Source organism: Symphalangus syndactylus, chromosome 7 (assembly GCF_028878055.3).
Source record: "Symphalangus syndactylus isolate Jambi chromosome 7, NHGRI_mSymSyn1-v2.1_pri, whole genome shotgun sequence".
Taxonomy (NCBI): Eukaryota; Metazoa; Chordata; class Mammalia; order Primates; family Hylobatidae; genus Symphalangus; species Symphalangus syndactylus.
In genome coordinates, this window is record NC_072429.2 from 91,406,745 (window position 1) to 91,550,923 (window position 144,179).

Consider the following 144,179-nt stretch of genomic DNA (forward strand, 5'->3'; position numbering starts at 1 on the left):
AGATGTTTAAAAGTGAGTAGTATTAAAGCAGCCAGTAGCTTTGTAAAGCATTCCTTCTTAGAAAAAATCATAAAAGTAGAGAGAGAATTATGTCCTGATGATGTAGGAGAAATAAGAAAGAAGAAGAGGAGATAATTGAGGATCTTTCAGAAATTAAACAGTAACAGGTCATGCCAGTTCTTTGCTTCTCCCATACCACAATGACATTCATTAAAGAAATGGCCTCACTATACTGACAGAAGCAGGGATTTCTGGGCTGAGAACCCTACCCCTACCCCCAAAATGCCCAGAAATAGGAAAAAAAGAAAAAAAAAAAGCCAATGACATACAGAGCTAATGGAAGAAGAAAACAGAAAATTTAAGTCAAAATACTTTGGCCACTGAAATGTTATTTATCAAAAAAAAAAGAAAACTGCCACAAAACCAAAGAATAGTCTAACACAATTTTTTTTAGTTCAGCTTAATTTCAAGTTTAATTAAAAAAATCTCAAACAAGCTTTTGGAAATTAGATATAGATATGTAAAATATCAATAAGGATATAAATATAAACTGGAATCAGAAATTTAAAACAAAGAATATCAGTGGAAAAAAGAGGAAGTAATGCAATAAAAGTTTATTGATCTTAGTAAAGAAATATAAGGAAAAGACAAGTCCATTTCAGAAATAAAAAATAAAAGATATCCCAGATTTATAACAGATTCTACTGAAAGTTTAATAAGGGACTTTGAAGAAAAGCAGAAAAACAACAAAGAGAATAAAAATGAGATAAATAAATAAAAGGGTCAAAGAAAAGATGCTTGAAATGGAAGATATGCAAAAAATGTTTAACACACATATAATTGAAGTCTCTGGAGAAAAATTAACAGTCTAATATAACTGATATATAAAACTATAATCTTAAAAATCAGAACCAAAAAAAAACTTATTTTTACATATTGTATGGCCCCACTGTATGCATGGAAAACTCAAAAGTAAGAAAGTCTGAGATGGCTCCTAGAAAACAACTAGAATTTAAAGAAAAAAAAAATCATTGAAGGTACACAGGCAATAAGATCAAGTTACTTACAAGGGTGAAAAATTAAACTGCAGAGAAAGCAGAGTAAGATTATTGGCTGTTTTATAAGTAATAGATGAGAGTAAAAGGGTATAATGTAAGATTTACAGTCCACATGGTAAAAGGTAATTTATTTAAAAAAGTATATTAAGGGCAATAAAAGTATAAATACTAAAGTAACCATTAGAATAAAATTACCCACTTTCAAAAACACCAAAATGTTTTTTAAATAGCAAAGAAGCACTGAACAGAGAAACACAGTATATGTAACAAAATACACACAGTAGCAGCAACATAAACTTAGGTATAGAATTGATACCAACATATCAGCCACATCAAAAAGTAAGAATAAGTTTAATTCATCTGTTGCAAGGAAAATTTTCAAATTGGCTCATAGAGCAAATCCCAACTTTATTTTCTATGCGAGGGGCAGACAATATACAGTGATTCAAAAAGGCCAAAATTACAGGGATGGGAAACGATATAGCAGGAAAATTAAACAATAAAACAGGAAGAACTGCAATATTCATATAAGAAAAAGCAAAATTCAGGCCAAAGCATTACGGATACTCTATAACACTTAAAGCTGCAATTCAAAGATGTAACAGTTATGAATATCAACACAGCAAATAACAGAGTCACCACCTTCGAAAATCACAAAGTACAGAAGATGCAAGGAGAAAAAACATAATAAAAGATGAGTTTAAAATACGACTCTCAGTAGAAACAAGTCAAATTAAGAAAAAATAAGTAAGGATATAGAAGATCTATGAAGCATAATTAATAAGTCTGATTTTTTATATCAAAACTGGACAATATTCCTTATAATAGACTGTATCCCCTTCTTCAGTATGAAAGAATCATTCCCATAAACGGATCACATATTAGGTCAAATAGAAAACATCAGCAAACCTCATAAAACAGAAATATTGCAAGCAACTCTAATTACACCATGGTAAAATTTAAATTTAAAAATTAAATTTTAAACATAAAGCTCTTCTACCTGTAAGTATATGTATATGTACGTCTGTATAAATAAAAATAAAATGTATTTTATATAATATAAAACTTTCTATTAAAGAACTCTTGGATAAAACACATACATATATAAAACACACACACACACATATATATATATAGCACAAATATACATGTAACTTCTTATTAAATGACGCTTGGATAAAAGGGAAAATCCAAACAGAAATTACAGAATTTCTGAATAATGAATTTCTGTAATAAACTAAAACAGATATATGAAAGGATATTTAACATCTTAAACATCTAGATCAGTAAAATAAAATAATTTTAAAATGTAAATTACATTTTCAACTTAAGAAAATAAAAATGTAGTAAAATACTAAAACCAAGAAAAGCACACAGTAGGTTAAAAACCATAAAAATATTAGATCAAAAAATAAAAATCTTTATTCTTTGAAAATAATAAACAAAAAAACCACTAGATAAATTAATCAAGAAAAGGTGAGAAAATCCAAATATACAACATAAGAATGACAAGGGGAAATAATTATTGATACAGATAAAACATTTTAAATAAAAAGAGAATACTTTTCTAAGCTAGTAAGAGACTACTTAGTGATAACTTGAAGACCTAAGTGAAATAGATAATTTCTTAGGAAAATACAACTTACCAAAATTAACCTCAGTAGAAATACAAATTTAAATAGGCCAATTCCCAAGGAAGAAAGAGAGAAAATACCAAAGAAGCACTTCACAAAATAACAAGACATAGATGACTTTTCTTAGGTAGAAATAACACATCATAAATTGATTCAGTGTATATAGTGAAGAAAAACTCCTAAATTCTTTTTATAAAACAAGTGCAACGTTGGTGCTCACTTCTGAAAAATGTATCACAAAAAATTAAGGAACAATATCATATATGACTTTGATGCAAAAATAAAAAATAATTAGCAGACACACCTCCTCATAAAAAAAGTAACACAGCAAGGCAAGTAAGATTGATACCAGTAATGCAAGGATAGTACAATATTATGAAATGTATCCCTATAGTGGGACTTTCACATAGAAAAGTAATATGATTATTTCCATAGATGCTGAAATATATGATGAAAACATTCAACAACTATTTTAGTAAAACTTAGAGAACAGAAATGTATGGATACTTCTTTAACATAAACATACACTGGATATATATATTCATGCATTTATTTTATGTATTCATGAATTATATGTAAATTATGTATTTATACATTATGTACTACATGTTTATATAAAATATATAAATACAGTTTTATATATGTAAAATTTTATTAATTATATTACTCATATACAATTATATATTCACTTATTTGTATATTATATAATGGTATATAATTTTATAAATTATATATGATAAATTATATATGTGATTTGATAATTTGGTAACTTATAATCCATTTTGTATTTTATATAATTGATAAATAACTAATTACATACCATTGACTAGATATATGTATATATTCCCCCCCACCCCACCCCACACACACACATAGGCACACACAGAATCAGTCCTAAAGTAAAGACAGATTTTTATTTAGTAGTAAAACACAGTAATTCTTAGTAAGGTCAGGAGTAATTATGGCCACTATCTCTATAATCATTTAACATTATGTTGATGGCACTAATTACTCAATGTTCTTAGATAAGCGGTAACAATTAATGACATAAATTGGAAAGTATGGAAAGGAGGGGGCAACTCAATAAATGGTAATGGGACAAGAAACATAGAACTAACATGAATGTGACAGGTGGCAAGAAGTGCTCGAGAGACAATTAAAGCAGGGTAAAGGGGGATGTCCCAGGGTGGGTGAAGAAGTTATGATTTTACGCTGGGTGATCAGGGTAGGCCTCACTGAGCTAGTATTAGGCCAATGGAAAAAAGTTAAACCTCACACCATGTACAAAATCAATGCCAGATGAGATTAAAGACTTAAGTGTAAGAGCAAAAGCACTGTAAGAGAAAATACAAACATATTTTCATGACCCTGGGGCAAGAAGCCTTTCTTTAAATCTCAGTAATTGTTTAAAATGACAAACATTGATGTGTTTGATTACATTAAAATCAGGAACTTTATTAATAGATACCACAAAGAAAGTGAAAATAGAAAACGCAATCTCTAATAGTATATTTGTGACACACAAATACACACATGAAACTGATGAAGATTAATATTAGAATATAGATATAAGTAATTCTTCCTCATTTTTAAGACACAAAAAGTTTTCAAATGTGCAATAAATGTGAACAGAGCTTTCAGAGAGAAAATATAAATGGATAAAGTATATTGAAAGATGTTCAATTTCAATAGTAATAAAGAAAATAAAAATTTTAAAATGAAATATTTTTATACACACTTCAAAATGGCAAAAATTAAAATAGCCAAGCAATACCAAATGTTCGTAAGCTGGGCTCTGAATACATGGGTATTCATTTTATTATTTCACTGACATATAGATATATATACAATATACGCATCTTTTATAAATGAATCATTTCAGATCACAAAATGAAGAGAAAATGGAGATCAGACATGATCAGCGCATCCATGAAAAAGTTACACGGTAAACTTTCAAAAACTCTCTAAGAATTAAATATCTATTTCTAAGACATTATTTAGCTATTGTATTAGTCCATTCTCACACTGCTATAAAGACATCCCGAGACTGGGTAACTTATAAAGAAACGAGGTTTGACTCACAGTTCCGCACGGCTGAGGAGGCCTCAGGAAACTCACAATCATGGCGGAAGGAGAAGAGGCACATTTTACATAGCAGCAGGGAAATGCATGTGTCAGCGTGGGAAAAACTTCCATTTATAAAACCATCAGATCTCGCGAGAATTCACTGACTATCATGAGAACAGCATGGGGAAAACTGCAATCACTTCCCACCAGGTCTCTCCCTCAACATCTGGGGATTGCAATTCAAGATGAAATATTAGGTATTGAAAATTCTACATTACAAAAGGTATTAAAAAAACTGCATCAGGAGTTTTGTCTTAGAGTGTGTCTAAAATTTCTTGAATTTTAGACGCAGTGGCTCACGCTTGTATCCCAGCACTTTGGGAGGCCGAGACGGGCGGATCACGAGGTCAGGGTATCGAGACCACGGTGAAACCCCGTCTCTACTAAAAATACAAAAAATTAGCCGGGCATGATGGCGGGCGCCTGTAGTCCCAGCTACTCGGAGAGGCTGAGGCAGGAGAATGGTGTGAACCTGGGAGGCAGAGCTTGCAGTGAGCCGAGATTGCGCCACTGCACTCCAGCCTGGGCGACAGAGCAAGACTCCGCCTCAAAAAAAAAAAAAAAAGAAAAAAGAGAAAACACTAGCTTATTTATTTGATAAAAGCAACATCTTAAAGTCTTTCCTCCTTTCTTTTGAAAACAAAACAAAGTTGCAGTACCACTAGGGATGTGACCAGCAAGGTGGGTTAAATGCAGACATCTCTCATCGTTACATGTGATGTCCCCCATCTCTCACAAGCACGGTAGTCAGTATAGGAATTGAATCAAGAAATAGTATGGAATTAAGAGTGCTTGGACAAAAAATAAAATACAATGCCTCTAATAAAAGACTCAAAGTAACTGAAAAGAAAGTCTCATTCTACTCTTCCCTATTTCCACATTACATTCACTGGAATTTTTCCATAGTTTTCACATAATTTCATAGTGCTAGGGCAGTGGTTCTCAACAGTACAGATAGGGGTGATTCTGGACCCCACAGACATTTGAAAATGTCTGGAAACATTTTTGGTTTTGATAACAGGCAGGAGAGGTACTGCTGGCATGTAGCTGCATACTAGCATCCAGTATGCAGCTAAACATTCTACAATGCACACGGCAGACACCCACAACAAATAATTATCTGGCCTCAAATGCCAATAATGCCAACATCAAGAAACTCTGTTCTAGGGAGTGTAGTATTAATTATTCAAAAACATTTACCGTGTGCCTGTTATGGGTCTGCAACAATGCTTGGCATCAGAGATACAGCAGTAAAACCCAGAGTTCCTTTCTTAAGGATCTTAGAGTCCAGTGGGAGAATCACACAAATAAATTGATAACTATTGTGAAATAAATAAAGTCAAGTGTGGCTTTCCCTACTTGGAATACCGTCTCATCCTTTTTTTTTTTTTTGTTTGATGAAACAATCACCATCTCTCAAGATTACATCATAAGAACAGGAGTAAGTTGTGTTTTTATTTTTAAGGTTCACTGATTTGTTGCAAGCACAAAGGACAGTGACAGGCATGTAGCAAGTGCTCAATAAGTATATTTCTTGAATGAACAATGAATAAACTCAAGTATCAGTTCCTTTTTGAAGTGTTCTTTAATTTTTCAGTGAATAAAGCAGACCCATCTTTTTTCACAGTGCTTTTGCTGTGGAATTGTGACAGATGACATATTAGCATCTAGAAGGGCAAGAGTTATCGGACAAATAAATATAGAATGAATGAGTGAATACTGAATAAACGAATATAGAAGGTAATGGAAACTAGCAGGCAGATCTACTAGGTATATGGACTCAAGTTGTAGCTCAACAAAACATTTTCCTTCTAGTCCTCCCATAAGTTAAAAACATAGAGACCGGAATCTTTAAACAAAATAGAATTGCTTCACATTAATATTTTATAACTGCTTTTTCACCCACTCCTAAATTAGATATTTACATTACTTTCACTTTTTTGGTCATAAACAGTGATGTGGTTAACACATTTTTGCATACTACTGTCATTGTCACATATAGACGAATTTCTGAAGTATATATGAAATGTAAAGCTTTTGAAACATAAGTGCATTCCAGAAAGTGTGTGAGATTATCATTCCCTCAAGCAGTGAATGAAAGAGATTGTTTCTTCACATCCTTAATTAACACTGAGTACCAGGCTGCATGTTAGATTTTAATTTAATGTGTTATAATCCAACAGTATTTCCTTTATGATTTCTAACTCATCAATCAACACCTAGAAATAATTTTCCCTACAAAAAGATTCTAAAAATGTCTACCTATAATTTCTTCTAATACTTTTTATGGTTTCATTTTTTATATAGAAATCATAAATTCCACCAGAATTCATCTTGTTTTAAGTCATGATATAGGCATCTTTTAATTTCTAAAAGGATACTAAATTGTTCCAATACATTTAATTAATAATCTATCTTTCCATCTGCATGACATATATAATGCATTAAATGAATATTTATATTTAGATCTGTTTCTGGACACTGCATTTTTTTCTGTTGATCTGTCTACTTTTCATTGACTATGACATTATTTTAGTTACTATAACTTTATAATATACTTTAATATATTGCAAATCAAGGTTTCCTTTTCTGTTTACAAAATAGAGGAAAATTTATATTTGTACAATGTTGAACCTTCCTATCCATGGAGACAGTTGGTGTCTTTTTAATTAAAACTTCATTATGTTATCCTGTAGAGCTTTTTTTTCAATGAACACTCATACATTTCTGCTAATTTTTTCTACATAGTCCATAATTTTAATTGCAATCATGAAACACGTTTTTCTATTATGATATTTAACTAATTATTCTAATTATTGTGTTTATATAGAGAACAATAAAACTATTGATTATTACATAATTATTATCTAAAGAAACATGTTATATAAATCTTATACAATATTTTCTTAGTTTTCTAGTCAACCACATAATCTTAAAATTTTAGTTTTTTCCATTTTTGCCATATTTATTATTTATTCCTGCTGTCTTAAAAACTGAATTACACTGGCTATCACTTTCAGAAAAATGTGTAACAGTGTAAAAGCATTAAACTGTCATGATTTTAATGAGAATACTTCTAATATTAAGCATGATAATTGAATTCTCATCTCAGTACTGAAAAGAATGATGATGGCAATGGGCTGAAACACATCATATATATAAAAATATAACTAGATTATAATAATAAAAGCAGCAACAGTAATAACAATGACAAATCTTCATTGGCCACCATTAGAGAGTGCTAATTCATTAATCTGAAATTTAATAAAGGGAAAGACTCAAGTATTTATCCTTCTTCTCCTGTATAAGCCGTATTTTCAGATGATCAAATAGTTGATAAAGAAGATTATTTTTAAAAATAATAATTCCACTTAATAAATGCTGAAGGAATGAAAGAAAATCACCATTTTGCAATGCCTAATGAGATAATGAATCCAGGAAAGGTGATGTTGATGAAAAAACCTTATTTTGCAGGAAATCACATTACTAGCACATCAACTCACTGGTAAGTCTAACATCACAAATGAGACCACCAAGTATTATGTAACTCATTAAGTACTACGAAATACTCTCAGCTTAAGAACTAACAAACCACAATCATAAAAAACTGGACCTAATCTAGCCTAATATCTCATTATCGGGTTATAGAAAATAAGAAAAATATAGGAATAAAATGACTAACACAATGAAAAGTACTAAATCTAGATTACTGGACATTCAAAAGGACAAATAAACAGCAAACAAAACTGCTGTTTTCTTCAGCAATTCAATGGCCTGGATTAATTTTTACAGAATAAAAGAAATTTAAGAGACACGCAACCAAATTCAGCATGGACTTAATTTTAAAATCTCTTGTAAATAGCCATCTTGGAAACAATTAAGGACATCTGAATATTGACAGTATTAGATTATATTAGGAAATAAGTATTTAATTCTACTAATAGCTTTCTGGTAATGTAAAAACAAGACAAAACAAAAAACCAACCAACAAAAATCCCAACATTCTTTTCAGTTAGAGATGCATACTGAAATATTTACAGTAAAATGACATCATACCTGAAGTCTGCTTTAAAATACTTCAGTATAAAAACATGGTGAAAAGAGTGGGGATATATTAATAATTATTGAAACTAGGTAATGGGTAGATTGAGATTATTACATTATTCTCTCTACTTCTGTGTAATACATGTGGTTAGTGATAAAAAAGCAAGCAAGAAGTAAGAAAGTGGAAAAAGTAGGTGAGGATCAATGACGAGTCTAAATAAAAGGGTAGAGGTAGTTAACACAGTAAGTACATAGTTAAGTACATGAGAGTGCTAACCTATTAAAGTAGAAGTGAGGTTCAAAAAAAAAAAAAAAATGAGAGAAGAGAGACTGCCTGGAACTTAGAATTAAGGCAAATAGGGTAGAAGTTGAAGAGCTGGAGAAGGGAGCAAAAGCACTCTTAAGCTACCTAGAAGGGCACTCCCTATCTGGATCTCAAATGTTTGGGAGCTAGCATCATAAAAGATTTTCATGTATGGGGTATTTCTCTTCAGTTTACCAACTTCCACACTGTTGTTTAGTGTAAAGCATCCTAATAGGCGCTAAGATTATAAACTCCACCTCATAGCCACTACAGCAAGAATTATATCCAACATTGTTTATAAAATCTTATTTTAGAAATTGCTGCAATTTAAGAGACTTTCAAGATATCTTCAATCTCACTATATCAACATGAAAAGAAAATCCCTCTGAATTTTGTGTTATCCTAGGACATACCTAGAAGGCAATCCAGTGAAGACCTGCCTTGTGACATTCAACAGAGTAATTGCAGAAGCAATTTGTTACAAGCAGATGCATAGTTGAACACTAAAAAGGATGATAAGCTAGAAAGAAATTAGATATTGAAATCAATTTCTTTTAGGCTTACCATGGTACTTCAGTTTCACACAAACAATTGTATTTGAAGAAGTCAGGGAAAAAAATGCCATACTAAGATGGGTGCCCATGAAAACAGAACTTTACACATGCTATAGCCTTTATAGTCACCATTTACTTGATTGGTCCAAATATTTATAGTTCATTGTTATGACTGCCAAAACTGGCAACCACAAGGATTGTTGTCTCAATTAGGACAGTAAACAGATTGTCTCTTTTTTTAATGAAAAAATCTAAAATGTAATACTTCACAGTTTAACATGTTTATTCATCTAAACGAGCTAAAAAATAATGGTGCGACATCTGTTCGAGAGGCATTGGTACCTCAAATTTTGGCTGCCTCCCCACCAATTTGGTTGTTGTTTTAAAAAATGAAGAATAGGAGGGAGTACTGTCATCAAAAAATCTTCTGGCATGTAACGTATCTTATTTTTCTTGAAATAAGAATCACATATCTGTTGCTAGGGATAGAAAAACTGTATAACAAGGAGGCACTATGCTGAATGCGGCTACAGTTCAATTGTTTAACTCAATTACTGACCCACTATGGATATTTCCATACTGATATAGTCCTTTACATGACTCTCCCAGTTCCTTCTATACTTACCTTTAGCTAAAATATCAACAAAATGGTAAGAATGTTCCTGTAGGTTAAATTCATCTGCTACATTTTTTTTTTAACCGTGGGTTGCACTGATTCTAAATATGGTGTAAGTGGAACAAAATCTAGCAAACAGCATTCTATCCAGGCTGCATTGGAGCAATTCTAATAAAAGAAGGCAGTGCTGCTAAGGGAGAAGTGGTAGGAATCTCCCAGAGAAGCCCCAGGTAAGTGTAAAGAAGTCTAATTGTTGGTGAGGAGAGAATACAAAATTATCTTAGGTAGTCTCTGGCTCAACAACTTTATGTTATGGATGAAATACATTAAAATCGGCTGAGTTTAATTTCTAGAAGTTTATTTTTGATGCTCATGTATAGCACAATTTGCTCTACTGAATTATCATTGACTATATAATTTTAGAACCTGGAAAATATAGTGTTTTAGTAGTCACATAAACATTATAATGAAAATTGAGTTCTATTTTCATTTGGAGTGAAAATGCATGCTAAGTTGAATTCAAACATTGAGTATAGTTTTTAATAAATTCTAAGATAAAAATAGCATATTTGATTCCCTAGAAAAGAGCAATGTTTCTATTTTATAGCGACCTTAATGCTAGTTGTCTTGATTTAAAGAGTTCAGGATGAAACATATATATATCTCAGTACAACCAAGGACCATAATTGGTAAACACTGAGTTGATTGATATTGTGACTTTTAAGTTTTATTTATTAAATTCAAACATTTTTTGATCATTTACTTTACACAAAGAAACTGTGACAGACTCTGAGAGGACTAAAAGGCATCAACTTAAATTTTAACATGCATTTATTAAATTTATATGCAGATGACTACACTACTGCAATTACAGAAATGAGTCAGAACATACTCTCAAGATCTTACAGTCATTGGTTGGGGTGAAAGTATTTCTTCTGTCCTCATGAAAAATTAAAAAGATAGAAAATCTTGAAGTATTTTGCCACCTTAAAACAACTACCCACCCTACATTTGTACTAAAATAGGCTTTTGCTTGTTTTAAAAGAAATTCTAGATGAGGTTATATTTTTACAATACTGTATCTCGTCTCAAATAAATTTATACATTCTTTACTCTGTCTAAACTTGCATGCAAAATAAGAACCAGCAAGCCTTCAAACTTCAATCACAGTATTCCATAGGCTATATTTTAAGTCTGTTGCATTAGTTGAAATTTATTTTTCAGAGTATGTTAACAAACATATTCTAACATTTAAAAAATCATTATGATTTTTTCTGTTTTTGTCTTCTAAATTACTCTGAGCAGTGAATTATTGGAGGGAAAATACCCATGTCTAAAATTTGTGTCTGGTGCCAGTCTCAGATTTATGCCAAACACCAGTAGGTATTCAAAAGTGTGGTCCCTTTAAAACAGCAGGCCGGATATCACCTTTCTGTCTTCAAAGATTCAAACCAGACTTCCAATCTGGGATTTCTTTACAGAGGGTTGGCTGCTTCCCAGTTAATGTGAGTTTTGCAAAATTTGCATTTCATGAAAACAGTGTTGTGTAAACATATATTGTGTCACTTTACCTGCTATTTACTAAAATCAGAGTTTAGCCTTTGAAATTTATGGTTCTCTGGAGCTATTATAAATCAATCAGTCATACGAACAGACAAGCTGTAGACTCAGGATATCAATAAAACTAGGCAGTGAAATTTGCCTATAATTATACTATATTTAGATTAATAGTTATCAAAAACATTTTTCCCCAAAAAAAACCTCAAGGGTAAAACAGAATGGTAAAGTTTTTTTCAGGATGATGACTTTTCAAACATTTCCAAGAGCATAATCAGCTATTTTAAGTACTGTAAACTCTGTTATATTTCATTTGGATAAGTATCTAATAAGCAATTATTACATATCCTCTCATTTAAATTACCACTGAAAACTAGAAATAATCTTTATTTAATACGACTGTTTTTAACACCATATGGAAGGGGAAATAACTGAATGAAAATTGTTCACGTAAATGTGATGGGAGTGGGGGGGTGGGGAGCAGTATTTCTTGACATGTGGCATGTCACTCAGGAAAGTAAAAGGCCCATCATATCCAAAATGCCAGCTTGGATATTCCCTTGCCACCCAGTTGACGAACAGACATACCACATGGCATTAAATGCTGCAACCTTTCCTAAAAATGCCACTTGGATTGGTCCGCTCTGGTGAGTATATAAGAACTCTTGGTCTGTCTCTTGAGTTTGTGAGTTCAAAGGGAAGAATCTAGTAAATAACACTGGCTAAATTTTGCCCTCAGATGTTTGGCATAAATGATTTGTGAGGATATTGGAACCTTTGGCTGTTTTCACACCAATGAAATAAATTATGCTACTTGAAAAAAATTCTACAGAACATAATGCTACACAGTCACATTCGACTTTTTGCAAAAGTACCAAAGAGTATCTTTTAGAAACAGTGCTTATAAAGCCCCATATACTCCTCAGAGATTTCCCAAGGATTTCTTCTCTTGGCTAGTAGGAAAACAATCTTAATATTTTATTTATTCTTCATAAGTACAATGTATATAATATAAAACACTTTGTGCACATGTTTCCAACAATTTCATTTTCTATGCATCCTTACATAAGGTAGTAGCTAATAACTCTTTCTGTGGACACGTATTTTCCAGTTTTCTAAGCTTTATGTGTTCAAGCATTGTAAAAACATATTTAAAAATTGAATTACCAGTAAAAATATTGAATGTACAGGTCATTATGCTCCCACAAATGCAAAATACATTGAAAAATTATATCAACAGATAATTACATATGAAATATGAGGCATATGTTTTCTATTATTTATTTTCTCCCTAAAGAGTTCTAATTGATTAACTCTCAAGAGACAAAATGTAATTTTATAAAACAACTGTATTGTTCAGATTTAGGACACAACCTAAGAAGATGATTCTGAATAGGTAGGATTTTTGCTATTACTGTTATGTGAAAAAGACTGCACAATTAAATGACAAATTTTTACATATCTCCCTAACAAGAGGGGCAAACTGATACTACAAGCAGCCAGAACAATATAATTAAAATAGAATTCCAAGGTTATATTAATAGAGTAATAAGTTAATTAAAACCAAGATCAACTGAACTTCTATTTACACCAGTTCAGACAGCCCAAGAGGAAAAGAACTCTATTTTAGAGACATATGTGACTCTTTGAGCTTCTGTCATCCAGGTGCCATTTCTGATGGAGCACATGTGCAATGAACAGTTGGCAAAGAAGGAAAAAGATTATGGTAGATGTATGTGCAGATAGTCTCTGTAATGATATAAAATACATCCAGAAAGAAAGCAGGGCTTTGTTGTAAAATAAAAAATTTCCCATGACTTTTTGTTCTTTCTGAATGTGATTTGAGTATGTTTCTGTAAATAAGAATATATACTAACTTATGATGTATATAGAACAAAAATAGACTTAGTCATGGGGAAGTGATGGAATTATACACATAAATTGGCAATGACATTTGAAAAATTTAGGATCTGGTTTCCATTTCATCTAAATGTATCATGTATAGGGTGGCTGTCAAAGCAGAAAGATATATTAAAGTATCCAGTAGCACATACTATACTGCATTGCTAGGTAAGGTTCTTTTCTTCACATCCTATGCAACTATTAAAAATCATATGTCTGCAAACTGAAAATATTAGCAGAAAGAATTAAAGATGTTACAGTTTCAGTATTGAAAGTTTTGGTCCCAAAAGGTGCTTTCATAAAGTCATTTCTCTTTCATGCACTGATTGTTGCTTAGCTAATCTTCATCTTGGTCCAGATCAGGGTCAACATCCGTGGTGAGTCTGAGATAAAAGAAAGCATAGAAAGCCAGTAGTAGTGCCAATATAGCTGCAAGTACAAGGCCAACTTCCTGGGAAGAAAAAAAAGTAGACTTGAAATTGATGAAAAAAGATTGGTTAACGTTATTAGTTTCACCAGATAAAATAACCGTATTATTCCACAGGCTAGAATGAATAATTTGAACCTAACAATCATATCCATTTTGTTTACCATTTTTTGCCATTAAGAAACTTGTTTTGTACTTGGCAAGTCCCAATGAAATGGCAAATACACCAGTGGGTGGGTCACTGGTATTATTATTTCTAGCTAATTTGTTTTTTCCTAATAGTAATATTAAAAATGTATCATTTTAATATATTTTTATAGTTTGGATATCAGGATGTTCGATATAAGCAATGCAGTTTGTATCTACACAGTTGATCTGTTTTCTATTTGAGTGTGTTTAACTTTATTTGTGGCTTCAATACATTCAGTATTAATGATAGCATTTGGGCACAGTTTTTTTTTTTAATTATCATTCCTTTTCATTGTAAAGAAACAGTCGTAACTGGTCTCTAGATTATATCTAGATGTATACATCCTCATTAAATGTGACTGTTGAAACTCTAATTTTTAAATTCTAAAGTCTATAGTTTACATTGCAGAGGAACAAAACAAAGTACTCTTCACTCATGAAGCATAATACAGTACATTTATCACAGCTTTGAAGGATGGGCCCAGATTTTTCATTTGTGATGTGATGTGGATTAAATTAATCAACTATATTGAAATAATGATAAAAATTTACTCATATATTATGATAAAAATCATATTCTCTCTCAAAAAGTATGTGTATGTATATATCTCTGTGTGTGTATACTTTCCAGAACTTTCTTAACATTAACATATCATTTGGCCAAATCAAAAAAGAAAAAAAAAGCAAATAGAATGCCAGTTCAGTATACTAAAGGGCTTAATATTATATTCTAATTTCTACTGTATATTATGCCCTTTACCTGGCACTGCTTTACAGAGAAGCAATTCATTTGCATTTACATGAATGCAGTTTACATTTCACAAGAAGGTAAAATCAGTAATAATAAACTTTAAAAACATTAAAATGAATTTGGCTTATAATCAACATGGAATTTTTACGTGAATGTTGAATTTATAAATAGATATTTTATATAGATTTTTAGCTTCATAATTACATTTATTTAGATGTCCAAACTATGAAAATAAATATTAATAAACACCAATAGGTTGAAAAACTCGGTGCCAAAGATTTTTGTAAGGTTTCATTTTTTAAATCTAATATACCAATATAATGTCAAAGGAAAGTGAATTTTTTCTTTGTTGCAGTTGAAACACTTTGGCATCTCAAAAGGGCATGGCGGCATCAGACAGGTTTCATTTATTTTCTTATATCCGCAGCTGTGTTCCCAGACCCATCTGGTTACATAGCTACTAATTTTAAGAGGATGTAATAAACAAGTGACACACAACTGCAAACTCCATCTGTTCTGTATAGTGGACAACAAAACTCTTCAACAGCAGTCCCCATTCACCCAAGCTTAATGCAAGAATTAAGTTTGTACTCTTGATTGGAGGTCATGATTCATATCTTATTGATAGTCAGTTCTAATTGCTGCTTTTCAACTCCTTGTCCTTAAAACAACTCTGTATCATTTCACTAAGTATTTTCAGAACATCCAGAGGCATGAAAAGGCATTTAAGGGATAGGAAGCAGAGAATATTCATAGAACATAACTTCAGAAGACCCATTAATTCATTACATCTGTTCAATGTACAGTGTGGGCGTGGCTTAAAGGTACTAGGTGGAAAGGTATAGCAAATAATTTTCTTCAAAAATTATCTCTTCATTGAGGAGACAAGCATTGTAGAGGCTGAATGTCTGGAGAGTTGGAACAATGGTAAAATTTGAAAACAATGCTTGCAGGATGCTGGTGACACTAACCATAACTTAGAGACCTATAGGCATTTATGATTCCCTTGCCCCCTTTGGCTATTTTTAGCTTTAAATCAAAAAGAACAAAAAAGAACAAACATAACATTTCAAGCTGGCTCATCCCAAGGGGTTGTGGGCAGGATCTGGTTGGCACTTGAATATTTTATTTATGTAACAAAACTAAACTTGTGATCCTTATTCTTTCATTATAATTATACTTTTCATATAAACCTTTTAAATAAAAAAAAGCTCATTAACAAATGTAAATCCGTTCCTTCTAAATGCTAGAAAATCAGTATTTGCATTCTGAAAAAAAGTTAGTGATGCTGTAATTCTTGAAAAAATAATCTTTTAATTGAGCAGCAACTAAATAGCAAATTTAGTTGTGCAAACATTTTTTAGGCGGCACTCATGGCATTACTGGGCCATAAATTATGGCATTTTCCTTGTATTTCTAAAACACAAAAAATAAAAAGTACCTTCTCAGTAGAAATCAAGTCTAGGTTTCAGAACAATGTATTAAAATCTTATATGGAAATTGCTAACTGTTCCCTCAAAATGCTATTACTAAACATACATTTACAAAAAGCACTAGAAGCCTCTGAGGGTTAAGCCCCTATTGTATAATTCTGCATATCTCTAGCCCATGATTTCTCAATCAGTACTGTTGATTTGATATTGTAATTAAATCTATAAGTGATTTCTTATATAAGCTCTTCCAAGATGATCATGTCTTATTCATCTTTCTTTTCACAGGTGCTATACTATTATAATATTTATCATAATTTATAAATAATGAAAGATTGAGTAAAATTTATATAATCTTTATACAGGGATATCAAAATTAGTAATGTTTTTAAAACTGTATAACACTAATATCCATAATACTACCTCCAAAGCCAATCTAAGAACATTTTACAATATATAATATGGCAACAAGATGCACACTTTAAGAGGGTATCTTAAGGCTGATGACAAACACTGAAGGAGAGACTTACTTACACAAACTGGGAATGGCTAATTCAAACAAATGTTTTCTCAATCAGCTAATAATTTATAAGTGACTTCTACGCATTCAATTTAATGTTCAATGTTTCTAGTGTATTATTGAACTCTCCTGACAACATTATGAGGTAAATGGCAAAATTTCCATTTTATAAATGTGCCAACTTAGACTTAGCTGGATCATGGCAAAAGGAAGAGGCAAGGGGGATAGGATTCTAGGCCTCCTTATCCTGAGCTCAGTGCTATTCTCATTGCTGTTATTTTTATATCCATGCATCTGTTCATATTTTCTATAGATTTGAATTAAATGAAGAGTATATCTACGATTCATTCAAAAGACTACGTAGTAAAGTGATAAGATACCACAAGGTTATGGTCATTCTATATCAACTAGGTAAGAGTACAGTATGCTCGATGTTCATTAGTCCTTAGTTGCTTCTCTGACGTTATCAATATGGATAAAATCACTCACTGGGGAAATTAAAAAGCATTAAGTGGCAATTGCTGAAAGAAACTTTGTTATTTAAAATCCTATGCCAAAATGACAAAGCAATCAAAGTTTGACAGGGCAAGCTAATTAGTATGCCAGATTTGAAATGTAAAACACCTTCAAGGTTCTGATTCTAAAAAGTTTCATATCATCTTAATAGGCTCTCCACATAAATTGTCAAGCAAAGTAAGTAATATTTAAGGTTAAAGTTTTGTTTTCCACAGGTTTACAAATCAAAATGATGTGCTAGTTTATTAAAAAGGAGCTATGTTCTGCTGCCAGTTTGAAAGTTTTCTGTTGATATTTTAAATATTAAATAAAATCTAAGAAAAATGTTTTCTCATAGAAAGACTAGCAAATTCTACAGTGTTTTTAAAAAGACACTAGATAACTGCACTATAAGGTAGACCTTATCTCATACTGGGAACATTATTATTTCTTCAGATTTAAAGAATAACAACAATTATAAGAGCAAATATATAAAAAAGATGTGTGTGTATAAAGGTGGTATATACATAAATAAATAGCTGCACTATTTCTCAAATCCTGATATTTAACTTATCATATTGTACCACAAGAGGATTTTGTTACCCCATATTTTTCTAAGAAACAAACAAACTAATTAAAACAACAAAAATCCCACTGTATTGTGAAAGATAAAAGTAAATGACATATTGCCTTTGAGGACAATGACAGACCATGTTCTCGCTTCAAGAAATGATCATCAAGTAGCCAAATGTAAAATTTAAAAAAAAAACTCAACACTGATTTTAAAAAAGTCACGTCATAAAGAATTTTTCTAATGAATGAAATTTCACATGAAATTAGAAAAATACTTCAAAAGATGAATCTTCTCTCTTTTAAACAAAAAGGCAATTTACTTTTTTTCAATAAAAACTGACACACAGCACGGAAGAGATGGTGTTGTGCAAACATACTGCATCACACGGCAATGCTTGATCAAAATCAGCAATCAGGAGCGAAAAGAAGGCAGTGTTTCGTGATCATAATAGCAAATTCTGGAAGACAACCAAATATATCATCTGGCAGTTCAACAGCTGTTACAGCTTGGTAGTAATACCTTGGCATTTGCTGTAAGCTATAACTTAGAAAAATTGATTTTTCATCTGCCAGATAAAACCCAAAATCTTCTTTTAACATGTTAATATTTAAATAAAATATATGTACTGGTCATTTTTATTTTACACCTTTGATAGTAGAGTTGCCAAATTAATTCTTCTATTAATAGTTTAATTCAACTCTAAATACCTGGCAAAAGATTGACATAGGCAATAATGTAAATGCAATTTGTTGAGTTTCATTGTGTTAGCACATTAAATTAATATCTGCTAACATCATTCTCAGTTGCATTTATCCCTCTTAAGCAGATAAAACACTGGTATTCTGAAAGAACAAGTTTAGGAATGTCATTATAATTTCATCAGAGAGTACTGACAACAATAAGTAGAGTAAAATTACATAATTAATGATCTCAGTATATATAATTACAACTACAATTTAAACAACTATAAAATGAAATTTATTGAAAAATGAAAGAAATTTCTGACAAAGGCCACATACATCACTGAAATGTCTGAATAATACACACAGTAGCTAGAGAGAAAATAAATTGCACCTTTAAGTATAACTGATTCTCTTAAGTGACACTGTTTTAAGACCCTTCAAAATCTCAGAGTAGGAAGGATGTTTTCCATTAAGTAAATTCTTTACAAAAACCTTCAAGTCTGGCATTCTATTTAGATTGTGAAATGTCATACAACATTTAGAATTCAACATTTATGCAATCCAGTTTTAGAAAATGAAATGGCATGCACATATCAAATTTTAAAGTTACCAAATAGAGGTTCACCTTTATGCCTATTGCTGTTTTCTTTGCTTCTGCTTTTAATTTGGTTGCTCGTAAAATAGGTTTAGTTTTTTTATAATCCTGTTTACCTAGAAAGAAATAGTTTCAGACAATGAGTTATGCTTATATATAATTAAGTTTAACAATCATTTGAAATGTCAAAGAATGTTTAAATACAGTGAAACAGGGACACAGAGTTGCAAAGTAGTTCCCAGTGGTGGTAACCATAAACTTGTCACCAAAAGGTCAAATTTTCCTTCTCTCTTACTTTTTCAAGAAGAAGATACTGACGGACATCTTCGATTTGCTGTATAGTGAATGTCAGAAAAGATAAAAACTTGTTTTAGAGAACACAAAATTTAAAGTAAAGAAAATAAACCTTTTGGAAGCATTTGGAAACAGATGCATAAGTAAATAAGTATATGTAAGATCCCATTAACAGGTAAAGTTAACTTTGTCTTCCTAAGAGTAACAGCTCATTATAAACGTATTTTATTATGGATACATTAAGCATTCAAAACATAAGTGAGAAATATCCCCAAGTTTCCTTTAAGTAAAAGACTAAAGAAGAAATCTATAAATACTTAACTTTTAGCCGTACCCTGAATTCATTAGAAAAATATGTATTTAACTTTTATTTCCTCTTAATAGAGAACAAAATTAATATGGCTAGATAGAAGTTATAGGATAGCTACATTTAGATACTAGTTTCAATAATCTCTTCCACATTTCATAGCCAAAAATGTGTGAAACTGAGTTAGTGTCACAAAATTTCCTTTGTGTATCATCTAGTGACTCCGGCAAAGAGTAACAAGAGTGGATTACACAGCCTGGGGAGAATATAGGTTTAACAACAAGAACAAGAATAGTAAAAGCATTCATTACAATGATATACTTTTTGTTAGCCAACTCTTAACTAGGAACTGAGTCAAAATGAGCCTCAAACATAACAATATAATATGTTATTCTCAGGAGGAGTTAATACATGATTGTATAACCTCTCTGGCTATTTTATATTCTTATTTTGCTTTATTTTCATCTTTTCCCCTTCCTTTCGATGACCAGTTCCTTTACAAAACTCATCGCTACATTCCCTTCATCTAAATAATACAAATTCTAACTTTAATTTCCACACCTTCTTCACATTGAAATAAATTGAAAAGCAGTTGGTCTAAACTCAAGTATATCATAAAAATTTAATGTGCAATATATCTTAATGTGTCTGCTAATGATTCAAAAGTAACTTTAAAATTTCATACAGAGTTTTAGAACTAGAAATGGTAGTCAAATGAGAGTCAAATGGATGGGCGTAGTGAAGAAACACTATATTTGTGTCCATTAGACACATAAAAGTGTTTGTTTGGCTGGAAAGCAAGGTATTTTGTTTTTAAAGGATTGTATTCTCTTTCCTTAAATGCTATTGTATAGCAATAACTCTGGATCAATGAGCATGCAGAAGCTTAATAAATATTATTTGATGATGGGGTCTGATGATCTAGAAATGAGCCAATTGTCATAATATGAATCAAATGATCTAAATTTCAATAATGGAATGAACAAAATACATGAGAAAAATGTTACTCTGACCCATTTTAAATTAGCAATATTTAATTTTGATGAAAAAAATCTGGACAAATGTCCACTCTAATTTCACATCTCTACAGTCAAACTATTCATGTCATTATTCCTGCTGAGCTATAAACAGTTCAGAACAATGAAAATGGTGACACATCAAAGGCCTCCGGTCAGGGTTACCAAGCAAGTTTCTAACTGGAATTCTAAAAGATATTTGAAGATTGTAGATTTATCACAAAGTAACTTCTTGTTTTATCCTATATATGCCCTATAATAATCTCTTGATGCTATGGTGGGGGGTGGGGGGTGAGCAGCGGGAATAAACAGATGCAAGAGGATAATCTTTTTTTTTTATTATTATACTTTAGGTTTTAGGGTACATGTGCACAATGTGCAGGTTTGTTACATATGTATCCATGTGCCATGTTGTTTTGCTGCACCCATTAACTCGTCATTTAGCATGAGGTATATTTCCTAATGCTGTCCCTCCCCCCTACCCCCACCCCACAACAGTCCCCGGAGTGTGATGTTCCCCTTCCTGTGTCCATGAGTTCTCATTGTTCAGTTCCCACCTATGAGTGAGAACATACGGTGTTTGGTTTTTTGTCCTTGTGATAGTTTACTGAGAATGCTGTTTTCCAGTTTCATCCATGTCCCTACAAAAGACATGAACTCATCATTTTTTATGGCCGCATAGTATTCCATGGTGTATATGTGCAAGATTTTCTTAATCCAGTCTATCGTTGTTGGACATTTGGGTTGGTTCCAAGTCTTTGCTATTGTGAATAGTGCCGCAATAAACATACATGTGCATGTGTCTTTATAGCAGCATGATTTATAGTCCTTTGGGTATATACCCAGTAATGGGATGGCTGGGTCAAATGGTATTTCTAGTTCTAGATCCTTGAGGAATCGCCACACTGACTTCCACAATGGTTGAACTAGTTTACAGTCCCACCAACAGTGTAAAAGTGTTCCTATTACTCCACATCCTCTCCAGCACCTGTTGTTTCCTGACTTTTTAATGATGGCCATTCTAACTGGTGTGAGATGGTATCTCACTGTGGTTTTGATTTGCATTTCTCTGATGGCCAGTGATGATGAGCATTTTTTCATGTGTTTTTTGGCTGCATAAATGTCTTCTTTTGAGAAGTGTCTGTTCATGTCCTTCATCCACTTTTTGATGGGGTTGTTTGTTTTTTTCTTGTAAATTTGTTTGAGTTCATTGTAGATTCTGGTTATTAGCCCTATGTCAGAGGAGTAGGTTGCAAAAATTTTCTCCCATTCTGTAGGTTGCCTATGACTCTGATGGTAGTTTCTTTTGCTGTGCAGAAGCTCTTTAGTTTAATTAGATCCCATTTGTCAATTTTGGCTTTTGTTGCCATTGCTTTTGGTGTTTTAGACATGAAGTCCTTGCCCATGCCTATGTCCTGAATGGTATTGCCTAGGTTTTCTTGTAGGATTTTAATGGTTTTAGGTCTAACATATAAGTCTTTAATCCATCTTGAATTAATTTTTGTATAAGGTGTAAGGAAGGGATCCAGTTTTAGCTTTCTACATATGGCTAGCCAGTTTTCCCAGCACCATTTATTAAATAGGGAATCCTTTCCCCATTTCTTGTTTTTCTCAGATTTGTCAAAGATCAGATAGTTGTAGATACCTGGCATCATTTCTGAGGGCTCTGTTCTGTTCCATTGATCTATGTCTCTGTTGTGGTACCAGTACCATGCTGTTTTGGTTACTGTAGCCTTGTAGTATAGTTTGAAGTCAGGTAGCTTGATGCCTCCAGCTTTGTTCTTTTGGCTTAGGATTGACTTGGCGATAAGGGCTCTTTTTTGGTTCCATATGAACTTTAAAGTAGTTTTTTCCAATTCTGTGAAGAAAGTCATTGGTAGCTTGATGGGGATGGCATTGAATCTATAAATTACCTTGGGCAGTATGGCCATTTTTACGATATTGATTCTTCCAACCCATGAGCATGGAATGTTCTTCCATTTGTTTGTATCCTCTTTTATTTCATTGAGCAGTGGTTTGTAGTTCTCCATGAAGAGGTCCTTCACATCCCTTGTAAGTTGGATTCCTAGGTATTTTATTCTCTTCGAAGCAATTGTGAATGGGAGTTCACTCATGATTTGGCTCTCTGTTTGTCTGTGATTGGTGTACAAGAATGCTTGTGATTTTTGTACATTGATTTTGTATCCTGAGACTTTGCTGAAGTTGCTAATCAGCTTAAGGAGATTTTGGGCTGAGACAATGGGGACCAAACCTACGTCTGATTGGTGTTCCTGAAAATGACGGGGAGAATGGAACCAAGTTAGAAAACACTCTCCAAGATATTATCCGGGAGAACTTCCCCAATCTAGCAAGGCAGGCCAACATTCAGATTCAGGAAATACAGAGAACGCCACAAAGATACTCCTCGAGAAGAGCAACTCCAAGACACATAATTGTCAGATTCACCAAAGTTGAAATGAAGGAAAAAATGTTAAGCGCAGCCAGAGAGAAAGGTCGGGTTACCCACAAAGGGAAGCCCATCAGACTAACAGCTGATCTCTCAGCAGAAACTCTACAAGCCAGAAGAGAGTGGGGGCCGATATTCAACATTCTTAAAGAAAAGAATTTTCAACCCAGAATTTCATATCCAGCCAAATTAAGCTTCGTAAGTGAAGGAGAAATGAAATACTTTACAGACAAGCAAACGCTGAGTGATTTTGTCACCACCAGGCCTGCCCTAAAAGAGCTCCTGAAGGAAACACTAAACATGGAAAGGAACAACCAGTACCAGCCACTGCAAAAACATGACAAATTGTAAAGACCATCGAGGCTAGGAAGAAACTGCATCAACTAACAAGCAAAATAACCAACTAACATCATAATGACAGGATCAGATTCACACATAACAATATTAACTTTAAATGTAAATGGGCTAAATGCTCCAATTAAAAGACACAGACTGGCAAACTGGATAAGGAGCCAGGACCCATCAGTGTGCTGTATTCAGGAAACCCATCTCACGTGCAGAGACACACAGAGACTCAAAATAAAGGGATGGAGGAAGATCTACCAAGCAAATGGAAAACAAAAAATGGCAGGGGTTGCAATCCTAGTCTCTGATAAAATAGACTTTAAACCAACAAAGATCAAAAGAGACAAAGAAGGCCATTACATAATGGTAAAGGGATCAATTCAACAAGAAGAGCTAACTATCCTAAATATATATGCACCCAACACAGGAGCACCCAGATTCATAAAGCAAGTCCTGAGTGACCTACAAAGGGACTTAAACTCCCACACAATAATAATGGGAGATTTTAACACCCCACTGCCAACATTAGACAGATCAACGAGACAGAAAGTTAACAAGGATATCCAGGAATTGAACTCAGCTCTGCACAAAGTGGACCTAATAGAAATCTACAGAACTCTCCACCCCAAATCAGCAGAATATACATTTTTTTCAGCACCACACCACACCTATTCCAAAATTGACCACATAGTTGGAAGTAAAGCTCTCCTCAGCAAATGTAAAAGAACAGAAATTACAGCAAACTGTCTCTCAGACCACAGTGCAATCAAACTAGAACTCAGGATTAAGAAACTCACTCAAAAACCGCTCAACTACATGGAAACTGAACAACCTGCTCCTGAATGACTATTGGGTACATAATGAAATGAAGGCAGAAATAAAGATGTTCTTTGAAACCAACGAGAACAAACACACAACATAGCAGAATCTCTGGGACACATTCAAAGCAGTGTGTAGAGGGAAATTTATAGCACTAAATGCCCACAAGAGAAAGCAGGAAAGATCCAAAATTGACACCCTAACATCACAATTAAAAGAACTAGACAAGCAAGAGCAAACACATTCAAAAGCTAGCAGAAGGCTAGAAATAACTAAAATCGGAGCAGAACTGAAGGAAATAGAGACACAAAAAACCCTTCAAAAAATTAATGAATCCAGGAGCTGGTTTTTTGAAAAGATCAACAAAATTGATAGACCGCTAGCAAGACTAATAAAGAAGAAAAGAGAGAAGAATCAAACAGATGCAATAAAAAATGACAAAGGGGATATCACCACCGATCCCACAGAAATACAATCTACCATCAGAGAATACTACAAACACCTCTATGCAAATAAACCAGAAAATCTAGAAGAAATGGATAAATTCCTCGACAAATACACCCTCCCAAGACTAAACCAGGAAGAAGTTCAATCTCTGAATAGACCAATAACAGGCTCTGAAATTGTGGCAATAATCAACAGCTTACCAACCAAAAAGAGTCCAGCACCTGATGGATTCACAGCCGAATTCTACCAGAGGTACAAGAAGGAGCTGGTACCATTCCTTCTGAAACTATTCCAATCGATACAAAGAGAGGGAATCCTCCCTAACACGTTTTATGAAGCCAGCCTCGTCCTGATACCAAAGCCTGGCAGAGACATAACCAAAAAAGAGAATTTCAGACCAATATCCTTAATGAGCATTGATGTAAAAATCCTCAATAAAATACTGGCAAACAGAATCCAGCAGCACATCAAAAAGCTTATACACCATGATCAGGTGGGCTTCATCCCTGGGATGCAAGGCTGGTTCAATATATGCAAATCAATAAATGTAATCCAGCATATAAACAGAACCAAAGACAAAAACCACATGATTATCTTAATAGATGCAGAAAAGGCCTTTGACAAAATTCAACAGCCCTTCATGCTAAAAACTCTCAGTAAATTAGGTATTGATGGGACGTATCTCAAAATAATAAGAGCTATCTATGACAAACCCACAGCCAATATCATACTGAATGGGCAAAAACTGGAAGCATTCCCTTTGAAAACTGGCACAAGACAGGGATGCCCTCTCTCACCGCTCCTATTCAACATAGTGCTGGAAGTTCTGGCCAGAACAATCAGGCAGGAGAAGGAAATAAAGGGTATTCAATTAGGAAAAGAGGAAGTCAAATTGAGGATAATCTTAATTCATACTTTTTTATACAGATACGAAATATTTTGGATAATGTATCTGTCATAAAACACACTCAAATATCTAAGAGTCAATACTAAAATGAGAATTTTTCACTGTACTTCAACTGCCATATAATCATTGGTTAAATAATGTATTCTATTTCAATTCAACTCTCATATTCTTAGAGAATAATACTTCCAGATTTGTATTCAAGTTGATATTAACATTTGAAACTGTATTTATAATAAAAAGACAATATTAAAAGTTATTGTATACCTGGTACTTTTCCAAGCAGTGCATCTGTCATAAATTTAGCATTCTCCTTGTCGACTATGATATCCAAAAGTGTATATTGCAAAATGTGGTTTTAGTTTACTAAGTGAAAACATTTACAGGAGTGTCTGCTAAGTTCTTTATAACTAAAGCCAGATCATTCCATTGTACCCAAAGAGGTTTTCAACATTTAAATATTTATGGCTTCAAGAGAGATACCTATGCCCACATGATTGTAAAAAATATAAAATATAGAAGTCCCTGACTTCTGAGTACTTACACCTAGTGGAAAAAAAAAAAAAACACAGTTACATAATCTAGATTTTATATGTAGACTGTTTCTTGAACACAACTGATTCTGATTTTGGTTGTATCAGTGATGCAATAACCAAAGTAGCTATTTGACAGTTGCTCATTAAATCGTATGTGGAGAGAAAAACTTGGTAATTCAAGCCTATGAAGCCAGTCTGGGGCCTCAATAAAGTCCAACGTCTGAGCCTCCTTAGGAACAGGTTCTACTGCATTTTTCTGTGTATGAACTACCCTATTAGTTCTTTATGTGTTTCAGAATTTTAAATTGAAAATCAAACATATTTGATAATGTAATGTGGAAACTGTGCAAACTAGATCGCCCCTGAGGTTTGTTGTTACTGTTATTTGCTCTTTGTTGTTGTTGTTAGAATCCCTTTGTTTAGTAACTTTACTGAACTAATTCTATAGAGACTGTATTCAATAGTATACGGTCACTGAAGTCTCTGCACATTTACCTTAGTGGTCATCTGCTGTGGTTTAATGTGTCCCCCAAAATTCATGTTGGAAACTTAATTTCCAGTGCAACAGTTTTGAGAGGTGGGATCTGTAAGAGGAGAGTGGATCATGAGGACTTTGCCCTCATGAATAAATTAATGCCATTATTGTGAGAGTGGGTTAGTTATCATGGAAGTTAGTTCATAATACAAAGATAAATTCAGCTTACTTCCTCATTCTCTCTTGTGCATGCTCTTTTGCCCTTCTGCCTTCGACCATGGGATAATGCATTCACAAGGCGCTTGCCAGATGCAGGCCCCTCAAGCTTAGACTCCCCAAGTCTCCACAATTGTAAGAAATAAATATCTGTTCTTTACACATTTGCTAATAGCAGTTTTGTTATAGCAGTTTTGTTATAGCAGCACCAAATAGACTAAGACAGAAAACTGGTACCATGAAGTAGGGATGCTGCTATAAACAAACACCTGGAAACGTGGAAGTGGCTTTGGAAATGTGCAATAGGGAGGGGCTGGATGAATTTGAAAGAGCAGGCTAGAAAAACCCTGTATTGCTATGAAGGAAGCATTAAAGGTGATTCTGGGGGTGCTCAGAAGAAATGGTGAGCGTAAAGAAAGTCTGAATCTTCTTAGGGATTATTTAAGTGGTCATAATCAGAATGTTCACAGAAACATGAAAAGTAAAGGCCATTTCGATGAGGTCTCAGATGGAAATGGGAGACATCTTATTGGGACCTGGGGTAAAGGCTATCCTTGTTATAAATTGGCAAAGAACATGGCTGAATTGCTTCCACGTCAAATACTTTATATGGAAGACAGAATGCACGAGCAATGGACTAAAGCATCTGCCAGAATAAATTTCTAAGCAAATTACTGAAGGAGTTGTATGACTGCCTTTGACCTCATATAGTGAGATGTGCAAAAAAAGGAATGATTAAAAGGTAAAATTTACAATTAAAAGAGAAACAGGAGGAAAAGATTTATAAAACTCTCAGCCTGGCCATGTAAAGAATAAAAAAAAGTGTGCTGAGGAGAGAATACTAAAGGTGTGACCAAGCAACCCTTTGCTAAAGAGATTACTAGGGAGAGAAGGGGACCAGGTGCTATTCATCAGGACAATGAGAGAAAGACCTCAAAGGCATTTTAGAGATCTCTGAGAATGCCCCTCCTAAAATAGATCCAGAAGATCTTAAGGGCAAGGTCTCCAGAGAGGCTTCCAGGGGACCTCTGTATTCACCACCTGGAGTTGCCTTGGGACTCTGTTTCTCACATTCCAGCGCAGCACCCCTCAGCCATGCCAGCTGTGGCTTAAGCGGGCCCAGGTGAGGTTTGTGCTGCAGCTCCAGCAGGCAAAAGGGATAAGTCTTAGCAGGATTCATGCAGTGCTGATTCTGCAGACTTGCTGATTTCATGAGCTGTGGGGCCATGGAGGCCTCCAACTAGACTTCAAAAGATGTTCTTGGACAGCCTGGGGACCCAGGCAGAAACTTGTTGCAGGGATGAAGCCACTGCAGAGAGCCCTGACTAGGGCAATGCCTAGTGAAGCCACAGGAGAAAAGCCACCTCAGAGACTCAAGAATTGTAGAGCTACCAGTGTGCAATTACAGTCTGGGAAAGAACTAGGCAAGACACTCCAACCTGTGAGAGCTGCTGGGTGGTTTGAGCCCAGTAAAGCCATATGAGGAGGGTTGCCTGAGGCCTTGGGGGCCCAATGCCTGCCCCAATGTGACCAGGATATGGGACATGGAGTCAAAGGATATTATGTCCAGCTTTAAGATTTAATGTTGTTTTCCCTGATGGGTTTTGGACTTGCTTGGAATCTGTTACTCCTTTTTTCTTGCCTAATTCTCCCTTTTGGAATGGGAACGTCTGTGGTATCCTTGTGCCAACATTGCACTTTTTTTTTTAGATGTTGTTTCATTCCTGTCTCCCAGGCTGGAGTGCAATGGCACAATCCTGGCTCACTGCAACCTCTGCCTCCCAGGTTCAAGTGATTCTCCTGCCTCAGCCTCCCGAGTAGCTGGGATTACAGGCATGCACCACCACACCTGGCTAATTTTTGTATTTTTAGTAGAGATGGGGTTTCGCCATACCGGCCAGGCTGGTCTTGAACTCCTGACCTCAGGTGATCCACCCACCTCGGCATCCCAAAGTGCTGGGATTACAGGCATGAGCCACCACGCCCGGCCCCAGCATTGTACTTTGGAAGTAGATAATTTGATTAATTCTACAGGCTCGCAGATGGAGAGGAATTTGCCTCGAGACAAATGATGCCTTGAGTCTTACCCACATCTGATTTTAAATGAGACTTTGGATTTTGAAATTTTGAGTCGATACTGGAAGGAGGTAAGACTTTTCGGACTACTGGGATGGAATGAATGTATTTTGCATTGTAAGAAGGAATGAACTTTGAAGGCCAGGGCTAGAATGCTATAATTTGAATGTGTCCTGAAAAGTTCAGGTTTTGGAAACTTAATTTCCAATTCAACAACATTGAGAGGTGGGATCTTTAAGAGATTATTAGGTCATAAGGGCTCTGCCCTCATGAATGAATTAGTTATCACAGGAGTGAGCTCATGATAAAAGAATGAGCTTGGTCCCTTTCCTCTTGCTCTCTTGTATGTGCTCTTTTGTCCTTTATTCTTCCCCATTAGGATGATGCGTTGACCTTTCCAGACTCCAGAACTTTAAAAAGTAGATTTCTTTTCTTTATAAATTACCCAGTCTCAGGTATTCTGTTATAGCAGCACAAAATGGACTAAGACATCATGTAATGACTGGACAGATATTTCCTTAAATGCTTTGAACCACTAAGTCTCTTAATTTTGCTGAGGAGCTGTGTGACTATTTGTGGGTGTGTCTGTATATGTGCATGCGGGTATATGTGTATGTTTTTGTGTTGGGGTACATCTCCATGCTACAATAGAAGTTTATAGTTATGCCTTAGCCTTCACTTCTGCTTGTGAAGAGCCTTAAGTCCACCAAGAGGTAAGAGATTATAGGCTCCTCACATCTTTAATGGGCATGATATAGCCCTGCTGATGCACATGACCTTCTAGATTCTCAGGAATCTGTCAGACCTTTTAAAAAATTCTATGGGCATGTTATTCCCCTGTTTTTGCTTTTAAGTTCTTTGATCAGTCTCATGTTTAACCCCAACTAGTAATGATGCTTCAGGCAGCTACAACGTTAAACACTTGTTGTTTGTTGTTTTTGTCAAATGCCACAGAGAAAGGGCTCTTCACACAGAATTAGCTCTAAGTAAAGTCAAATAAAGACAAGTTTTGAGAAAGGGGCTTTTCAGTGAGTTTCCAGACTGGTCAAATTGTGACAAGTCTTGAGGATGGGGGCTTTGCATATCTCCAAATGCATTTTGCCTTCTCCAGTGGCTACTACACTAACGTTTTCCGTAACTACTGTAGTTGCAAGGCTGAAGAAAAGAAGATGGCATTAAGACAAGTTAAAGATTGCAGATATTACTGAGATTCACCTGTTTTTCTTGAATAAACACTCCTTAGATGGTTTTAAGATTTTAGTTAATTTTCAGGTTTCTGGAAAACATTGATTTTCATAGTTTTCACCAGTGTTCTCATTGGCTTTATATAAAAGCAGATTTTCAGAGGATTTTACTTTCCATTCAAGAAGTACTTCTCCTCCATAGCTTTACTTTTACTATCATCACATTTAAAGTTAGTATGTTGGATTTTTACATTAATTTTCATTCATTTACAATTTTTATAACCATAAAATAGGATACAATGGCTGAGTCAAACAGAGGTTGCTGCGTAAAAGCTCAGTGTTGGCAATCTATCAGTTATTTCAGGCTGAATGTTTCAAATTCTTTTTTTGTTTTTTACTTAATTTTTGCAGGTACATAATAGGTATATATATATATTTATGGGGGTACATGAGCTATTTTGATACAGGCATATAATGCATGATAATCACATCAGGGTAAATGGGGTATCCATCTCCTCCAGAATTTTCCTTTCTTTGTGTTACAAACAATCCGATTATACTACTTTTTTTTTTTTTTTTTTCCAGAGTCTCACTCTGTCATCAGGCCGGAGTGCAGTGGCACAATCTCGTCTCATTGCAACCTCTGACTCCTGGGTTCAAGTGATTCTCCTGCCTCAGCATCCCGAGTAGCTGGGTTTACAGGCACATGCCACCATGGCCAACTAGTTTTTGTATTTTTAGTAGAGATGGGGTTTCACCATGTTAGCCAGGATGGTCTCAATCTCTTGACCTCGTGATCCACCCACCTTAGCCTCCCAAATCACGCCTGGGATTACAGGCATGAGCCACTGCACTCGGCCTTTTTCATTATTTTTAAATGTACAATAAGTTTTATCAAATACTAGATCTTATTGATTCTTACTATGTTTTTGTACCCATTAACCATTCCCACTCCTTCCACCCCCTCCCCACTACTCTTCCCAGTCTCTGGTAACCATCCTTTTATTCTCTATTTCCATGAGTTCAATTGTTTAAATTTTTTTAGCTCTCACAAATAAGTGAGAAGATGCCAACTTTTTCTTTCTGTACCTGGCTTATTTCACTTGACCTAATGACCTCCAGTTACATCCATGTTGCTGCATATGACAGGATCTCATTCTTTTTTCATGGATGAACAGTACTTCATTGTGTATAAGTAACACATGTTCTACAGCCATTCATCTATTGATGGACACTTAGGTTGCTTCTAAATCTTGGCTACTGTGAATAGTGCTGCAATAAACGTAGGAGTGTAGATATCTTTTCGGTATCCTGATTTCCTTTCTTTTGCGTATATACTTAGCAGTAGGGTTGCTGGATCATCTGGTAGCTCTATTTTTAGGTTTTTGGGGGAACCTCCAAACCGTTTTCAATAGTGGTTGTACTAATTTACATTCCCACCAACAGTGTATGAGGGTTTCCTTTCCTCCACATCCTCACCAGCATTCGTTCTTGCACCTTTTGGATAAAAGCCATTTTAACTGAGGTTAGATGATATTTCATTGTATTTTTGATTTGCATTTCTCTAATGATTACTGATTTTGAGCACCTTTTCATACACCTGTTTGCTACTTGTATGCTCCTTTTGAGAAATGCCTATTCAGATCTTTTGCCCATTCAAAACTCAGATTATTAAGTCTTTTCCTGTTGGGTTGTTTGAGCTCTTTATGTATTCCAGTTATTAATCCTTTGTTAGATAGTTTGTAAATATTTTCTCCCATTCTGTGGGTTGTCCCTTTCACTTTATTGATGGTTTCCTTTGCTGTTCAGAAGCTTTAATATGATGTAATCCCACTTCTCCATTTTTGCTTTGGTTGTCTGAGCTTGTGAACTAGGATTCAAGAAATCTTTACCCAATCCAATTTCCTGGAGAGTTTCCCCAATGATTTCCTTTAGTAGTTTCATAGTTTGAGGTTTAAGTCTTTAATGCATTTTGATTTGATTTTTGTATATGGTAAAAGATAGGGTTCTAGTTGCAGTCTTCTGAATATAGACATCCAGTTTCCACAGCACCATTTTTTGAAGAGACTGTCCATACCTTAATGTATGTTCTTAGCACCTTTGTCAAAAATGAGCTCACTGTAGATGTAAGAATTTGTTTCTGAGTTCTCTATTCTGTTCCATTGGTGTATGTGTCTGGTTTTATGTGAGTACCGTGCTGTTTTGGTTACTACAGTTCTGCAGTATAATTTGAAGTCAGTTAATGTGATTCTTCCAGTTTTGTTCTTTTTGCTCAGGATGGCTTTGGCAATTCTGAGGCTTTTTTGGTTTGATATAAATGTTAGGATTATTTTTTCTATTTCTGTAAAGAATTTCATTGGTATTTTGATAGAGATTGCATTGAATTTGTAGTTTGCTTTGCGTAGTATAAACAATTTAGTGGTATTGATTTTTACAATCCATGAACATGGAATATTTTCCCATTTTTTGGTGTTCTCTTCAAATTTTTATCATTGTTTTATAGTTTTCACTATAGAAATCTTTAACTTATTTGCTTAAGTTTATTCCTAGGTATTTTGTTTTATTTGCAGCTATTGCAAATGGGATTACTTTCTCGATTTTTTTTTCAGACTCTTTGCTATTGTCATATGGAAATTCTACTGATTTTTGTATGTTGATTTTGTACAAAAATCACCTCCAGCAACTATACTGAAATTGCTTATTAGTTTTAATAGTTTCTCATAAAGTCTTGTTTTTTCCAAATATAAGACCATATCATCTGCAAACAAGAATAATTTGATTTCTTCCTTTCCAATTTGGATGTCCTTTCTTTCTTTCTTTTGTCTGATTGCTCTAGCTATGACTTCCAGTGCCATGTTGAATAACAGGGGTGGAAAGTGAGCAGTCTTGTCTTGTTCCAGATCTTAGAGAAAGGGCTTTCACTTTTTCCCCATTCAGTATGATACTAGCTGTGGGTCTGTCATATATGGCTTTTATTATGTTGAGGTATGTTCTTTCTATACACAGTTTTTTTGAGGGGTTTTTATCATGAAGGATGTTAAATTTTATCAAATGCTTTTTCACCATTAGTTGAAATGATCATAGGGTTTTTGTCCTTCATTCTATTGATATGATGTATCACATTGTTTGATTTGCGTATGCTGAATCATCCTTGCACCCCTGAGATAAATCCCACTTGCTCATGAGGAATAATATTTAAATGTGTTGTTGGACTTTGGTTTACCAGAATTTGGTTGAGGATTTTTGCATCAATGTTCATCAGGAGTGGCCTGTAGTTTTCTTTTTTTTTAACATATTCTTGTCTGTTTTTGGTATTACAGTAATACTGGCCTTGTAAAATGAGTTTGAAAGTATTCCTCTCTTCCCTATTTTTTGGAAGTTTGAGTAGGATTGGTATTATTTCTTCTTCAAATGTTTGGTAGAATCTAGCCGTGAAGCCATTGGGTTCTGGGCTTTTCCTTGTTGAAAGATGTGTTATGGATTTGATCTCATTATTTGTTACTGTTCTGTTCAGTTTTTGGATTTCTTCATGGTTCAACCTTAGTGAGTTGTATGAGTCTAGGAATTTACCCATTTCCTCTAGGTTAACTAATTTATTGGCATTCAGTTACCCAAAGTAGCTTGTATTTTTTATTTCTGAAATATCACTTATAATGCCTCCTTTTTCATCTCTGATGACGTGCACCCCAAGTCCACTGGTTCTGAGCCCAGCAGAGTACCAGGACTTGCCAAGGAATTTTAGTCCTTGTGGCCTAGACTGCCTTTCACGTTTATCTAGGATCCCAGAGTCTTTTAGTCCATGGTGATGGGGCTTGCTGAAACTCAGGTTCGGACCATCATAATAGAAGACTTTCCCCTGGCTAGGACTAGTCTAAATGCTCCCTCTGTGGGCACCAGCTAAGTTCTTCCCTGTGTGGCTTTCCACTGTGACAGGGCAGCACTGAGTTCCAATTCAAATTCCCACAATCACTGCACTCTCCCTCATGCAAGTGCACAGATTCTCTCTTAACACCACATGGCCAATGAAGAAGTACGGGAAAGGGGTGGTGTAGGTGACTCAGATTGTCTTTCAAATCCTCTTCAGTGCCTCTTTCCTTAATACGATGTTAAAGCCAGGTACCGGTTCACCTGTTTATTGCTTCTTATGAAGGTGCTTTTTTTGTGTGAATAGTTGTTCAGTTTGGTGTTCCTGTGGGGGAATGATCACTAGAGGATTCTGTTCAGCCATTTTGCTCATGAGGTTAATTTCTTATATATAGCCTATATTTAAGTAATTTTATAAAATTTCAATGTGAAAATCTGTCCTTTAATTAGTATGTTTAGGTGTTTACATTTAATAAAACTATTGATATGTTTTCATTAAGGTCTAACATTTTTTATTTGTTTCTCTTTGTTCCTTTTGATTTTTATTGCTCTTTCATTTTCCTTCTTATTGTATTACTTGAACACTTTTTAGTATTCAATTTAAATTATGTATTGTGATTTTGACTCTAGATTAATGTTTTAATGGTTTCCCTAGAAATTATAAAATATATACCTAACTTTCCAGACTAACTCAAATCAATTTTTATTCAATTTCCTATTTTTAAATATATTCTAAATTATGTTTAAAATTTTAACATTTTAAAAACTTTAGTAATCCAATACATTTTACATTTTAATGTAATGGAAATAAGAAGTGTATTTATTTTTAGTGTTGGCTTTGCTAATTATTGTTTATATCATTTGACTTTGCTGTGCTCATTTAAGAGCAGCTTTGACATTTGTCATTGGTTATGGAAGTTTTATTCAGACAGTAGATTTTTTAAATAATTCAGGCACTTAAATGTCTACATATAAAGAATTATACAAGTGAATATACTATTGTAGCACAGATGTTTTTGATCATTAAATGCCAGGCAAGACATTGGTGTCCCTGCTTGATGCATGTTCTTATTATAGCCTAATAGTTTTGCAATACAATGTGAAAGGTACATGCATAGTTAGGAGGATTATTATACTCTGGTTGCTGACATTTTATATTAATAATAAAAACTGCAGGCTATATGTGCCTGTGATTCTGTTGCAGAGTAAAATTTCCTATTACTCTTTTCTCATGTTGTGATCAGTTTAATTGAAGAGTATCCTGAAATTGCTAGATCTGTACTATTAATAAGAGAGTTATCATATTTAACTATTTATTTGTATCAATAATTTTTCTCAATAGTGTGTGATCAAAACAAAGTACAGAAATGAGTATTACGTTCAGGGTGATAACTAATGTGTAAATGAAACAGGTCAAGTGCCTGTTATTGCAAACCTTGTGTAAAAGACAAATAATAAACAAACAAAAATTGTTCAATTTATCAGGTGATAAAAAGCACTAAAAAGAAGAATACAGTTGGCAATGGGCAGACAATGAAAGCGAGATATGTATTGTTTTAGATATGGCTGTCAAAGAAGTCCTCAATAAGATTTTATTTGAGCTTATACTCAAATGAAGTTAGGAAAGAAGCCATGTGGGTAGATGATAGAAGCAATTTCAAATATTAGAAATAGCGAAGTGCAAAGATTCTAAAAACACTAACTCCTAGAAGGAGTTTAGCAGATAAGTTGATAAAAAAAAAAATCAATTCCTAATGGCAGACTCAGTGATCCAGAACAGACCCTATGTTCATTTTCCAATTTTTGAATACATGGGCTCAAATGATAATGGAAATAGACAGGATCTCCAGCATGGTTCCCCAATATGTGATCGAACAGCTATTTTGTTAATGAGTGTGAAGTAGAACTATTACTCCCTTTCTTTGCTAAAATGGTAAAGAAAAGGAAATGTACACTCCTGGGGGAATTTCAGAGGTTGACTATATGATGAAAAACTTTATATGTGCAGTCACCCTGATTATTTTCACTGGCCTGTTTATTTCCTCACTGTGATTAATTATATCATGGAAACCAACTAAGTACTACTGAAAATTTAAAATTAGAGTAGAATTTTCTTACCGTAGCAGAATAATGAAGTCCCTAGCACATGGTCGTAACTAGCTAATTAATCAAGCCGATGCATTTTTCTCAGGCCTGATCACAGATACTGCAAGAGGCTGTCTGTCCTTACTGGAAAGGACAGCAGTGTACTTACAGTCCTACTGCAGGAGGAGATAAACTCCACATCTCAGTGTTAAAAATATGATTCCCAGAGATTTTAGCTGCTTCACAACCCCACAGTATACCACAATGACAATGATATGATGTAAGTCTTGGAGAAGCCATGTAAAGTGTCTGAGACATCTCATTCAGATATATACATAAGAGAGACAATAATAAACATTCTTTTGAAAGAGGTTTGCTACCTAAGTCTAATTTATGGAGGTCTGCATGTTGGAATTGTCTCCCAGAATTAAAGGTTAACTTGCCACACCCTATTTACCATTACCATCACCAGCAAGCATGGTGCATAGGCTCAACTTCTTAAAAAATAAAAACAACACTCACAACTTGATTATGTTACACATCCATACTTATGATACAACACTCTTCTACTAAGTATATGTTGCAGGGAAACTTGTACATGTAAACCGATGAACAGACATGTCTAAAAATATTCATAGAAGCATCGTTCATAATAGCATTCATAGAAAAAAAAACTGAGAATAATCTATAACTGTCCAAAATCAGGAGACTAGAAGAAAAATACCAGTATATAGAAATAATGGAATGCCATAGGAAATGAATGAACTATATCAACAGCCATGAACAAAAATAAAACTCTAAAACATGACGTTCAGTAGAAGCAAATTTTATAACAATATATACAACATGATTTTATTTATATAAAGATCATCTATATAAACTGACAAAACTGAATGATAGATTACTGGCACAAATTTAAGTGGCAAATACTTAAAGAGAATTAATACAAAATTAATATTGTGGTTATCCCTCGGAAACTTGGAGGGCATTGCAATTGCGATGGAGTATATAAGAGGCTTCTCAGCTACTAGTGTACTTTCAATTTTTAACTTGGATGATGGATACATGGTTGTTCATGTTCTTGTGTTTTAAACCTATAGTACTTATTTTATCTATGTAGGGGACCTGAAAAGTTCCTAGAGTTGAGTAGAGCATGGGACAATAAAAGGTTCTCCAGTAGATTGCTGTGACAGATACTCTATCTCTTGGGGTCTATGACATGGTAGATTCAATGGAATCTAAAGTACTGTTAGCTAACTGAGTCACAGAAGCATCCCTTAAGCAGGTATGAATAAAAGTGTCAGTCTCTAGGGTTTTGGAACAGTGCCATACCTCCCTTCAGTAAGTAGCATCTGCTAAGAAACAACTCCCGATTTCTACCAAATGGATGGAGAACTGACTACCTTGTCATGAGACTCAGGGATCATCTGGCCTGAGCTACCAGTCATGAACTGGAGGTTATCTGGTTCAATAAACTATAAGATTAGGTATTTTAGCATAAAACGTTTGTACATAGATCTTTATCATATTCTCACACCAGCTAGAAATAGACTGCTATGGTATTAGAGCTATCGTTGAAGATGAACCCAAAGGACAATGAAAAAGGGAAATTGTCCCAGTGGCCAAAATTTGAGTAGTATATTTTGTTCAGTTAACCTGGAAACAGAGGTAACCTAAGAAAAGATACAATACTAGTTGTCCTGAATTGAAAGCTGAGCCAGCCACCTAGGCAGTTTGAATTCTACATACCTATAGGCAAACTAGTAAAATGGGCAATCATAGTGTTGGCTGAGGTAATTTATGCTGATTATCAAGGTCCGTTGAAATGGTTTGTTAATACATAGTGCATGCCAAAAGGAATATAGGAAGAGGTAAGGAAATTCCTGAGACAACTCAAGTACTACTTTGACCAATGATAAAATTTAATACAATTTTTAAATTTTTAAAGGCAAAGACCCTCAGCAAACTAAGGTTCTTGAATTAAGAAGGGAAGTCGTAAGTTACAACTACTATGACCAACTAGAGAACTGAGATTGATAGCCTGAACCTATATTTCTTTGCTTGCTCCTAGAATGTAACACTCATCTTCCCCATACAAACAATTTCCCTTTAAAGTCACCATTATCAAAATTTTAAAAACATTTCTTCCTCTTCCTTTAGGCCAAATCACAATAGAATAAAAGGAAGACTACTAACGCGGGTGAAACCTCGTCTCTACGAAAAAAAAAAAAAAAAAAAATTAGCTGGGCGTGGTGGCAGGTGCCTGTGGACCCAGCTACTCGGGAGACTGAGGCAGGAGAACGGCGTGAACCTGAGAGGCGGAGCTTGCAGTGAGCTGAGATCGCCCCACTGTACTCCAGCCTGGGAGACAGAGCGAGACTCTGTCTCAAAAAGAAAAAAAAAAATCCTGGACTTAGTGAACAGCAGCTCAAGCTCGATTGGGATATATGTTTGGGTAGCTGTGGGGGATGCTGGAGATATCCTTAGATCATTTTCAGAATTATTTTCATTGTCAATGACAGAAATCCATCTTGAAATAACATGAAAATGGGAGAGAAAGAGATTGAGATTGATTGATTGATTCCAAAAGATAAGGGAAAAGGAAAAGTTTTTGTAGGGATTGACATAAGTTGAAGTTTTCACACTGAAGGGCTTTCTCTTTCTACCATCATTTCTATTTCTTGTTTTTCTCTGGAATCATGGCTATTTCCATCTGTGGCTCACATCCTATAAAACTAAGACCAAAGTGGAATGGATACTTCTGCCTGGGATCATTTTAAACGTCGTTCTCATGCCCTAAAAGATCCTACCTTTGTGAATGGTTTCTTCCAATTACGTTAAGACTAAGATTCACTTAACAATGTGTGTATAGCTACCAATTCAAGCAAATTTAACAAACCAAACTAGTTCTTCTCTGTGTCCTCCTGTTAAATATGGTTTAAAAATATATACTTGAAAACTCAAGGTAATAATCAACAGAATTTCCTGCCTCAAGTCTTAAACAGGGATTATGAGTATTAACTAAAAGCAAAGTCGTTATTAAAAAGTAAACTTTAACATAAAAGAATTTTCAAATTATTTCTGGAGTTTTTGATAGCAAAGATGGTAGCACACAACTTCATAATTTTTACTTGCGTATACAATACAGACGATCTGTAGTGTCAGCTTTTTAAACAAAATACTTTAAAAGCCATTTTAAGTTATAATTTGTAATTAGTAGCTATTATCTGTTAAAAGTTCCTTTGCTTATATATTCAGTATGAATAAAACATGTTTAACTCTGGCATTAGTGCTGTCCCTATAAAAAAACACACATTTATGTACATACAAAGATATCTACTAAAACAAATATTAATATTGATATATAAAAACATATTTAATAAAAATAATAACTATTTAAATACCTTATTGTTATCATTTACCATTCCTCATATTACACTGTTTTAGGGATGGATACAGTCATTTATATGTTCTAAAAAGTTATCTATGCCAGAAATTATTTCACATTTAAAGCAATCATTTTAACTGTGACATGGTTTTTCACGGGAGCTTCCTTAGTTTAAATTAAAAAAAAAATAGATTACTTTACTGCTTTTGGCTTTTTGCTGTTCAATTCCTTACCCTTGCCCAGAAACAAGACTACATCTTTGCCCTTTGTTGATATTGCTGCTCAAGCTCATTATCACGTGAATATCTGGTTATTGTTTTATAAATGTTCATTTTCTAGAAGCTCACTCTTTCTTTCTTTCTCAACAGTCAACTTTACACTAGCCACACTCATTATCATCATGTGGCAGTACTGCTCTTCCTCTGCCTTTGCTGCTTTAAAAATTAATGCACTGTTATTTTCTGAATACTGCATAAGCTGCTTATGAGTACATTATGCTATCAAGCAAGCACATGCAGAAAAGCTTCCTAAACTGTTATTCTTTCAATGAAAATACAGCTGGTTCTGCTTCAAAGGCACATCTTTTCACCTGCAAATGGACTTGCTCCTGCACTTATTCCTCAATTCATTGTCTTTTATTTGTGTCTAGAAATCTTTAATTGCCTTTAATTAGAAAAAAGTAAATTCAGTGCTTTAATCTTGCAAATACATTCAATCATAATTCTGTCTGGGATGAATACCAAGTTCTATTCACTGTCTGATCTCTATAACAAAGATATATAATTTATTGTCCATTTATATAGACCACACCAATTAAGATACAATAGAAAAGCGGAGAGATAAGAGTCAAAATATTTGAAAAGAAAAATTTGCAATCTAAATTTAATTACTCAAATGAATTATTGGAAGATGAGTTATTTACAGCATGCCAAAAATACTGGCAAATAATATTTGGTAATCGACAATAAAGACTTTTATATTTCCTTCAACATTTTTAGAATAAATCTCATCAAATGCTTCAAATCCCTCCTCCCTTTGTCAAAAAGCAATACACTACTTGGAATCTTACTTTTCTTGTATGACCTAAGTTACATATAAAAGTAACACAATTTGTCATATGAAGTAAATTCGCAACTGCCATATGAACACAATTTTTAGTTATCATATTGCAAACTACAAATATCTAAAGAAGACTAATTACAAAACTAGGGGTCAATAGTCTTTCATATGGAATCTTGTTAAAAAAAACTCTAGTAACTATGTCAGTAAACAAATGGCCTGCATTTTAAAACCTTCAAGATGAATAAAATTACAAATGCTCACAGGAAAATAACTAGGTAAAAAATTAACCAATCAAACTGATAAAATGAAAATAACTACAAAGCCAGAAATAGTCCAGTAGATTACCATCAGCATAATGTAACTTTACATTTAATAAATCGTGCAAAGGATAACAATTTCCTTAAAGAAAAAAAGCAAGTATTATCTACAAAAGTAAACTATGCAAAAAGTAAAACTTTTCTCAGAATTATTTGGAGATATCCAGAATATAGAGAGCAGGCTGGTAAATTCATCACTGAAAATAAAAATCTCGTGCAAAATTTTCATTTTAATTTTGTTATAGAAACAATTCAAACCAATGATAATTTTTCAATGCTTGGACATAACAGCTTGTCATACATTACCATTACAGCAAACACATCATCATTTAACACCACATTAAGTACTAAGAAACAAGCACTAAGCTTAGAGCTGCTAAAGATAAACCAAGTTGCTCATAAAATATAAATTAATTTCCAGGAAAATTAATATTAAAATGCTAACCAAGCAAAAATTTATACATGGAGGGGAATTATAGTTAAATAGAAGATGTTATAAATAATATCAACTTTGGAGTTTGCAATTAGTGCACAAAAAAGTCCACAAACATTTAAGAAGTGGTTGTATCCAAGGTACCCATGGGGATGTAGAGAAGTAAAAGAAAGACAAACAACAAAAAGAATAACAGGGAACCTAAAACTCAAAATTAAGAAAAATTAAACAACAACATATTTCAGTAAGTATTCAATTTAGTTAAACATACTATTTCAAGAAAAATGATAAAATATTCAAATTAATGTAAACAGGTAAGGTTAAACAAAGGGTATATAAAATTGTAATCATCTAAGAATTAGGACAGTTGCTTTATTGATTATTTAAATATTTATTAAGTACCTTCTGTGAACATCATTAGAGATGCCAACAAAAATTAGATGGAGCTTCTGTCTTCAAGAATATTTAAATTCTAGTAAGTACAATTTAAAAAAATGTGAAAGATAGGAGAAAGTAATCACATTTAGAAGTTTAAAAATCCTTATTGTCTGGGTTAAATAAGGATATTAATATACTTTATTAAGTCAACTATGAAAACTTGAGAATCTCCTCTCCCTTTCCCAAAACAAGGAAAGAAAAGAAAAAAAGGAATGGAAAATGTTGAAAATTTGAAGAATGAAAAAGATAACATAGTCAAAAGTTTCAAGAAAAAAGGTTAGAGTGGAGATTAGCAAAGGAAAAATCACTACAAATGAAAAACATAAATAAAAATGTGAAAATATATCAAGATTTTTAATTCATAGTAAATTATATAGAATTAAATTTGCTTGCTTGAAAACAAAGATTCTCCAGCTATATTGAAAAATCAGTTATATCATTAATTTATAGATTAAAATAAAGGGATAAGAAAAATACCAGAATACTTAACAAAATAACAAAAAGTATTTTACCAATATTAATATAAAACAAAAAGAAGTCTAAACAGAAACTTCATAAGAACTTTATAAATAAAAAGGTCATTATATAATAGAAAAGGGGAAATCATCATAAATATATACCAATTTACAAATGCTAAGCAATAAAACATAGCTTCAAATATATAAAGCAAAAACTGATAGCATTACAAGAATCGAAAACTATAGTCTTAGGGTATTTTAATTCTCATTTTTCACAAAATGACAGCTAAAATATATAAAAAGTACACAATAGAATTGAAAACTATAATTAATATAAGTAGTACTGAATCCTAATGTTAGAGAATACCTATTCCTTTCAAGCACAGGGAATGTTAACAAAATTGACTGCATACTAATTCAGACAGGAAATACTAATATTAAAAACTGATATCACACACAAAACATTGTCGGTACAAGAAACAAGGCTAAAAATCAATTTAAGAAAAAGTAAGAGTGGAGCTTTTGAATGTTATTAAAGTTAAGCTATTATCAGCTTAAAATAGACTGTTACGTTTTATGGAAGCCTCATGATAACCACAAAGAAAAAAACTAATAATAGATACAGAAAAGATAAACAAAAAAACTAATATTAGATTCAGAAGAGACAAATAGAAAGAATCAAAGTATACCACAAAAAAAATTATCAAATTGCAAAGATGATACCAAGCGAGGAAGAGAGGAACAAAAGAAATACAAAACAGACAGGAAACAATTAACAAAAAAATGACAACAAAAAGCCCGTACTATCAAAAATTACTCTAAGTGTAAATATATTGAACCGACCAATCAAAAGATATAGAGTGCCTCAATGGATAAAAAAAGGTTCAGTTATATGCTGTCTATAAAAGACTAGCTTTAGAAATAATGACACACACAGGCCGAAAGTTAAGAGATGGAAAAAGATATTCCATGCAAATAGTAACCCAAAAACAGCAGGAGTAGCTATACCTATACTTGACTAAGTAGAATTTAAACCAAAAACTGTTACAAGAGATGAAGAAGGTCATTACATAATGATAAATGAATTAACTTAACAGGAAGATATAACGATTATAAATTAAAAAATACAATATATGCATGTGTGTACATAAATAAATATACGTATATACATATATACGTGTGTATATATGTACATACATGTATATGTATATATACATATCTACATACACAAGTATATATGTATATATGAGTGTACATATATATGTATATGTGTGTGTAGACATATATATATATGCACCCAACATCAAAGAATCTAAATACATAAAACAACCATGGAACTGAAGAAATAGAAAGCAATACCATAATAGTAGGCAAAAATGGATAGATTATTGAGACAAAAAACTCAAGAAAAAAAACAGATTTAAACAATACTACAGAACAAATGGACTTAACAAATATATACAGAACATTCCAAACAAAAGTAACAACATACATATTCTTCTCAAGTGTACACTAACATTCTCCAGGAAAAATCACATGCTAGGTCACAAAGTAAGTTTTAACAAATTTAAGAAGACTGAAATCATTCCAAGTATCTTTTATGAGCACAATAGAATAAAACTAGAAATCAATAACAAAAGGAAAATGGGAAATTCACAAATACACGAAAAGTAAACAAGGAACCCACGAACAATCATTCAGTAAAAGAAATCAAATGGAAAATAAGAAAATGTTTTGAAAGGAATGAAAATGAAAACACAACATAACAAAATTAATGGGATGCAGCAAAGGTAGTACTGAGAAAAAAGTTTATTAACAATAAACAACTACATTTAAAAAGAAATATCTCAAACAACCTAACTTTATACCTCAAAAAATTAGAAAAAGAACAACCCTAAGCACAAAGTTGCCAGGAAAAAGCAAAATAGTAAAGATTCTGGCAGAAATAAATGAGATAGAGAATAGCAAAACCATGTGGAAAAAATCAATGAAACTCATCACACACGAAATAGCAGACATTACAACTGATGCCACAGAAATGAAAAAGATCATAAGGGGCATTTAGAAACAATTATACACCAACAAACTGAATAAACTAGAAGAAATGGGTAAGTTCCTAAAAATATGCAACCAAGCAAGAATGAATCAAGAAGAAATAGAAAGCCTGAAAACTAGTAACAAATGAGACTGAATCAATAGTCAGAAACTTCCAAATAAAGAAAAGCCCAGTACTAGATGACTTCATTTCTATGAAACATCAAAAAAATCCTTCTGAAAGTCTCCCAAAATATGGAAAAAGAGGGAACACCTTCAAACTCATTTTATAAAGCTAGCCAGCGTTACCTTGATTTGAATGCCAAAGACACCACAACAAAAGAAAACTACTGACCACTATTCTCTTATGAACATAAAACAAAAATCCTCAAGAAAATATTAGCAAACAAAATTCAACAGCACATAAAAGAGATCATATACAATGACCAAGTGGGATTTATCCTTGGGCTATAAGGATGGTTCAACATATGATAAAGTACATTAACAGAATGAAGAATAAAAATCACATGATGATCTCAACAAATGGAGAAGAAGCATTTAACAAAAAGTTCACCAGGAACTTAAACAAATATATGAGAAAAAAACAACCCCATCAAAAAGTGGGCAAAGGATATGAACAGACACTTCTCAAAAGAAGACATTTATGTGGCCAACAAACATATGAAAAAAAAGCTCAGCCTTACTGGTCATTAGAGAAATGCAAATCAAAACCACAGTGAGACACCATCTCATGCCAATTAGAATGGCAATCATTAAAAAGTCAGGAAACAACAGATGCTGGAGAGGTTGTGGAGAAATAGGAATGCTTTTACACTGTTGGTGGGAGTGCCAATTAGTTCAACCATTTTAGAAGACATTGTGGTGATTCCTCAAGGATCTAGAACCAGAAATATCATTTGACTAAGCAATTCCATTACTGGGTATATACCCAAAGGATTATAAATCATTCTACTATAAAGACACATCCACACTTATGTTTACTGAAGCACTATTTAAAATAGCAAAGACTTGGAACCAACCCCAATGCCCATCAATGATAGACTGCATAATGAAAATGTGGCACACATACACCATGGAATACTATGCAGCCATAAGAAAGAATGAGTTTACGTCCTTTGCAGGGACATGGATGAAGCTGGAACCATCATTCTCAGCAAACTAACACAGGAACAGAAAACCAAACACCACATGTTCTCATGTATAAGTGGGGGTTGAACATGGAGAACATATGGGCACAGGGAGGGGAACATCACACAAGAGGGTCTGTCAGGGGGTGGGGTGTAAGGGAAAGGATAGCATTAGGAGAAATACCTAATATAGATGACGGGTTGATGGGTGCAGCAAACCACCATGGCACATGTATACCTATGTAACAAACCTGCATGTTCTGCACATGTATCCTAGAACTTAGGGTATAATAAAAAATAAAATTCAGCACCATTTCTTGATAAAAATTCTCAATAAATTAGATATAGAATCAATGTCCCCCTTCTTTTTTTCTAGTAGTTTTATGTCTTATATTTGCCTTTAATTCATTTTTATTTCTTGACATTGGTCTTGGCAATGATTTCTTGGATGTAACACTAAAGAACAGGCAACTGAAGCAAAAACAAACAAGTGAGACTAAATTAAACTAAAAATCTTCTGCATGGCATAAGGAGCAATGAACAAAATAAAAAGGTAATCTATAAAATGGGAGAAAATATTTGTACACCATGTATTTGAGAAACAGTTAAATCAAATTATATAAGGAACTTATATTTTACAATAGTAAAAAAGACAACTTGATTGAACATAGCTGACTAGAAAATGGTCAAAAGATCTGAATAGACATTTCACCAAAGAAAGTGGAGAAAATGACAAACAGGTACATGGAAAAGTCCTCAACCTCCCTAATTATCAGAGAAGTGCTAATCCAACCACAATAAGATAATGTCTCACACCTGTTAGGATGACTATGTTAAAAACAAAACAAAACATAATAAATGTTAGTGAGGATATAGAAAAGAGAAAATCCTTGTATATTCTTAGTAGAAATGGAAAAAAATAGTATGGAGGTTCCTCTAAAATTAAAAATATAACTACTATATGACCCAGCAATCTCTCTCCTAGGTATATACCCAAAGAAAATAAAATCTCCACATTTTAGAGTTACCACGTTCACTGCAGCATTATTCACAATAGCCAAGATATGGAAATAACCTAAGTGTCCACAGACAGATGACGGGATCAAGAAATTATTTTATACATATATAAAAATATATTTCATCCTTTAAAAAGGAGGTCCTGCCATTTGGGAAAACATGGATGAAAATGGAGGACATTATGCTAAGTGAAGTAGGCCAGACAAAGAAAGAAAAATACTGCATGATCTCTCTTATCTTTTCAATCTTAAAAAATGGGTGTCAAATATGCAGAAAAAGAGAGTGGAATGGTGTTACCAGAGTTGGAGGGAAGGGGAAATGCAGAGATGTAGGTCAAGGGTATAAAGTTGCAATTATGTAGGATGAATAAACTATAGATCTAATATACCACATGAGAACTACAGTTAATAATATTGTACTGTACACTGGATATTTGCTGAGAGTAGATTTTAGGACTCTTACCACACACTGAAAAGGTACTATGTGAGATGATGCATATTTTAATTGGTTTGACTGTAGTAATCATTTACTGTGTGTGTGTATGTGTATATGTGTGTGTACAGCAAAACGTCATGTTGTACACCTTAAATATGCACTATAAATGTTCTTTTTTTTTTTTGAGATGGAATCCCACTCTGTCACCCAGGCTGTAGTGCAGTAGCACGATCTCTGCTCACTGCAAGCTCTGCCTCCCGGGTTCACGCCATTCTCCTGGCTCAGCCTCCCAAGTAGCTGGGACTACAGGCGCCCGCCACGACGCCCGGCTAATTTTTTTATTTTTATTTTTTTATTTTTAGTAGAGACAGGGTTTCACCATGTTAGCCAGGATGGTCTCGATCTCCTGACCTTGTAATCCACCTGCCTCGGCCTCCCAAAGTGCTGGGATTACTGGCGTAAGTCCCTGCGCCTGGCCTGTACTATAAAAATTCTTGATTGGCTATATGTATTCTAAATATTTTTTACTTTGTTTGCATGTCTTTTGTTTTTCAGAAATATATTTTGCCTTATAGGGCATACTTTTTGTGTCTTATTTATGAAATAGATATATACTATATTTTGGTATCAATTATTTATATTTATTTTCTGACTTCTAATGTAACTTCTTTGTTTATCCTTTAGTTATTTAGAAGTGTTATTTTTGTTAATTTATTTTGCATTTCCAAAGCAATGGTAGAGATGGAAAAAAAGTGCACTAAAGGAGAGGGTTGGGTGAAGAAGGGGAAGTTACCTTTTTGCTTCTAACTAATTTCTAATTTACTACATTTGATTTAAAAATGCAGTTATAGGATATTGATTCTTTATAACTTGGGATACTTTCTTTGTGACTTAGTATGTAGGTAGGTAATTTTTTAGAAATACTCCATGTATCCTTGAAAAGAAAATCCTGCACCTAGAGTTTAATTTAAAATAGATAAGCTTCCTGTTATCTTCCTGTGGTAAGTGAGCTTTTCTAGTCCACAGTTCTACTAGGGTAGTATCTCTTTGAGGGTCCAAGTATATTTGGGAGTCTCAATTCCATCTACACACCCTTATTTCGAGTCTTCCTTAATCCTTCTTTCACATATGACCCCTGGAGAATTCTCTTTCTTTTTTTCTGAGCTCAGGTTTCCATATAAAAGAACATTTGTTCTACTTTATTTAGCATATTTTACAGGAGAATTTTGAAGTTATCAAATTATTGCCAATAAGAGTCAACAGAATTAAAAGTTATAATATGTATACAAAGGAATGATTAAATGGATTATACAATCAAAAATGCTGATTATATAAAAGCATTGAGCCTAAAGAATAATATTTATTTTTTGTTTTATTAAATTAATTAAAATTATAAGAGCACTGAAAAATTGTAAGTACACGAAGTTCATATCTTTACTGGTAAGCAGGACTGCATTTAATTTTGCTTCCATAAAACTCTATAAAGTCCTTTTTCACTCATATATTTCTGTGTATCATATGCATTAGAGAAAATTTATTTTCTTAATATACATAATTGTGTTTTTATCTTAATTAATAGGAGTGTATCAAAGGTAATTCATTGCTTACCAATTTGTTTTCTGTACTGATCAACAGGAAGTTTTATAGTAGAAGCATCTTTTCTACCCATCTTTGATCTCCAAAATGCCTGTTGAAAAGAAAACAATTATAATGAAAATTTTTTTAAAAAGGAGTATCTATAAAATCCAGAAATAGTTTATTCTATAAAATTCATTTTTAAAGCAATGGGTACAAATACCTTTGACTTATTTCCATTAAATATTCATAAAGAAAACAAAATTCTTTTAAATAAATTATCAATGATACAATTGCTGGTAATTAAATTTCTCAATCATTTGTTTTTGATAACATTCATCTTATCAAGTACTATCAGTGTTCCATTAAACCATATTGTTAAATAACATTATCTGTAAATATGAAAATCATGTAGTATTTACTTAGATAGGTTGGGGCTTTTGGCATGCTTTTGGCAACATGTTTATTTCCAAGTATATATAGTTTGGATATATACTTGCTATGTTACATTAAAAGTAAGGCTAAAGTTTGAATCTCAAGTATTTTGTATTTTATTTTAAAAAGCATGGCATATGCATACAAAGCAGATGAATTTCAGTTCTAGTTCTGCCCCTCTTAATGTAAACAATAAAAACTACTACCATTTATTAATATTTTCATGCTTATTACATTATATGCACTGTTCGATTTAATCAGCCTATTTATATTGATATACAATACTTGTACCTACTTTGGGTGGATATATGTAATATTTTGATACCTGTATACAATGAGTAATGGCCAGTTCAGAATAATTGGGATATCCATCACCTCATTTACACGTTCTTTGTGTTGGGAGCAAAACAAATCTTCTAAGTATTTAGAAATATATAATAAATTATTGTTAATCATAATTTTCCTACTGTACTATTGAATACTAGAAATTATTCCTTCTATCTAACTGCATTTTTGTATCCTTTAACCAACTTCTCTACCCTTCTACCCACTTCCCATCCCTGGCTCTGGTAGCCATTATTCTACTCTCTACCTCCATGAGATCCACTTTTTCAGCTCTCACAAATGAGTGAGAACAAGCAATATTTGTCTTTCTGTGCCTGGCTTCTTTCTCTTAACATAATGACCTTCAGTTCCATCCATGTTGCTGCAAATGGCAGAGTTTCATTTTTAAGGCTGAATAATATTCCATTGTTTATAGAGACAACATTTTTGCTATCCATTCATCTACTGATGGATGCTAAGGTTGATTCCATATCTTGGTTATTGTGAATAATGCTGCAATAAATGTGAGAGTTCAGGTATGTCTTCCATATACTAATTTCCTTTCTTTTGGATATATACCCAAGAGTAGGATATCTGGATCATATGGTAGTTCTATTTTTTAGTTTATTGAGGAACCTCCATATTGTTTTCCATAATGGTGTACCAATTTACATGTTCACCCACAGTGTATGACCATTCCCTTTTTTCTCCACATCCCCACCAACACTTGTTATTTTTTGTCTTTCTGATAGTAGCCACTGTAACTAGGATGAGATGATATCTCACTGTGCTTTCAGTTTGGATTTCCCTAATGATTAGTGATGCTGAGAATGTTTTTCATATACCTGTTGGCCATTTGTATCTTCTTTCGAGAAATGTCTATTCAGATCTTTTGCCGATTTTTAATTGAATTGTGTTTCGCTATTGAGTTGTTTGAGCTCCTTATATATTCTGGGTATTAATCCTTTGTTGGATGAATATTTTGCAAATACTTTCTCATATTTTGTAAGTTGTCTCTTCCCTTTGTTGATTGTTTTCTTTGCTGTGAAGAAGCTTTCTAGCTTGATGTAATCCTATGTGTCTATTTTTGATTTTGTTGCCTGGGCTTTTGAGATCTTACCCCCAAAAATTTTTGCCGGACCGATGTCCTGTAGTGGTTTCCCAATGTTTTTTTCTAGTCATTTCATAGTTTTATGTCTTACATTTAAGTCTTTAACCCATTTTGAGTTGATTTTTGTATATGATGAAAGATAAAGAATCTACTTTCATTCTTCTGCATATAGAAACCAGTTTTCCCAGGATCATTTATTAGACAATCCTTTCCCACATTGTAACTTCATGGTACTTTTATAAAAAATGAGTAGACTCTAAGTGTGTGGATTTAGTTCTGGGTTCTCTGTTCTATTCTATTGATCTATGTGTCTGTTTTTATGCCAGTAGCCAATTGTTTCGTTACTATAAATTTGTAGTATAATTTGAAATCAGATAGTGTGATTCTCTGGCTTTGTTCTTTTTGCTCAGAACTGCTTTAGCTGTTTGGGATATTCTGGGGCTCCATGTGAATTTTACGATTGTTCCTTAGGACTTTTGTGGAGAATGTCATTGGTATTTTGATAGAGATTGCATTAAATCAGCAGATCACTTTGGGTAGCAGAGAAATTTTAACAAGATTAATTTTATCATGAACGAATGTTAAATTTTGTTGAATACTTTTTCAGCATCTGCTGAAATAATCGTATGGTGTTTATCCTTGATTCTGTTGTTGTGATACATCATGTTTATTGATATGTGTATGCTGAACCATCCCTGCATCACTGGGGTGATCCAACTTGATCATGACGCATTATCTTTAGAACGTGTTGCTGAATTTTGTTTGTAGTGTTTTGTTGAGATTTTTACATCTATGTTCATCAGGGATATTACCTTGTAGTATTCCTTTTTTATTGTGTTCCTGTCTAGTTTTGGTATCAGAGTAATGCCAGCCTCGTAAAATGAGTTTGGCAGTATTCCCTCCTCTTCAATATTTTGGTATAGTTTGAATAGAAATGGCATTAGTTCTTCTTTAACTGTTTGGTAGAAGTCAGCAATGAATCTATCAGGTCCTGGGCTTTTTTATTACTGCTTCAAGCTCATGATTCATTTTTGGTCTGGTCAACCATTCTGTCTTGTCATGTTTAATCTTGGTAGGTTTTATATGCCCAGGAATGTATTCTTTTCTTCTAGATTTTGCAATTTGTTGGTATATAGTTGTTCTTAGTAGTCACTAATGATCTTTTGCGTTTCTGTGGTATCAGTTGTAATGTTTCTTTTTTGTTTCCCATTTTTTTGAGTTTCCTCCTTTTTTTCCTTGGGCAAGCAAAGATTTGTTAATTCTACTTATATTTTCAAAAAACAACTTTTTGTTTTGTTGATTTTTTTGTATTTTTTGTCACAATTAAAATTTATTTCTGGTCTATAAGTTTTAAGATTTTTATTGAATTTAAATATTGTGGCAGAGAGTACAACCTGATTACCACATTCATATTCTTCTTTTCTTCCTAGCACAGACTATATCTCCTAGCCTCAATTACAGTATGTCATTATTTATAGAACATGAGTGTTGCAGTTGTAAGTATTCTTCAAACTGGTGTCTGTAAGTTGTTCCTCATTCCTTCTAGTAAGGCATTACAAGATGAAGATAAAGTTAGACAAGAACTGGTCATGTCACAAGCAAAAATATAGAGAATAGAAAGTCCAGTAATTTGGGGCTAAAAATGTTGGAAAAGCCAACTTCTTCTGAGAACCAACAGGAAAAAAACGAAAACAGGCTTTGAAGAACAAAGACCCATTAAAACTTATCAGCTTAAAAAAAAAAAGAAAAAAGAAAAAAAGAGAGAGAGAGAGACAAAGAGCAGATTAGGGGTTTTCACTGTCTCACCTGAGCCTATTATTTCAGATTACTTCAAAGTAGACACTATTGGGTAGAAAAAGAGAAGCCCAGGAGTTCTAAAGCACAGAAAGAAAGCGGACATGAGAATTAGGTCTAGGAAAGAAATTGCACTGTGTTTGTTGGCACATGCAACTAAGTAGAAATGGTAAGAAGGTTACTAAAATGTGAGGAACTATATTTACTAAGAAACCAGAAACATAATCTAAAAAAGTCTTTGAATGAAAGCCAACTTTTGGGCCTCTACATTTAAACCAGTATACAGCAGTACCCAAGGAAGGCAAACTCTATAGAGTTTATAACATCTACTTCACACATAACTAGAAAGGAAGAACCATCCAGAGGGGAGAGCCATGAAGAACGGACAAAAAGACCACAAACTGAAACTTCTACTTCAGTACAGTGGATCTTCTCAGTGGTCTCATGAACAGAGGTTTTATCATCACAATAGACCAATGACTCCTGTGGCTGTTTTCCATTCTTCACTTTATAAATGGGAATGATTATTGCAGGTATAAAGCAGTTATCCACTGCTTACTAATTATTTCTTAGGGGTTTTGTGATGCTGGGGAGGAGTAGAAAAATGTCACAGGCAAATTGAAAGAGGACTGTGTGTTAGCTTGAGATCCTTGGCTTGGAGCTAGAAGCAATAAATGCTAGATGTTTAGGTTCTCTCTATTGGGGAGACAGAAAAAAATAATGTGCATAGTTATTTCCATGCCAGAAAGAAAAATTATTAAAAAAACTGTTGACTACTCACTAAAATACATGTTCTCTTTTTTTTTTCCTCTGGGTACACTTGACTAATCTCCCGGCCTCCTTTGATGTCAGTTGTGGGCACATCGCTTATTTTCAACCAACAGAATGTGAGTAAATTAATGTTTCCTACTTCTAGAACTGACCTATAAAAACTTTCCTTGCATACTCATTTATCTGGATAAAATGGAGATGACCTCCAGGGTAACTCTGAACATGATGTGATGAAGATGATGACAGCCTAGATCATGAATGACTGCATGGAGGACAGCTATCCAACCAACTTGTTTTTCTGTTTCATATTGCTGTGATAAGAAAAAATAAATTTGCAGCATTTGCAGTACTACACATTTTTTGCATTCATTTGTTACAATAGTTGTCATCACTGAAACTAAAACAAACAAGTATAGATGTTTCCATATAAACTGATGCAATTATCAAACTGTAATTTTTCTAAAGAGCTTTATTAAGGTTCTAAAACACTGAACACATTTGAAATCTGTCAAGACAAAATTGTATTGTTTATCTATATACAGTCACACAGATAGTTAACAATGATCCCACCCAATACAGTGAAAGCCATCTCCAACTTAATAAGTTTTATCCATATGTAATAAAGTTATAAGTTCAGCTAAAAACCTATTTTTCTAATCATAATAATCTTCATATTTATGGTATTATTGCAATATCTAGGAATATTCAAATTATGACAAAGTCAAATAAGTTAAATTTTCATCTCTAATAAACCATGTAGTTATTACATCTAAGAAAACATTTTAAAATTCTAGCAATAAAACCAAGACAGCACCTAATTCTATAGTCTTACTTCTTATAATTCAAAACATTAAAAATAATTCTGTCAAGACAAGCACCGCACTATAAAAATTGTCAATAGATATATTATAATTTATTCATATAGCAATCCTATTTGCATAGTATTTTGCGTTTATTAATTGTAAATAGGAATCAAGTTATTTTAATCTTAATTGTGTGTGGCTAGGGAAGATACCACTCCATTTTAGGAGAGAAGTTGGATTAAATGAATAAACACTCAAGATACTATTCCCTTTTCAATTTAGTTTTGTTCTTTGCCTTTACAGACTATGCTTAATTTTTTTTAAAAGCAAATCACTGAGGCTATCTGCCAAAATGGTTACTCATTATGCTTCCCGCAATTCCTTTCTGGTCATTTAAACCAACATCCCAGCAGAGATAACACTTCAGAGGTCAATACTTTATTCATTCACTACCTACAGAAAACAAAAAAGTAAGAGGTTTATCAAAAATATATTTTCACCAACGCAGCTGAATTTTACTTATATGTTAATATACTTTACATTAAAAATTATGCCAGGGAAAAATCTAAGAATCTAAATTTTTAGAGGGGCCTATGCTCGATGAACAGACACTTTATATGTATAATAATCACTGAATATAAAAGCTTCAAAAGAATTTCAACCAAGATACATTAGAGAAAAACTGGTTTAAAATTTCTGTTCTAGCTATTTTTAGTGGTTTGGTAATATTTAATCAAAATTTCAAAATTTAAACTTTCTCATTGTCTTTGAAATTATTATATTCTATACAGTAAGTAAAATAACGTTTTACCAAATGATAAAACAAAAAATGCTTATAGAACACATTCTTACATAAATTACTTACATTTTATTAGCTGCAAGAAACACACAAAAAATAGAAAGCATTTTGCCTTACTAATAAACACATTGAGGCTGTTTTAAATGACCTAAAGAGATACCTATTCATCTGTATAGTGCAAACTGTCAATGACTCAGACATGTAGAACCTTTAAAATGTTCTGACTTTTCTTTGTTCTTCAAAGCCTTGCAGTAATCATCATTCATTTCTATTGCTTTGATGGTTAGATAGCAAACTCCCAAGAAATCCAGGGAGACATTAGCACATAGAGCCGCAATTTCTAATAAGACAGCTATTTGCATACAAGATCAGCCACAATTTAAAATGTGTTGTGATAGATGCGGAAAGGGAATAACAGACTTATATTAGCATGTACAATACCAAGATTGTTTTCACAATTTAATTCCTTGGAGATTATGTCTCATCACCTTCTTTTGTAAAGAACATTGCATTCCCTGAGGAACTAACTTGCTCTGAGACCTAGCTAAACTGAAATATGGATTAATAAGATAATATTTATTATTTATGAATTTTGCTGTAGGAATGATTTCAGATTAAATCATCACAGAAGTTTCCAACATTCTTGAAACTTGATACCACATATTTAAAGAAGAAAAACGCTGATTTTATTTAATACCTAAATTGGATATTAAAATAATTCAGATAATTTTTATCTAAACTTTACACTTATTAGGACTTTGAAGATTAAACGTAGCATTTTTGTTTTTAGTATGCTTTCTTAACCTGAATTTTCCAGAGCAATTTTGTCAACTGTATTTTAAAGCATAGTACATGACCTTTAAAAACAAACAAAGGTAGTATTATATTCAATCACCTTCCGACCAAGTTATTTTATTGCTCATTTATACCTTTTTTATGAAATCTAGAAAGAACAAGTAAAGAAATAAGAAATCTGAAGCCTTCACATATGTCTCTGCTTCCAGAAAAAGCATTAAATCCAGACTGTGACATTTAAATACATATCAAAACACAGGTTATTAAAAAAAGTTCAACCCATGTCCACAGAAAAAATAATTATCTTAGTTTTTAAGGCTAAAAGAAATACCAGGAAAACTCTTCATTAAACATGAAACTATAGTTAGGCAGAAAAGGCATTTGGTTATGGCTGGATCAAAGTTGAGAACCGATCATGAAAATACAACCTCATGCTAGATGCTGAGGATATAATAAACACAGAAGATATTTGTCCCCGATCTTATTGCACATTAACCATTTCCAGAGTATTACAAATTTAAAATTGTTCATTCACTTAACATATTTAAGTCATTGAAATGATGACACATTTCCTCGATAAAGCAAAAATCCTTAATATTAAGAACCATTAATGATCTGAATTTGTCATGTGTTCCTTTCTCATGTTCCAGTGCACTAGGAAATTCAGCTTTTAGTTCCTTGACTTTGACAAGCTCATTCATGTTTCCAGGAATTTACTATGTTCTGCAATTTGCTTTAAATGTCCTTTCAATACATCCCCACTTGTGAAACCTATATATTGTAATATTGCACACAAGAGTCATCTCTGAGTAATCATTCAGATCTTGCCTAAGAGGCATCATTCATGATTCAGAGCTTCAGAGATGGTTCTCCACACTTAAGGAAATGAAAAAAAAAAAAGGTCTTTTGAAAGACTATCAAGTGTGAAGTGGACAAGGTGTACACAATTATAATATTAAAATGAAGTATTATAAGTAATATTAATTATTTCAATATTATAAATCATATTATTTCAATTATATGTATTACTCATATTAATAGTATTATCACATTGTCATTGAGACAAGTTATTACGTTGAGGAACAAATTCTTACTGTATAAAACTGAAGAGCCAAACAGTTGTTATTCTAAAGTTTTCAGAGATCAAAGTGCCCAGTTCACCTACACTTTGACAAACTAATTTCCTTTATAGCTGCAGAAAAAGTATCTAAAAACTGAAATATGTGAAAAGATGATTTCTAAAAATCCTGATCACTTGCCAACATTGATGTGAAAATTTATACGAAAAGTAAGTACAGGACACTTAATCTGTGTAAACCTAAAAAGTTTAAAAGATTTCCAGAAAAGAAATCTTAGTAGTTGGGACTCACTTCCAGCCAAACTATGGAACTAAAACACAGTATTAGGAAATAGTGCGAGAACAAATATATTTCCTTAAGAAAAACAAAACAAACAACCAAAAATATTTAACCCCCATCTCATATCATACACAAAAATTAATTGAAGATAGATCATACAACTGAACAAAGTAGCTAAGACAACAAAGTTACTAGGGAAAAATATCATATTCATGACTTTGTAGAGGCAAATATTTATTGAAGAAAACATAGTAGGGTATTTCATAAAAGAGAAAAAAAGGATGAACTGGATTACATCAAAATTAATATTTGCTTATCAAAATACACCAATAAGAAAATAGGTTATTACAGATAGATAGTATTCATAACATATGTATCTGACAAAATAATTTGAATCCAGAATGCATTAAAAAACTATTTAATAATATAAGGTATACAACCTAATAACTTAAAAAGGGGTCAAAAACTTGAACAGGAACTAGAAACTTCAGCAAATAAGATATATAAATGACAAGCACATGAAAAAGTTCTTAATACCAGTAGTAATCAGCAAAGTGCAAATTAAAATTAGAACTGAGATTCTACTACATATCTACTAGAATGGTTCAAATAAAAAACATTTCATATACAAAATATTGAAGAGAATGTGGAGCAACTGAAATTTCTGGTACAACTTCTTTATAAAATTGACAGTTTCTACAAAGTTAACTACCAGCAATTTTTGCATTTCTATTCCTAGATATTTATGTAAGAAAGATAAATGTATATGGTTACAAAAATACTTTCTACAAAAAAGGTCATGGCGGCTTTGTTCGTAATAGTTGAAAATTAGGGGCATGGTGGCGGGCGCCTGTAGTCCCAGCTACTAGGGAGGCTGAGGCAGGAGAATGGCGTGAACCCAGGAGGTGGAGCTTGCAGTGAGCCAAGATCGCACGACTGCACTCCAGCCTGGGGAACAGAGGAAGACTCTGTCTCAAAAAAAAAAAAAAAAAAAAAAAAAAAAATTGGAAGCAGCCCCAATATTGATCAACAGAAGAGTTGATAAACTGTGGTTTATTCATACAGTGTAATACTACCCAGCAAAAAAAAAAAAAAAAAAAATACTGAACATAGGCAATGGAGATAAATCTCAACAATATTATGCAGGGAAAAAGAAACAATGATGTCTCTGTACTTAAATGGTCATTCATCAGTGTTATTTATTCTTGCAGCATCACGTGACAATGGTGACCTCTACTCCCTTGAAAATACTTGAAAAAAATACTTCCTATGGGCTAAAGAATAAATGAGAGGTGAGAAAGCAGAAATGAAAATTACAGACCAATCCATTATAAAATAAATACAAGGAAGGAGACAGATAGCATAGTAAGTAGAAAGGAACTGAGGTTGAGGAAGAGTTTTTTTTTTGTTATGCTTTGTTTTTACTCTTTATGGCTTGTTTCTGATTAAAGATGAAAATTTGAGTTGGTCTAAATAATAATTGGGAGGAACAACCAGAAAGTGAGAGGGTGAAAACACAGAAAAAAAAAAGTAACAATGAGTGAGGTTTCCAAATAGAGAAGAAAGCATAGAATCCAGTATTCATTTGAAGTAATAATCATAGCACACTAAGTCCATGAGTCACTTTAACAAGAAAAAGAGAAAATAACAGGCAAAATTACACATAAGACTTGAGGTCTGGTAACCAAAAGTAGAGGGATATCTATGCAGTAGCTCTGTTTTCACTATGAAGTAGAAGGCAAGATTATCTCCTTGTGAGAGAAAGGAAAGGTGGGAAGTTTGGAGGTTTGCAAGTGCAGAGCTGGAATTAATGCTGTGGAGGAATGGAAAGAGTTGTCTAAAGAAAACAGGATTAACTGGGTGCAGTCACTTGTGCCTGTAATACCAGCTACTCTGGAAGCTGAAGTGGGAAGATCTCTTGAGCCCAGGAGTTCAAGACTGCAGTGAGCTCTGATCATGCCACTGCACTCCAGCTTGGGCAACAGAGTTGAGGCCCCATCTCTAAAAAATATAAAAATAAAAAATGAAAACAGGATTATGGGCAACACTAAGAGACCAAAAAAAATTGTAACCATGCATCTATTATAGCACTGGACTATCTGATTGCAAATAATATTTTTCTTTCTGAGTGCTTAGCTACTTAGTGCTGACATAGGGAAGGGTGGTCTACTAGAGTAAGCAGAATTTAAGTTTTCCCAGATAGGCATGACAGAAAACTTTAGGATACCATAAAAAGTGGGTGACTTGATGTTCTATGGCATCTAAAGGTAGAAAAGGAAGTGAAGACAGTAGTGGTTTAGAGTTAAGCAGAAAGTGGAACAATCTTTGGACTTAATAAAGGTAAATAAACAAATTTGAAAGTAAAAAATAACCAAATAACAAAATTTGGGAGTAAAAAAATAACCAAAAACCAAATACTAGGGGTGAAAAATTAGTTATTTGACTAGAGAAGAAAGGTTATTAAAGGTCACTAGTCAGTGTGAGTGTGAGGTGATTAATATTATTATTGAGATGGAGTAAGTTTTGGTCTGGAAGGACTGAAGTGGTAGGAAAACATTATGGCAGATACGTTAAGGAACTGAAAGACCAGGATAATGCATACGTCATACATGTGAATAATGAGGGTACCCAGGATGGTAGCAGGATTTGGGTGAGGAAGCAAAGAAAGACTCAGAGTTAGAAAGACTGAGAAGGGACCTGGATGTCCATAGATAAACAGCAAGAAAGAGAGGTAGAGGACACTACAGTCAAATGGAATGAATCACCAAGGAGCTGGGCTTCTTGTTTGATTTGTCTCATTTGCTTTTATATGCAGGAAATGTAAATGTTCTGGAAGTGGCGATAAAAAAATAAAATGATAAAAATCAACCTCTTGATCCACAGGTACGTGAACAATGGAAGAATAGTTTCCATTTAAGATGGCTTCAGGAAAGTGGTGTTTATAAGAAGAATCAAGTTCCAATTAACGTCAAGAGGTAAAATTAATAAAGCGTTTGGGATTAACTGGGTTCAAGGGGAATATAAAAAAATAGAGAGGGAAGGAAATAGCAGGAGATTAGTCCATGAAAAACCAAAGATAATACAGAATAATATGGGCATAAGTATTTAGTGGAGGACCTATAACCAAATGGGCCAGGTAGGGCAGTGAGAAAAGTTAACAGGAATGTGTAGTATCTTGAACTACCCTTATCTCAAAACTGCAACGAGTACTCAGGCCTCTCCAGGAGTCAGTTGTAGCCTTGGTAAATGGAGGAGTTCTAATCCCTTCAGGAAAGTCAGCTGGCTAGAATTCAGCACCACAGAAGAAAGCCTCAGATCTCAAGAGTCTAGTTAGTACCACCTATTTATTGGGAGAAACTGGAGGGTCCAGATCAACATTTGTCAAAGTATGGTCCGTAATCACCATTAGAGTTGTCTGGGATACTCATGAAAATGCATATTCCTGGGCCCCATCACAGTCCTACCCAATCAGAATCTTAGGGGCTAAAGTATATGGATCTCCAGTTTTGTTTTGTTTTTAAATTTCCCGTGTGATTACTGTCACCATTAAAGTTTGAGAACCATTGATTATCTTTTTAACAAGGTCACAGGCAATTCTTTTGCACAGTAGCATTTGAGAAACACAGCTGGAAGTAGATGGGAGGCCTGAGCAGGGACTGTGAAGTCCTTCAGCCTCTCTGGTGGACCAGCAAGTCCTGGTTGGTGTGGCATAATCAAATTGTGGACGTTTCTAATGATCCCCTGAAACTTTAGACTTTTTCTGAATTCAACAGGAAAACATAAAAGGATTTAGTGCAGTGAGGTAATCAAAACAGATACTTTTTAATAAGATTAGAAAGACTAGGAGGTTTGAAGTTAACTAAATAGGCTAGAAAAAAAAAAATCCAGCTAAGTTCCAAAAGTAATCTACTAAGTGATAAATCAATGCAACAAGTAGAAAGGAAGTTCTAGTTGGTGTTTTACTTTTTAGAATATAGGAACAGCTTGGATGGGGGCAATGAGGCAGAGGAAAAACTGAAGATGACAATGTTTTTCAATTTTAGTGATAGTTAGCTAAAACACAAAGTCCAGGCCTCACCCTTCAAAAATACCCAGTCAATAATGTTGGGGAGTGGCCAAGGAAGCAGCATTTTGAATAAGCACTTACTCACTGCCAGTTTTCAAATTCAGGTGGCTAGTGGACCATACTTGGCAAATATTGCATTAGACAGATGGTAATGTCATTAACAAAAACAGGTAATCTAGAAGTAGGTATGCGGTGGCTGACGAGGGTGGAGGAGCATTAGAAATCTACATTACAAAATGTTTAAAACAAGAAATAGAAAACAAAGCACTTGTTTCTCCCAAAACCTAATAGAATTAATTAATCTAAACATAATTGTGTCCCAAATAACCCAGCCCCCACCAAAAAATACCCACAAATATTTTACTTACTTTTATTTTAATGCTTTTTTGATGCACAGATTGTTGTGGCATCTGGACACATGACACACTTGAAAACAACACATTAAATTTATACTGCCCGGAATAGACAAAAAGCTGCCTTGTAAGCATCATCAACAATGCTCATTATTGGGGGAGGGGTGTGCTGCATTAGCTGGGTCCCATGGAATTATATTTTTAAATTCTAAACTTTTCACAAGTATAAAAGGGATAGGGACTTCAAATCTGAAAGGCCACACGAGGGAGATAACTTCTATTAAATAGCAATTTTTTCAAGTAGGAAAATGATTGTTATGATTCACCAGGGTTTGACTTCAATAGTATGGGAAATGTACTTGAGTTAATCTTCTGGATTATATTTGTAAAAGAAGATAGGTTAGTTAAGCTAGGATTGGTCTATAATGTAACTTTTAGTAGTCAAACTAAGAAGTAATTAATCGCGTAAATTGCACTATCCTTTAAATAAAGATTTTTTTTACGTAAACTGTTCTTTCTAAAAGTTTTAAAAGCTTTCTAAAAGTTGTGCACATGTATCCTAGAACTTAAAGTATAATAAAAAATAAAAATAAATAAATAAATAAATTTTAAAAAGATTACAATAGGCCCAGCACGGTGGCTTATGACTGTAATCCCAGCACTTTGGGAGGCCAAGGCAAGTGGGTCACCAGAGGTCAGGAGTTTGATATCAGCCTGGCTAACATGGTGAAACACCCCCCCACCCACGTCTCTACTAAATATACAAAAAATTAACTGGGCATGGTGGTGCAAGCTTGTAATTCCAGTTACTCAGGAGGCTGAGGCAGGAGAATCGCTTGAACCCGGGAGGTGGAGTTGCAGTGAGCCGGAATTGAGCCACTGCGCTCCAGCCTAGGCAACAGAGTGAGACTAGGTCTCCAAAAAAAAAAAAAAAAAGATTACAATAATATGGTACCAAACAAATGAAACTGCAGACCCTGTTTTCAGGATTACAAAGTGCTGATACAAGAAGAGACACATATCCAAACATGTAAAAAGAACAAACATCTACAATTCTGATGTAAAGCCAGTAAGGCAGGCAGCTTGTACCACTGCACGCTAACAGCTTAATCAGACAAAAGGTATGAGAAGAAGTAAGGGTACCATTAGCTTCAGGGATTCTGAGGTTCACAAAGGGCAGTTTCATTTCCACTTGACTATTACCCAACAAACCTTCAGACTGCTTTTCCTGATGAGACAAAGAGTAATTGAAAATGGGGTTGTGATCTGGACTATCTGATTGCAAATAAAGATCACAAACCTTGAGTTTTCAATGCTTACAATCCCTCTAAATCGGATTATTTTAAGAAAATTAAATAAAACTCAAGATTGTTTGAATTATCACATGAATAAAAAACTTTATTTCATCCAGCTGGTACCAAAAACTGGGCTAAACAATGAAGGAAAACAATAAGCTCTAGACGTAAACATCTCAGATGGCATCTACTTTTATCTCTGTAATTCCTGACTAAATGGATGTAATTTCTTGTATCATAATTCCTCTATATGAACTGCCTTTTCTTGGCTCTAATGGAGTATTAGTGAATTCTTATGATTCAGGATTTTCAATAAATTTTTCTGAAACAAAAACTTACTAGCAAAAAAGACACTGCCTTTATGTTTAGCCCAAATGTTAATTGCATTTGACTAAGAATTTCTGAGTAATATATCTGTGTTCAGTGTAAATGAAATGTTCTGATACACTTTAAATCTTATCAAAATCACTACTAATAACCAAATTTGTTTTATCCAATGTTAAAATTTTTATTTTTCTTAATTTATATGCATTTTACATAGAAACAAAATGTGAATCAAGTTCCCAAAATTTGCTAGTTTTAGGATAAAACTACTATTAACAAGTTTTGGAAATCTACTGAAAAACTTTTCTGAGTCTCTATATGTGCTCTTGTCAATCTAAGAGGGGGCTTACATAAGTCACATTACCCAATGTTATTTGCCCGATTTCTCAAACAGTGCACATTATCATCCCATGAAGCCTCTGTTTCATGTAAAGTTTGGGAAATAGAGGCCTAGATTATTGGAAAGCTAATTAAAATGGATTATAACAGAACGAAATAAGCATTTTGGTTAATGAATAAAAGATATCAAGAACTGGCTAAGAGACATGCTTATCACTTTCCCCAACTTGTGATAAAGGAATATCCTGTCATCAGAGACCTGTAATAGGATGACCATATAACTTACCATCCAAGCCAGAACACTTTTGAGAGTGAAAGAGGGCCCCATTCATTACATCAAGATAAATTTAAACCAGGACCATCCAGGACAGCCCTTGCCCCAACTGTGAAGTACACAATGACAGTTTACCATACACCATAGCTCAGTTAGTTTTATCACCCATAAGGTGTTGCAGTACGAGGAAAGAATGGCAAGTCTTCTTTTAAAATACTGCATTTCAGAAAACCAATTAATATTTTAGGCAATACCTGAAACAGATATGAGAATATCACAATAATAGGTTATGCTGAGATAAACTGTCCTTATTTACAAAATAAATCATCCTGTGGCACGTGGCACTACTGAATACTCTGTTGTCAAACTTCAAGCCGTAGGCTTCTAAGTCAGCACTTTCCTGATTCTCCTACATTTCAATTTCTTCTTTACCTCTTTCATTAGCATTCTTCCTCTAGCTGCCTATGAAACTATGGCATTTGTATTCCCATGTTCCCCATAATTCATTCACTTTATATATTATGCCCTCCTTGGGTACCTCATTCCCTCAAATATATTCCAAGGGCCTATATACCTACCCCTAACTTCTTCAATCATGCATCTAGCATCATTCTAACAAAGCATAATCAATGTGAATTTCTCACTTTTCCTTTAACTAGCAAGTTTCTCCTGTTTTCTACCTTTTTTGTTTGTTTTAATTAAACTGACCAATACAGTGTTCTCATTGCATGCTATCCTCTTCTGACGGTGTTAACTTGGATCACTTGATTAAGGTGGCACCTGCCTAATTTCTCCACTGAGAGAGAATTTAGTCTTTTCCCCTTTGTAATTAATAAGTATTTGGTGTGGAGGTGCTTTGAAACTATGTGAATATCCTATTCATCAAATTTGCAACTACTTGGTTAGCATTTATTGATGTTTCTTGGTTGAATTAATTATACTCTGACAGGTGCCATGTGATGATTTTATAATTTCCTCATTTCTTCCGTATTTATTAGTTAGTATCCTACTTTATTAAAAAGCATTTCCTTCTCTCCATTTATTTATTCATATATGTGTTTATAGCAGTATGTACTCATAGTTTTTTTATTCAATTAGTTAGAATTAACGCATATTATTTTTAAAATTTTGATTCCCAAATTGTCCTGGATTTGGCTAGTGAAAGTTCCTTCAAGATGGTTTGTGTCCTTTTGGCATATCACCATCCTTTTTTAAGAACCTCTTTATTTTCTGACACATAAGATATTTACGGTTTAGCATGTGTTTTCTCTGCTCCTGCACTAGAACCTGCCATTGCTCTAAGGGGCCCAATTCCCCTTTAGTAGAGAATGTTTTTTAGAAAGCAAGATCTGGGGACAAGATATGCTCATTTCTAATAAACTGATACTGTTCACAGGCCTCCTAAGTAGAGAGAGCTAGGAAATATATGTATTGGTATGAGCTCAGTACTTCCAATTTCCAATCCAACATCACACAGCTCTCATTCTACTTTGCCCTTTCCACATTTATATTTGTAGCTTTCCTATCTAACATTAGGAAACCTGTCAGACATTACTATCAATGTAAAGTTTTCATGTTTAATTTTTTGTATAATATTTTATAAAACAATTAATACTTAATATTTCTAAAATTTGTGAGTCACCTATGAAACAAAGAATAAGAACCGATTTGAATTAAATCTACAGAATAACCTGTGCTCATATAGGTCAACTTGGTGATAATGGTAATATCAAATATTAAATATCCCACAGAGATCTATCACCTTATTTTACACCTTACAGACATATGCTGCATGCTATGGCAAGGAAAATGAGACTGTGCTTAAACCAACCACACCTACTACTGAAGCTGGCCATGGGGTTTATTTCTCCTAAACATATGACTGTCTGCAAAAGGGGTAGATAAAAGAATAAAACCAGTGTTCTTTGAAGATAAGGCATAAAGATTCTAGAAAGAAAAGTAAAAGCATCATTCCTATGTGTAGCCACATACTGTATGTTTACATAGGTATTTATACATTTAAAAATATAGCTTGTTTATATCAGATTGCTAACATTCAAGATATATATTGTGAAATCATGTTTCTGTATATTGATTCATCACTTAATCTAAGGTTTAGACACAATGGTTCTCACACTTCTGACTATAAAATACACAGATAACATATCACTCACTGAACCTCCTTGATCTATTTCAGCGGCAAGCATCGCTTATGCTAATTTTTAGTCATTTCTATGTGTATTATCAATTTCAAGTAATTAGGTTTCCAAATTCAACAAAAAAATCCTTAAGTGACTAGGGTAAGTCACTCAGGTCCACACAGAGAGAGCAGGAGAGAAAGTGTGAAAGAAATAAAAACCTCTATTGTTTTTGTAATGGTGGCTATTTCAATGGTGAATTGAAAAAGCAAGTTCTAGTTTGGTACACGGATAGTTTCCTAAAGACATTCAATGTTTATCCCTTGACAAAATAAAGAAAAGTAGGGTAATGTACCAGACAAGAAGGCATAAAACCTTAGCCATGTCTTTTCAATGAAAGACTAGATGACATTGACAAAGTCAATCAGTTTCCCTTCTTACACAATTGCTAAATTCTCTTCCAGTTTAAAAAACATAGAATACATAAGCATATGTATCAGGCTAAGGGTAATTATTTTCATGCCGAGAAACACATCCTTGAATATTAAGACAGAACTAACAATAAGTACATAACTTTTAAGCATATATACCTTAAAACTGATGGAAATTATGTGCACTGAAATAAGCTTAAGTATATAAGAGGAAACAAAGAGCTCAAGACAACAATAAGAAGGCCCTTTATGGAAATTTTGCTTCTAATATAATAGTTTCAAAATGCTGTATGACTTATTTAAAAGAGCTTTATTAGTAATTAACTGTCAAAAGTATAAAAACAACTGGTATATATCCAATTTCATAGAAGTTGTACTAAACACATTCATTATATTGAAGTCCCAGGTGATTATAGCATTAGCACTTTGTTAGTATTTGCAGACTGCTAGTTTTCAAACAGATTGTGGTATTATAACGTATATTTATCAACTATGATGCAAATTATGCTTTTAAAATACCACCGAATTTTTCCACTAGAGAAATATAATAAAGAATTTTGAGCTTAAAAAATTGAGAAAACAATGTGGAAAAAGGTTAATGGAAATAAGCACTAGGCTATTAGCTAATATAACTCTACAATGTAGAAACAAATAAATAAGTAAAAATAGATGGAACAGTACAATACGAAAAAGCATAAGTAGATTTCCTGTTACAATGGATTGATGGAGAAAAGAATTTCCCAAGGTAAACTGAAATACAAACAAAAAACTAGAAGTTCTACTTTGTGCCAGCTTTTTATCTTCCATCTCCTATTCCCTAATTCCCACTCTATCAAATCTATAAAGCCTTTCATAAAGTATTTCATTTAAAAAGATGTCAAAGTTCTGCTTGATAGTTAATTGTTGGCCTTTTTAAGAGTATTCAGTCTCACAAAAAATAATAAACAAAGAAAAGCTAGCAAATGAAAATATGAAAAATATGATTTTAAATAAACTGTTCAAGAGTAATAAAAGATTCCAACTTGATCAATGTTGTGAACTACAAATATTAAAACACTTCAACAGCAAATGTTTAGAAATTATTGCTAAAATAAAATAATCAGGGTTTTGGTTAAAAGCGTGTTCATTCTGTGAAAATTCACCATCTACATATTCTGTTTTGTGCATGTTCCTTTATGTACAGTATTATGCATCAACAGAAAGTTTTGAAAAATTAGTGATGTAGCTAAAGTGATAAGTAAGCACAAATTAGAAAAGGCAAAAGATTGAAAAATAATGAACCAAAAAGGAAATAATAGAAAAAGAATAAAGTCCTTCAAATTACAAAAAGTCATAAACTAAAAGCAATAAATAATTAAATTAAAAAAACAGAGTCAAAAGGGATGATCAACATAGACAAAAACTGAGCCTTTTAAAAATAATAACATGGAACAAACTCTTGTCCTGACGGAATAAGAAAGAATACACAAACAGTATTAGATATTTTAAAAAATGACTCAATATTCAGCAGAGATTAACATTATATAACAAGAAGATTCTATTAAAAATGCCATATCAATAAATTTAAAAATTAAAACACATTTCTTAAAAAACAGACTTACCAATAGCAGCTGAAGAAGGTAGAGATCAAATAGAATAAAATTCAATGGAACTATAATTTTTGTAAGTCAATCAATGTTTAAAAATCTACCCTTAAAAAATAAGACACAGCCAGGCGCGGTGGCTCACGCTTGTAATCCCAGCACTTTGGGAGGCCGAGGCGGGCGGATCACGAGGTCAGCAGATCGAGACCACGGTGAAACCCCGTCTCTACTAAAAACACAAAAAAATTAGCCGGGCGTGGTGGCGGGCGCCTGTAGTCCCAGCTGCTCGGAGAGGCTGAGGCAGGAGAATGGCGTGAACCCGGGAGGCGGAGCTTGCAGTGAGCCGAGATTGCGCCACTGCACTCCAGCCTGGGCGACAGAGCGAGACTCCGTCTCAAAAAAAAATAATAATAAAATAAGACACACACACACAAAACAGGTAAGATTAAATAGTCAACAGGGAAGTTTTATTAACCATTCAAGGAACACATAATCCCTACAACAAGCTTTATAAGGTATATAAAATATTAAACTATTTTGAAGCCTAAAAATTGGCACACTTCTCAACTCATTTCATAAGGCTAGTAGAATCTTGAAATGAGAACAAGGCAAGATAATTATGAGAATGAAAAATTACAAGCCAATCTTACTTATGAACAAAGATTTAAAAATCCTGAACATAATATTAGACAACCAAATCCAGTATGTATAATCATAATGATAAAATTTTCCATGATGAAGCTGGGCTAATCACAAAAATGAAAGGACAATTTAACATTAGATATTATCTTAACAGTATTCTTCTTGTTAACTGATTAAAGGAGGAAAATACTGACAGACCTCAATCAATACAGAAAAATAAAAGTTACATTCAATACCCATTCATTATTACAGGGAGAGAGAAGGAAGAAAGACAGAAGATGAACAGAGGGAGGCAGGAAGGAGAAAGCAAAGGAATTTAGTAAATAGAAATAGAAAAGAACGTTTTACCCTGTTGATGCATAGGCAAACAGACAAAGCAAAGATTATCCTTAATAGAGAAAAATTAAAAGTTCTCTTTTAAAAATCATAAGCAACACAAAGACATTGTAGTGAGACATCCAGATAGCACAGTGAGACAAAAGGGGAAAGAGCATAGGGGATTGGAAAGGAAAAAGAAAACATTATGATTCACAAATAATATGACTCCCAGGTGGCAAAGTGGAGAGAAACTACAGACAAATATTTGAATCTGTATAAAATTATTTATAAGAGCTCAGCCAGGTTATGATATATAAAGTTTATATATAAAATTCTAATTTAGCATAGCAACAAAATCTATAAAGCAGCTATAAATACTATGGAATACCTCTAAAAGTATATGCATGACTACTTATTGAACTGTCATAGGAGCTCAGATTATTACAATAAGGTAAGAATAGTAATTAATAAAATATTTGAGGGAGCAATGTGGCAATACCCAGTAAAATTAAAATTATGTACATACAAGAACCATTAATCAACTGCTAGTTATATGAACTAGGGAAACAATTCTATATGTGCACAAAAACACTAGTAAGTACACTCACTGAATGTTTTTAATAACAGCAAAAAAGAAAAATAAAACTCTGTATGTCTACATAATTTATTCATAAGTGAAATATAAAGGAATTAAAATGTGTGAACAAAGACACATTTATTTATACACTTACAAAACAACTTAAAACATGACAATCAATAGTCAATATTATTTAGGGAAAAATATACCTATACCAACACACACACACGCACCCAAATGATAAACGCCAAATGCTGTGGTTATGTAGCAGGAATGAGGAAGTACAATTAAGATCGCTTGCACAGGGTTATTTATTTAATCAGATTTCTTGACAGTATATTGCTGGGTCTTGCTTGTTTTACCCAGTTGAAAATATGTGTTTTAAATGTACAATTAAGATCATTTTATTTAATGTAATTAGCGATATGTTTGCATTTATATCCATCATCCTACCATTTATTTTCTATTTGTCCCATCTGCTCTTACCTCATCTTCTTTGTTCTTTTTAACTTGCTTCTTTGGGATTAATTGAGCATTTTTTAGTATTTTATTCCATCTTCACTTTTATTAGTCATTCCTCTGTTTTACATTTTTAGCAGTTACTAGAATTTATAATACATATTATGTAACATTTCATAATCTGTCTTCAAATAATATTATACTACTCTACATATTATATAAGATCTTGCAACAGTAAACTTCCAATCTCAACCCTCTATCTTTTGGGATATTATTGCCATATATTTCACATCTACGTTTTTATCAGTATAAACCATTGATAATATTTTTGCAGTAAAGAGTCAACATATCTTTTTCAAAACCTTAAAAATGATACAAATGCCTTTTGTATTTACCTACATATTTACTATTTCCAATATTCTTTGTTCCTTGTGTGATGTTTCATTTTCCTTTTTTCTGAAGAATTTCGTTAACATTACTTGCCGTGCAAGTCTTTAGGCAACAAATACTCTCAGCTTTTGTTTAGAGACAAAAACTTTTATTTTTTCTTTAATTTTTGAAGAATATTTGTCTTCAAATAGAATTCTAGGGTTCTAGGGTCACAACTATTCTTACAGTACTTGAAAGCTAACACTCCTTTGTCTACCGACTGGGATAGTTTTGTGGAACAGTCTTCAAACTTATCTTTAGGTTTACCTTCTTATATTTTAAAATTTTTAATTGATATATATATATATATTCGAGGTGTACAACATGATTGGATATATGTATACAATTTGTAATGATTATTACAATCAAATTAACTAACACATCCATTACCAACCATTTTAAATTTATCTTTAGTTTATATTCCTTACCCATACTTGCTACTTTTAATGATTTTTGCATTATTGTTTTCACCAATTTAATTTTGATGTGCTTTGGTGTCTGTATGTCTACTTTTATACTGGTCAGGCTTCTCTGAGCTTCTTAGATGTATCGTTTTGTAATTTTCATCAAATTTGGAAAAACTTCTCACATGATTTCTTGAAATACTTTTTCTTTCTTCCCCTGCCCCTGCCACTATTCTGAGACTACATCTACACATATATGAGACCATGTATTGTCTCATAACTAACCAAGGCACTGTTAATTTTTGTTGGGAGGGGCAATTATTCACTCTGCCTTTCATTTTGGATCAATGTTACTGCATTATCTTCAAGCACACTGAGCTTGTCTTCTGCAGTGTCCTATCTGCTGTTAATACCATAAAGTGAAATTTGTAACTCGAAAATTATACTTTTCACCACTAGAAGGTCCTTTGATTCTTTCTAATATCTTCCATTTTCCTCTTATGTTAAGGTTTTTCTTTAAATATTTAAAATTATAATAACTGATTACATTTTTTGCTGGTAGTTCTACCAAATCTGTCATTTATAGATCTATTTCTATTGACTGTTTTTCTCTTGGTTATAAATCACACTCTCCTGCTCTGTGGCATGACTAGTAATTTTTACCAGATAATGGAACTGCAATTGTTACATTGTTTAATGTCTAATGTTATTTTATTCTTTTAAAACATTTGCGGCTTTTTGTTGAGAGGAGAAAGAGAGTTAAAATCAGTATGGTCAGGTTTTACTTAAGTTTTTTCTAGGTTGCATCTAAGCAACCTTTAATCTAGGGATAGATCAGCCTACTTCTAAAACATTATCCCCAATGGGGTCTCAACTAAATGCCCTGGTAGATTATGAAGACATGCCATTCTGAGTGGTCCAAACCTTAATATCTCCCCACTCTGTGTGAGCTCACAGAATTGTTTTATTTGTGAATTTGAGAGAAGCAAAGGGGCTAGAATGGCTTGACCCAGCAGGGTAAACAGCAGCTCTACACAGCCAAAATGCCTACCCAATGACTCCATATGGCAGAAAGACTCCCAGCTTCATGGATGTCAGAGACATGAAGGGATATCAGAGAAGGAAAGAAGCTACGCTGGCTTTGCCCAGGAAGGTAAGCAATGGCTCCACACAACCAAAAAGCTCACCCTACAACCTCCCCAGGCAAAGAGATGCCCTCCTCCACAGATCTCAGAGAAGCAAAGGGGCTATACCTATTTGACCTGGGAAGGCAAGCAGTGTGGCTCAACACAGCCAACAAACCCACCCTACAACCCTACTCAGGCAGAGAGATTCCTGCCTCTATGCATTTGGGAGAAATGTAGGCACTAGTCCTGCTTGATCCGAGAGGTCAAACAGCCACTCAATTCAGCCTAATGCCCATCCCAGGGTACCACACACAGAGGGAAGCAAACCCTCATCATGCATTCCTAAGGAGCATAGCCTCAGGTCCCACCTGTCCAGAGAAGCAACTCCACCTAACCTTGCAGCCTGCACCCTTGCCCAACCGCAGATCCCAAATAGCAGAATTACCCAGCCAAGGAATATGTCTTATATCTGGGCTAACCAGAAGCCACTGCAGTACCCAGCCAGCAGCTCCACCTAATAGGAGAGCCCGGTCAGTGGTCTCACCAGTCAGCAGAACCCAGAGAATAGCATTATCTGACATCAGAGAGAAGGTAGTGGCCCAGCCAACTAGAGAATACATAAATTTTCTTCAGGGTCATCACCAGCTGACCCTTCATGAATCACAGGCTAGACAAAATAATGAAATTCTATCCATGTCAAAGAACTGTAAATGTGAGAAGCGAGGGCGGTCTTCCCAAATGTACAGACCTATCAATAATCACCTTAAATGTAAATGGATTAAATTCTCCAATTAAAAGACTTAGAGTTGCTGAATAGATTTAATCAAAAAAAAAAGACTCAACTGTATACTGTCTGCAAGAGAATCACTTCACTGTCAGGGACACAAACAAACTGATAGTGAAGTAACACAAAAAGATATTGCATGCAAATGAAAAGCAAATGAGAGTGGAGTAGCTATACTTATATCAAATAAAATAGACTTTAAATTTTAAAACCATAAAAGAGACAAAGAAGGTCATTATATAATAATAAATGGGCTTTTCCAGCAAAAGGATGTAATGTTTGTAAATATATATGCACCCAACATTGGAGCATCCAAATAAATAAAGCAAATATTAGTAGGTATAAAGAGAGAAATTGACTCCAACACAATAATAGCACAGGACTTCAACACACCACTTACAGTAATGGACAGATCATGCAGACAGAAAACTAACAAACAAGCATTGAATTTAAGCTGCACTCTAGGCCAAAAGAACCTAACAGATGTTTACAGAATACTCCAACCAACTGCTGAAGAATATACATTCTACTCAACTGCACATGGAACATTTCCCAGGATAGATCATATGTTAGACCCAAAACTAGTCTTAATAAATTTAAGAAAACTAAAATAATATCAAGTTTCTTTCTGACCACAATGGTATAAAACTAGAAATCAACAACAAGAAGAACTTTAGAAACTTTACAAATACATAGAAATTGAAAAACATCCTTCTGAAAAATGAATGGGTCAATGAAGAAATTAAAAGGGAAATTTATTTATTATTTATTTATTTATTTTGAGACAGTCTCATTCTGTCACCCAGGCTGAAGTCCAGTGGTGTGATCTTGGCTCACTGTAACCTCCGCCTCCTGGGTTCCAGCAATTCTCCTGCCTCAGCCTCCTGAGTAGCTGAGATGACAGGTGCCTGCCACCATACCCAGCTAATTTTTGTATTTTAGTGGAATATTTATTTTGTATTTTAGCCTCCCTCTTGGCCAGGCTGGTCTTGAACTTCTGACCTCAGGTGATCTGCCCACCTTGGCCTCCCAAAGCACTGGGATTACAGGCATGAGCCACTGCACCCAGCCAAAAGGGAAATTTAAAAATTTCTTGAGACAAATAAAAACAACACATCGAAACCTATGAGATACAGCAAAAGCAGTTCTAAGAGATAAGTTTAGAGCAATAAATGCCAGCATCAAAAAAGAAGATCTCAAATAAACACAATAACATTGCACCTCAAGGAACTAGAAAAATGAACAAATGAAACTTAAAATCAATAGAAGGAAATAAAAATCAGAGCAGAAATAAATAAAACAGAAACTTTAAAACAAATACAAAAAGTCAACAAATGAAGAGTTAGTTGTTTTTTGCAAATAGAAACAAAATTAACAAACTCTTAGCCAAACTACATTTTAAAAAAAGAGAAAAGACTCAAATAAATTGATGGAAAAGAAGGCATTGCACTGAAATCACAAAAATGCAAAAGGTCACAGGAGATAATTATGAACAAGTATATGACAACAAATTGGATAATGTAGAAGAAATGGATAAACTCCTAGAAACATGCAACCTACCAAGATTGAATCATGAAGAAATACAAAATCTGAACAGAACAATAATAACTAACCAGCTTAAATTAGTAATACAGTCTCTCATCAATGAAAATCCCAGGGCATGATACCTTTCTGTTGAATTCTACCAAACATTTAATAAAGAACTAATACTAATTTTACTAAAATTATTCCAAATAATTGAAGAGGAGGGAATACTTCCAAACTCATTCTTTGAGGCCATAATTACTCTGATAATGCAATCAGACAAGGATGGAACAAAAAAAGAAAACTATTCTGATTATTATAGATGCAAAAATCCTCAACAAAATACTAGGAAGAGCCCATATCATTAATTATGATCAAGTGAGATTCACCCCATGATGCAAGGATGGTTCAATGTATGCAAATCAATAAATATTATACATCACATTAACAGAATGAATGACAAAATCCACATGATCTTTTCAACAGATGCAGAAAAAGCATTTGACAAAATTCAACATCCCCTCATGATAGTAACTCTCAACAAATTAGATGTAGAATGTACGCACCTCAACACAAGGCCATATGTGACAAACTCACAGCTAATATACTGAATGTGGAAAAGTTGAAAGCTTTCCTCTAAGATCTGGAACAAGACAAGGATGCTCACTTTTGCCACTTCTATTCAACATAGTACTGGAAGTCCTAGCCAGAGAAATTGGGCAAGAGAAAGAATTAAAAGGCCTCCAAGTTGGAAAGGAAGAATTTAAATTGTGCCCGTTTGCAGAAGTCATTATCTTATATGGAGAAAATACTAAAGATTCCACTAGAGCTGCAGGATTTGAATTCAACATACAAAAGTCATAGTATTTCCTCTTTTTTTTAGACAGAATATAGCTCTGTTGCCCATACTGGAGTTCAGTGGCACAGTCTTGGCTCACTACAACCTCTGCCTCTGGGGTTTGAGCAATTCTCCTGCCTCAGCCTCTCAAGCAGCTGGGACTAAAGGTGCCTGCCACCACACCTGGCTAATTTTTTGTATTTTAGTAAAGACAGAGTCTCACCATGCTGCTCAGGCTGGTTGAACTCCTGAGGTCATGCAATCTGCCTGCCTCAGCCTTCCAAAGTGCTAGGATTACAAGCATAAGCCACTACGCTTGGCTGACAAAAATCAGTGGTATTTATATATACTAAAAGCACACTATCTAAAAATGAAATAAGGACAACAATCTTATTTACAATAGCTAAAAAAAAATGGGACACTTAGTAATAAATTTAACCAAGGAGGTGAAAACTCTCCGCAGTGAAAACTATTTTTAAAAACTGATCAAAAAATTGAAGACACACATAAATGGAAAAGTATTTCATGTTTATGAATTGGAAGAATCACTATTGTAAAAATGTCTATACTACTCAAAATCATCTACAGATTCAATGCAATTCCTGTCAAAATCCCGATGACATTCTTCATAGAAGTAGAAAAAAACTATCTTAAAATTCATATGGACCCAGAAAACACCCTGAATAGCCAAAGCAATTTTGAGCAAAAAAGAACAAAGCTAGAGGCATCACATTACCTGACTTTCAAATATACTATGAAGCTACAGTAACCAAAACAGCATGGCATTGGCATAAAAACAGACACAGAGACAATGAAACAGAATAGTGAACCCAAAAATAAATCCATACACTTACAGCCAACTGATGTTCAACAAAGGTGCCAAGAACACAGAATAGAAAAAGAGCAGTCTCTTCAATAAATGGTTCTGGGAAAAGTGGACATCCACATACAGAAGAATGAAGCTAGATTCCTATCTCTTGCCATATACAAAAATTAAATCAAAATGAATTAAAGGCTTAAATGTAAGACCTGAAACAATAAAACTGCTAGGAGGAAACAGGGAAAACACCATATTGGACACACATTGGATTGATCAAGGATTTTTTTGGGTAAGACCCCAAAAGCACAGGCAACAAAAGCAAAAAATAGACGAATGGGATTCTGCTAGAAGCTTTTTAGAAGAGGAAAAAGCAGAGGAAACAAGCAATAGAGTAAAGAGAGAACCTACAGAACGGAAGAAAATATTTGTAAACTATGCATGTGTTAATATCCAGACTATATTAGGAAGTCGATCTACTCAATACAAAAAAACCCCAAATAATCCCATTTTGAAAATGTGCAAAAGACCTGAATAGACATTTCTCAAAGGAAGACATACAAATGGCCAACAGTTATATGAAAATATCATTAATCATTAGGAAAATGCAAATCAAAACAACAAGACAGCACCTTACACCTGTTAAAATGGCTATTATCAAAAAGATAATTAAAAAGTAACAAATGGTGTGCATGTGGAGAAAAGGAAAACTCTTACACACGGTCGTGGGAATGTAAATTAGTACAGCCATTATGGAAAAGAGTATGAAGGTTCCTCAAAAAAAAAAAAAAAAATACAACTACTATATGATCCAGCAATCCTACTGTTGGATATATATTCAAAAACAAATAAAATCAGTTTGTCAAAGAGGTATCAGCACTCCAATGTTTATAACAGTACTATTCACAATAGTCAAGAGATTAAATCAACCTAAGTGTCTATAAACGAATAAGTGGATAAATAAAATGAAGCATATATATGTAATGAAATACTATCCAGCCATAAAAAAGAATGAAATCCTGGCACTCATGGCAACACAGATAAATCTTGAGGACACTATGTTATGAGAAATAAGTCAGGCACAGGAAGACAGCTACAGCATGATCTCACTTACATGTGGAATCTAAAGAAGTTGCTCTCATAAAAGCAGAAGGCAGAACGGTGGTCAACAGAAGCTAGCAAGGGAAAAGGAGGTGGGTACAGGTAAATTTTGGTTAACAGTACACAGTTACAGTTAGAAGGAATAAATTCTGGTGTTCTATTGTAGATTAGGATAACTAAGGTTAACAATATTGTATTGTATATTTTAAAATGGACAAGAGAATTTTGAATGTTCTCACCACAAAGAAATGATAAATATATAAGGTGATGGATATGCTGGCTAAATGCCCTGATTTGATTTTGCACAATGTATACATGTATTAAAACATCTTACTGTACCCTATAAATATGTATGTTTATTATATCTTAATAAAACAAAGTTAATAAAAAAATTAAATAGATAATGAGTGCTAACTATGGTGTAGGTACTGTCAAAGGTGTATTTACATATGATAAATAATTTTTAAAGAAGCGGAACAAATGCAATCATTACCCATTATCCTATGTTGGGCCCAATTTATGTATCTCACCCAATTCACTACATACCGGACTTTCAGTCACTTGTCCAATGGACAGCACTGGCCATTACCTTCAACTCATTTTCCAATACCACTGATTGATGTGGCTTCCTCTATAGTGAAGATGAAGGCACAGCCCTATCACCACTTTCACAGCTACAGCAATATCTACACCCTGATGCATGGAAGCTCAGTTCCTCCTGCCACCTCCAGATTCCAGTGAAGCCACAAAGCATACGGTGTAGGATCTAACTTCCCCAACAATCGCCTACTGGGGTCAGGGGACATAATCTGAAAGTACAGGGACAGTGACATACCATAAGGTGAGCTTTGACCAATGTGAAATGAGAGATAGGAAGACGTTGGCAGATAAATTATTTTTCTTCCTCAATCTAACTGACTTGTCCTGTACAGCCTGTCTGGAGATGCTTCACATGACTAAGCAAGAGTCTGTGTTTGCTCGTGCAGCTGTGGACAGCTTAGTGACCAACTTACATTTGTTTTTCCCTCCTTATGTACTATATAGGTATGTATATAGATATATATTTGTTCAAAGATTATATGCATGTGCAGGCATGGATATTCATTCTAGTTTTGCATGTGCCCCAAGAAGTAGCTATATGTATTAAATTTAGGATATAAAATACAGTTAATTATCAATTAACTTATTTTAAAAAGTACTAAAACATGTCCAGAAAAAAGTAGCATTTCTAATTAAAAATAGAAGCAAATAATAGAAAATAAAAAGAAAAATATATATCTTAACTTAAATAATATAACTAAGAACTAAAAATAAATTTACTTTCCCAGTGAAAATATGCTCTGGGCAAAAAAATAAATGACTAAAATATCAAAACGGAAAATTAGAAAGTGGTCTATTTAATAACAAAGGCTAAGCCTTAATGAAAGTCTACTACATTTCCTAGGATACTTTGATGATATATAGAAAATAATGAGTAAATTATTTCTCAAGTGTGATATATCTAGGAAATAGATCAGTGAAACAAAAAGAGTAATATCACAGCATACAAACAGAAAATTCACATATAGATGGAAAAAATCACAGTTTACATTGCATTCATGTTTAAAATCAAACATTACTTTTTCACATTTTGAAGATTTCCCCCCCTAAATATGGAAAGAAAAACAAGCCAGAGCTTTAATATAATATTTTTTTCCAACCTGGAACAGCTGCAAAAAACAAATCTTGCTGGAGATAAGCTTGGTTATAAATATCAACATTCCCTTTAAATAAGGGAGTCCAGTTTTCATACCATCTGCCTCTTTCTAAAAGGGAAAAAGTATGAAAAGCATAAACCAGGACATTCCCTTTCAAATAAGGCATTTAAAAATGAATGTAATAAAAAGGCTATGAACTACTCTGAACCCCTATCTTTAAAATTGCCCTATTTAGCTCAGATCAGAAAATGGGATGTTTTGAAAGCAAACAACTTTTATTCAATGAATAAACTGCCTAAAACAATTAATATTTTTGTGTTGTTTTCTAATTTTTTCACATTACTAGCCATAATAATATTCTCTGATTGAACCATATTTCTCCTTTATGTGTCATACTCCCTACCATTTATTTTGTATTTTTTATTTTACTTTACTATTGTTTTTTTGAGACAGAGTCTCGCTCTGTTGCCCAGGCTGGAGTACAGTGGCACAATCTCGGCTCACTGCAAGCTCCGCCTCCCTGGTTCACGCCATTCTCCTGCCTCAGCCTCAGAGTAGCTGGGACCGCAGGCGCCCACCACCACGCCCAGCTAATTTTTTGTTTTTGTATTTTTAGTAGAGACGGGGTTTCACCGTGTTAGCCAGGATGGTCTCGATCTCCTGACCTCATGATCCGCCCACCTGGGCCTCCCAAAGTGCTGGGATTACAGGAGTGAGCCACGGCGCCTGGCTCATTTATTTTTTAACTACATATGTCACTTCTACTTTTTCTAAAAGGTTTTTAGAGCCTATTCTAAAGACCTCCATGTTATCTCTAACGGTACAAAAATCTAGTTATTAAGAGACTAGACTTTTCTTTTAATACAGATTCTATCCTCTGCAAAAATCCTTCCTATGCCTCTCTCAACAGTGTTTATATATATATATATATACACACACTTAAGTTTGGACTTTATCTTAATGCCTTGTTTCATGGCCAGGTATGGTGGCTCACGCCTGTAATCCCAGCAGTTTGGGAGGCTGAGGTGAGTGGATAACCTGAGGTCAGGAGTTCGAGACCAACCTGGCCAATATGATGAAACCCTGTCTCTACTAAAAATACAAAAAATTAGCTAGGCATGGTGGTGGACGCCTATAATCCCAGCTACTCAGGAGGCTGAGGCAGGAAAATCACTTGAACGCAGGAGGCGGAGGTTGCAGTGAGCCGAGATTGCACCATTGCATTCTAGCCTGGGCAAGATGAGTGAAACTCCGCCTCAGATAAAAAAAAAAAAAGCCTTCTTTTTTCTTTTGCCCCTTCACTATTTTTCATTCTTTAATGGCCTTGTGATTGAACATTTAATTTTTTCACTGTACCACATAATTACTATTTCAATAATGAAGCCCATAAACTACATTCATTACTTAATTCTTTAAAATATTCACAAGAAAGAATTAATACAAAACGGTTTACCAAATAGAGCAGTCCAGAGGGTTGTACTGGTTACATCTAACGTAAAGGAATATTAAGTATAGTAACACTGAGATGACTTGAGGGATGGTAGAAGAAAAATAAGACAGGAAAAAAATGGTGTCTTCTATTTTAAAAATATATGTGTTTAGTCAGTTCCCTGAATTACAATGATAGGATTCTGAAAGGCTACTGAAACAAATGCACATAGGGAGCCCTGACATAATTAATTCTCCTTTTCATATTCATTCTCTCCCTTATTCTTTTTCTCATACACATAAAAACACATCCATATACTGTAAACAAAAAGAACAAAACTGAATTTTTAATCATGCATTTGTAGTAAAAGCACAAAGATTATGCTTAAATTTGTCCTTCATAGGAAAAATACATCCTAGGACCATTTTTTATTTTTTAATTCACTTTTATTCTGTTTTAGCAATGGACCACCTAGGTCTGTAATCATAGAAAACAAAGTTGCTCTACAAATGGCAAATGACATTTAATTGCTTACTTGGAATGCTGCATCTTCAGTAAAGAGGAAGGAGAGAGAGAAATTTCGCCACAGTAATGGTCAACAACATTTAATCTCTAAGTATTTAAAACAAATGATCATTTTACAGCAATCAGTATTTCTTCCTTTTCATGATTAATGTAGATATTATGAAATGAAATAAACAATGAGATTATCATTTCATTGCAACAATATGATTATCAATATCATATCATTGCAACAGAAAAGTTGTTTTACCTTATACCTATCAGCTAGTTTAAAATGTTTAAAAGTTTTTTTCATATTAAATTTAGTCCACTGTTTATTTCCTCACTTCCGTGAACAAGAATGCAGGGATCTTTGTTTTGTACACTGAAGAATCTTAAACAATAAGGACAATGTCTGCACATAGTGTATGCTCAATAGACATTTTTGAGTAAATATTCTCCAAAAGACAATTATGTTAATTTGAAACATACATATTTGATGTTTAATTATTGTAAACTTAATTGAAAATGCTTTGAGTTTTCAAATATAAACAATTGTTAAGTTTAGCCCAATGCTACCTCCTTATATATTCTAAATTTGACCTAATGGTTTCTCTGTGCACAGTAAACTGTAACCAAGTCTCTCTGTGCACAGTAAACTGTAACCTTTCCTTGTGTAAACAGACTGCAACCGTCTTTTGTGCCAATCACTGAGGTTTGGCCAAAGGTGGCCAACTGTTCAAACCAGGCTCAAATGAGGCAAACACCAAGCTGTAACCAATCCGGCTGTTTCTGTACCTAATTTCTGTTTTCGGTACATAACTTTCCTTTTTCTGTCCATAAATCTTCCACCACGTGGTTATGCTAATCTCTCTCTCAGCCTATTCTGGCCTGGGAGGCTTCCTGATTAGAGAATTATTCTTTGCTCAATTAAACTTGTTAAATTTAATTTGTCTAAGTTTCTTCTTTTAATGCTATATTTTATGAGAATCTGAGCCTGATAAAGGGTAGGTTAACTCTTCCATACTTGTTTCCTTTCTGATTTTGATCCTTTTTGGTGATTAACTAAGATAGGCTTATTTTCCATTTTCAAAATAGGTACAGTAAGAATACCTATCTCATATGGCTATGTTATAATGGTTAAATTAAATAGTTAATTTATATTAAGTGCTTCTCACATAGTAAGTGCTCAATAAATGTTATCATCATCATTACATCATGCTGATGTAATCGATTACTATTGAGGCAGTATGCAGTCAAGGAAGAAAAAGAAAGAAAGAAGGAAGGAAAGAAGTAAAAGAGAGGAGAGGAGAGGAAAGGAAAGGAAGAAAAGAAGGAAAGGGAAGGAAAGAAAGAAAGAGAAGGAAAGAAAGAAAGAAAAGAGGAAGGAAGGAAGGAAGGAAAAAAGAAAAAAATACAAACTTGATCTCACATTCATTTTTGAGCTCCATTTATTTAAGATTCTTAGGATATAAGAATGCTCTCGGCATACACTAAGCCTATAACAACTTAATTACATCTACAATGTACAATTTCTGGTATAATTTGATCTTTTAAATATCTTCTATCATCAGCTAAGTGGCTTCAACAAAAGTATCTTTGAATAACTTTTAAAATGCCAAATTATGTATGCTATCTTATTGTTCATACATGTTTGAAACTCTGGATTAGTAGAGTAACAGTTACATTTAGAAAGTAAATTTTTGTATACACTAGTTTCTCCTGAGGATAGACCATTTTAAGAACAGAGTGCTGTGGTGTATTTCAAAATGGTTCCTTTTCCCCTCCCCCAGGGATTTTTGTCAGATATTTACTGTGAGAACCTAGTCTCACAATATGTATGTATTTACATACTTAGTGCATGTACGTCTGTACATACAAAAGGCTTACACACTGGTCCCCATTTTTAAAGCTGGCAACTTAATCTCTATTCGTTGTAGGAATTTGCAAATTATCCTTCAGTCTAAGAAAAAATTTCTCAGGTAAACACTTCCACAATTCTTTATTCTGTATTCTCTTCAGGAGTTGTAAACTTCTTGATGTTTTTTCTACTAAGTCTGTAAGTCACAATTCCTTTTATATATCCACTACATGCATTGTGCAGGTTAATACTGTTCCTCTTACTAGAGCAATAGCTTGACTTTAGATAAAACTGGCTCTGCCATAAAAGCCTCAAACCTTTAATTTCCAATGATAAGTTTAGCATCTCAAATATTTAAAGTAACCCTAGGTCCAACACATAATAGCAAACAAGAAATACAATTTTAGAAAAGCCCTTATAGTACATTCCAACGAATATCTTCCAAAACCTTTAAGAAAATTTCCATAAATAGTCTACTTTTCTATTTTCTTTTTGAATATTAAACTTTAGTATAACATTATACAGGTCTCCCTCCACAGCCATCAGGGATTGGTTCCAGGACTCCTGTGGAAACCAAAATCCACAGGTGCTGGAATCCCTTACATAAAACGGTGTAGCATTTGCATTAACCTATGTTGTACATTCCCCTGTATTCTTTAAATCATCTTTAGATTATGTATAACATTTAATACAATGTAAAAGCTATGTAAACAATTGTTTTATTGTATTTTTCTGTTGTTTTTTACTGTTGTATGGATATTTTTATTGTTTTTTTTAATCCTGAGTATTTTTGATCTACAATTGCCTGAATTCATGGATGCAAAACCCCTTGATATGGAGGGCCAACTGAAAATGTCTTACTAAAAAAATCTATCATCTAAAAAATCTATCATAGGCTTCCAGTTTCCATTTCTGTATGTAAGGAGCTTAGAAGTCACCACTCTGTCCCTTTCCCAAGTAAAAAGTTAAACAGACTGAAAAATCAGCACTCTTTTTGGATTCTTAAGAAAAATGAGGACACAGAGCACAATTCTGACTCTCAAGGTTGGAGAAATAGGCAAATGCAGAGTCACAGCTTACCGGACAGAAACCCGTGAGAGGAGTCACAGGAACCGGTGCTGTGGTAGAAAAACCTGAACTGTAATTGACAAATTGCTAGAGGCTCAGGATGAAAAAGTCTGAATGAAAAACTCTAGGGGAACCAAGACAGAGAAGGACTCTCACACTCCGTGAGTTTTACCCCCAGGAGCTCGACTAGCTTCTCACAGTAAATACCTGAGAAAAATCTCAGTGGGAGGGGAAAAGGAACCATTTTGAAATACACTACAGCACTCTGTCATTCTTAACAAGATCTGTCCTCAGGAGAAACTAGTTAATCAAAGGCTAACTTGCTGGGTACTGTCAGAGCCTAACTGATCTGGGGAAAGGAAAGCCCCCAACTGTAGCCCACTCTAGCTTTCCATGTGGAGGAAGAGAAATACTCAACTCCAGGCATCCTGTCTTTACTAAAGTGGGGGGAAAAAGAAACTGAGAAACGCTTGTGAAGTTCACAGTCCAAAAGCCAATGCTCACTAAATGACTAAGACCTAATAATAGGACTACAGAGTGCACCACATAGCTCCATACTTTACCACCATGTTACTAGAGGCCTATTTACAGCAGTTCCTTTTACCCAGTACATCATATCTGACTATCAAGAAAAAATTACAAGGCATACTGAAAGGGAAAAAAAAAACACAATTTGAGGAGATACGCAAGCATCAGAACCAGATATGGCAGGGATGTTGAAATTATCAAACTGGGAACTTAAAATAAATATGATTAATATGCCAAGTGCTCTAATGGATAAAGGACACTATGCAATAACAGATGGAGAATGTAAGCAAAGAGATGGAAATCTTAAGAAGGAACCAAAAGAAATGCTGGTGATCAAAAACACAATAGCAGAAATGAAGAGCGCCTTTGATGAGCTTATTCATAGATTGAACACTAGCTGAGGAAAGATCTCTAAGCTTCAGGTAAATCAATAGAAACCTCCAAAACCAGAAAACAAAGATAAAACACATACACACACACACACACACACACACACACACAGAGAGAGAGAGAAAGAGAGAGAGAGAGAACAGAATACCCAAAGATTGTGGTACAACTCTAAAAGGTATATGCATAATGGGAATATCAGAAGATGAAGAAAAAGAGATAAGAACAGAAGAAATATTTGAAACAATAATGACTGAGAATAAATGTCAGACACCAGACCATAAATCCAAGAAACTCAAAGAACACCAAAAAGGATAAATGTCAAAAAAACTATACCTAGGTGTATCATCTGAAAATGCTTTTAAATATCTTTTACCTGGATATCTTATACTCCTTTAAATCAGTACAAAGGTATGACAGTCATTAATCAACTCATTAATCTTACAATTCCCCTTTCCCTCTGGATAGAAGGCAGTACTGCACTTCATAGTTCCCCATTCAAAATTTAGCAATTTGCTTTGACTAATGAAACTCTAAATGCCATTGCATAACGAGCCACACTCCCTTCCCACTGCTGCAGTGATCATGGAAGTATATTCGGATAAAACCTTCTATATCTTGGATCCAGAACCGTGCTACCAACTCATTTTGGATATGTAGTCTGTGTGTTGTGTTAAGACATTGAAATTTGGGCTTGCTTGTTTCTACAGCACAACCTGAGCTCCTCTGACTGATACAAAGGGTTACTTTTCCCCAGAAGCCTTTCATAAGTACAACATAGTCTGATTTAAATGCTGCTTCTCCAAGTGATGACAGCATTCTATTCATAGTCTTATTATAACACAATACTATAGTAAAATGGCTGCTGGAATTATCTATTTCCTTTGTTAAACTATACTCCTGAAGGTAGGAACTGTCACTGCCTAGCTCATAGTAAGTAGTTAAAACACATTTACTGGATTCATTGATCATTCATACATTCACTCATCAAGGGCCAGGGGCCACTCCGCTTACTAGAGATGAGTGAAAACAGAGCAAACCAAAATTCCTGACTTCATATGCCTTATATTCTTATGAAGGATAATGATAATAAGCAAGACAAATAAGTATAAATATATAGTTTAATAGATAGTGATAAAAATTATAGAGGAAAGAAAGAATATAAAGCTTTGGATGGTCATCAGGTAAGCCTCCATTTAGACGGTGAACTTTTAATAATGACCAAAAGAAAAGTAAGGAAATTGGTCACAGAATTGCTATATATGGATGAAGAGCAATTCAGTAGAAAGAATAGCAAGTGCAAAAATTCTGAGATGAGAAAATGCCTGGCATGTTCAGAGAACAAAAAGGGAGTCAGTATGCCCAGGGCAAGAGAATGACGATGAGCAGAGTTAAAGATGAAATTAGAGAAATAACAAAGGTTCAAGTACTGTAGAGACATTTAAGCCAGTTTAAAAGCTTTATTTAGATTTGATGTTGAGTAAAATGGAGAGCTATTTAAAGGCTTTGAGTAGAGTGAGGAGTGGGAAAGAACAGTAAGCGATGAGGTCAGAGCTAAACAGAGGCCCATATTCTTCCATTTTATGTCATATTTCCTCTCTCCACAATACATGAGAAAAATGGATGTATCAATTTACTAAGAAATATTGCTGAGTAAATGATATTTTATGATGATATTAATATGTTTATTACTTAATATGCAGGAACAGTGACTAAAACCAATAAATAATTATCAAAATATTGCAATATACCAAAGTATAATAATGTACTGAACATCAAGACAGACCAAGCATTTAATGTAGCAACAAATCTTTAATAGACAATTGATAATACTAAACATTTAACAAATAAGTCAGTTATAAATGTATAGCTTTATAAATGTTACTTCATTTATTTGGATTTGCTGAAATATCACAAAATAAATACAAGTAAAAACATTTCCTTATTGTAATACTGCCTTCCATAAGAAAAACCTATGCTTGGAACCCAGGTTCATTGCCAGAAGAAAACAACCCAGAGCAATAAGTACAAAGTGAAAGAAAACAAACCACAAATCAAAACACCTTTTGCAAAATGTTAAATCAAATAAACACACCTTGTGTTGTGTCTTTGATGCTGCCAAGTCTAAACTCTGGAGAGCTGCCAAGGGGTAAGATGTTTCCAAAGCCAAGGTCTTTAGTTAGGTAGCAGTGCTAGCATTCCTGGCAAATTCAATTCCAAATACCAAAAATAATATTCTTGGTGATTTTTCTTACTGAAATTCAAAACAAAGTATATAGAAATAGTAAATGGATGATCTCCAGTTCCCTAATTGTCCACAAATTTAAATCACAGGGAAATCACTTCCAAAAGGTGTTTCTTGGTTTGCTAACTCTGTTATTTATTCAATCCGAATACGTTTCTATGCCAAATATAATTGGAAAATGTTGCATATTATGCCCCATTTTAACAAGGCACATTTTCATATTATTATGAAGGCTCTGAGAAGTCCTGTAACAGAAAAATCTACTTAAATTTATGTGACCCAGTGTGTCTTAAACAATTATCTGAAAATTAGCAGGAGATGCTTCCACTGCTTTCTAAAGTCAAGCATAAATGTAAAGAGACTGATATAAAATTATTTTCTGTTATTTTAATTTGCACAAGGTTGACTTTAAAAACAATTATATTTATTCAGTTATAAATGTTTAAGTATATGTTACTTTCTAAATGCACATTTTAAAAGCAACATGGAATAATAAGTAGGTAATGCATGATTTATTCATTTTTGTTCAGTGAATATTTACCGAATACCTATTAAATGCCAGGCAATGAACTTATGTCAAGTTTTACACTGCAAGTGCTCTCATATGGATAAGAGTATAAAATTTAAATATTTCCAAACTGGGGTCTAATAATAATACCAACTCAAAAGTTAACCCCAACTATTTGGAAACACAAGCTTTAGTAATTCTAACGAGATAATTAAAAATAGCAATTTTGGGGTTACTTTTAAATAGTGTTAACAGTACAAGTCAAGAGTAATAATATGAAAGAATAATCCTTTTTAACAAAGGTGCTACAAAATAATAAAGTTGAACCCTTCCCCACACCAAACACAAAATTTAATTCAAGATGAATCACAGAACTGAATGCAAAGACTAAAACTATAAAACATTTAAAGGAAAACATAGGAATAAAACTTTATTACTTTGAGTTTGAAAATAGTCTCTTAGGTACAACACCAAAAGCACAAGCAACAAAATAAAAAACAGACAAATTGAACTCCATGAAAATAAAAATTTTATGCTTTAAAGAACACGACTAAAAAAGTGCAAAGACAGTCCACAGAATAGAATAAAATACTTGCACACCATATATATAATAAAAGTCTTATATCCAGAATATATAGAGAACTCTCACAACTCAACATAAAAGATCAAATAATACAATTTTAAGTGGGCAAAGTATTTGAACAATTTTCCAGAGAAAACATACAAATTGCCAAAAAGCACATGAAAAGATGCTCAACGTCATTAGTCATTAGGAAAATCCAAATAAAAACCACAATGAGATACCACTTTACCCCTAGTAGAATGGTTATTTTAAAAAAATGCAAGTGGAGATGAGGAATGTGGAGAAATTGGAACCTTCATACATTGCTGGTAGAAATGTAAAATGATACAGCCACACTTTGAAAAGTTTGGCATCTCCTCAAAAATCCAAACACAGACTTACCACGTGACCAGCAATTTTACTCTTAGATATATATCCAAGAAAAATGAAAACATGTCCACACAAAAACTTATATACAAATGTTCATAGCAGCATTATTCTAATAGCCAAAAAGTAGAAACAACTCATGATGAACAGGTATATAAATGTGGTATATATCTATATGGTGGAATATTAAAAAGAATGAAATATTGATAATGCTGCAACATGGATGAACCTTGTAAACATGTATCTAAGTGAAAGAAGTCAGTCACAAAAGTCCACTTATACATAACTTCTATTGTTCTCTTTATATGAAATGTCCAGAATGGGAAGGTCAATAGAGAAAGAAAATAGATTAGTGGTTCCTTAAGGAAGCAAAGGCAGAAGGGATGGGAACTGACATAATGGGTACAGAATTTCTATTTGAGATAATGAAAATATTCTGAAATTAGATAGTCGCACAATATTGGGAATATTCTAAAAACTCCTGAATTATACACTTTAAAATGATAAACTTTATGATTGTGAAATATAGCTCAATAAAGCTGTTATTAAAATACAAGTGTCATAAAAATGCAACTCTACAGTCCTTATCTAAAATGTTTGGGCTAGATAGGTCTTGAATGATTTTATATTATAAAAATGTAACAAATCCCATCTACCATAATTACATAACACTCCTGAAAGGATGTGGAGGAAGCACATTAATACTTCATAGAAAAATATTATGCCAATTAATTACCTAAATAGTCCCATGTCATTTCAAGTCTGTTTTTCGTCTCAATTAAGTTTGTAAAAAACTTAACAAAGTTTAATTTTGAAGAACTTCTGGAGCTTGAAAATGCAAGTGATGGGTGTTGGGAGCCTTATTAATGATGATTGTTAATATTAGTAATAATAGCAGCTAAGCATTTGTTGACTAGCAACTACCATGGCAAACACTGCGGTAAGCACATCACATATCACAAATTTTCATAACATTTCTGTATGACAGGTACAATTTCCCAACTGAGGAAATTGAGTTTCCTAATGATTAACTGACTTGCCCAAGCATGCAAAGTTGACAGGGAAAGGAGCAGATTAGAACTCAAATCTATCTGATTATGGAGCTTACTCTCTTTCCTCTATGTATTAGAGTATGTTCAGACCATTCACCAGAACTACAGACTCTACCTCTGTAAAATGGAGTAAGAGCCTTTTTACATATACATACATGTATACATAAGCATATATACATATATGTATGTATATAAGTATACATATGCATGTATGTATACATAAAATTAATGTATGTACATAAAATATGTGTATATTTATGTATACATACACATACAGATACACATATATAAACATATATATATATGAAGTAAGAATGAAATGAAGTATTTTTATGGAAATGTGTCAAATATAAAGGTCTACATAAATATGACACAATATCATCTGAGTAACTATTTTCATTACATATCTAGATCAAGGTTCAAAGGGGATGTTTTCAGTTAAATTTTACAAAGGCATTCCAAACAAACGTATTAATTTTATTAGAAGAAATGCAAAGCATTAATTTAAACATTGTTTTTAAATATCTAAGCAAAGAAAATCTAAATATATTCAAGTGTTCTATAACTAAACTTCGATCATCTCAAACTTTCATAAAGTTTTTATAAGCCATATATAAAAGTGGTGCAGTATGCAAGCATATACGTTATGTTTTGTCTTAAAGCAGTTCTATCTACTCAGGAGAAGCCAGAACAGATTACGTTTTTACTTTATAAGTAACTTCTTAATATTCTAAAAATGTTTAATGATTTACATTTATTTAACAGCCTGCTCACGTAAGTTTACCTACCACGTAAGTTCCTACGGTAACTAGGGGATGGTTTATATATTCCCCCTTAAAGGAAAACCTATGTATACCTCAATACAACTTTTATTCCATGAAAGTACAATCATAGAATTAAAGAATTTTAGAAAGTGTGGTACAGTATTTGAAAAGCTTCAGAACCATTTCAAAATACCAATTTGATCATGTTGCTCTCCATTTGAAAACCTGAAATGGATCCTCATTGCCTACAAGATGCAAATAGTTTTGCATGTCATATAAGAGCCTCCTCAGCCTTTGCCAGCAGGTTCATACTGCCTCGACTCTAGCCGCTTTTCTCTAGATTAGGCCCCAATCACTAAACTTCTTTTGATTTTCCAATCACAAGAACCCATTGACAGCTTAATAGCTTTACAAATCTTGTTATACTTATTTCTTTTTTTTTTTTTTATTATACTTTAGGGTTTTAGGGTACATGTGCACAATGTGCAGGTTTGTTACATATGTATCCATGTGCCATGTTGATTTCCTGCACCCATTAACTCGTCATTTAGCATTAGGTGTATCTCCTAATGCTGTCCCTCCCCCCTCCCCCCACCCCACAACAGTCCCCGGAGTGTGATGTTCCCCTTCCTGTGTCCATGAGTTCTCATTGTTCAATTCCCACCTATGAGTGAGAACATGCGGTGTTTGGTTTTTTGTCCTTGCGATAGTTTACTGAGAATGATGGTTTCCAGTTTCATCCATGTCCCTACAAAGGACACGAACTCATCATTTTTTATGGCTGCATAGTATTCCATGGTGTATATGTGCCACATTTTCTTAATCCAGTCTATCGTTGTTGGACATTTGGGTTGGTTCCAACTCTTTGCTATTGTGAATAGTGCCGCAATAAACATACGTGTGCATGTGTCTTTATAGCAGCATGATTTATAGTCCTTTTTTTTTTTTTTTTTTTTTTTTTTTATTATACTTTAGGGTTTTAGGGTACATGTGCACAATGTGCAGGTTTGTTACATATGTATCCATGTGCCATGTTGATTTCCTGCACCCATTAATTCGTCATTTAGCATTAGGTGTATCTCCTAATGCTGTCCCTCCCCCCTCCCCCCACCCCACAACAGTCCCCGGAGCGTGATGTTCCCCTTCCTGTGTCCATGAGTTCTCATTGTTCAATTCCCACCTATGAGTGAGAACATGCGGTGTTTGGTTTTTTGTCCTTGCGATAGTTTACTGAGAATGATGTTTTCCAGTTTCATCCATGTCCCTACAAAGGACACGAACTCATCATTTTTTATGGCTGTATAGTATTCCATGGTGTATATGTGCCACATTTTCTTAATCCAGTCTATCGTTGTTGGACATTTGGGTTGGTTCCAACTCTTTGCTATTGTGAATAGTGCCGCAATAAACATACGTGTGCATGTGTCTTTATAGCAGCATGATTTATAGTCCTTTGGGTATATACCCAGTAATGGGACGGCTGGGTCAAATGGTATTTCTAGTTCGAGATCCCTGAGGAATCGCCACACTGACTTCCACAATGGTTGAACTAGTTTACAGTCCCACCAACAGTGTAAAAGTGTTCCTATTTCTCCACATCCTCTCCAGCACCTGTTGTTTCCTGATTTTTTAATGATGGCCATTCTAACTGGTGTGAGATAGTATCTCACTGTGGTTTTGATTTGCATTTCTCTGATGGCCAGTGATGATGAGCATTTCTTCATGTGTTTTTTGGCTGCATAAATGTCTTCTTTTGATCCAGAATCTACAATGAACTCAAACAAATTTACAAGAAAAAAACAAACAACCCCATCAAAAAGTGGGCAGAGGACATGAACAGACACTTCTCAAAAGAAGACATTTATGCAGCTAATAGCTTTACAAATCTTGTTATACTTATTTCAATGTTGCTCAGCCCTAGCCTTGTCTAACTTGAATTCATAGGCACCCTTCAAGACCCCATTTCAATCAATTACGTACTTTCTCTGTATAATTCACCTATACCTGCTGGACAAATCTTTGGTTATCTGATTGATATGTAACTCACTTATTAAATATTGTACATGCTTATCTCTATAAACATCTAGAATTTTGGCATATAATAGTATCCATTATTTCTTATTATAATATTGAGATATTACCTGATTTTCATCTTTGGAAATAAAACTGTAAAATATTTACATGAATTTTGTTTCATTTATGGAATAGAGATGGAAAAGAGAAGACATGGATTATAAAATGCAAATAGTAATAGATTCCTGAGATTAACCTTAACCCATATAAGACCAAAGAGATGCTGGGGTAAGTCAAACACTGAAGGGCAAAAATTGAAAAATCTGAGTCCCTTGAACTGAAAAGAAAAGTATACTATGGCTTACAATTCAGGTCAGGAGTTGGAAAACTTCTTCTGCTTTCTAGATACAAACATTATAGGCTTTGGATGTCGAGGGAAAATCAAATTATAACAATGTGACTATGATTTTAGTGTGCCTAGATGCAGAGCAAGGCAATGAAAGTGCCTCATGTGCACCTCTGTGGCAATTACACAACTCTGCTGTATTGTATTGTACTGTAAAAGCAGCCACAGACAATATGTAAACAAATGAGTGTGATTGTTTTCTAATAAAACTTTATTTATAAACAATTAAATTTGAATTTTACATAATTTCCACATGTCACATGTAAACGAATGAGTGTGATTGTTTTCTAATAAAACTTTATTTATAAACAATTAAATTTGAATTTTACATAATTTCCACATGTCCACATTATCCTTTTGATGTTTTTCAAACTTTTAAATATGTACAAACCATTCCAAGCTCACGGATCATAGGATACACAAGGTGAGCCAGATCTGGCTTGCTGGTCATAGTTTGCTAATCAATTGTTTGGGGATATTTTTTAATCTATTCATACTCTTGGATTATCAGGTTTCCCCTCTGGCATACATGAGTCAGAAGTTCACAAAATTTTATTTAAATCTAGGTCTTTCTTATTGAATTAATTGTACAGTATATATCTTCTCATGCAAACAATGTTTTATATTAGCAGTCAATTTTTAGCTATATTTAACAAAATTATTTAAAGCCTGGGGTATACCATCAGTTATATACATGCATACACACACACACACACACACACACACACACACACACGATGGCTTTTGTGTTGATATTGCATTATCTCATAATAAGCTGGTATCTTACGGTCTTTTTCCTCAAAAGGAAACATGAAGTAGTTTAGATTCCTTTATACAGATGCTCCTCAACTTACCATGGGTCAAAAATATCTTAAATGGAAAATGCATTTAATACCCCAATAAACCCATAGTAAAACTGAAATATTGTAAATCAAACCATCTTAAGTCCAGATGCTTTTCAACTTATGATAGAGTTACATACCAATAAACCCATCATGAAGTTGAAAAACCATAAGTCAAACCATCGTAAATCAGGGACGGACTGTATACGTAAGAGTGGTTTTCTGTTGCCATCACACAAGAATTACAAACTGCCTGGGAATTTTTTTTAACTATAAACATGTTGCTCTGTTGTTTTCTGGCGTTTCATACTACAGAAAAGAAGTCTGAGGCCAGCCTAATAACATGTTTTTTCCTTTTCTTTCGTGATATGGAAAACATTTATTTTCTTTATCATCATCATTTGACAATTTTGTGATTTTTGTGTCTCTTTAAGTTGCATGCCTTACATGAAAAAGGCCTTCCTTCCTTCATAGGTCTTTTTCAGCTCAGGAAAGTTTTTTCTCCTATTTATTTTTAAAGTTATTTTTCTTTCAAATGCTCTGTTCTCTTCTTTAGGAACAACTATTTGTCTATCTATCTATCTATCTATCTATCATTTATCTATCTATCTTGTCTATTTTTCAGACACTCCAAATATCCACACAGTGGACTCTATTCTTTATTCTCCATATATCATCTTTTTATGATTTCCAATTTTTTAACTAAAATAACCTCTCAAATCTATTCTCTACACTGACTAAACTTTGTACAACGACATCAATTCTATTTGTTACTGCCTCAAATATAGACTTTTTAATGCTTTTGTGATAGTCAAAATAATGTTCCCCCAATCCAAAAATGTCCAAGTCCTAATTCCCATAACCTACAAATAAGTTACCTTAGATTGCAGAAGGGACCTTGCAGACATGATTCAATGAAGAACCTGAAAATGGAGAGATTTTCCTGAATTATCTGGATGTGTCTTCAAAAGTAGATAACCCTTCCAGTTGTGGTCAGGAGATGTGACAACAAAATAAGTCAGATTGCTGCAATGTTGCTGGCTTTCACGTTGGAAGAAGGGGGCCATAAGCCAAGGAATGTGGGCAGCCTCCAGAAATTACAAAAGACAAGGAAACCAACCGTCTCTCCTAGAGCCTCCAGAAAGGAATGCAGCCCTGTCCCAACTTTGATTTCAGCCCAAAGTGACCTATATCAGACTTCTCAACCACAGAACTGTCAGATACTAAATTTGTGCTGCTTTAAGTCACTAGATGTGGGGTAACGTGTTATAAGAGGAACAGAAAACTGATATGGCTCTCATATTTTCAGTTTCTCATCATTTTGTTTTCTCTTACTATCTTCTGTCACTTCATCACTGTCTGCTATTTTTACATGAAGTTCTCCTATCCATAGAAGCTATGTATTCTTGAATGTGTTGTATAGCAAATAACTCCCTGAAATGTTCTTCCTTCCTTAGCTTAAAATTATTTTTAGAGATTCATAGGTATGCCTCTGAGTCTTCTACTGATATCCTCTGCCTTGATTTTGTAGGATGTCTTGTTTCACTTGATTTATTTTCAAATGTTAATTTATCCAGAATATTTTAGCACTGAAAAAACTGTATAGATAATTTCTACATAAGCCAGTGTTTTCCGTTTATCGATAAAGGGGACGGTGTTGAGGGGAGGCAGAAAATGAACTCCCTAGGAACGCAGACAAAGCAGAATCGGAAACTGGGAGGTTCTTTTTAAAACTGTACCTTCCCATCCTGAAAAAAAACATCTGATATACCTCCTCTGCCCAGAGAGATTCAGTACTATATACTGAGTCACTGTGAATGATGGCAAGCATTATAATGCTCAAGCATGTTGTTCAAAAAAAAGAAAAATCTTCAACCTTTTCCACATAGATAATTAACTTGACTGGCAAGTTATTAATACCCAACAAAGGATATTTCTACCTACAGAGCTAAGTCTAAAACTTTCAATAGAGTGCACCTTCCACCTGCTGTAGTTAATAAACTGTAATCCACAATTAGGACTTTGCCACAGGTATCCATATAGTTCATTATTCTATACCCTGCAATATTTGAATATTTTAACATTCAAAGTATGTAAAACAAATGTTATTTGGATTAACCTATCTTTCTTTTGTCGTTGTCAAAATTGTAAATTGTTCAATATAATTGGTCTGTTATTTTTGCAACTACATCGCTAAATAATACTACTACAGAAGAATTAAGCTACTTTATGCTGTTGTCATTCTCCATTTCAGTGGCTTAAAAGTCATGCGACAAACAAGAGTCTTTCATTAATGGAACTGTCTTTGCCTTCTGAGTGAAAAAAAACTGTTAAACCGCTGAATATGGAGTATTTACCTTTTTACTGTTTAACATTTCAAAATTCCGAATTAAGTAGGAATCATTTATTTTTCATGGAAACATATACCTATCTCACTCTATTGTTGCAACGATGCTGAACATTTCTATCATATAAAAAGGGTCTAAATATATATAATGGTATGAAAAATTAGCTCTAGGCCTACATGATCCTTAACTGTTTAATAGGAAATTTGAGAATATCAAATATGATCAAATATGTATCACTATTTTCCATTAGTATTATTTTAGTCACTCTGGATGAATACCAAAAAAACCACAAAATTCTAAGTAATATTGTTCAAGACATTAACACTTTGAGTCAAATCTACTGATATCAAAAACACAGACACATATGCACAAAGATTAAGGAGAAAGCTGGCTGAGTTTCGCGTTTCTACATAGAGGAACGTCCACTGGAGCAGGGGCTCTCAAAAGATGCTTTGGCATTGGAGTAAGACAAAGAAATTCTTCATTGAGCTGATAGACCTCTACATTGCACAATATTTATCATCTCTGAACTTCAGGATCCCAAAAGCCAGTAGTACTTCCTTTAAAGAAATTAGAATAATTTTAAAACACCCTGGCATATTTCAAATACCCCAGAGGTGTCACCCAGAATGGAAAACCAGAGCACTAGATTAACAGTCCTGGCCTCAGATCCCACTTCTTCACAGCTTACCAAAAAGAGACTTATCTGACTGGTTCACATTACTCCACCAGTAGAGCTAACCCATTATAAACCAGTAAGCACTGGAGATTTTCCGTCTTTTATTACTCTCTCTGCCCTAGACCATGAAATGCAGTAATTGTAAGTAAGCATATCTGTTCGCAGTCTGAAATTTTTCTCTCAGCTGAACTAAAGTCTAGGTTCTGGGAAAGAGAGTAGGAGTAAAAGGGGATAGGAAGTACTAGTACTCATTTTTGGTCTCATTTTTGGATAAAGCACTATCCCCAATCCACTTGTTATTGCAAGTTGAAGTTGATATGGCAGGCACCATATGTCTGTTTACAAACTCAAGAGAGGAGTGAAAGAGCTATTATTGAGCCCCTAAAAATCTCTAAATCCATTGTAATGCTCTCTCTAAGCCATTTGTCTTTATCCCTGTTTCTCTACCAGAAACGAACAGAGTTGAGTAAAGAAAGAACGAGTCAAGTACCAAACAGTTCAAATAAAATTACAAGTACTAACGAAATAACAGGTACTCCTATATACATTCATGCATTTTACAAAAGCAATAGCTCTTTACCTCTTCAAGTTTTTCCTTATCCAATAACAACTTTTTATATCTACTACTGATGTCCACTTTTATTGATAAAGCTAGATAGGGAATCAGACCAAAGAAAATAATGAACTCTATTTACAGATTTCTATATGAATATAGAAATCAGGAAAAGAGCCACAGTGGAAACAACCACATTCTTTTTAGCCACAAATTAAAATGTTATAAAAGATTATTCACTTAGGTTTTTTTTTTTTTTTAAAAAAAAGAGTTCTAAGTATCAAGTAATGATATTCCAGTGGCATGTACTAAAAGTAATCAGCTTTTCTTTGTCCAAAATGGACCTGAATAGATGAGAAAGTTTATGTATTTAATGTTCATCTCAAAAGTACAATTTTGGCCAGACGCGGTGGCTCACGCCTGTAATCTCAACACTTTGGGAGGCCGAGACGGGCGGATCACCTGAGGTTGGGAGTTCGAGACCAGCCTGACCAACATGAAGAAACCCCGTCTCTACTAAAAATATAAAATTAGCCGGGTGTGGTGGTGCATTCCTGTAATCCCAGCTACTCAGGAGGCTGAGGCAGGAGAATCACTTGAATCTGGGAGGTGGAGGTTGTGGTGAGCTGAGATCGTGCCATTGCACTCCAGCCTGGGCAACAAGAGTGAAACGCCGTCTCAAAAAAAAAAAAAAAAAAATTACAATTTCACATTTTTCTCAAAATATTTGACAATGTTCTTTTTACTTGTTTAAATACCAGAATATGCTTTAAGAGGTTATGATCAAAGGGCATTTGGGATAAAACATGGATTATATGGTTTTGTAAGATAGCAACAAATAACTGAACATTAGTAGTTCCCGTTTGTTAGCGCTCAAAAAAAAAAAAGTACCATGGTAAAGGGGGCCCCAAAAGGGAACTGCAGATGACTGAAGGCCCTGAACTAAGATATGTTATGGTAAGAGGCACTGTGGAAGAAAGGCAAAAGCCCCACTCTGCTCCCAGCTATGTAGCCTTGGGTAAAAGTTACTTAGTCTCTCTGTAGGATGAGGCAAGTGGGAGAGAATAATTTCCTTATCCCTAAAGAAGTTGAACAAAAACAGGGTCCATTTAGGCTTAAAATTGTGCGTTTTTCTGAGGAGCAAGTCAATAGCTTTCCCTGGTTCCTCAAAGTGGCAAATGACACCAAAAAAGTTAGTCATCCTTGCATTAAAAGGTAATGTTTCCCAATCTTTTCAGGTATATATATATACCTAGTGATATTAAAGAGGAAAAAGTGTCATTCAAGACATTACAGGTTCTAACCAGAACCAACACAGAATCAATAATGAATAGACAAGTGAATTTCTTCCCCATTTCTAAATAACCCTAAGATTTAAAAAAAAAAAATCACAAGGGAAATTTGAAAATGCTTAAAGCTGAATGGCAATACTTATATGTGTTTATAAATTCGGGTCATATAGACAAAAAGATTAAAAGCGTAATCAACAATGCTTTACATTTGTGTAGATCATTAATGATACTTTCACAATCAATTATTCCTCCTTTTTTAGGAAGGAAGGGCATATCCTAGAGTCCCCAATTGACAGGTAACAAAACAATTATAGCCCAAGGACAAACATTTCTTAACCCTGCCAGTTTCCTGACTTGTAGGCCAATGCTCTTTCCAATGTTAACAAGCAGTATAAGCTTCCTTCCTGGGGGTTTACACTGTAAACCTGGCAGAGGAGAGTGAAAGATTTTTACCTCTTTTGTGTTTTCTCTCTAGAATGTTTCTTGTGCTGAATCATTAGGAGACAGAGTATATGAGCAAACTAAGATTTGAAATGGTTATCTGAGGTTACCATCTCATATCATACTTGTTGATCATTAAGTATGAGCCCAGTGAAGCAAAAACAGCTCTACAGGTTTAGCACACCACTCCACAGTAGAGAATGAAAGGGAGATTATACATTGGGGCTCCTCTAGCAATAAATTGCTTCAACTTCTTTAGGAGGCTTATTAAGCTCAAATAAGCAGCAGAGAACTCCAAGTAGAAGAAACCTAATCTCCAATCCCCTCTTCCTAGTCATCCACGCGGACACCAACATCTGATGGATTCAGGAATACACCAAGCTCCAAGAAAAATACCCCCGCCTCCCAACCTCACCACCACCAATAAAGCCACCTAGTCCTGTCTGAATCTCTTCTCTGCAAATGTTTTGGTATGCAAATACTCGTTCATTAATAAGAGGAAGCAGGAGAAAGAGTGAAGAGGAGTACCATGGGAAAGGGGGCCCCAAAAGGGAACTGCAGAACCCAGAGAGCTGCACAGAGAAGTAAGCGGCCGCGAGTTATCGGACAGCACAAAGGAGCCAATCCCGAGCCGCGTGGAAGACCTTGGGAGGTGGGCGGGACTAACGTGTCCAGGGCCCAGCGGCTGGCGCCAGACACGCTGGCAGGGCGGGAACCGCGAGTTCCTTAGCAACCGCAATGGCCACGCCCACCGAACCCAGCACCCTCCATCCTCCACCCCGCAGCCAGCGCCCTGCTCAACAGGAACGAGTCCTTCATTGATCACCGTACCTACTGGGTCTCCCGGACTTCGGGTTTCTCTTGCAGAGCCTCCCTCCGCCCAGCTCGCCTGCCGCTCCCAGGGACGGAACGATCGTCTCCTAAACGCTTTAGGGCTCGCTAAGGAGGTGCGCCAGTTTTCATTCCCGGACCCCGAGCTTCCCAGACAGGGTCTCCCCAATCCCCTCGCACTCGCCGGACACACACCTCAGCTCTGCCAAGGCAAGGGCCGACAAACTTCGTGTCCTGTGGGAAATGTTGCTGTCCACGGTCCTGTCACTCAGGGGCAGGGGCGGGACGAGCCAGCCGCACACCCCTACTCCCAAAGGGTGAGGCGGAAAAGAGGCGGGGCTCTGCCCTCAGGGGCGGGACCAGGCCTCAGCCTGCTCTCGGATTGGTCGGCCTTTCTCCCGCCTCTACGCCGGTCCAGGACGCAAAGGCGCTGGCCCTGAGGCCTTTCCTTCATTTTGATGCCACTCCGGAGTTCTACTACCTGTCTCATGAGGTGACTGTAGAAATTAAAAATAAAGACTGTGACTTGTTTAGTAAATATAAAACGGAAAAATATGTTATTTTGATTATTGAACCCTCCCATCTCACTCACACACACTCCCCAATTCGCAGGATCATTCCTAAGGAGCATCCCTAAGTCGAAGGGTGCACTGTCTGTGTAAGCAATCAATTCATTTCCCATTGAAATAGCAAAAAAAGAAAAAAAAATCGTTTTATGTTAATATTAACCAGAGATTAATAAATTTAGGAAAGACTGCAAAAACATGACCGACAATTAGGAGCCTATGTTCAGGTAGTCAATTTTCACATCTACAAAATGGGAATGAAATATTAAGATGTTAGTTATTGAAAAAGTACTCGAATATTGAATGCTTTATAAATTATACTCATGTAATCCTTACAAAACCCACTAAGAGTATTATCCACAGCCTATGAACAATGAAACACAGGCTAGGAAAGGCTAGATTTATTCAAGCATTCAACAAATCTAAGTGCCTGCAGCCATCATTTTTTAATATTGTGGTAAACTAAATCTAAAATTCCTTGAAAAAATTATGCAACCTCCAATTTAATTTTTCTCTTGCTCACATAAAAGTCACCTTCCTCTAGGCCAGCCCCATCATATCTTTTTCCAAAAGCCCTTGAGAAAGAAAGTAGCATACAAAAAAAAAAAAAAAAAAAACTGAGACAAGTATAAATAGACTAACCAGAAGGCTTTCTGAAATCTCACAGGATATTATGGCCAGGAATTGAATCCAAAATGTAATTTTATTTTCTGTCCTCCTAAATCATTTTCTGGTCTCCAGTTCCTCTCCCAGAAATAAAGGTAGAGTTAAATGAGATTATATTAATCCACTTAACCAGATTACTTATGTGTGTGGCTTTAAAATAGTGAAACTCCTTTTCCTTCCATATTAAACCAAAACCCAGAAGGGTTTATCTTGTCTGATACGGTTGTAGTAAGAAAAAAGAAAAAAAAAAATACCTATGGACAAGTGCCTTGAGATTCAATTAAAATGTTCATCATACCGTGATGCAATTGTTGGAATAAAAGAAACCCATTCCAATTACAAATAATTTTACACTCTTGACCTGCGGAATATCCAAATTCTTCTGAAAGCTTGCTAAATGTGAATAATTCTCTGTAAAACTTTCTTGATTTGTATGACTCAGAGTCCCCATTTTCTTTAATCTTTTAAAAATATTTGGCTTGGCCAGGTGTGGTGGTTCACGCCTGTAATCCCAGCACTTTGGGAGGCCGAGGTGGACAATTGCCTGAGGTCAGGAGTTCCAGACCAGCCTGGCCAACATGGTGAAACCCCGTCTCTACTAAAAATACAAAAATTACGCAGGCATAGTGGCGGGCACCTGTAATGCCAGCTACTCAGGAGGCTGAGGCAGGAGAATGGCTTGAGCCCAGGAGGCAGAGGTTGCAGTGAGCCGAGATTGCATCATTGCACTCCAGCCTGGGCAACTGAGTGGGACTCCATCTCAAAAAATAAAAATAAAAAATTGGTTTTAGACTAAAAAGAAAGAGTTATGATTATATATTAATAAGTATATAAATAAATGCTGTGATTTAAATAAAAGCAGTGAATGTACTTGTGTCCATTTTCATTACATATTTAAAGATGCACAGCAAATGCGTTTGTTTGAATATTCTCACATACATAAGATATCATACATTTAAATAAATGTATTATATGCATGTAAATGTGTAATAATTGAAATAAACACAGCTGTATACTCCCCATATGTACAGCTCCAGATGTTTGAAGCATGCACTCAAATTTCTGGAACTTTACACCTTGGTGTCTAGTTAAACATCCAGTAGAAAATACGTTCTACATATGCATAGGAATACATTTTAAAACTGTATGTATTGTTTCGAAGTAAGAATGGAACAGCAAATAATGAGTCTCTACCACTGCATTTCTTTTGTGAACATATTTTTATGAGATGAGCTTGTCCTAGCTAATTGTTCTACAAATAGTTTACTAATCTATAAAATGGGCACTAACCAACTTACTCTATATGAATTTAACTATTGTAAAGTTGTCTTTCAAGTGTTTTTCGAAATAATTAAACTCCTAAATATTTCTAACTAATACCTCCGAGTAGAACATAATTTCAAGTGTGTAGTGCCAGCTATTTCTTTTACAAATGATATGTAGATAGAAGAGGTATATTGTAAATTTTGGAGTAGAAGAGTCTCATGCTATTCAAACTTCAAGTATTTATTTTTTACCTCATGTTCTACTATAAACCTTGGAACATGTTTAATTTGAAATCCTTCCATAGGCCCAAATGTATATTAGAAGAATGTATGAAGAAAAACATAATTAATACAATAAATAATTATATCTTAGGGAAACTGAACAAGAAGTAAATAGCTTAATGTAAAATTAAAACCTCCAGATGTATGTTATATGCTTATTTCTTTATCATATAAAGACATATATTATTGACTTACATTTCTAGCAAGTTGAAATATAAACTAGAATCTAATAATTGTATGTGCTAAAACCTTTGTCCTAGAGGGATATGCATATTGCTTGAAATTTGAAACAAAATTCTATTTGAATCATTTGCAAAAATTTGTTTTAGAAACATGAAGCTCAAATATCTTAACAAAATTATGATTCTATCAAAAGTGAATGATGCATATTATTTAATCTTATTCAGCAGTCCTTTGCCCTAAATTGTAAGACAAAATAATTATCCAGCCTAACTCTCTGAGTAGCTTGGATTGCTTAATAGATCAAACACACATATTGCTATTTCCTTTCAATCATCCTAGGACAATATCAGGGAGGCAGTTAGGGCGAATTTTGATTAAAACACTTTAAGCAATGATTTCTCGTGTAAGTTCATTTAAGAAAGCCCTGTGATCCCCAAAGTCTATGCTTGAAAGTTTTGATTTTAACTTATATTACTATATTTTAAACCACTTAATAAAAACCAGAAAATGGGTTTGCTTTTCTTATAGAAAAATTTCCTTTTGAAAACTCAGAAAAGTAATAAAACATAAAAACATTTTCACTGACTTGTATATTATTTGAATTTATAGTTACATAGCACTTATGTAGAATGAACTCCCTGGAAAGGATGCAGGACAAGCAAGCTCAAAATTGAGGCTTAGGCTGGGCCGGTTCTTGGCTTTGCCAAGAAAGAATTCAAGGGCTAGCTGATGATGATAGCAACTCTTATTTAACTAAGAGTATACATCGGCAGTAGAGGTACTGCTTGGCAGTGTGCTCGGAGTAGCACCTCAGAGGCAGTTCTGCACTCATATGTATACCCACTTTTAATTATATGCAAATTAAGTGGTAGTTTATGCAGAAATTTCTAGGATGAGGGTGATAACTTCCAGGTTGTAGGTCCGCTGCCATGGAAAGGGGCAGTAACTTCTGGGTGTTGCTATGGCAATGGTAAACTCACATGGCACAGGGGTGTGCATGTCTTATGGGGAGGTGCTTCTGCCCTAAAACTGTTTTAGCTAGTCCTCAGATTGGTCTGGTTTCCAAGTACCACCTACAGAGTTTAGTGCGGCCTCCTACCTCAGAAAGAATGGACCTACATTATAAAATGCATAGTTCAATGCTTTTTCGCCTTTTGAAGATTTGAATTCAAGATTATCTCTGAAATCTAGAAAAATATTATCTGAAAATATTCTTCAGATATAAGAACTTATGTAGATAATTATTTCATAAGTGGAAGAAAGATGGAGTCACATATGCAAATATATTGATATAATTTCAAATGTGTAACTGCCAGCCATTTCTCTCTCTCTTTTCTTTTTTAATTATACTTTAAGTTCTGGGATACATGTGCAGAACGTGCAGATTTGTTACGTAGGTATACACATGCCATGGTGGTTTGCTGCACCCATCAGCTCGTCATCTACATCAGGTATTTCTCTTAATGCTATCCCTCCCCTAGCCCCCCACCCACGACAGGCCCCTGTGTGTGTGATGTTCCCCTCCCTGTATCCATGTGTTCTAATTGTCCAACTCCCACTTATAAGGGAGAACATGTGAGTGTTGTTTGGTTTTCTGTTCCTGTGTTAGTTTGCTGAGAATGATGGTTTCCAGCTTCATCCATGTCCCTGCAATGAACATGAACTCATCCTTTTTTATGACTGCATAGTATTCTATGGTGTATATGTGCCACATTTTCTTTATCCAGTCTATTATTGATGGGCATTTGGGTTGGTTCCAAGTCTTTGCTATTGTGAATAGTGCTGCAATAAACATACATTGGCATGTGTCTTTATAGTAGCATGATTTATAATCCTTTGGGCATATACCCAGTAATGGGATTGCTGGGTCAAATGGCATTTCTGGTTCTAGATCCTTGAGGAATCACCACACCGTCTTCTACAATGGTTGAACTAATTGACACTCCCACCAACAGTGTAAAAGCGTTCCTATTTCTCCACAACCTCTCCAGCATCTGTTGTTTCCTGCCTTTTTAATGATCACCATTCTAACTGGCATGAGATGGTATCTCATTGTGGTTTTGATTTGCATTTCTGTAATGACTAGTGATAATGAGCTTTTTTTCATATGCTTATTGGCCACATAAATGTCTTCTTTTGAAAAGTGTCTGTTCATATCCTTCACCCACTTTTTGATGCAGTTGTTTGTTTTTTTTCTTGTAAATTTGTTTAAGTTCCTTGTAGATTCTGGATATTAGCTCTTTGTCAGATGGATAGATTGCAAAAGGTTTCTCCCATTCTGTAGGTTGCCTGTTTGATGATAATTTCTTTAGCTATACAGAAGCTCTTTAGTTTAATTAGATCCCATTTGTCAATTTTGGCTTTTGTTACAACTGCTTTTGGAATTTTAGTTATAAGTCTTTGCCCATGCTTATGTCCCGAATGATATTGCCTAGGTTTTCTTCTAGGGATTTTATGGTTTTCGGTCTTAAGTTTAAGTCTCTCGTTCATCTTGAGTTAATATTTGTATAAGGTGTAAGGAAGGGGTCCAGTTTCAGTTTTCTGCATATCACTAGCCAGTTTTCCCAACACCACTTATTAAATAGGGAATCCTTTCCCCACTGCTTGTTTTTGTCAGGTTTGTCAAAGTTCAGATGGTTGTAGATGTGTGGTGTTATTTGTGAGGCCTCTGTTCTGTTCCACTGGTCTATCTATCTGTTTTGGTACCAGTACTATGCTGTTTTGGTTACTGTAGTATAGATTGAAGTCAGGTAACATGATGCCCTTCTTTGTTCTTTTTGCTTAGCATTTTCTTGGCTATATGGGCTCTTTTTTGGTTACATATTTAGAATTGTGTTTTTGTGTTTCCAAGTATTTGAGAGTTGTCTAATATCTTACAGTTATTGACTTTTAATTCCATTGTAGTTAGAAAATATATATTGTAAGATTTCAAATTTTTGAAAATTATTGACACATATATTATAACCCAACATATGGTTTATCTTTATGACTGTTCTCAGTGTATTTGGAAAAAAGTATGTGTATTCTGAAATTGTGGAATGCAGTATTCTCTAAATGTCAGTTATAGTCTATATCCTTATGATAGTTTTTTTTTTTTTGCTTTTAAAAACATTTTATTTATTTATTTATTTTATTTTTTCATTTTACTTTAAGTCCTGGGATATATATGCAGAATGTGCAGATTTGTTACTTAGGTATACATATGCCATAGTGATCCTTACCAACGTTTTTAAGCATATTCTATCACTTACTGAAAGAAAGGTGTTAAATCTCCAACTATGCTTGTGCATTTGTTTATATTTTCTTTTAAAAAAAAATTTAATTTTAGGTTCCAGGATACATTTGCAGGATGTGTCGGTTTGTTACACAGGTAAACATGTGCCATGGTGGTTTGCTGCACCTATCAACCCATCCCTTAGATATTAAGCCCAGCATGCATTAGTTATTTATCCTGATGCTCTCCCTTTCCAAATCCTCCCCTAGCAGGTCCCTGTGTATGTTGTCACCCTCTCTGTGTCCATGTGTTCTCATTGTTCAGCTCCCACTTATAAGTGAGAATATTTGGTGTTTGGTTTTCTGTTCTTACATTAGTTTGCTGAGGGTAATGGCTTCCAGCTCCATTCATGTTCCCGCAAAGGACATGATCTCATTCCTTTTTATGGCTGCATAGTATTCCATGGTGTATATGTACCACATTTTCTTTTTCCAGTCTATCATTGATGGGCATTTGGGTTGATTCTATGTCTTTGCTATGGTGCATAGTGCTGCAATGAACATGCGCATGCATGTATCTTTATAATAGAATGATTTGTATACCTTTGGGTATATACCAAGCAATGGGATTGCTGAGTGGAATGGTAGTTCTGCTTCTAGGTCTTTAAGGAATTACCACACTGTCTTCCACAATGGTTGAACGAATTTACATTTCCACCAACAGTGTAAAAGTGTTCCTATTTCTCCACAGCCTGACCAGCATCTGTTGTTTCTTGACTTTTTAATAATCGCCATTCTGACTGGTGTGAGATGGTATCTCATTATGGCTTTTATTTGTATTTCTCTAGTGATCAGAGATGTTGAACTTTTTTTCGTATGTTTCTTGGCCACATAGATGTCTTCTTTTGAGATGTCCCTGTTCATGTCTTTTGCCCACTTTTCAATGGGGCTGTTTTTCTCTTGTAAATTTGTTTAAGTTCCCTGTAGATTCTAGATATTAGACCTTTGTCAGATGGATAGACTGCAAAAATTGTCTCCCATTCTGTAGGCTGTCTTTTCACTCACGATAGTTTCTTTTGCTATGCAGAAGCTCTTTAGTTTAATTAGGTCTCATTTTTCAATTTTTGCTTTTGTTGCAATTGCTTTTGATGTTTTGTCATGAAATCTTTGCCCATGCCTATGTCCTGAATGGTACTGCCTAGATTTTCTTCTAGGGTTTTTATAGTTTTGGGTTTTACATTTAAGTCCTTAATGCATCTCGAATTATTTTTTGTATAAGGTATAAGGTCGGGGTCCAGTTTCAGTTTTCTGCATATGGCTAGTCAGTTTCTCCAGCACTGTTTATTAAATAGAGAATCCTTTCCCCGTTGCTTGCTTTTTTCATGTTTGTCAAAAATCAGATGGTTTAGATGTGTGGTCTTATTTCTGAGTTCTCTATCTGTTCCATTGGTCTATGTGTCTGTTTTTGTACCAGCACCATGCTTTTTTGGTTACTGTAGCCTTGTAGTATAGCTTAAAGTTACACACACAAGGGAACAAGACAAGGATGCCCTCTCTCACCACTCCTGTTCAACATGGTATTGGAAGATACGGCCTGGGCAATCAGGCAAAAGAAAAAAATAAAGGGTATTCAAATAGGAAGAGAGAAGTCAAACTGTCTCTGTTTGCAGATGACATGATCCTGTAGCTAGAAAACCCCATTGTCTCAGCCCAAAAGCTTCTTAAGCTGCTAAACAACATCAGCAAAGTCTCAGGATACAACATCAATGTGCAAAAATCACAAGCAATTTTGTACACCAACAATAGACAAGCAGAAAGCTAAATCATGAATGAACTTCCATTCACAATTGCTACGAAGAGAATAAAATACCTAGATATACAGCTAACAAGGGATGTGAAGGACCTCTTCAAGGAGATCTACAAACCACTGCTCAAGGAAATCAGAGAGGACACAAACAAATGGAAAAACATTCTCCATGCTCATGAATAGGAAAAATCAATATCCGGAAAATAGCCATATTGCCCAAGGTAATTTATAAATTCAATGCCATTCCTGTTAAACTACCACTGACAGTCTTCACAGAATTAGAGAAAACTACTGTAAAGTTTATGTGGAACCAAAAAAGAGCTCATATAGCCAAGACAATCCTAAACAAAAGAACAGAGCTAGAGGCATCACAGTATCCAACTTCAAACTATATTTTCTTTAGTTGTGTTAATTCTTTCATTATATATTTTGAAGGTCTGTTATTAGGCTCATACACATCTAGAATTATTATGATTTCCTGATGAATCAACCCTTTTATCATTATGCAATGTTGATCTTTTTATCTCTGGTTGTACTTGGTCATGAAGAATATTTGCCTGATATTAATAATCTTAGATTAGATGTATTATGCCTATTGTTTCTACTAGATCCATTTCCGGGCCTTTACATTTAAGCTATCTATGCTTTTATAGCTCTAGCTCTTGTGTACAACATATTGTTGAATTTGCATTTTTTCCAGTCTGACAATCTTTGATTTGTTATAAAAATATTTATTCAATTTCCATGTAATATAGTTATTAATATGGAGGGTATAAGTCTATCATTTTTCTTTGTATTTTTTATTTTTCATTTTTACTTTTCTCCTCCATTTATACTTTCCTTTTTTTATTTGCTTTAGTCAAAAATGTTTAGACTTCCAGTTTGTGCTTCTAATGGTTCTTTAGCTACATTTTTTTATTATTTTATTTGTGGTTATTCTAGAGTTAACAATTTATATTGTTATGCTGAGAATCATCAATGTTGTATCCATTTAATATTATATTCCAAGAGTAATGCCCTATGCTCCTCCTTCACACCACCCCCTAGTTTTCTCCCCAGCTCCAACTTTCTATTTGCCTTGGCATTATGCCATTTGGCATGGCCTTATCCAGGAGGATAACAACACTATCTTTCATACCCAGGCCAAGAACACAGGAAAGTGATGTAGAAGAGTGGATGAGGCCAATCCCACTAAGTAGAAGGCTAAGCAGTGCTGAGCCCTTAACAAAAGCCACAACTTCCAGCTGATCTTTACTGTGTTTCAAGACCTGTCACTCAGGGCCAGCTTCATGGTATGAGAACTGTACAGGCCCACAGCACCCATGGTCAGGAGGTTCCCCTGTTTGTTTAATGATCTACTATTGCTGTCTTGAAATTTTTAATAATTTTATCTTTGAACTTATTTTTTGTAAGTTCAGTCTAATGGGATAATGAAGCGTGTGCATGAGCAGAAGAGATATTCACAGTAAGTTCTCTACCATTTCTTGTGATCTCACTTGCACATAGAGTTCATGGTGCCTCGTGAGCACACAATTCTGATGGACCCATCATAGGTGAGAGTTCAGCGAGACTCAAAGCAAATGCGAGGTAAGCCTGTTATCAAAGTCATTCATTTCCATTGAGTATTGGTAGAATGTGTGCATATCAAGAAGTGAAATAAGAACAATTTTGAGTTGGTATTTTTTGCAGTTGCTACTGGTTCAGTAACAACAATATACATATGCATATATGAGCTATGAAATATGAACTATGTAATTTCAGTGATTCTGGATATCAGTAAATGTTGTTATATTTTCATTTAGAACTGCAATTGCACAAAATGAAGGTGAACAGTAACAATCACACTTATGAGGAAAAATTTTAATTTCTCTACTTAGAGCAGCGTTAAATAGCAAGTATAAAACAGCATGATAACTTGAGAGAGACTTTGGAAGAAAGCAATAAAACGTTTTCTATCTTATGCCTTTGATGGCACGTTTTACTTTTTTTTTTTTAATTTTTTTAAACAATGGACCGCACACTTCCATTTTGTCCTGGGCTGCACAAATTATTTGGCTTGAGCTGATATCATTTCACAACTAAAATATATACAAGGTTGACTTTGGTGATCCAACTTCTGCAGAGTCAAGATTAGTAAGGATAAAATTTTTGGTGCAGGCCGGGCGCGGTGGCTCACGCTTGTAATCCCAGCACTTTGGGAGGCCGAGGCGGGCGGATCACGAGGTCAGGAGATCGAGACCACGGTGAAACCCCGTCTCTACTAAAAAATACAAAAAATTAGCCGGGCGTGGTGGCGGGCGCCTGTAGTCCCAGCTACTCGGAGAGGCTGAGGCAGGAGAAAGGCGTGAACCAGGGAGGCGGAGCTTGCAGTGAGCCGAGATTGCGCCGTTGCACTCCAGCCTGGGCGGCAGAGCAAGACTCCATCTCAAAAAAAAAAAAAAATTTTTTTTTGATGCAAAGTGGGAGTAAGGAAAACATTAGTAAGGATAACATTTTTGGTGCAAAGTAGGAGAAGGAGAAGGAATAGCTCAGGAGGATGCTACCAAATTTGAGCTGCACAGTATATTCCGGTCTAGTACATTCTGGTCCCCTATAGTACTCTGTTCTTTACTCAAGGAGGAGTTCAAATGATCACCACTGTATGTGAGTCTGGGACCCCTTATCTGAAACTGCACCACTTTGGTATATTTACCTTGTGACATCACCAGCTTTGGGTAACTGCTTCCTCCATATCCTGCTGCTGGCTGCAAACCTGCCCTGTGCAGACAACCCGTTTCTTCTGCCTGATCTGCTCAATAGCTCCACATCAAGTGCTTGAAGGTCAAGTTACATTTCAGGCTGGTATCCCTGTGCCATCAACAGCAGCAACCTACATGGTTGTCACCTTGTCAACAGTTAGCTGGAGGCCACATCAGAGAAGTGGAGCTCTTTGGCCAGGAAAGCCTGAAACAGGCACACTTCCCTGGCAGCAAGGACATACCCAGTAACAAACAGCACTTCTACATCTACCAGCTGCTGGACATCCTGGACTATGGGCTCAGCTTCCAGCTGCAGGGCCAGAACTTGTATACCATCCAACTACGACAGCACAAAGTCTTCCGGAGCGAGCCTTGTACCTTATCCAACAGCTCCCACCTCAAACCAATCCAACAGAAAATGAAGTCCAAGCTCTTCAGTCTGAATCTTTTTCAATGAGCTCATCTCATTCCAAAAGGGCCACACCAACACACAACCACGATTTGTGACCTCCTTTTTTAGGGAAGGGTATCTTGACTATAAGTCCTGAAACAAGAAATTCATTATTCTACAGATGGTGTATGGAGACTCAAGCTTGGTTGTTGCTGAAGTTCTTCTCAGGAGAGGTTCTTAATTGACTGATAGTATCTAGATATAGATCTCAAAGACTGAACCATAAGGTAGAAAAGTTGAAGGAGCTCCATCACATCCAGCAATCTCATCAATTGCAGGCTGTAATCCAGGCTTTCCTGAGCCCAACCTTGATGCTGGCCAGTGGCCCTGACTCATTCACCCACTTGACACGTAATACTGAAGCTGAAGAAAGCAACTAGCCCAGTCTTCCTAGAGGGCTTTGTAAATGGATGTGGAGGTTCCATGGTACCCATGGGCACCTTACCAGTTTCAGCCTTGTGTCTTCTGCAGGGCCTTGCCTGGGACCAAGAATTGGATTTGAATCAAAAGGAGAAAGAAGACAGAAATAACTATTTTTTTCCACAGAAGCTGAGGAGAGGGCTGAAAGACAGCTTTGGTTTGAGGGTTCCATTCTGCTCTGAATCTGCCTCTCCTGTCCTATTTCTGAAGGCCTGGCTCTCAGGGATGCTCACCTTCTGTTCATGTTCTAAGGAACTCCCGCAGTCAAGGATACCTGGTTGCTTAAGGTGTATTGCCCCCAGGGGGCCTGCTCTCATGGCCTCCCCAGTTTCCACAGGCTGGAGGAGCCAGGGTTTGATTTTGGTCTCAGAGATATGCTGGCCTCATAGAAAAAGTTTGAAAGTATTCACTTCTCTTCATTGTCTAGAAGAATTTGTGTGAATTGCCAGTGTTACTTTCTTAATTTTTGTGTAGAAATCTCCAAGGAAGACACCAAAGCCTAGACTTTTTGTGGGAGGATCTTTAATACAAATGCAATTTTTAAAGTAGATGTGGGACTATTCAAACTCTCTACTTCTTTAGTGACCATTAGTAGTTTGTATACTGCAAAGAATTTGAACACATTATATACGCTGGCAAATTTATTGAGATAAACTTGTTCATAATATTGCTTATGTTCATTTTTATTTCTGTAGAATTGTGGTGACCTCACTTCTCATATTTCTGGTAGTGGCAATTTGTCTTATTTTTCTGATCTCCTTGGCTAGAGCTTTCATTTTATTAACTTTCTTAAAGAACCAGCTTTTATTTTTATTTTTTTCTGTTGTTTTTCAGATTCTTATTTCATTGATTTCTATTTTTATTTTTATTTCATTTTTCTACTAACTTTGGATTTAATTTGCTCTTCTTGTTTTAGTTACTTTAGATAAAGACTGAAGCCATTGATTAGATAATTTTCTGTCTTTTCTAATGTAGGAGATAAATGATATAAATTCCTCTCTAATCCATACTTAAGCTTCATCTCATGAATTTTAACATTTTTAAATTTTTATTTACTTAAAAAAAACCTCATTTCATTTTGATTTCTGATATGACTAATGGGTTACTTAGAATATGTTATTTACTTTCCAAATATTTGGAGATTATGCAGATAATTTCCTGTTAGTAATTTAATATTTAATTCTATTTAATTCTGTTGCGATTAAAGAATATACTTTCTATGACTTTCATTACTTAAGATGTATAGAAACTTATTGTATTATATAGGTTTTCCTGGTAAATGTTCCATGTACACTTGAAAAGAATGCACATTCTGCTTTACTTCAATAGCATTCTATAAATTTCAGTTATGTCTAGTTGGTTAATAGAGTTGTTCAGATTTTGTATACCTCTACTGATTATGTCTACTTGTTTTAATAATTACTTGAGAAAGGTGTTTAACTCTCCTACTATAATTATGAATTTGTGCATTTCTTCTTGAAGTTTTATCAGTTTTCATGTATTTTAAAACTTTGTCATTATGTGTATATGTTATGTCCTCTAACTGACTCCTTTATCATTATGAAATGACATTTTTCATCCCTGGTAATGTTCTTTGCTCTGAAATCTACTTTGTGTGATATTAATATAATCATGTCAGCTTTCTTTTGGTCAGTGTTAACATGGTTTTATTTTCCAGTCTTTTAATCAATTTGTGTCTTTATATTTTCAAGTGTTTTCTTTTTTTGTAGACAACATGTAGTTGAGTCTTGTTTTTTAAAATCTAATTTGACAATATCTGCCTTGTGATTGAGGTGTTAGACCATTTATGTTACTGTGATTGCTGATATAATTAGGTTTAAATGCACCATCTTGCTGTTTATTTTCTATACGTTCAATCCCTTCTTTGTTCTATTTTCTTTTGCTGCCTATTTTGGAATTATAGAATACTTTTATGATTCTATTTAATTTCCTTTGCTGACTTCATAGCTGTAACTTTTTAATGGTTTTTTTGTGGCTTATAATATAACTGTTTAACTTACCACCATCAATCTTTAAGAAATATTATATTATTTCACATATAGTTAAAGAAGCTTGATGCAGTATATTTCTATTTCTATGGTCTTTGTGCTATTGTCATGTATTTTATCTCTATATATATTATAAACCCAACAATACACGTGATTATTTTTGCTGTAACAATTCAATATTCTCTTAAAGAGATTTTTAAAATGTGAAAAAATGTATATTTACCCACATATTTACCATTTCCAGTGCTCTTTTTTCCTTCGTGTAGATCCATGTTGCCATCTGGTATTATTTTCTCTTAAAAGACTTTCTTGAGCATTTTGTATGACGTGTGCTTTCTGGTGATGAAGTCTTTCACCTTTTGTATGTTTAAATAAATCTTTATGTTTCATATATTTTTGAATGATATTGTTGCTGGGTGTAGAATTCTAAGTCAACAGTTTTCATTTCAGTACTTTAATGATGTTCACTACTTTAAAGGGACTTCAAATACATATGCATTAGGCTACTTGGTATGTTCATACTTTTCTCTTTTTTTCTCTCTGTATATAATTTCAAATAGATTTTTTTGCTTCATAGCTATATATTCAAGTTCACTCATATTTTCCAATATTAATTCCATCTAGTACATTTTTAATCATTTTTCCCTATATTTAGAAGTTTAAATTGGTACTTTTTAATACCATCTATATCTTTCCTTAACATACTTATCCTTTACCCTCCTGATCATTGGGAAGATAGTTATAACTGCTTATCATCCTTTTCTACTAACTATATTATCTATATTACTTCTTAGTCTATTACTATTGATTGAACTTGGTTTTCATTATGTGAAGCATATTTTCTTATTTGTTTTCATACCTGGACTTTTTTTTATTGAATGCTAGACATTTTTAATTTTACCTTGTTGAGTTCTGGATATTTTTGTGTGTTCCTACAAATATTCTTGAGCTTTCTTTTGAAGTACAGTTGTCGTGTAGAAACAGTGTAATCCTTTTGAGATTTAAGTTTTGTTAGGCAGAAGTAGAGCAGCATTTAGTCTCTGAATTTTGTCTTACTATTGACCTAGTTCTAGCCATTGATCTTGGAACTATGTTGTATTTCCATTTTGTCTGGAATAAATACAAACTACTTCTGACCATGAGTTAGTCTTATGGATTTTTCTCTCTGCTTTTTTCAGGTGATTCATTTCTCAAATGCTGATTATTTCCTCATATTCATTCATCAATCAGTACTCAGTTGAATTTTCAAGAGGAGTGCATTGTATCTATCCAGAACTCTTAATCTGTAGTTGTCTCCTGTCTGACACCTTTCCCTGTGAATTGTAGCTGCTTTGACTTTGCCAGACTCCCAACTACACCTTCTTAACTCAGGCGCACCACCAGGCTCTACCTGGGTCTCCTCTCCATGTGCTGTGGCCTGGAAACTTTGGCTGTAATCACAGGCATTCATAGCCCTTATGCATTTGTTTACTCTCCCTTAGGGATTTTTGTCCCGTGCTACTTGATGCCCAGTGCCTGAAAACCATTGTTTAATAGATGTTGTCCAAATTTTTAGTGATTTCAGCTGAAGTTTAAATCCAATTTCTGTTAGTTCATCATGGCTGGGAGCAGAAGTTTTGAGCTGCTCAATTTGTATTCGAAAATTATTTATCATAATTTTGGGGGTCTAGGAGGATGTTTCATTTGTAACCATAGGATTTGTACTGTCACTGTAAGCATGTGACAGCAGGAAGAATAAAGTGCACTTTAAACTTAATTGAAGCATAAGGACCTCAAGTTTTGAACTGCGAACGTCTGAAAACTCACTTATGGGTACAACTTCTCAGGGATTTTTTTTTTCCTTTCTCTGATCTGAGTCAGGGCAACCCTAGTCCTTTGATGACAGGAATGAACATATTTATTTTTGCATTTTTGCTTCCTCTTTATGTTAAGGTTTCCAACTCAATGTTTGAGAGATTCTTACTGTATTTTCCAACTTGAGTGAGCTCTGGTTGTGAAAAGCACTGAAGGCTGTGAAAATCACTGAAGTTTTCAGCTGTGACATACACCCTCAGGACATAAGCAATTTTACTGTTCCTGCTACTAGTGGAAATACAACTGATCCAATGAACACTTATTGCATAACACACCACCACGAATCAGTGGTATAAAACAACAATAATTTTCTCATGTCAAAAATCTTGTGGGTCAAGAATTTGGACATGATTCAGCAGAAAGTGTTTGTTCCATAATATCTGGGGTCTAAGCTGGACACCCTAAATGCTGGGGAATGACTCAAATGGCTGGCAGTTGGAATCATCTTTAAGCTTTTCTGCACAATTGTCTGCTACCTGGGTTATGATAAGATGAAAGCTTAGTTGTATTTAGGTGGAACTGTTGACAGGAGGACCTGTGTTTAACCTCTCAGAGTGTTTTGGAATTCTCACAGCAATGTCGGATCACGTTATAGAAGATCTGTAGGATGAAAGATACTGTTGTCACTCTCTGGAAGATGCAATTTGCAATGTCCTTTCAAATTTTTTCATATATATCCAGTGTTTTTAGTTGTTTTCACTGTGAAGAATTCCAGAATGCCAGAGGTCAATCTGAACATTTAAGCCTAAGCATATCACCAGATATGGAACTCTCAACTTTCATATATATTTTAGAATCAATTTTTCAGGTTCCACAAAAAAATCTTAGTGGTATATGGATGGGTATTGCAAAGACTTTGCTATTAATTTTTAAATTTTTTTTGCAATAACAATTGTCCTTATTCTTGAACTTACATTTTTTATATATCTTATTAAAGTTTCACAATTTTCTACATTCAGGTCATGTATTTCTTTCTGTTTATTACTGGAATATTATAGTTTTGTAGTTTTCTTTATAACAACTACTACATTCTACTATATTTTCTAATTGGTTGCTGATGGTCCCTCGTTTGTGAGAAAGCTTACATATTCATCTTGTATTTTCCCATTCAACTTACTTTAATTTCTTAGTTGTTTTAAAAGTTTCTTTGCTGATTGTCATAAAATTTGAAATCATGTAGTAATAATAATAGACCGTCTTGAAATTATATATGAAAGATAGAGTTGCTTCTTCCCTTTAACTGTATATATCATTTTATTTTCATTATTTCATTAGTTGGACTTCTAGTATAATGTTGAAGAATAGCAACAATAGAGGGTATCTTCATCTCAATATCAACTCAGATTAGAAAGATTTATAATGTCTCACCATTAGAGCTGATGTTCACTTAAATTTCTGGTACTTTATTAAGTTACGAACACTCTATTTTGGACTTCCTTTACTAAATGCCTTTATTACTAATGAGTATTTATTTCCAGTAAATGTTTGTCACTACTCATTGAAATGAACAAATAATATTTCATTGTTAATAGATATTAATAGGTATTCTAATACGGGAATTTACTTTATCCAGAGAAATGCTATTTGATTATTCCTTTTTAAAATATGCTACTCAAATTTGACTTGTTAATACTTTATGTTTTTGCGTTTACTTTATAATTGGCATATTGGGGCGTGTGTGTGTATTTTGGTACCTGTTGAATACACTAGCTTCATAAAATGAGTCAGGTAGCTTCACCTCATTTTCTTTGTTATGAAAATCTTTGTACAAGATGGGAAATTTTTTATTTTGTAAAGAGTTGGCAGAACTCACTATCTGGGTAAAAAGTATCTGGACTTGGTACTGCTTCAGTTTCTTCTAGGGTTAAATGTTAAATTCAGTTATTCTACTATCACATGAACAGACTTAGAAATGCATACTTTCCTAGAAGTGTATACATTTTATGTAGGTTTTAAAATTGATGGCATATAATTACTCATTATCTTATATTTTAAATGTTACTCGGTTCCTTTGTCAATTTTGGGATTCATAATGTGTTTCTCCTTTACTTTTTTTCATGATCACATTTTCCAGTTTTTTTATTATTAATGTCTTAAAAAGCTAGCTTTTCATTTCTGTTAAAAAACTTTAGAAATATTTTTGCTGTTTCATTTTCATTTTATTAATATCTGTTTCATTTTTATTAATTTCTGGTTTTTCTAAGTTCTATGCTTTAATTTAATTTTATCTATATTATTTTATAATAATGCCTTTAGGTGCATACATTTTTCTCTGAGTTCTGTTATGAACATGGAGTATACATTTTGATAAATATCCTTTGAAAATAGCTTATAATTAATGTATCTTTTCTTCTTAATAAATTATTATTTAGAAGCATCTTCTTTACTTGATAGTTTTATAGGTTTGAAGGGAACCTAAAGCAGACCTATTTTTTGTGATTAATTTGTTTTCTTGCAATACCTTCAGTGAATAAAGCCTGTTCATGAGGTCTGTTTTCGGTGGTTTTTTTGAGATATCTTTGTAGTTTATTAGTACATGGTCATTTGTTTCTCATTTCTTTTGATCTCTCTTTTGTGCTAAATACTCTGTTGACTATAAACTTCTAAAAAATTCTACGTATATCTATTAGTTGAAGCTCGTTGTGTTACACACATATTTTATATTATTATTTATTATGTGTTTCTATTTCAAACTCAAGAAATCAATAGTTTCTAATAGTAAGTTTTAAAGTTTCTCACTATGATTGTGGATTTATCCTTCTTTTTTATATTTTTTAGTTTCGCCTTATGTATTTTATAACTATGTTGATTGGTACATAAAGAACCATTACTGCAATATACTGTTAAAGTTCCTATGTTATATTAAGTCAGTATAAAATACCTATTTCTGTCCCTTTAAGGCTGTTTACTATAAATTCTAAATGGTCTAATATTAACATTACTATATTTTTAACAATTTACTGGCTTACTTGTTTTCATTTTTTAATTATTCCAATATTTCTGTGTCATTTTGTTTTGAATAAGCTTTTCTATTGCCAATGAATGCAGTCTGATTTGAGTCTTCTAAATTTTCTCATAGTTGCCATACTAAAAAGAGATATCTTTCTCATTTTTTAGTGTAATCATGTATATTTTAAAAATACTTTAACTATCAACTCCAGGAAATTGAAACAGAAAGAGAGGGTGGAGCAGTTACCTAGTGTGCCATTGTAGCATTTTTAGACTTACAGCTTACTATGACATCTCAAGGGTATTTTTTTATATGAAAATAACAACTTTTATTATATATTATGAACAATTCAATAAAGCCTTATTTTGAAGATATCTAAAAATAAGTTTAAATAAGGTTTTCTGTTTTTTCTTAGAAAAATAAATATTTAAAATTATCAATAATTATTGAAAAAGAATTATTAATTTTGTAAATTGGACATCTATTTGGCAATTTTTTATTTGAATCTGGTAAATTAGCAGTTGCATAATTTTCAATACTACATCACCTGGATATTTTTCTATGTAATATATAATTTGGAGATTCAGTTAAAGAAGAGAAAACTAGACAGTTGGCCTATCATTAACTTTAGTAGAGTATATTCCTTGAATTTCAATATACATAAAGATTTATGTATTAGGTATTTCTTATAGAATATTAAAATATAACTGTACTCTGAAAACTCAATAAAGTATTTTGTCAGTCAACAAAATGCATGTGTACAGAACAAGACAACATTTCTTCAGTAACCTGACATTTACTGAATTAACTCTATCTTGTTTAGTGGTAGGGAATGTCCAGGATGAAGGAGAGGTTATGACTGACTGCTTTCCAATTTTCTTGTCCTGGAACATCAGCCAGATGTCATGCAAAAATCAGAAAATATTTTGCTATTGTTAAATGGTTGAATAGATTAAGAATACATTGGTCTTTTAAGTGTTCCCATAGAATCAGATGCTGCAAATATCAGTGGGAGAGATTATATTCTTTTTATATGCAGTCATCTTCTGCTTTTATGCATTCCAAAAAGGGTCACATTATAACTCCAGAAGTAGGATGAAGTTGTAACCTGATACTAAGGCTTCTTCCTCCTCCTAGGTAAGGGCGGGTGGTGCTTAAAGAAAGCTGGAACCCACTACAATCCATTTTGAAGAGTGTCGGGTCCTTACTGAACTGAATTTAAATGCTGGGTCTATCCAATCTGTAAATGACACATTGGGTAGATTATTTAACGTCTCTGTGCCTTAATGTTCTCATTTATGAAATTAGGATAACAATATCCAGTTCATATGGCTGCTGTAAAAATCAAATAAGATAATGTTTTAAAAGTTACAAATACAATGAAGCCATGGTAGAAATTGTATATTTTAAAAAATTAAAACTGGTTCTAAATTATTTTTATTTACTCTAGAAGTGCTGGACTAAGGAGACAGCAGGGTTGCTACCCATGCTCTGGGACACTACTAGTTTTGTCAGACTGCTGAAATAGAAATAATGTCACAGAAGACACAAGGCAGAGGCAGACAGAGGAGAGAAAAATCTCCATTCAAGTCAAAAAGATTTTGTGACTGTTCTTATACATAAACTAGATTAACTGCTATAAGAAATAACAGTCAAATTTCAGTGGTTTAACATAGTAAAGATTTATTTCCTGCTGACTCCGCAGTAGAATGCAAGCAGGCAGTGAAGCCTTTGCGCCATGCAGTAATTCATGGAGTCAGTCTTCCTTAACCTAGAGGTTTCATTATTCCTAGTGTCTTGAAGATCGCAGGTTAACTTATTACATCTGGCAAGCAAGAAGTAAAAGAAAGTACGAATAAAGAATCACATGGGTGTATTTTTAGGGACCACACAAACAAACAGTATGTATAATTTCTGAATTTCTCATATTGTATTTGACAGAACTCAGTCACATGTCCTCACTTACTGGGAGAGGGGAGGCTTGCAGATGTAATCTGTGTGTTTAAGGTGGAAAGAAATTGGTAAACACATAGTGTCGTTTCTGCCACAGATGTGGTTTGATCAGGTGCCAGGATAAGGGGCGTGACTCCACTGAACTTTTCAATTTCCTCACTTAAGTTTTTTCACACTCCTTTCTTATGGTCTTCAAAATAAACATACAATTATTGCTTAAACTGAAAAATAAATATGAGAATGGTTTAGGATTTGCTAATCAGTTCAGCTCAACAGGTTTTAGTTCAGTGCTGTATTCCTATGCCTAACTCTGAAAATTTGGTCAAGTCACTCCGACCTCTCCAAGTTTCGGTTACGTGAAAAATATCTATTTGTCTAAATCACAGAAATGGAATGCTAAATTGAGATAATACATGAAAATGTATTTATTAATTAGGAAGCGAGAGGCATTATTTTTGCTAATGAAAGATGGTTGAAAATATACTATAATACTGACTTGGCATTCCATTACCACTCTGCCCTGTCTTCATCAAGTCTATTAGCATCCCTGTGCAAATAATGCTGCTTAAATGTCAGGCATATATTTGAATTTCACATGTGTTATACAGCTGGAATCTATGTTTATTTAACACTTTCTTATACTGACAGAGTCCAAATAGGTTATGATATAAAAACAGTATGAAGTCATCACAGTGAACCAGATCCTACCATTACACATGAGCTAAGGATTTGAAAGGCAAAGATTCAGATTATGTCAAGGGGAAAAAAAGTGTTTCTAGAGGCAAGTTGGGCAGGGATCTGAAAAGTGTGAGTTCAGTTGGTCATAAGCATTATTTAGATATGAGAATAAAAAAGAAAGCATAATATAGGTCTTACTTAATCTAACTATTCATCAAAGGATTGAAAAGAGAAAATCATTTAGTTTGCCTTTTATTGTTACAGACATTTTTTGACCCTTTGAAACATATTTCCTTTGCAATAAATCATCATTTATTTAACATTCATAACCCTATTTTTAATCATCTAAATGGAAACAAGATAAAATAATTTTCCATGTAAAGCAGAAGATATGCCATTTTTATGAAAGTCCAAGTTATTATTTTAGGTAGGCTGGAAAATGATTATTTTGTTTCTCTCTCTTCTCTTCTTTGCCATTTTGCCTTTTCCTCCACTGTCTTCATCATTTTTCCACAGGTTATCTTGACTGTATAGACATTTTGTGTGTTTTTATATTCCATAATATCTGGAAACCACAAAAAAGAATACTCAACTGTTATGTATAATGCAGCACTTGTTACTTCTGAGATAAATTTAAGAATAAATTCCTTATTCTTGCAATTTTAATGAAAAATTTATCTTAGCCTTTGATGTTTCTAAAGCTAATAAACTCATTGTCCTAATTTTTTTCCTAGACTAAAATCTGATACTATTATATGTTTGTTTCATTTGTTTCCTTTGTTTCAAAGTCAAATGACACTGTGATTGATTTTGAATGACCATATCATGCTTCAAAGTTAAAGAACATTTTTTGAACACATAGTTTTTTTGGCTTGTACGTGAGATTATCTGTGTGTGCGTGTGTGTGTGTGCACGCACGTGGACATGCACATGCACATACACAAAAGACAAAGAGAGAAGAAGAAGAGAGGGAATGTCTGTAAAATAATTGCTCATTATTTAGTTAGTGGCCATGAAAACTTCTCCTTTCCTCATGAACTCCATTCCTCCTAGCTCCTGGATTCCACCCGCTGTTTCTTCTTCTATTGATTTCCTAGTAACTACCATAATATACTATGGTGTAGGTGAAATTAATGAACATATCTATTCCTGGTACAAAAAATTGGGGGACAGCTTAGTGTAGAGACATCGGAGGAGATTTAGCTTCACTGTATTTTCAGTTGCCATCTGCTGTTGGAAGCCAAGTCAAACAATCCCATATACTTATTGTTTGTACATAGCTGACATGTTTTAAATCCTTCAAGGTTTCACCAGGCCAAATTGTCATAAAACCTCTGGTAAACTTGACCAAAGCATGCTTTTTAGTAATAAAATATTTGTAAAATGAGTTTTCGTTGCCGATGTAATTGTTGTTAAAAAACTGTATTATATATTTTGTGCCCAGGCTCTTGTCAATAAGATCAGATATGATAGATGGATCCTAACCCTTCATATTTATAGGCCAGGAGCCTTGATGTTTCAGTTTGCCAAAATTAATAAGAATCCAATATTGTCACACACTGCCAGAGTTCATAAACACCGATGTATAAAGCCAAAGCATGAACTTAATAATTTACAACGACTAATTAAACTTGTTAAGGGTACCAGATACTTTCCTCTATTTGGCTAGCACATTTTCTCCCTACATATTAATTACATGCAATGTCAATTACCAGAAAGGTATTTGTGGCCTTCAATCACAGGGAGGCACCAGTTGAGTGATTTGAATGTATAGCAGCATTTGGCTGTGATTATTTTGGATCTGTTAAGATGATTTTACATATCTCTGCCAGAACCGAGTATAACTTCATGTATACTAACATGTATTATATAGGATAACGTACTAAAGAAATCTTTTTTTTTTTTTGCAAGTTCTTGAAAGGCATTATTTTGCCAAGCATCAGTGCAATATTATCTTGTTTCATATTGTTTTGTGACTAACAAATAGACATATGCTTTATCTGAAATTCACATAAAAGCCTTTAACTTTAAAGATTTTTCTTCTACAGACAAAATACAACCATTTGGGGAAAATATTTGAACCCAGAAATTAGTACAATTAGCAAATGTATTTATAGGAATAAACGAGAATATATTTTTCATTAAATCTTTAGCTACTAATAATCACAACCTAATTTACCATGAGAATTTTACACTGATTTAATGAGAATACACTTTTATAACTCATGTTCTGTGAGTCACACAACTTTCTAGATAATTCTGTAATACAGAACATGTGAAGACTAGAAGTCTTTTCAGTTACTCTTAGTGAAATACTTTCTCGGGGCCAAATCTCCCATTTAGTTCTACTTTCTTGTTTTATACATGCAGAATAAAAGAGTAGGGATAAAATTTGTTTCATTGTAGTCATGCTAAAGAGGCAAAATCGATGTTCTATTATGATTCATTCCCAAATACAGAGATTGGAGGCTGAGGGTGAATGTGCAGAGACGTATACATCTGTGAAGGGAAATAATTGGGTACCATCTAAGGATGATAGTTAAGATGGTTGTCCTCTGATAATCTAGAAATAAAAGAAATGAAATAATATCTTGAAAGTATTATAAATCAGGACATGACATATGACAAGCTACCCAGGTAATAGACCTGTTTCCCCAGATGTTTTCCTAGCAGGAATAAATGAAATGGTCAGCTGTAAAGTTTTATTTCTCATTTTAATTTTGAAATGTGAATTGTCTTTCAGAATTTTTCATTTCTTATAATTTAACATAATATGGTCACCATCCCTGAATCTAATCAAGTCTGGAATACTAATTAAAGTGTTTTCTTTTTCAAGAAAATAATGCCATCACATAGGCCATTGAAGCATCAGCCACTGGCTTACTTCAGTGACATTCTATCAGAAAGTCCACTTCTGCCTTTACCTTGTAGTACAGTGACTGATGCTTTCAAGAGACAGCTCTGTAAATCTAAAATTATGAGCAGATGTCAGAAGCTTTCTAGATTCTCCAAAGAAATTTATTCATCAGTTTCTTAAAAACCAACTAAAAGGAGAATTAGTTTTCCTCCAGAGAATGGGAACTCTACAGAGAGTTATTTAATGTATAGGCTTATATGTATGTGTATGTCATTTGATTTTACATGATAAGTATTTGGGTTTCTCCTACATAATTAGCACAATCATAGAATGAATGGGTACTATTATTGTCTTTGAATACCAGCAGTCTTAAGAAGCAGCTTAGTTTATTGGTGAGCTATTACCAGAAGCAATTGCTTAGCATAGTAAATAATAATCAAAATTATAGTGGGTGAATATATGATTCATCAAAATAAAGAAAATTATAATTTTCTCAAAACAATTATTAGAAAAATTATTTATACTAATTTTAATGCAAAGACCTTCACAATACATTCATGTTCTAGGATACTATGTACGTATTAAAATCTTGTTTTTGAAGAATATTTAAAAACATGGGGATAGTTTCTCAAGTAAAAATTCAAGCTAGTAAACAGAATATTTACTAAGATCTCAATATTGATATTGATGAAGAGATAGATAGAAATACACATATAGATACAAAAGACACAGATACAGATGCAGATAGGGTACATGGTTGTATCATCTTTAGATGACATAATCGTCGTTTTTATTTTTAGTTCATACTTGTTTATACTTTTTTTTTTTTTTTGAGACGGAGTCTCGCTCTGCACTCTGGGTGCAGTGGCGCGATCTGGGCTCACTGCAAGCAAGCTCCGCCTCCCGGGTTCTGAGTAGCTGGGACTACAGGCGCCCACCACCACGCCCAGCTACATTGTTTTTTTGTATTTTTAGTAGAGACGTGGTTTCACCGTGTTAGCCAGGATGGTCTCAATCTCCTGATCTCGTGATCCACCCGCCTCGGCCTCCCAAAGTGCTAGGATTACAGGCGTGAGCCACTGCACCCGGCCTATACTTTCTTAAATTATTATACCCAAAAGGTGGACTCATAATATTTATTGTCGAAAAAGGATGGATAAAGAAAGAAAAGTATGTATGTTTGTGTATGTATGTGTGTGTTTACATTTTATGCCACTTTTTCTGACATTTAAATGTGGTAGGGTACTATATTGGTTTGCTAAATTTATTTTCTACTCTCATGCTAGAAAACATAAACTCGATTTCATTTTCAAGTGTTACAATTTGATCAGTGATTCAACTCATCTCCTAAATTATTTAATATGAAATTATCTCTGCTCTACTTAATCCTCAACATGTACTTGCATAACATTTTTACTTAAAAAATTGGTCAACTCAGAAGATTGCAAAAGATTTCCAAGATCCTTTGTTTGGCCCACATATCAGTTTTGTTATCTCATTACATCAAAGGATACTTATCTCTCTTAACAATTAGCAAATTTTGTCGAACATAAGTTTCTCAATATCAGGGATTATATCTTATTCAACTTCTCAGACCTTGAAATATGATCTAATAAATATATATTGAACTGCATATCATAAAAATGTTCACCCCTTCCTCCCTTTTTGTTGTTTTAGTTTCATTCCAACTAAAACATGGCAGTGATTTATTTATTTTTGATAGCAGGTGTGCAAAAACTATTCTAAATTTTATTCAGAAAAATAAATGAACAAGAAAAGATAAGAAAATTAGTGGGTTACAGATGCAAGAATACATGGATAAATCAGATAGCCATTGACAAACCCTGTAGACATAAGAATTTAATATGTGATAAAGATAATACTACATATCAGGAATGGAGGGGTTAATCTATAAAATATGTTTTATTTTAAAATAACTTAGAACCACAGCTCATTCCCAAAATCAAAATAAATTTTAGGTGTATCAAACGTTAACACTAAAACATAAAAGAAATTAGAGCTAGAATAAAATATGTCAGAATACCTGAACAATCAAAACCATTTAAGCAAGGGTTCTCATCCCTCAGGCCATGGACTAATACCAGTCTGTGGTCTTTAAGGAACCAGGCTGCACAGCAGGAGGTGAGCAATGCGCAAGTGAGTGAAGCTTCATCTCTATTTACAGCTGTTCCCTATCATTTGCATTACTGCCTGAGCTCTGCCTCCTGTCAGATCAGTTGCAGCATTAGATTTTCATAGGAGCTCGAACCTGTTGTAAACCCCCCATGTGAGGGATATAGATTGCACACTCCTTATGAGAATCTAATACCTGATGATCTGTCACTGTCTCCCATCACCCCCAGATGGGACCAACTAGTTGCAGGAAAACAAGCTCAGGGCTCCCACTGATTCTACATTATGGTGAGTAACATAATTATTTCATTATATATTACAATGTAATAATAATAGAAATAAAGTATACAATAAATGTAATGCGTTTGAATCATCCTGAAACCATCCCTCAGCCCGGTCCATGGAAAAATTATCTTCCACAAAACTGGTCCCTGGTGCCATAAAGATTGGGACTGCTGCATTTAAGCATAAAAGTAGGTGAAAACATCATGAAAGAATGTATTGACACATTTGACTACGTAAAAGATTTTTTTACAGAAACCTCATTTGTTTAAAAATAAATCAGAGAATTAAAAGGCAAATAACAAGTAGTAGAAGATTGCCACAAAGATTAATGACTTTAATAAAGAGTTACTAATAAGTGATTTAAAAAAATACTAAAACTTCAATAACAAAGATCATAAAAAGGCAATTTATAAGAACATAGATTAAAAATACAATATTGTTATAACAACATTCAGTAATGGTCAGAATGAGGTAAGATGGAAATATAAAGCTGGAATCACCAAAGAAACAGTATATTATGCTCTTCACATTGGTTATTAAAACAACACATGAAGAAATGCTTGTCATAAAGATTTTCTCAAGAGTCGGGAGGTTCTTTTTGTCAGTTAATAAGAAAATTAAATTAACCAGAACATCTGCTTTTCTAAGAATTCCAGTCAATTATGATACTAATGTGGATGCTATTTTTGCTGTGATGCTCCTTTTTCATTTCCTATGTTTTATTTTTGTGCTTTCTTTGTATTTTTTTGGTTACACTTGCCAAACGTGTCTATATTACTGGTTTTTAAATTAAAGAAGATCACGTAATCGCTGGCAAGATGGCCGAATAGGAACAGCTCCGGTCTGCAGCTCCCAGCAAGATCAACACAGAAGGCAGGTGATTTCTGCATTTCCAACTGAGGTACCCAGCTCATCTCATTGGAACTGGTTAGACAGTGGGTGCAGCCCACAGAGGGCAAGCTGAAGCAGCGTGGGACGTTGCTTTACCTGGGAAGTGCAAAGGGTCAGGGAACTCCCTCCCCTAGCCAAGGAAAGCCTTGAGGGACTGTGTCATGAAGGATGGTGCACTCCGGCCCCAGATAGTATGCTTTTCCCATGGTCATTGCAACCCGCAGACCAAGAGATTCCCTTGGGTGCCTAGGCCAGGGCCCTGGATTTCAAGCACAAAACTGGGCAGTCATTTGGGCACACACCAAGTTAGCTGCAGTAGTTTTTTTTCATACCCCAGTGGCACCTGGAATGACAGCGAGACAGAACCATTCACTCCCCTGGAAAGGGGGCTGAAGCCAGGGAGCCAAGTGGTCTAGCTCAGCAGATCCCACCATCATGAAGCCCAGTAAGCTAAAATCCACTAGCTTGAAATTCTCACTTCCAGCACAGCAGTCTGAAGTTGACGAGGAACACTCTGGCTTGGTGCGGGGAGGGAGGTCCACCATTACTAAGGCTTGAGTAGGCAGTTTTCCCCTCGTAGTGTAAACAAAGCCACTGGGAAGTTCAAACTCGGTGGAGCCCACCGCTGCTCCACAAAGCCACTGTAGCCAGACTACCACTCTAGATTCCTCCTCTCCAGGCAGGGCATCTCTGAATAAATGGCAGCAGCCCCAGTCAGGGGCTTATAGATATAACTCCCATCTCCCTGGGACAGAGCACCTGGGGGAGGGGGCGGCTGTGAGAGCAACTTCAGCAAACTTAAACGTTCCTGCCTGCCAGCTCTGCAGAGAGCAGTGGATCTCCCAGTACAGCACTTGAGCTCTGCTAAGGGACAGACTGCCTCTTCAAGTGGGTCCCTGACCCCCATACCTCCCGACTGGGAGACACCTTCCAGCAGGGGTCAACAGACCACTCATACAAGAGAGCCCCAGCTGGCATCTGGCTGGTGCCCCTCTGGGAAGAAGCTTCCAGAGGAAAGAACAGGCAGCAGTCTTTCCTGTTCTGCAGCTTCCACTGGTGATAAGAAGGTGAACAGGGTCTGCAGTGGACCTCCAGCAAACTGCAGCAGACCTGCAGCAGACTAGCCTGACTGCTAGAAGGAAAACTAACAAATGGAAAGCAATATCATCAACATCAACAAAAAGGACATCCACACAGAAACCCCATCCAAAGGTCACCAATGTTGAAGACCAAAGGTAGATAAAACCAAGAAGATAAGGATAAAACAGTGCAAAAAGGGTGAAAATTCCAAAAACCAGAACACCTCTTCTCCTCCAAAGGATCACAAATCCTCACAAGCAAGGGAACAAAACTGGATGGAGAATGAGTTTGATGAATTGACAGAAGTAGGCTTCACAAGGTGGATAATAACAAACTCCTCCAAGCTAAAGAAGCATGTTCTAACCCAATGCAAGGAAGCTAAGAACCTTGAAAAAAAGTTAGAGGAATTGCTAACTAGAATAACCAGTTTAGAGAAGTACATAAATGACCTGATGGAGCTGAAAAACACAGCATGAGAACTTCGTGAAGCATACACAAGTATCAATAGCTGAATCGATCAAGTGGAAGAAAGGATATCAGAGATTGAAGATCATCTTAATGAAATAAAGCATGAAGACAAGATTAGAGAAAAAAATAATGAAAAAGAACAAACAAAGCCTCCAAGAAATATGGGACTATGTGAAAAGACCAAACATACATTTGATTGGTGTACCTGAAAATGACGGGGAGAATGGAACCAAGTTGCAAAACACTCCTCAGGATATTATCCAGGAGAACTTCTCCAACCTAGCAAGACAGGCCAACATTCAAATTCAAGAAATACAGAGAACACCCACAAAGATACTACTTGAGAAGAGCAACCCCAAGACACATAATCATCAAATTCACCAAGGTTGAAATGAAGGAAAAAATGTTAAGGGCAGCCAGAGAGAAAGGTCGAGTTACCCACAAAGGGAAGCCCATCAGAACAGCAGCAGATCCCTCTTCAGGAAACCCTACAAGCCAGAAGAGTGTGGGTGCCAATATTCAACATTGTTAAAGAAAAGAATTTTCAACCCAGAATTTCATGTCAAGCCAAACTAAGCTTCTTAAGGGAAGGAGAAATAAAAACCTTTACAGACAACAAATGCTTGGAGATTTTGTCACCACCAGGCCTTCCTTACAAGAGCTCCTGAAGGAAGCACTAAATACAGAAAGGAAAAACTGGTACCAGCCACTGCAAAAACAAACCAAATTGTAAAGACCATTGACACTACAAAGAATCTGCATCAACTCATGGGCAAAAAAACCAGCTCATGTTGTAAGGACAGGATCAAATTTACACATAACAATATTAATCTTAAATGTAAACAGGCTAAATACCCCAATTAAAATACACAGACTGGCAAATTGGATAAAGAGTCAAGACTCATCAGTGTTCTGTATTCAGGAGACGCATCTCACATGCAAAGACACACTAGGCTCAAAATAAAGGGAGAGAGGAATATTTACTAAGCAAATGAACAGAAAAAAAAAAAAAGCAGGGATTGCAATCCTAGTCTCTGATAAAACAGACTTTAAACCAACAAAGATCAAAAAACACAAAGAATGGCAGTACATAATGGTAAAGGGATCGATGCAACAAGAAGAGCCAACTATCCTAAATATATATACCCAATACAAGAGGACCCAGATTCATAAAGCAAGTTGTTAGAGACCTACAAAGAGACTTAGACTCCCACGCAATAGTAGTGGGAGACTAACACCCCACTGTCAATATTAAACAGATCAATGAGACAGAAAAGTAACAAGGATATTCAGGACTTGAACTCAGCTCTGGACCATGCAGATCTAATAGATATCTACAAAACTCTCCACCCCAAATCGACAGAATATACATTCTTCTCAGCACCACATCACACTTATTCTAAAACTGACCACATAATTAGATGTAAAACACTCCTCAGCAAATGCAAAAGAACAGAAATCATAACAAACAGTCTCTCAGACCACAGTGCAATCAAATTAGAACTCAGGATTAAGAAACTCACTCAAAACTGAACAACTACATAGAAACTGAACAACCTGCTCCTGAATGACTACTGGGTAAAAAACAAAATAAAGGCAGAAATAAATAAGTTATTTGAAACCAATGAGAACAAAGACACAATGTACCAGAATCTCTAGGACACAGCTAAAGAAGTGTTTAGAGGGAAATGTACAGACGTAAATGCCCACAGGAGAAAGCAAGAAAGATCTAAAATCAGCACTCTAACATCACAATTAAAAGACTAAACAAATTCAAAAGCTAGCAGAAGACAAGAAATAACTAATATCAGAGCAGAACTGAAGGAGACACCAAAAAACCCTTAAAAAATCAATAAATCCAGGAGATGGTTTTTTGAAAAACAATCAACTAAATAGACCACTAGCCAGACTAATAAAGAAGAAAGAGAAGAATCAAATAGACACAATAAAAAATGATGAAGGGGATATCACCACTGATCCCACAGAAATACAAACTACCATCAGAGAATACTATAAACACCTCTACACAAATAAACTAGAAAATCTAGAAGAAATGGATAAATTCCTGGACACATACACCCTCCCAAGCCTAAACCAGGAAGAAGTCGAATCCCTAAATAGATCAATAACAAGTTCTGAAACTAAGGCAGTAATTAATAGCCTACCAACCAACCAAAAAAAAAAAAAAAAACCCAGGATCAGATGGATTCACAACCGAATTCTACCAGAGGTACAAAGAGGAGCTGGTACCATTCCTTCAGAAACTATTCCAAACAATAGAATAAAAGGAACTCCTCCCTAACTCATTTTATGAGGCCCACATCATCCCAATACCAAAACCTGCAGAGATACAACAACAACAAAAAAGAAAATTTCAGGCCGATATCCCTGATGGACATAGATGGGAAAATTCTCAGTAAAATACTGGTAAACTGAATCCAGAAGCACATCAAAAAGCTTATCTACCATGATTAAGTCAGCTTCATCCCTGGGGTTCAAGGCTGGTTCAACATATGCAAATCAATAAACATAATCCATCACATAAACAGAACTAATGACAAAAACCACATGATTATCTCAATAGATGCAGAAAAGATCTTCAATAAAAGTCAACACCCCTTCATGCTAAAAACTCAATAAAGTAGGTAATGATGGAAAGTGTCTCAAAATAATAAGAGCTATTAATGACAAACCCACAGTCAATATCATACTGAATGGCCAAAAGCTGACAGCATTCCCCTTGAAAACACACAAGACAAGTATGCCCTCTCTCACCACTCCTATTCAACACAGTATTGGAAGTTCTGGCCAGGGCAATCAGGCAAGAGAAAGAAATAAAGGGTATTCAAATGGGAAGAGAGGAAGTCAAATTGTCTCTGTTTGCAGATGACATGATTGTATATTTAGAAAACCCCATTGTCTCAGCCCACATTCTCCTTAAGCTGATAAGCAACTTTAGCAAAGTCTCAGGATACAAAATCAGTGTGCAAAAATCACACACATTCCTATATACTAGCAATAGACAAACAGAGAGCCAAATCATGAGTGAACTCCCATTCACAATTGCTACAAAGAGAATAAACTACCTAGGAATGCAACTTACAAGGGATGTGAAGGACCTCTTCAAAGAGAACTACAAACCACTGCTCAAGGAAATAAGAGAGGACACAAAAAAATGGAAAAACATTTCAAGCTCATGGGTAGGAAGAATCAATATTGTGAAAATGGCCATACTGCCCAAAGTAATTTATAAATTCAATGCTATTCCCATCAAGCTAGCATTGACTTTCTTCACGGAATTAGAGAAAACTACTGTAAAGTTTATACGGAACCAAAAAAGAGCCTATATAGCCAACACAATCCTAAGCCAAAAGAACGAAGCTGGAGGCATCACACTACCTGATGTCAAACTATACTACAAGTCTAAAGTAACCAAAACAGCATGGTACTTGTAGCAAAACAGATACATAGACCAATGGAACAGAACAGAGGCCTCAGAAATAACACCACACATCTACAACCACCTGATCGTTGACAAACCTGACAAAAACAAGCAATGGGGAAAGGATTCCCTATTTATTTATTTTTTTATTATTATACTTTAAGTTCTAGGGTATATGTGCACAACGTGCAGGTTTGTTACATATGTACACATGTGCCACGTTGGTGTGCTGCACCCATTAACTCATCATTTACATTAGGTATATTCCCTAATGCTATCCCTCCTCCATCCCCCCACCCCAAAACACACCCCAGTGTGTGATTTCCCCCACATGTGTCCAATTGTTCTCATTGTTCAATTCCCACCTATGAGTGAGAACATGCAGTGTTTGGTTTTCTGTCCTTGCAATAGTTTGCTCAGAATGATGGTTTCCAGTTTCATCCATGTCCCTACAAAGGACATGAACTCATCCTTTTTTATGGCTGCATAGTATTCCATGGTGTATATGTGCCATATTTTCTTAATCCAGTCTATCATTGATGGACATTCGGGTCGGTTTCAAGTCTTTGCTATTGTGAATAGTGCCACAATAAACATATGTGTGCATGTGTCTTTATAGCAGCATGATGTATAATCCTTTGGGTATATGCCCAGTAATGGAATGGCTGGGTCAAATGGTATTGCTAGTTCTAGATCCTTGAGGAATCACCACACTGTCTTCCACAATGGTTGAACTAGTTTACAGTCCCACCAACAGTGTAAAAGTGTACCTATTTCTCCACATCCTCTCCAGCATCTGTTGTTTCCCAACTTTTTAATGATCACCGTTCTAACTGGTGTGAGATGGTATCTCATTGTGGTTTTGATTTGCATTTCTCTGATGGCCAGTGATGATGAACATTTTTTCATGTGTCTGTTGGCTGCATAAATGTCTTCTTTTGAGAACTGTCTGTTCACCATCAATGCTAGGAACAAACTGCATCAACTAATGAGCAAAATAACCAGCTAACATCATAATGACAGGATCAAATTCACACATAACAATATTAACCTTAAATGTAAATGGGCTAAATGCTCCAATTAAAAGACACAGACTGGCAAATTGGATAAAGAGTCAAGACCCAGCAGTGTGCTATATTCAGGAGACCATCTCACATGCAGAGGCACACATAGGCTCAAAATAAAGGGATGGAGGAAGATCTACTATGCAAATGGAAAACAAAAAAAGGCAGGGGTTGCAACCCTAGTCTCTGAAAAACAGACTTTAAACCAACAAAGATCAAAAGAGACAAAGAAGGCCATTACATAATGGTAAAGGGATCAATTCAACAAGAAGAGCTAACTATCCTAAATATATATGCACCCAATACAAGAGTACCCAGATTCATAAAGCAAGTCCTTAGAGACATACAAAGAGACTTAGACTCCCACACAATAATAATGGGAGACTTTAACACCCCACTGTCAACATTAGACAGATCAACGAGACAGAAAGTTAACAAGGATATCCAGGAATTGAACTCAGCTCTGCACCAAGCGGACCTAATAGAAATCTACAGAACTCTCCACCCCAAATCAACAGAATATACATTCTTTTCAGCACCACATCAAACTTATTCCAAAATTGACCACATAGTTGGAAGTAAAGCACTCCTCAGCAAATGTAAAAGAACAGAAATTATAACAAACTGTCTCTCAGACCACAGTGCAATCAAACTAGAACTCAGGATTAAGAAACTCACTCAAAACTGCTCAACTACATGGAAACTGAACAACCTGCTCCTGAATAACTACTGGGTTCATAAAGAAATGAAAAAAGATGTTCTTTGAAACCAATGAGAACAAAGACACGACATAGCAGAATCTCTGGGACATATTTAAAGCAGTGTGTAGAGGGAAATTTATAGCACTAAATGCCCACAAGAGAAAGCAGGAAAGATCTAAAACTGACACCCTAATATCACAATTAAAAGAACTAGAGAAGCAAGAGCAAACACATTCAAAACCTAGGAGAAGGCAGGAAATAACTAAGATCACAGCAGAACTGAAAGGGATAGAGACACAAAAAACACTTCAAAAAAATCAATGAATCCAGGAGCTGGTTTTTTGAAAAGAACAACAAAATTGATAGACTGCTAGCAAGACTAATAAAGAAGAAAGAGAGAACAATCAAATAGATGCAATAAAAAATGATAAGGGGGATATCACCACTGATCCCACAGAAATGCAAACTACCATCAGAGAATACTATAAACACCTCTGTGCAAATAAACTAGAAAACCTAGAAGAAATGGATAAATTCCTGGACACATGCACCCTCCCAAGACTAAACCAAGAAGAAGTTGAATCCCTGAATAGACCAATAACAGGCTCTGAAATTGAGGCAATAATTAATAGCCTACCAACCAAAAAAAGTCCAGGTCCAGATGGATTCACAGCCAAACTCTACCAGAGGTACAAGGAGGAGCTGGTACCATTCCTTCTGAAATTATTCCAACCAATAGAAAAAGAGGGAATCCTCCCTAACTCATTTTATGAGGCCAACATCATCCTGATACCAAATCCTGGCAGAGACACAACAAAAAAAGAGAATTTTAGAGCAATATCCCTGATCAACATTGATGCAAAAATCCTCAATAAAGTACTGGCAAACTGAATCCAGCAGCACATCAAAAAGCTTATCCACCATGATCAAGGGGGCTTCATCCCTGGGATGCAAGGCTGGTTCAACATACGCAAATCAATGAATGTAATCCAGCATATAAACAGAACCAAAGACAAAAACCACATGATTATCTCAATAGATGCAGAAAAGGCCTTTGACAAAATTCAACAGCCTTCATGCTAAAAACTCTCAATAAATTTGGTATTAATGGGACATATCTCAAAATAATAAGAGCTATTTATGACAAACCCACAGCCAATATCCTACTGAATGGGGAAAAACTGGAAGCATTCCTTTTGAAAACTGGCACAAGACAGGGATGCCCTCTCTCACCACTCCTATTCACCATAGTGTTGGAAGTTCTGGCCAGGGCAATCAGACAGGAGAAAAAAATAAACGGTATTCAAATGGGAAGAGAGGAAGTCAAATTGTCTGTTTGCAGATGACATGATTGTATATTTAGAAAACCCCATCATCTCAGCCCAAAATCTCGTTAAGCTGATAAGCAACTTCACCAAAGTCTCAGGATACAAAATCAATGGCAAAAATCACAAGCATTCTTATACACCAATAACAGAGAGAGACCCAAATCATGAGTGAACTCCCATTCACAATTGCTTCAAAGAGAACAAAATACCTAGGAATCCAACTTACAAAGGATGTGAAGGACCTCTTCAAGGAGAACTACAAACCACTGCTCAAGGAAATAAAAGAGGACACAAACAAATGGAAGAACATTGCATGCTGATGGATAGGAAGAACCAATATCATGAAAATGGCCATACTGCCCAAGGTAATTTATAGATTCAATGCCATCCCCATCAAGCTACCAGTGACTTTCTTCACAGAATTGGAAAAAACTACTTTAAAGTTCATATGGAACCACAAAAGAGCCCGCATTGCCAAGACAATCCTAAGCCAAAAGAACAAAGCTGGAGGCATCACGCTACCTGACTTCAAACTATACTGCAAGGCTACAGTAACCAAAATAGCATGGTACTGGTACCAAAACAGAGATATAGACCAATGGAACAGAACAGAGCCCTCAGAAATAATACCACACATCTACAACCATCTGACCTTTGACAAACCTGACAAAAACAAGAAATGGGGAAAGAATTCCCTATTTAATAAATGGTGCTGGGAAAACTGGCTAGCCATATGTAGAAAGCTGTAACTGGATCCCTTCCTTACACTTTATACAAATATGAACTTAAGATGGATTAAAGACTTAAATGTTAGACCCAAAACCATAAAAACCCTAGAAGAAAACCTAGGCAATACCATTTAGGACATAGGCATGGGCAAAGACTTCATGACTAAATCACCAAAAGCAATGGCAACAAAAGCCAAAATTGGCAAGTGGGATCTAATTAAACTAAAGAGCTTCTGCACAGCAAAAGAAACTATCATCAGAGTGATATCATCAGAGAACAGGCAACCTACAGAATGGGAGAACAATTTTGCAATCTGTTCATCTGACAAAGTGATAATATCCAGAATCTACAAATAACTTAAAAAAAATCACAAGAAAAAAACAAACAACCCCATCAAAAAGTGAGAAAAGGATATGGACACTTCTCCAAAGAAGACATTCATGTGGCCAACAAACATATGAAAAAAATGCTCATCATCACTGGTTATTAGAGAAATGCAAATCAAAACTACAATGAGATACCATCTCACACCAGTTAGAATGGTGATCATCAAAAAGCAAGGAAACAACAGATGCTGGAGAGGATGTATAGAAATAGGAACTCTTTTACACTGTCGGTGGGAGTGTCAATTAGTTCAACCATTGTGGAAGACAGTGTGGCGATTCCTCAAGGATCTAGAACCAGAAATACCATTTGAACCAGAAATACCATTTGACCCAGCAATCCTATTATTGGGTATATACCCAAAGGATTACAAATCATTCTACTATAAAGACACATACACACGTATGTTTATTGCAGCACCGTTCACAATAGCAAAGACTTGGAACCAACCCAAATACCCATCAATGATAGACTGGATAAAGAAAATGTGGCACATATACACCATGGAATACTATGCAACCATAAAAAAGGATGAGTTCATGTCCTTTGCAGAGACATGGATGAAGCTGGAAACCATCATTCTCAGCAAATTAACACAAGAACAGAAAACGAAACACATCACGTTCTCCCTCATAAGTGGGTGTTGAACAATGAGAAAACATGCACAGGTAGGAGAACATCACACACCGGGGCCTGTCAGGGGGTAGGGTGCTAGGGGAGGGATAGCATTAGGAGAAATATCTAATGTAGACGACAGGTTGATGGGTGCAGCAAACCACCATGGCACGTGTATACCCATGTAACAAACCTGAATGTTCTACACATGTATCCCAGAACTTAAAGTATAATTTTAAGAAACAATAAATTAAAGAAAAGCACAAAAAACAAGTTTTAGCTATTGCACCAGGTAGAATGTATTGATATCAATTGACAAAAACTGACTTCGATTAACTTAAGCCAGAGAAACATAAATTTGCTGCTGATTTCTTATACTTGAGAAACATGAATTAGGGGAGCTCCAGGGATCTCAGGAGGAAGGGCCTATGAATCAATTACAGTTGCCTCTTACTCTGTGGAGATTTAAGTTCCCCACTAGATTTAAATTCCTGGGAGGAAGAATCTAACTCCTTACCAAATTGCTCATTATTTCTAGTAGTTTTATTTATTTTTAAATTTCAAATCTTAGGTTTTCTTGATATATGTATTCGGTAAGATTAAAAAGTAATTTTATCCCTTCTAACCCAATTTTCTTATCTTATTGCATTAGTTATTACCTCAAAAGTGTACAGAATAAATTGCTTAATTCTTCGTTTATTTAATTCTACTTTCTTAATTCTTATGCCAGGCACTGTTCAAAGCTGGGAGGAAATAGCAGAGAACAAAACAAAACCTCTCTGCTTGTAGAGGTTACATTCTATAGATTGATATGACATGGATAAGAACCCAGAAAAATAAGTAATATATACACTGTTATGTATTTTTAAGGGTTAACAATAAAAATAAAACATAGAGAGGCATGGACAATGTTGTGGGTGGGCTGAAAACAATGGTAGCAGGAAAAATCCCTATTTGTTTCTAGTTTTAGGATACAGAGTCTCACTATTTAGATGATTGTTGTTTCTACGAAATCAATCTATATTTTATATTTAATCAGTTTCTTTTAATTTCAGATCTTAAAATTAAGAATGACAGCTAAATTTGATCAAATTATTTTAAGTATTTATTTTTATATTCATAAGGATTTCTTTCTTTAATCCATTTATAAGATTAATTATATTTGTGGATATAAGCCCATTCTTGCCTTCTTAGAATAAGTCATATTTTGTAATAATGTGTGCTTATTGGTAGTATGCTGGATTTGCCTTGGTAATATTATACTTAGAATTTTGTAGCTCTATTTGTAAGTAAAATTAGTCTTTCTTATTTAAACTGGTCTATTGGTCCAGTTTTCTATTTTGTCTTATCATAATCACATTTTAATTATTTCAATGAGGAACTTTTCAATAGCATGAAATATTTAAATGACATTGGAATACCTTCTTCAAAAACAAGAGTAACTAATATTTATATAATGCCAAATATATTACAGAATGTTCTAAGTACTTTACATATATTAACTTAGTTAATTGTCACAATAAGTGTGTGAGGTAGACATTATTATTATTTTCTATATTTTATGTTATTATTATTACATTATTAACTTCTACATTTTACAGATGAGGAAACCAGCACAGAGTGGTTACACAGCATATCTAAGTTCATTTGACCTTCGTGCCTTTTTTAAATGGTTGATATTAAATATGCTTTCCAATTTATTTTATGATCATTTATCTACTCATGTTTTCTACTTCTTGGATTGACTTTATTAACTTAAATTTTGCTAGAAAAGCATTGATTTCCTCCAGTTTTTCAAATTTGTTGAAATTTGAAATTACAAGTGTTGTAATTTTTTTGTTACAAATATTTCATTGTTTCCCTATCTGTGATTATATTTTCATTCATATTCAAATCACATGTATTTTTGCTCTCATTACTTTGTCTTAAATCATTAAAAAATTTATCTATTTTATTGGTCTTCCCAAAGAATTCACTTTCTGTTTTTCAAGTTTTATTAAGCTTAGCCTATTTTTTATTATTTAACTTTCCTACTTTGTTTAGTTTATCGATTGTTATTTTTCTATTTTTTGTTTTCTTTTATTAATATTAAAGGGGTCTTAAACTTATAAAATTTTCTCTCAGAAGAACGTTTAGCTTTGTTATAAGATTGCATATCAAATGCTGTCCTTTTCATTGCCTTCTAGTTTGTAATTTCAATTTTCATTTCAAAAATACTTCATAATTACTCAGTATAATGAATAATTAAGAGTTATTCTAAGTGAAGAAATATTTGATCAGCATTTTATTGTTCATCTCATATCATAGAATGTGGTCTGTAACACTTCACTTCTTTGAAATTGTTAAGTTTCTCTTTTTGTCCATTCCAGTTAAGATCAATGATTTCTAAATGTGCCAGGAACACATAAAGAACACAGGTAAAATTTTATAAATAATATATTCAGTACTATGTGTGTTTATATGCATCTATGTTCGTGTGAATGAGCTTTGTTATTGTATGTCTCTACTATTTTGTATAAAATTACATTCTTTTTGTTTTTCTTATTTGATTTTTAAACGTAATAAATGGAGGAAATTCCACAATTTAACATGTCCAATTCATGTCAAACAAGGATGGGTGTTCAAGCCCATTGGACCTTGCTTTAGACGCAGAACTAAAGAAAATAAACAAGTAGACATAAGTAGATGGAGGCAAATGGGGCAGCAGGGCCACTAAAGGCGTGTGGGGTGCTTCTTTGTTACACTTGAAGGCTGTTTTATCAGGAACAACAGTATTGGGTTCTTTTGCAGTCACTTCCTTTTCACTAATGATGAGGCCCAGGTGAATGACATCTGCGTAGTCTGTGAGATCTCAAGGGAGACATGGGAGGAGAGCAGCTGCGTTTCATATGGCAGCAACACCAAATCCTTGTCAGCTTTGTCATTCTATTTGTTCTCATCCTTCTCATTGTTTGATGACTAGGCACTTTGTGGCCATAATATAGTCCCATTGTGGAGTCCTTTGAAGTTCCTGGGTTTTGATGAGCTGCTGTTGTTGGTTGTCTAGCCACACATGCAGGTCAGGATGCAATAGAACAATCACACCAACCTGTTGGATATTGCCACCATCTCAACCCTCTCATCCAAGATTTCCTTCATGGGCTTAGATGCTGAAAGCTCGACTTTACTTTCTTACATTGTCTTTTCCTCCTCATCCTCAGAAAGCTCCAGCCTGCCTCAGTGAGCTCTTCTTATTGAGCTACTGAAGGCAATGCTCATTCAAAGACCCAGTCATTTCATTATCTGAAAGTATAGCTTTCACACATATTTCAGAGTCAGAGCTTCCTCCTGATTTTTCCTTTCACCAGTGATGGCTTTCCTTTATACAAGGCACATTCAGAGAGAAGTCATTTCATCCGTAGATGAGAAAGTAGTCTAGCAACTCAGAAAGGTATCATTGATTAGTTGATCTTCATGGATTCTCAGATTCAGACTTTTGGAAAATGCCTTGTAAATTCTCAAGATTGTATTTTCCCATTTCAGAGAAGAGTTCAAAGCAATTCTTGACAATACACTTATGAATTACATTAAAGGTTTTACTGTTTTAACCATTTTTTGATACCCTGGATAAGGTAAAGTTTGGTGGTTTTCTTCTTGTCCTTAAGGAGATCAATGTGAGAAATTTGCTTGCACTTAAGATGCAGAAAGCCACACCTACCCTATCAATGAGAAAAAGCCCAATAACCTCCAACATCATAACTTCCCTTAAGACTATTAGAAAACTGAGTGCAAATGAACAAAATCTCTAAGAGTGACAAGCCTCTCCAAGGAGAGATGAACATAGTAAACTCATCCTTGGCAGACCATGAGAGGAAGAGGTAGAATTCACCATTTTAGTGAATTCTTTTAGGTCAAGTGTGAGCCAATGTAACAATTTAGAATTCCTTAATCCCTTTAGAAGCTCTAGATACAAAGGGAGTCAGTGTTTACACATCAGCTCTTTTCCATGGGCTTCTACCAGGTGATCATAAGAATAATTGGGGCTGGGCACTGTGGCTCAAACCTGTAATCCCAGCACTTTGGGAAGCTGGGGTAGGAGAATCACTTGAGGTCAGAAGTTCAAGACCAACCTGGATAATACAGTGGGACTCTGTCTCTACAAAACAAATTTAAAAATTAGAAAGATGTGGTGGTGCACACCTGTAGTCCCAGCTATTTGAGAGGCTGAGGTGAGAGGATCACTTGAGCCTGGGAGGTGGAGGTTGCAGTGAGCCTTGATCACACCACTGCACTCCAGCCTAGGTGACTGAGCAAGACTCTGTCTCAAAATAATAATAATAACTAGGAGCATTGCAAAAGACTCTAGGGAGTCCTTTCAGTGGCACAGAGGCATGAAACTCTGCTTGTACCCTTCTCTGACTTACACAAAGCAAAAGCAATCCACTGCTGGGACAGAAACAGGAAACTTTCCTGCCCCCAGGACCCAGGCAATGCTCCTGGGGGAGTGGAGGAGAAACGGAAGTTGCCTCTGAAGGAGGAGGAAGAGGAAAGATGGACTGCTCCTGAGGGAGAGGTAGAAGCAAAACCATCTGCCTCTGAGGACAGGGGAGGAAGATCTTCCTGCCTCTACCGGGAGCCCTGTACTAGTAACAAACAATATCAGTCTACCACTGGACAGTGCCAGGCAAAGGTGTAATAGCACCAGTAGGGGTGAGGGACAAAGGTCATCTGCTCATGGGAGAGGGGAGGAGCCAAACTCCTGCACTGATACAAGTAGGGGTCTGAGAGAAAGCCAGGATACTCTCTCAGGCCCAAGACTCCACATAGAGATGACAGAGTTTGGCTGCCACAAGGAGAGGTGGAGGAATGCTGTTAAAGCCACACCTCTGAGGCCAAGAAGCACAGGGCCAGCCAGAGGCTGAGGCAGGATCAGGAGAACTGAGAACTCCAAGAGCTTGCTATTTATTGCGAGACCATGAAGGCAGACTCCTCTGTGGGGCAGATGAGCGGGGTCTGCTGAAAGCTGAGAATGAAACAGAAAACTGAGTAAAACCTCTGGCACCCCAGAACCCTCATTAAGCCAAAGAAGAGCACCCCATTGTTGGAAGAATTTGAAGTCCTAGTGCACTGAAATGGTGACAGCAATGACAAAATTCGAAACTAGCTCAGCTAGTGAAGAGATTGATTCATCTACTCATATTAACAACCAGTCAGGAGAAGAATTGAGATTTCTTTCTTTCACTTTCCATTCTTTATACATTCCAATCAAAGAGGTCAAAAGGAACCTATGAAGAGAAGCCATCAATATCCTGAATTCTAGGATCTTCTAAGAGACCTATTTGATTTTCTACAGGTCTTTTCAGTCATTGGTAAGGCTGTTGCATCACTGGTAAGGCTCCAGGATCATGTCATCCAGGTTTCTGGTGCAAATGAACTGAGTTTTATTCAGCTTTCCCCAATCAACATATTTCTTTTTAATCTACTTTGTTTTCTTTCCCTTGTGCTTGTCACTGTCATCTTCCATATCTGAATCTCAGACTTACCCCCATCATTCTTTCCTAGCTCACCTTATTCTTTCTTATTCTTCTCATCTGACTCCTCATCGCTGGTTTCCCTCTTTCATTTCTTCTCCAAAGAAAAAGCAATGAGATGGTCAATGAAATGAGGGTGCATCTTCACTGCTTCCTGACAAGCCTCCTTCTAGGTATTCAGTCTAATTTTCTTGAAGATAAAGATCACTTTGATGCACAGTCTAATAAGTTCATTGTAGTCAGAACAGACTGTGAAGGAGTCCCCAGCAGAAAACACCCAGATATGCTGCTCATTTTCAGTGCTTAGTGAGCACAACTTTCTGCCATCAGGTAGGCAGAATAAAAGCCAACACCAACCCATCCAATCATGGAGATATCTGCACCGGTGTGCAAAGCCTCCCTGAAATCTTGGCAATAGTTTATAAACTATTATGATGGTGTTAGCCTTGATCATGCCAGTTCCCGTGTCTGCAAGAGTTAGGATCAGTTTGAGAGACTGAGAATGATGTCTACCTTTAGTTCTTTGTGACTAGCCATCTAACTTGGAACTATTAGGCTTTCATGGCAAATCTTGTCCAGGGTATCAGAAACAATAGAGGTTTGTTATTTTCCTTGTTGGAGTAAGAGATATTGATGATAAAAGACTAGGCAAACTTCCTGGGAGGAGGCAAAGGTTTCCACCTACTCCTCTCGATGGTACACTTCCTCGGGCAGTTGGAACAAGGGCAGAAAGAACCAGAAAGGAACCACAAAGACTATTCCTGTTTCTCCTTGTGTGGATGGCAGAGGACTGGCTAAAGAGCGCTTAGTTATTTTTGTACACTAACTCTGTGCAATTTTGAAAGAGGTATATTAAAATCCTCCATGAAAATTTAGTGCATTATCTTCTTTTTAATAGTTTTAGTTAATATTGTATCATGTATACAGGTTTAAAGTTTTCATAAATTATGCCTTTTACTATCACATAGTATTTCTTTCTGTTCTGTCTTACTGAGTTTAACTTTAAATTCCACCTTCTATATTTATACTTCTCTGACTGCTCTTCGTTTAGTTATAGATCCCTAGTGTCTAGTGTCTATCTGCTTATCTATATATCCCTAGTGTCTATCTGCTTACTCCTTTTTTCAACATTTAAAAAAATTTATTTGTTTCAAATGTGTTTATTTTTTTAAAATCACATAATTTTTTTTTCCTCCAAGGCTGACAACTGCTGCACTAATAGAAAAAATCCAGTCCATTCATATTTAGAGGAACAATTTACATAATTGTTTATTATTTTCATTTTTATGTATGCTTACCACATAATTTATTTTATTGTTTCTTCTTTTTCCTTTTTCTAATTTTTTACTAGGTTACTTATTCCAGTTTTAACCTTTCTTAATTTAGAAGTCCTGGTCCTTCTCTTTCTTCCCATTCTTGACACTCAATCCAATATATATTTTTATAATATTACATCAAACCAGATACCACCTCTGACCTTATACTACTCTGTTTACTCACTGCCTTATTGCTCCAATTCCTGTCAAAATAAATCCCTTAGAACACTTTTGATTTTTGTTGTTGCCACCTACAAACTCCTTGGTTGGACAGATTTTAGGACTTTTATTCTAGAGTACTATTGATTTTCCATTACAATATGTTCCTTCTCTTAAAAAAAACTGTATTTATTAGTTATGTTACTAATTCGCAGTCACAGTATTATTAAATATATTCACTAAACTATTTCTACTGAAAGATTTATTGCTCATTGTATTTTTCCTTGCTATTTTACTTTTATGTAGGGATCTGGTTTATAATTCATTCCTTATTTGTTAGGGGAGAGTTTTTCTCACATAGATCACCTATATTTTCTAGGTCCTTGCATACCCATAATGTCATTTTTTATGTCTTGATCTGAGAATTATGTCTTTGCTAGGTATAGAATTTTCTGATTACTCTCTTATTATCTTAATGCATGTTATCCCACTATTCCCTTGTTATCAGTGCTGTGAATAAGTAGTTCAATGCCGCTCTGATTCTTCATCCTTTCGTTTTTAACTTATTCTTTCTGATTATGAGCTTCTGAATTTTTTTCTTTATTGTTAGATTTCAGGAATCTTGCCAGAATATGTGTGTTTTTATTCCCCATCTACCCTGCCTGGTATTCAGTGAGCCTTTTCAATCTTTAGGGTCCTTGTTATTAAAATCAAGGTATTTTTCCATTTTCTTCTGTTAAGTTATGCTAGGTCTTCTGGGTCTATCCTATGAGATTTTTATCACTTATCTTATTTTTTCACATTTTATTTTCACTCTGTGTTTGAAGTAGTTTTACCCTTCTCTTCCATTCACTGATTTGGTTCACAACAGTGATCATCTTCCCTCAATTCAGCTACTAATAATTTTTTAATTCAAAAATTATCTATGTTTCTTCCAGAAAGTCAAACATATGTTATAATTGACTCTACTTAAAGGGACTTAGTATTTTGTTTGTT

At 34.6% G+C, this 144,179-nt stretch overlaps 1 protein-coding gene across 11 annotated transcripts; it reads right to left on the bottom strand.

Annotated features, from left to right (window-relative positions):
- Window positions 1-11,038: 11,038 nt before the first annotated feature.
- Window positions 11,039-99,527, bottom strand: TRIQK (triple QxxK/R motif containing). Of its 11 annotated transcripts, none has more exons than XM_063643432.1 (6): window positions 99,382-99,527; window positions 86,359-86,517; window positions 76,806-76,866; window positions 48,813-48,891; window positions 19,491-19,576; window positions 11,039-14,247 (listed from the first exon to the last, which is right to left on the bottom strand). In XM_063643432.1, the coding sequence occupies exons 4-6, from the start codon at window positions 48,871-48,873 to the stop codon at window positions 14,134-14,136; spliced, it is 261 nt and encodes an 86-aa protein (XP_063499502.1). In that variant the 5' UTR covers window positions 48,874-48,891; window positions 76,806-76,866; window positions 86,359-86,517; window positions 99,382-99,527; the 3' UTR covers window positions 11,039-14,133. The 11 variants fall into 11 exon arrangements, with proteins under 11 accessions (XP_063499502.1, XP_055142719.1, XP_055142718.1 ...); XM_055286744.2 differs by lacking the exons at window positions 76,806-76,866; window positions 99,382-99,527 and adding exons at window positions 93,921-93,965; window positions 94,163-94,190; XM_055286743.2 differs by lacking the exon at window positions 76,806-76,866.
- Window positions 99,528-144,179: the final 44,652 nt, after the last annotated feature.

Bases quoted from the DNA above. Each gene is read 5' to 3' on its own strand.
- TRIQK (XM_055286739.2), bottom strand. From the start codon at position 93,950: ATGTCTGCAAGGTCCCTTCTGCAATCTAAG. The intron at 48,895-93,920 runs GTAACTTATTTG...TTTTCTTTTCAA, and splicing joins GGTCCCTTCTGCAATCTAAG to CAGGCATTTTGGAGATCAAA. The intron at 14,248-19,490 runs GTGAACCTCTAT...TTTTCTTCCCAG, and splicing joins AAACAGCAATAGGCATAAAG to GAAGTTGGCCTTGTACTTGC.